Source organism: Peromyscus maniculatus, chromosome 13 (assembly GCF_049852395.1).
Source record: "Peromyscus maniculatus bairdii isolate BWxNUB_F1_BW_parent chromosome 13, HU_Pman_BW_mat_3.1, whole genome shotgun sequence".
In the NCBI taxonomy this organism is placed as follows: Eukaryota; Metazoa; Chordata; class Mammalia; order Rodentia; family Cricetidae; genus Peromyscus; species Peromyscus maniculatus.
In genome coordinates, this window is record NC_134864.1 from 43,486,746 (window position 1) to 43,630,924 (window position 144,179).

Sequence of the window (144,179 nt, forward strand, 5' to 3'; positions counted from 1 at the left end):
CTTACGTAGCCATGTAACGTCATGGATTCTGGTCACGTGAGATGCCTTGGCCGGAACTTGCTAGGCGGAGGTGTCCGGGTATCCTGGTTACGAGATGCTTTGACCCGGAAATGGCTATCCTGACTGGAATTGGCTAGGTGGAAGTGTCCACCTGGTAAATGCGACCGTGGGGGGGCGTGTTGTGAACCCTTCAGAAATTATTACCCATTTATGTCATGAATGCTGCAGTGGCTTTCTAAGTTTTAACATTTGAAGTTACCTCGGACTTGACTTTCCTGAGGTTCAGCAAAGAGTAAGCAACAGCTTGACCGAGTTTGTGATCAGGGGCTAACTTCGTGAGAGTGCCTCTACGTTCTGGAAAAACTATGTGGTTAGTTTTCTCGTGTTAAAGTCTCATTAAAATGCTTTATGAGCCTTAACAGGAGAGGCTGGGAAGTGACTCCGTCCGTGGTAGAGTACCTGCCCAGCATGCACTTGGGGTAGAGGTGGGGTCGAGACTCAGATTTGATTTTCATCCACTTCTCCGACTCAAATGGTCGCTTTTGGTTAAGTCACTGAAACTTGTTGGGTCTTTGCAGTGTAGAGGACTACTGAAGTTGAAGAAAAAAAGATCTCTGAAAATAAAAACATCTGAGTCAAAACGAATATCTCTGAGCCATACCCTAAATGCTTCTTTTTAGACAGGATTTTGTTTGGCTGGGCTGCTATAACAAAATCGTAGTTTGGGTGATGAAAACGTCAAGAATTTATGACAGCCGGGCAGACAGACATCCGGGGTCACTGTCAGCATGGCCAGGTTCGGGTGAGGGGCTCCCCCACTCTCTGTGCTCTTACATGGTAGAAAGTGAGCAAATTCTTCCTCAAGTGAAGATTATTGTGGTTCCATCAGTCACACAGATGGGAGAAGAAAGACCACCGACCCAAATCATTATGGCCAAACTAATTAAAGCAAGCATTTTTATTTGTGTACACAGGCTGCCTCCCCTTAAGGCAGGGTTTGAGAGCTCAGAATGAGGACATGAGGGAGATTAAGGTTTTTAATGCTCAGGGGTATAGAGTTTCCAAATGGGGGATTTGGAGGGCAAAATAGGTGGGGTTATAGGAACAGAACACAAGCATAACAAGTTAGTCACAATGACCTCCAGAAACACAGAAATGACTGCAAGGTGGTCATAAAATAGTCATAACAAGGTAGTCATAACAACCTTTTGGAACAAACGTAAGTGTTGCAAGATGGTCATAACTTTTTGAAACAAAGACATGGTTGACATGGAACAGACAGTACAGAACCATTTGCAGTTAAGGTTACAGATGGGACACAGCCCAAATCTTGAGAAAATGAGGTTGAATCATAAACAGGAATGAACCTGGTTTGTCTTTACTATCAGATAGCCTTCAAGCCTAAGATGCAGGCTGGTTCATCAGTTCCACTCTCAAAATCTCACTGAAACCTAAGTAGCTCCATTGGGCATTGCCTCTAAATGCCATATGATTTGAGGCTAAGGCTTCAACTCACGAACTTGGGCAGACATAGTGACTCAGTCCCATGTTGTAGTACTCTCTGAGGCTTGAAGCAGATAATTAAGTGAAGCACTTACAATAGACCTGGCTCATATAGTCCACAATTGAAATCTTTAGCTTGACTCAGAGCCCACACTACATATATACACTGACACTATATTAAGGAACAGGCCAGATGTAGTAGATCTCTGGCCTTTTGGGACTTGGAGAGAGAGGAGGAAACATGCTCATATAAATGTACATGCTACAAACTGTGATGTTGAAGGACCTGGGAGAATCTAAATGGAGGATCAGGAAAATCTTTCAAGGACTGATGATTGAGCTGATCTGGTTAACTTAAGGAGCCCTGGTTAACTTAAGAGGAAAATTCCAGGTTCCAAAGTGAATCTTTGTGTACAAGCCCAGAGGCAGCAAGATAGGGACCTCTGAAGAGTTGAAGAAAAGCTCCATGGGATAACATGGCATGTTTCCCAGGTTGGCATAGGCCACCTTATCAGAAAGCAAGGAAATACCGTTAGAGTTTTATTTTTATTTTTGGTTTTTCGACACAGCCTTTCTCAGTGTAGCCCTGGCTATGTTGGAACCCTGTAGACCAGGTTGGCCTTGAACTCAGAGGTCTTTCTCTGCCTCTGCCTCTAGAGTGCTGAGATTAAAGGCATGCTGTCACCACCAGCCTGCTGACTGAGTTTAATCAGGGTAGTGCCAAGATGAATTTTGTGTTTGGCAATGTTTTAGATTGCTTTAGTGAGGCCTAAGGAATGGAGGAGACCTAGGCAGATGTGTGGATTCCAGAAAGAAGGCAGTAGCAACAGTTTTGGGGAAACAGGCAGTTGGGGATGTTAAGCAGAGAGAAGTAGGTAGATTAAAGTAGGGGGAAAATGCAAGAATGTGTAAATAGGTTGGAAGCCCTGGAGAGGCAAGGTACTGCTTGCCTCGTGCTACTTGTAAAATACTCAGCTCCCCAGGAGGGTTGGGGATATGGCTGGTAGAATGCTTCTAGCATGAAGGAGACTCGAGGCTCAATACAGCGCCACGAAACTGGGCATAGTGGTACATTATCTGTAATCCCATATCGCTCACGAGGTGGAGGAGGATCAGAAACTGAGAAGTTCAAGGTCATCCTTAGTTACAGTTTAAGCAAGCTGGGCAAACATCAGACCCTGCTTTAAAAACAAAACCAAACCAAAACCAAAACCAGAAAAAAAACAAAAACATATCCCGGAGGAAGGTAGACACTCTTTATCAAACAAAAACGTTTTATGCAACTTTTCATATTGTAAAAGTAAATCAGACTTCTCAGACATGCCCTTGATCAGATATGTACAGCTAGTTAAAACTCGATTGAAACCTTCTTTTTACCGGGTTCTTGTATCTTACAGCAAGAAGGAAAAGAAAACTTGCTTATGTAAAGGGTCGTACTTTCATTGACATAGGTAAAGCTTTTCCAAGTTCAACAGTAGAGTAAATGCCATTCTTTGCTGATAGCTTCAGCAACGAGATTCTGGGGACGTGGGTGCGCTTGACTCCAGCTACCCGGGGTAGGTACACAAGCTCAGCTCCGGAAAGAAACCCATGCTGAGCCCCGCTCCTCAAGGCCCCGCCCCTTTGCTTGGCGCTCAGGAAGTTCAAGCGCGTTATGTCCCGCCTCCCGGGGCTTGAGGTCTTGACCTCTACCTAAGCCTCCTAAACCCGGCCACCAGGGACATTTGCAACATTTCCGCTGTCCGGGACGCAACCCCTGAGGGCGTGGCCTCCAGCCTCTCCCCCTCCGTCTCCGGAACTTGGAGCGCACTTCTGAAACCCCGCCCCCAGCCCCTGAGGGCGTGGCCTCCAGCCTCGCCGCTCCGTCTCCGGAACTTGGAGCGCACTTCTGAAACCCCGCCCCCAGCCCCTGAGGGCGTGGCCTCCAGACTCGCCGCTCCGTTTCCGGAACTTGGAGCGCACTCCTGAAACTCCGCCCCCAGCCCCTGAGGGCGTGGCCTCCAGCCTCGCCCCTCCGTTTCTGGAACATGGAGCGCACTTCTGAAACCCCGCCCCCAGCCCCGCCCCTCCGTCTCTGGAACTTGGAGCGCACTTCTGAAACCCCGCCCCCGAGGGCGTGGCCTCAAGCCGCGCCCCCTCCATCCCCGGGAATTTCAGCGCCTTTCGGCGGCTGCCCAGCCCCAGGCGTCCCACAGGCTCCGAACCTCCGCGCGCCCCGGTCTCCGGCGGTGACCAGCGGGGGTGCGGCACCCGAGCTAAACCTGACCTCCCGCCCTCCGAGGGGATGCCGCGCAGGCCGCCGACGGTCCGCTCGGGGAACAAGCCTTCTCCCGCTCCCGCCATGGAGCCGGCTGACGCCGGGCCCTGGGCCCACAGCCGCGCGGCGCTCGCCCGCCTGGAGAGCCTGCTGCGCTGCTCCCGCTGGTAAGGACCGGCCTCGCGACCGGAGGTGTCGCCTGCCCCTCCGGGACCCGTTCCTGTCTCTTCCGAGCGGCCTCCCAGCCACTCGGCCGCAAACTTGGGTTCAAACGGCGCTTTTCGAATTTTCGCGGGAGAACAGCCTTGGGGGCGTGGCCTGGAGGAACTCCGCTCGCTGGCCCCTCCCCGAAGGCGACGCTCCGAGCTGGGTGGGGCTAAGGCTTGGAGGGGAGGGAGGGGTCTTTGGGTCGGAGTGCCCAGGGCAGGTGGTCCCCTGGTTCCGAGCCACCACTGCCCCTTTGAGGCTGACCTTTTGGACCCTTTCCTAGTAGCATCCTCGGTGTGGGGCAGAGTAGGCGGGCGGCATGGATGGTGACCTGGTTAGGGGTAGTTTGACCACGGCAGTGGGATGGCCATTGCAATTTTCCCTTAGTTTGATGGGTGGAGAGATGATGGCACTGTACCACTGATCTCCACCACGCCCTGTCAAGGATTTTATTCTGTCCAAAATACTCATCTTGTGTGGCACTTCCTTACCTGTAGCAGTTTGTCGAATATGACCCAGGAAGTGACCCTCTTTTTCCCATTTTTCTCTTTTGGCAGTAGTGAATGATGAACCTTTAGCCTCTAGCACTCAAATTACTGTAGTGTTAAACAGCAACTTTTTTTTAAAGTAAGAATTAACTGACAGCGAGTTTTTCACTCATATTATTATTATTATTATTATTTACAAAATCTTAGAATCTGAAAGAATATCAATACAGTCCTTAGAAAATTGGCATGAAGACATTTCTTAGCATGAAGACATGCTAAGCTGTGCTTATGTTTTCCTGAAGTATTTGGGTCATCCTTCTGGGTGTAGACATCTGAAACTGTACTAGTTGTAATAGCTGAAGCCAGTGATGGCGCACACTTTATTTTTATTTATTTATTTATCTATTTTTGGTCTTGGTGGCGCACGCACACTTTCAATAGTGGAACCAAAGGTAGACGCTTGGTTGGCAACAACATTTCACTTAGGGTGTGTCAGAGCACTTGAGTTCAGGTTCCAGCCACATCTTTGATCTTCTCTGTACCTCAGTCGTAATGATTTGCTCATTCGTGTGTTATTTTGTGAATAATAAACATTTGTGGCACACAAGTTGTATCATGGTGACAGTGTTCTGAATATCAGCAAAGCAGACAAACACCGTTTCTGTCACTCTGCCTCAGGGATCCCAAACCTTCTATTTGGGAGAGAAGACTAAATGTAATTATACCTGTAAATTGTTCCCTGTGATGAATATCATAAACGGTTACAAAAACGTGATGAAAAAGTGATTCAGTCCATTGGCTGAACCATTTGGAAAAGACTAATTAGGTAAAGTATATTAATAATCTGTAGATTGTCCTAAAATTGAAAAAGTTTTCCTTTTTACCACCTGCCAACTATTTCTTGACCATCTAAATTAAGTGAACTTAACATGAGAGCCAACAGCCTGAAGATAGACAGCCGTAGTTAGGCCCAGACTTTAATATAGCACATCTAGTTGTCCAGAGAATATTGGATTTCTTTTTTTTTTTTTTTTTTAGTATTTGAGCCTTTGGTAGATGAACTAAATTTAACTATTAGATGAAATAATTTCATAGAGGGCCTTAAGTTAATGTTTTCCTCTGAAGTGTCAGCAAATACTACTTAGATTTTGCAGCCACAAATAGTCCATTTTCTTTCTTTCTTTAAAAAGGTTAAAACAGTGCTTGTGCCTTTAATCTAAGCTCTCTGGAGGCAGGTACAATCAGATGGCTCTCTTGAGTTTCTAGCCAGCCTTGTCTACATAAAGTTCCAGGCCAGCCAGGGCTACATAGTGAGACCCGGTCTCAAAAACCAAATCAAAACAAAAATATAAAAGCGTTCTTTGTTTGTTTGAGGGCTATAAAAAATCAGGCTGCTGGCTTGATTTGGACTAGAGATAACAACTTTCCAAACTTAGTTTTGTATTTTTTTTTTTTCTGTTGATACTTGGTATGTAGCCTAGGCTAGCCTGGAAGGTGTTATGTACCCATGCTATCCTTAAATTCAGTGATCTCCAGCTGTAGCCTCCTTAACATTAGGACCAGCTGTAGCCTCCTTAGCATTAGGATTACAGATGTATGCCACCAGGCCCAGCTTCAGACTCAGTTTTAACAAAGGAAACTTAAGTTGAAAGAGCCTTTGAGCGCCAGGCGGTGGTGGCACATGCCTTTAATCCCAGCACTCAGGAGGCAGAGCCAGGCGGGTCTCTGTGAGTTCAAGGCCCAGCCTGGGCTACAGAGTGAGTTCCAAGAAAGGTGCAAAGCTACACAGAGAAATCCTGTCTTGAAAAACCAAAAAAAAAAAAAAAAAAAAAAGAGCATACAGTTTTACATTGCACAGAAAATGATTTCTGTCACATTGGGAGTGCTTTTCTTTTCCCCTTTCGCTGTCTGTCAAGCTCTCTCTGCCTCTCCCTTCCCTCCTACTTGCTAGAAAAGAGCTACCCAGGATGGTCTGCTGCTTGCTTCGGCTCATCATCATCCGGAGTGTCATGTTATTTGAAATTGTGTGTGTCCTTTTACAGAGCTTCAGAGTCCTCCCCGGTAGGCTGGCGATTACCCCGATTACCCTCACATTCAGCTTGCAGCTGTCATCTCTCTTGCTGCTCCCAGCTGTCACCTGTCTTGTGTAGCACAGTGGATCTGTTTTGTAGCAGGCAAGACTTGCTCTTACAGTGGATTGGCTACATTACAGGGCATCCTTTCCTGACCTTTAACATGACTCTGGCTTCAAGGGAAAGCTGGTGAAAGTGTCCAAGAGGCCAGATGTGACATTTATTTCGGACCAAGGCTCACAATGAAACAGAAGCTATTTAAAGACTGGGAGAAAGCAGACCGGAAGACCTTATTATTTGAGGGGCTGGCAGAAAGCAGAGTACTAGTGTGTTCCTGAAGGAAGCAGGAAATGCATGTAGGATCTGCCCTGTCAAAACTCCAGGTCTTCCCTGGTGCTCTTTTGTGAATTAAAATTAATTAGGTACTTCCTGGCATATTTTTTGGGGTAGAGGGAGGGTTGGGCTTTTTATGCCAATTGTATTTTGAGCTTTTTATATCATTTTAGAGAAGATTAAATGTAATCCTAACTTTGAAGATAGTTGATTTTCTTTGATCAAGTTATCCCTTATTTAAAAGACAATTCATTTTACATGTAAGTGTATATACATATCTATGTACGTGCATGAACATGTGTCTTTTGAGGTATTCTTGCCCCGTGGTTCAAACTGTCTTGGTACTCACTGTGTAGCCCAGGGTGGCCTTAGACACATAGTGAGCTTCCTGTCTTAGCCACCTAAATGCAATGATTATAGATGTGAACTTGGCTTTTTTTTTTTAAATGTCTTTTGGCGGGGATTTAGAGATATAGGATCTTGCTCTGCAGTCCATGTGGGCTTTAAATTTGGGATCCTCCTACCTCAGCCTTGAGAGTGCTGGGACCACAGCATTATACATGGGTTCTAGGGGCTGGGTAGGTTTTTCAGTGATTGAAGTGTTTGCTGTACAAGCATGAGAATCTGAATTCAGATCCCCAGCTTCCACATAAAGGTGAGGCTGGGTGTGCACACATGTAACCTCAATGTGGGGGGTGGAGGGAGACAGTATGGCTGAAATGGTTATCTCTAGGTTAAGTAAGATTGTCTCAAAAAAATTAGGTGAAATGATTGAGGATGATATTCTAGCATTAGCCTACACATGCATATATCACACATGTCTACACCATGCCTACAAGTAAGTATACATACAAATAAAGGAAATAGATAGACACCTGCCAGGCCAGCCCAGCCCAGCTTCAGATCCTGGGTCAGTGTTATTACTCTTTGTTTATTCATTGTTTACTTAATATTAATAAGATTACCTGTTTTATACTAAATGGTAGATGAATGTTCCTAAAATAAAGCACAGATTGCCTGACTCTAGCATTTAGCTCTTGCCTTTCTTTAGGAGTTTTGATTCTTCAGAGTGATTCTTACAGGCCAGTGATCCTTAAGTAGGATGATTGCTCCCTCTGGTTTGCTGTGGCTCTGGTTGGCTATTCATTAGAACAAGAAATCACTGAGGCATAGTAGTGGCAATGCATTTTCTACCCGTAAGGCATATGTGCTCAATTTGAAGGAGAGTAAGGGACACACAGTTCAGGGTAATTGATGTTGAAGGCCCAAAAGATGTAGAGGAATGAACTTGGCTTTGGTCTGTATAGCAGAGGCAAGCCACATGGGCTTTGCACTTGTGCCGTTGAGATGTGGGTAGATGTTTATTAATAGAACCATTGGTCACAGTGGTGGTGGTGGAGATACGATTGTGTGCTAAAAATGGGAGTGGGTGAGATGGTCTAGGAGTTAAGACCAGTTGGATCTTGAGGGATAAGTAGCCCAACAACAGTGTTCATTTAGTTTACATAATTAATGTTCTACTTTGCTTCCCCGTGGTTGTGATTAACACCATGACCAAAAGCAATTTGGGGAAAAAAGGATTTATTTCAGCTTATATTTCTAGATAAGGGTCAATCACCAAGGGAGACCATGGCAGGAACTCAAGACAGGAAACTGGAAGTGGGAACTGAAGCAGAAACTAGGGAATACTGCCTGCTCTCTAACCAGAGTTCAGCTGGCTTACTTATCCAGCCCAGGCCCAAGCTGCCCACAGTGGCCTGGGCTTTCCACATCAATTGTCAATCAACACAATAGCCAATCTGATAAGGCAGTTTTTCAATTGAGGTTCCCTTGACCCAAGTAACTCAAGGTTGTATCTAATTGACAATTAAAAAAAATGAACCAGCACAGCTGACTTCCTAAAGAAAGCTATTCTTGTGGCCTCCTAGAATTCTGGTGTCCGTAGCTATCAAATGATGAACAGAAATGAACTGGCTTTTAAAGCTGTCTCCAGTGTACAGATTTCATAATTGTCAGCATTGTGTAAAGCCTTTAATAAAAATTTAACATCTATGTAAAAAGGGTACAGATAGTGTCCAGCTTGCACCATATCCTCCAGTCTAGAAATCATTTATTCATGGAATTTATTTATGTGTTACTTTACTTATTAGCTTGATAATCTGCCTCCTTCAGTTATGGTATAGTTCTCATAAAGGTAGGTTCACATTTTTAGCCACAGTGCCAGATATAATATATAATTTAATGAATGAAAAAAAATTAGGTTAAGTAGGTCCCAATTTCAAAGTGGTGATACCAAGATGACCTACTTAATTCATCAAGAGCACAAGATAATTCTGCATTGGTTTCTAGTGTTAATTACCAATACTGAGCAGTGGTTAAGGCCTCAAGGCAGCTGTCCATGTAGGTCAGTCTGACTTCTGAGATTCAGAGTTGAAATGACCATATATGCGGTCCCTGTATGGCTGAGGAAGGTCCCAGCTTCTGTTGTATAGGGCTTGTGACTTCTAGAGAAATTTATCAGATACATGGGACACCTTTCTGTAATTTTGAGACAGGGCCTCATTATGCTGCTTAGGTTGGTCTCAAACTCACAGATTCTCACTCCTCAGCCTCCCTAGTGGTGGGATGGCCGGGGCATGTCACCGAGTGCAGCTGTATGTCCCCTTTTCTGTCCCTTATACCACAAGCCAAATATTACTGGTAAGCAGGTTTGGGCTCAGAGGAGACATCAGAGCGTGACAATGGACACATGCAAGAGTTACTTACATGTGATTGAAGTCTATTTCTAGAAATGAGGAGGGAAGAAAGGAACGCCGAAGTGTGAGCCTTGAAATCCAGCATTCGAATGGCAGATGAAAGGGATGAAGCTTTAAAGGACAGCGAGAGGAGCAGCTGCTTAGATGTTGTCTTAATTTGGAGGACAGGGAATGGAAGACAGACACGACACTGCTCGGTCAGGTCTACCTGACAGTCACTCGGGCTTGTATAGAGATTCCCCTAGGATAGGATCTACTATAATTAGTCATTACTGAAATTCTGTTGTGCATTTACTTTTGGGATAATTGTCTCATTCATTCAACACTTGTGGACACTAAACAATTAAATACAAATTTAAAGTTTTCCCATGTGATTTACCTGAATCTGACATAAAATCATCACAAAGAGACTCCAGCCAGGGAAGCAGATCAGTGCCTTGCTCAGCCATCATCAGAGAAGCTTCCTCCTGCAGCAGATGGGAACAACCAGACAATATTCAGAGAGGAGACACCTGGGAACACTCAGCCCCAAATGGGATGTCTCCATCAAATCCCTCCTCTCAGGGCACAGAAAACCCTGAGGAAGAATGTAAGAGCCAGAGGGGGTGGAGGACACCAAGAAAACAAGGCCTTCTGAATCAACATGAGTAGAGCTCATATGAATTCACAGAGACTGAAGCGGTATTCATCAGGCCTGTACGGGTCAGCACCTGGTGCTTGTATTATGGCTTCCAGTTCTGTTTTTATAGGATTCTTGGGTGGGAATGAGTGGTCTCTCCATCTGTATCTTCCCCTTGCACCATTTCTTGGGTTCTTTACCTTCTGGTTGTTTTGGCCTATTCTGATCTGTCAGTTTTTGTTTTATTTTATCATCCTGTAGAAGTCTGTTTGTCTCTAATGAGAGACAGAGAAGGGGTGGATCTGGGTGAGGGGATAGGGTGGGGAGGAACTGGGAGGAAGAGTAGAGGGAAGGGAAATTGTAATCAGGATATATTATGTGAGAAAGAAATCTCTCATGAATAAAAGGAAAGAAATAGTCGTAAAGAATAGTATGCTTAGTTGGGCATGATGGCCCCTGCACTTTGGAGGCAGAAGCAAGAGCATTATGAGTTGAGATTAGCTTGAACTGTATAGGAAGAATGTCTCAAACAAACAGACATAAAGCCCAAACCAAACGAATAAGGTATAGTTCATTTACCTTTTGCCTTACTCACCAAAGATGTCTCTTCTCTTAAAGGGACATGTAACAAATGGCTTAATTGGCTTGGAAAATTTGTACAATTTCATGTTAAATACACTGATCTACAACTTAAAAATACCTTGAGGATATGCTAACATGTAAGAGCACTGGAGTCCTTGTTCCATCTAAAATTAACTAGCAATTGGTACCTCATGGGAGTTTGGGGAGCCGTTTAGTTAAATCCTTCAGCTTCATTAGTATAATCTCAATTGAATTCAATTTTCCTTTGTAAAGAAAATTTTATCAGTAGGATTTTTGTAGACTTGCTTGTTCTCCCTGTTTAGTTTGACTTTAAGTTATAATGCATGGGTTACCTTGATCTTCTCATATCCTCTGTAGAGAAGTGTGGGTGTAGTTGAGAGTTGTAAAGCTAAGTTTTTAAGAGGTGTGGAGTTTTTTTTAAAGATCTCCTTATCAAGTAAGTGTCTTTTCTGCAGTTTTTCCTTTGCGGTGTATTTCTATATCATGGAAAAGGGGGTAAAGGTAGAGTGATGGATTTTTGCACAAAGTCTTCCATTTGCTTCATCGTCTAAGGGTTATTGAGATCAATGCTAGGTGGGTAAAAGGGACTAGGGACTTAAAAAAGAAAAGGTCTCATGTGAAAGGCTGTAGTCTATTTGGAGAAAAGGAAATGAGAATTGGCAGGTAAAGTAAAAGCCTCTGTTTTCAGTATTAAATTCCAGAGCCCCAATTAGATGCCGATGCTGCTCTTTGGAACTTTAGAACATTTTATTTCTCCCTTCGGTCTTATGTTACTTTGTTTATACAATCCCCCACTAGATTGCAAGCCCCTTAGGAAAGAATGGCAGAGTCAGTTTAGTGTTCTTCACCTGCTTGGTAATTGCCTCCAGTCCTAGGATGGACCTGAAATCCACGAAGTTCTCTGCTTATTTGTGTAGTGTCGTTTTTGTGTGTTCCTGTATAGTGTTTGGGTAGTGTGTTGAGTGTATTAGATGCTCATATTTGTTGCATAGAAGGAAGTATATTTTAGACTTGGAGAACAGTTCAGTCAGAGTCGTGGGGCTGGAGCTGGATAGAGGATATGTGGGAACTGTCACAGACACTGGCCCAACCACAGCAGAGCTTCTGCTGGAGAAGAACAAGAAGGGTCCTACTGCATGGCTTTGCTGTTACCAGATTCTGAAGGGCACTGTCGTGGTAAAATGTTTAATTTAAGATAATACTCCTGAAGGAGTGAGTGGCAGATAAGGTTGATCCTTGATTGTCTGGTAACTGAACATTCTCAGTTGCTTGTGTATCCTTTAAGAGATTCTGTGTGTGCCTCCAAATGAGACAATACTGTACATGAAGTTAGTAGTACATGAAGTAATGGCTTAGCCATTGCCTCACTGCTAAAGACTTAAGTTGCTTGTAGTCTTTTGTAGTAACACTCAGTGCTGGATTATTTTTACCAGATTTTAAAGGCCTATGCATGAACATAAGGTAAAAGCCTGTAGTGAATACATTGTTTATCTCATCGCTCCTGAGGTCCATAGTTTGGGTTCAATTCATTTTTTACCTCTAGGTTTTCAAATAACATTTATATCCCCATTTCTAGGTTGTTTTCTAGTTTAGATGCTATTTCCTTCCTTCTTACTCTCAAAGCTGAATTTTCTTATTCTGTATTAACCTTGTACTGGAGAAGGTGACTGACTGGGTGTAGCACTCACCATTATTAATTAAGTCTTCACTATTCTGTCACACCTCTTACAACCTTTGAAAAGTCCTATGTGCCAGTTTCTTTTTAAACAATATATATGACATTTTAATTGGATTTCCTTTTCATATTTTGAAATTTCAAATAGGTTTGTCCTGGGGCCTTTAAGGCAGCAAAGATGTCTTACTTTTTAAACATCTATCTTTAGTTTTGAGGGTTTCATACATGTATATAATGAAATATGATCATAGTTATCCCGTTTTCCCCTCTAGTTCCTCCTATACTCTCCCAGCCCACCCTGCTCCAACAGCTCTTGAAATTTCCTTCAACCTGTTAAGTCTTCTTCGTGCTGCCCTGTGTGTGTGTGTGTGTGTGTGTGTGTGTGTGTGTGTGTGTGTGTGCGCGCGCGCGCGCGCGCTGTCCACTGGAGCATGGGAAACCTCCCAGGGCCACACCCTCAAAATGATGCTTTCTCCTCTCCTTGGCAAGTCTGTGGATCTCCTTAGTAAGGCTTGCACCTGGAGATCACTACCTCATCTGTGCTTTGGCTGTCTTGATCTTGTGTGGGTTTAGTGTATTGTTTCTTAAGTCTCTGAAGCTTTTAAAGACTTAACCAGATAATGTTTGCTGTTTTGAAGTTTCCTTTACAAGTATCTATTATACTCAACAGAAATTCCTGCAGCTTGAATAATTGAGTTAAAGTTGTGTGCATTTAAGATTTCGGTTAGTATCTCTTAGTTGTAAAATAAAATTTTTCATTCTTGGTATCTTCTTAACCAAAAGTTTGGCTTTGACATAGATGAACCTCTGCAGTGTCTACCTTGTACCTCCTCTTGAAGTTGGCCTGCCTTCTCTCAATTTGGCCATCACATTTCCCTCAACTGCTCTTCTCCCCAGAACCCACACAGAACTCACTCACAATTGCCATGTCTTTTCATTTGTTGAAAAAGCCAGCCTGCCGCACTAATTAGAATAGTTCTACTGATCAGTTACTCATAGATATCATGCCACTGCTATTCACATGGTAACATCATTGCTAGGGTGAAAGGGAAGAACTGTAGAAAAGGTTCAGAGTTATCTTAGCAAGGAAATGGGAGGCTTAGAAACAGAACGCAGACTTAGTGGTACCAGAGGAAGCCAGGAGGCTGTGGACTGACTGCATTGCGGAGATCTGCTGCCGTGGAGGGTAGGAGGCAGAGCAGCTCAGGCAGGGAGAGGTGCTGTGAGAAGATGAAGACGCAGTGGAAGGAGAGGCTTCAGGAAGGAGATGAGGTCAGTGTAACTTCACGGGGAAGTCAGGGAGGAGAAAGAAGCGACACCCTCCCCCAGGAGAGCTTCGTTGAGGTACCAGCCAGAGCTAAGATGGTAAGGACGGATTTACTGGTGGAGCACTTAGTTCAGCTGGGGGAGATGGTAGAATGGGTGGTGGGGGCCAAGTGCAGGGTTTTTTCAGGTTGAAGGGGAGGTTACCTGGATTAAGTTTTCTTTTGCTGTGAAAAGGCACTTTGGCTACAGCTACTCTTATAAAGGATTTAATTGGGGTGGCTTACCATTTCAGAGGTTTAGTCCATTATCATCATGGGGCTGGGGCAGGACATGGCAGTATGCAGGCAGACGTGGTGCTGGAGAAGGAGCTGAGAGTTCTACATCTTGATCTGTAGGCAACAGGAAGTAAACTATGTCACTGGGCTTACCTTGAGCTTAGGAGACCTCAAAACTCACCCCCACTTCCTCCAACAAGGCCATACCCACTCCAACAAAACTGCACCTCCTAATACGCCCCTCCCTATGGAGGCCATTTTCTTTCAAACCACCACATTACCTGTGTATGCTTACATGTGAGTGAAAGAAAGGTGATTCAAATCATGATGGCCACAAACTTTAATCAGCTATGGGAGCTTGAGAGCAGCCCATCTCAGGAATGAAGAGTACCCAAGGAAGGGCTTCTGCCCTGAGACCAGAGGGAGAGATGAGGCTATGAAACAGGTAGCAGGGGTCTAGATGGTCACAGATTCATACCGTGGGAGGGACTTAGGAGCACAGGTAGCTTTGAATAACCATGTAGTCATTGCTTAGCTTTTTACTTACTGATCATCTCATCATTCTGGAGATATAAAGAATACTACTTTTTAGAGACGTATTTTTTCCTCTTTTTCTCCTGTTCATTTTGGATAGAGTCCCATTTTTTTAGGCCAAGATGGCTGGGAACTCGTTGTGTAGCATAAGCTGTCCTAGACCTAGGATTCTCCTACTTCTGCTTTCTGGGTGTGGGGAATTAGGTGTGCACACCACTTTTGTCAACCACCCTCCCCCACCCTTTGTGTTTGGAGACAGGGTTTCTCTGTGTAGCCCTGGCTGTCATAGAACTCACTCTGTAGATCAGGCTGGCCTCGAACTCACAGAGATCCGCCTGCCTCTGTCTCCCGAGTACTGGGATTAAAGGCGTGCGCTGCCACCACCCTGGGCTTCCTTCAGTTTTTATTGGGGTATCCAGAGCCTGAGCAAATAAGGCAGAGAACCCTGGGGCCTATCTAGCATTCTGAACTTACATTCCCAAGTATCTTATGCCAGTGGCAAAAGTGGCTCTGAATCATTAAACCTTGTAGTCTGGACTGAATATGGAATCCAGTGAACTACAAAGATGGTCAGTTTTCATCTAGATAGAGAGCGGTTGGGTTTGGCTAGAATGATGCAATATGAAATACACAGAAAAGGTATAGGAAGTCTATATTGTAGGGGACCAAGTAGAATTAGCCCTTAATTATGAATGAAGTGGTTAGGCTTGGTAGTTAATATAATACAAATTATAGAAGCCACATGAATACTGGTTATAATCATCTAATTGCCAGGATTGGGTCACCAAACTCATTTTGTCAATCTATCCTGTGTAGTGTGGTCGAAAAATGAGATTTTGTGAGTTTTTGAAAGGAATGGGTTTTATAATGTCAGCGAGCAGCATTTTTAGTAGCTTGAGAATGACGGGGCTGTACTGTCTTTTCATGGCCTCTTCCTGAAAGCTCCATTTCACCTTAATGTTCATATCTATTAAAATGTGCAATGTGAGACGTTTGATCTTTGCAGAAATGTGGAGAACTGTGTTTCACTGATATGTGGTTTGTGTTCAGAGGTAATTGGATAATAATGGTGTAAACACCTAAAGGTCTTGGGGTTGGTATAATAAGCCAAGTGCAGGAAGTGGTTGTCCTTTAAAGGCTTTACTTGTGTGCTGTGCTCTTGACGCATTACCCCGCTGAGTGTCAAGGCTTAGCATATACACATTGGAATTGAAATGTACCGTATACAGAAGGCTAGTGTTAGTGGAAGGAAATTTTCATAGAACGTGTATGAGTTGGTTGTAACGAAATCGTGGGTAAGATGCTCCAATTCATGAGAATAATGCAGTTAAAATTAGGGTTTTGGTTATGAAGTATGTAGTGAATAGTTCTGGATTACAGGGGTCGCAGAGTGGGCCTATAAATACAACAAGAGCCTGTCCTTTCCCAGGACTTTGAGAGGCAGCAGGCATTCTGATGGACAGTACTGGGGAGGTTTTGCTTTGGCCTCTCTTCTCTCAATGTATTGACTCTCTTCAGTCTGAAGACTGCCAGCTTGAATTGTGTCTGGAATTGTTTAAACAGTCAACTAGCTGTGGACTGAAAGAATGATCATATTTGGTCAAAACTTCTATAAAAAGTAGATGGCTCCTTAATAGTAAACAATTAGGTTTTGTTTGTTTGTTGTTTTTAAATGGGAAGCCAAGTATTATTATGGTCAAGGTGTCCCAATGCCCTACTTTTTTGGGACAGTTCTAGTTTGTATCCCTTGTCCCAACATTTTATCCAGTTAAGCAACCCTCTTCACTCTGAGAAATGCTCTCATTTGGATGGCAGGCCACATTTTGAGATTTATGGGTTTCACTTCAAATCAGTCAGGGTAGATGTACCTTAGCTGTTGAAAGAGGAAGTTTAGGGGTGCTTGAATACTGATCCCTTTCTCTCACCTCTCAACAGATACATTATAAAAAGAACTCAGACTTGTCATGACATTGATAATTGCTATTTGAATACAGCAAGTATGTCCGTGGGATATATAACCAGCAGAATTAAAGCCTTTGCAATAAATGTATCCTTAATATTTTCTGCTTTGATAAAGAGAGAAATAAGATAGTGTGGGGTCTTGGGTTTGTAACATATTGGGCATGAAATGTTTATGTAGCAATAACTTATCTTCTTTTCTTCCATCAGCACTAATATTCTGAAGGAGCCCGTGTGCTTAGGAGGATGTGAGCACATCTTCTGTAGGTGAGTGGTTAGAGCCTGATGTCCACTCTGATGTAATCATGGTGTCTGTCCTGACGTCCACTCTGATGTAATCATGATGTCTGTCTTGCTGTGAACTGTTGTAATCATGGTGTCTGTCTTGATGTCCACTCTGATGTAATCATGATGTCTGTCCTGATGTCCACTCTGATATAATCATGGTGTCTGTCTTGATGTCCACTCTGATGTAATCATGGTGTCTGTCCTGATGTCCACTCTGATGTATATCATGATGTCTGTCCTGATGTCCACTCTGATGTAATCATGATGTCTGCCCTGATGTCCACTCTGATATAATCATGGTGTCTGTCTTGATGTCCACTCTGATGTGTGTCATGATGTCTGTCTTGATGTCCACTCTGATGTATATCATGGTGTCTGTCCTGATGTCCACTCTGATGTAATCATGATGTCTGTCTTGATGTCCACTCTGATGTATATCATGGTGTCTGTCCTGATGTCCACTCTGATGTATATCATGATGTCTGTCCTGACGTCCACTCTGATATAATCATGATGTCTGTCTTGATGTCCACTCTGATGTAATCATGATGTCTGTCCTGATGTCCACTCTGATGTAATCATGATGTCTGTCCTGACGTCCACTCTGATATAATCATGGTGTCTGTCTTGATGTCCACTCTGATGTAATCATGATGTCTGTCCTGACGTCCACTCTGATGTAATCATGATGTCTGTCCTGATGTCCACTCTGATGTAATCATGATGTCTGTCCTGATGTCCACTCTGATGTAATCGTGATGTCTGTCTTGATGTCCACTCTGATGTAATCATGGTGTCTGTTTTGATGTCCACTCTGATGTAATCATGATGTCTGTCTTGATGTCCACTCTGATGTAATCATGATGTCTGTCTTGATGTCCACTCTGATGTAATCATGATGTCTGTGTATTACCTTGAGTTGAGATTTAGAACTGTTTTCATTTACAAATACGAGTTAATGCTCAGAGGGGAATGTCTAGCGTTCCAACGGAAGTAGCTCTGTTAAGGTTTTAAAAAACCTCAATGCCTTTGATATAATTCTGACATGTCTTCTTGAATATTCCAGTTTTGAATTACTAAGATAATAATCTTTCAAAATTTATTGAAATCCAATTTTTCAATTTCCAAGGCGGGGTGACTTCAAACAGTAGATGTTTGTTGTTGTAGTTCAGGAGGCAGAAGATCAGGTTCTGATAGATGTTGGTAGGGTTTGTTCTCTCTGAAGGCTGCAAGGGAGACTGTTCTTCCCTGTATTCTTGTGGGCTGGTAGTAAGGTTTTCATTGCTGTGACAGAATATCGGATTGAAACAGTTGATGGGCCTATATTAGTCAACTTTTTGTCACTGTGATGGAATACCGGGCATACATTACCTGAGGAGAGATTTGTTTGATTCCGGGGTCTCAGGTTTCTGAGGAGAGATTTGTTTGATTCCAGGGTCTCAGGTTTCCGGTACAGTGCTTGGCTTTGGTGTCTTTGGTGCTTGAACACCAGTTTTGCTTCTTGGGGTTAGTGTAGTAAGTCAAGTGCAGGGCGTGGTCATCCTTCAAAGGCCTTGGGAGAGAACCTTGTGAGAGAAGGGCGCTGTGGGGAGAGGTGCGGGTGGAGGTGGATGCTCTGTCATGGCGGGCAAGAAACAGAGGGAGGATTTGGGGATTTGGCTCTAGGTATAACCTTCAAAGGCATACCTCTCGTGAAGTTTCTAGCTAGGTCCCACTTCTTAAAGTTCCCTCTACTTCCCAAAATAGCGCTACATGGTTGAGCACCAAGTATTCAGCTGTGAGTCTGTCAGGGACTTGTAATGTTACGTTTGAATCATAGTCTCTGAAGGACACATTTGACATCACACATATATAACAGGGGAGGCGAATTTATTTTGGTTCATGGATGTAGAGGTTTTTGGTCCATAGTCCTTTATATTGAGACTGTATTTCTTCATATCTCTAAACCTTTACCCTTTAGGAGCTATAGATTTGTTTGCTGGGAAAAATTAGGTGGATAATAATGTCTCATCATAGTAAATTGATCAGAGACTTGACATATATGTGCATGTCATATTCTCAGAGCACACTGCTTTACCATTCTATGTTAGACAACCACTGTTTTCCTTCTTCTATTCATACTCTCTGGTGTTTGGAGTACAGATTCTGCTGAATTATCTTTTAATTTTTTTAAGTGTTTGTATAAGCGACTGTGTTGGATCAGGATGTCCAGTGTGTTGTACCCCAGCCTGGATCCTAGACCTCAAGATAAACAGACAGTTGGACAGCATGATCCAGCTTTATAGTAAGCTTCAGAATTTGCTACATGCCAATAAACTTTCAGGTGAGTAACATACCTTCACTGTTTTGTTAAAGAGTGGACAAATTAATGATAATGATTACATGAAAGATGGATAAAGAATTCTGAATGATGTAGTTCAGATTTTAAGATTAGTAGGTTTTTTTTTTAAAGTTATTTTGAGAAATGAGATAATTAAGTCTCAACTTTATAGATGAGGTGCCAAGGTCCAGAGAAGTTAAATGCTCTTGCCTGCAGTCACATGTATAGTTAATACGAGTAGCCAGAGAAATCGTGCTCATTTCTTGATGTCAGTCCAGAGAGTCTCACTTCATACTGACTGCTTTCTACAGTTGGGATAATTTCTGTAGACTAGATGCTAGTGATTTTATTTATAATAGTCCTTAATTCACTTAAGTACCCTGTTACAAGATAGAGTACAATATTCTTGAAAGGATCACTTTTCTAGTCTGAATTAATTAGGTATACATTTTGAAAGAGCAAAAATCTAACACTCTTTTTCTTATCTATTTAAATGGGGGTTAATGTTTTTCAAATTGTTCTTAGACTCTGTGTATTAACTATATATCTTCCCATTGTGCTTTCTGCTGAGAACTAATTGGCTGTGAAAAGAAACTAAAGTGTTTTGAATTTTCATAATTGGATGTCGGAGTTGTCTTTTTATTGACCAAATCATATCATTTTAGCATGTATTTATAGGAGAACCTGTCTTTCAGGATGCCATGAAAGATTGATAATGGTAATGTAAAATTGTTGGCTTTTTAAATCTTTTGTTCTTTTGGATTCTGATGTGATAGTGTAACTGTCAACTATTAGTAAAAATTGATTGAACAAAATTAAACAAGTCAAATGCTTTTAAAGATTATTGACAATGGGTCTATATTTTTAAGAATGTAAGTCATAGTCAGCCGGTGTTTACATTTAGTTATTTGGTCATTGTATTAGACTCCATTTTTTAGTGATAAAATAGGTTATGGTAGTACTATGACTTATGGTTTCCAGGTCTGTACATATATTTTGTAAAGTACTTGCTTTATAAAGTATTGTGGTTATAAGTCTCTTAATGCATTCATTTTAGGACTGACAACTTAGTATTGGGTATCCAGGTGGGGGACACTTCTTCATCTTTCAGCCTTCACTAGTTTCCTGTTGTTCTGTGTTTAGGGTTGAGGCCTCATGAGGTTTTTCCCTTTTGTGCTAGCATGCCTGTTGGTGTCATTGGTTCTGGTCTTATTTGGGCAGCATGTATATGTGTATATAATTAATTATATGAATAACAACTGTGTGTGTGTGTGTGTAAAACAACAAAGAAAAAGAGTATGAATTTGAGAGAAAGCAAGGTGGGAAGATAATTAGGAAGAGTTGGAGGGAGGAAAGGGAACAGATGTAATTATAATTTCAGAAAATAAATGATACAAGAAAAAACAAGATTATAAAAAAGATGTATTGAGGGAGCTAGAGAGATGGTTCAGCAGTTAAGAGCACATATTGCTCTTGCAGAGGCCTTGAGTTCAGTTCTAGTACAGGTCAGGCAGTTGGCACTTTCTCCCCCTCCATCTCCAGGGCATCTGACTCCTGGCCTCTGGGCACCTGCACTCATGAGCACATATACATGTTGATGAAATTAAATCTTAAAAAAAGAAAAAGACTGCATTGAGAAAAGCTTCGTCATTAGTTCCTCTGAATGTTTTTCTTCCTTAAGATCAGCGTATGATGGCGTGTATTTGGTAGTTGAAAAGATTGTGTGTATGATGTAATTGGCCCCTCTCTACCCCCTATCCCCGATATGTACTTTAAATTGACGTAGTGATTCCCAGTAAGGGTCCATGTGTCTTTGGCAGTGTCAGAGTTGGGAATGGAGAAGAAGCAATGAGTTCCTTGAATTACTTGGACAGTATGAACAATATGTCTTTGAAAGTTGCTTTTATTAGATTCTTAGAGTTATGTCTGATTGCTAAGATTATTGGCCAAGCACTGAAATGTGGGGTTCTACTTTTGAGATTGTCCTATTTTAACTCGACTCTTCTCTAATTACTGTGTAGTAGGGTGCTAGGTTATGGCAGATGCTGTAACACAAAGTGACACACCAGGTGGCTTAAGTAAAAGAACCTGTCTCGGTTCTGGAGGCTTGAAGTTTTAGTTTCAGAAGTGTCCTTTCTGAGACCCATGGCTTGTACTCATGTTCACCTCATGTCCTCACTGCGTTAGGGTCTCCAAGCCAGTGCAGCTTCATCTGGATGAGTCTGTCTAAGACAGACTTGAATTCAGATTACATTTTAGGTACCAGGTATTAGTCATGGTTTCTGCATATGGATTGAGAGAGGAGAAGGAACTTCACAGTTTAATGCATAATTAAATAACTTGACATTTTTAATGGTGATAACATAGGAAGAGGCTAGACTGGCCTTTGTAGGGTAATTGCCATTTTCAGTGGCTCACTAGGGTGTTAGATACCTTGAGGTACAAAAAGGACTAAGAGTCCTAGAAATTTACTGCAATGAAGGGTGTTTGAACCATATTATAGTTTTTGTATTTTGTGGATGGTGGAAAGATTGAGTTTCAAGCAAGGTTCAGGGTGGGATCCAAGCCCTTTTAGAGTATGTTCTTACTGTTTTTCTACTTTGAACATTTGTTTATTCAGTAGGCATTGGCTAAATTGGGTGAAGTAAGTTGGGTGGAAATTGGCAGGGCGGGACTGGAGAGCAGATCCCAGCGCCCCCACTGCACGCTGACCATGCCGTCAGCATCTGTGACTCCAGCTCTGAGAGCTCTAACCGCCTCCTCTGGCCTTCCTGCACACACAGGCACGAGCACTTGTATACAGGTGCGCACCTATGCACGCGTGCGCGCTCACACACGTAAAGTAATCTAAAAGAAGAAAACAAAACCGACCGTGTGCCTTTGCTATCTTGATAGGAAATCACAGAAATGTAGAGAAACTTACTGAGTATGCCTCTGTTTTCAGAGGACAGTTTTTTTCCCCTATTTTAAGCTGTATCATTATCTACTTCTCCCTAAGTCTTCTCAAAACAAGGCAGCTCTGCAGGGTGTCTCAGCTTTAAGTTCCCCTCCAGTAGCTAGCTCCCTTTGTTTCTTTATAGTTCCTGTAGTACATGGAATGAGGGCCTGTGCCGGTTTATCTAGGAAGTATTTCTAAAACTAAATTTAAATGGTAGAGGTGAAATGTTTTACAGGTAGAAGGAACCAGGAATTGGGAACAAGTGAGGATTGATAGTTTTGTAAAAAAAAAAAAAAAAAATGATCTCACCTTAAGACAAGGACCTCAGACCAAGTGATTCCTGAAGCCTTAGCTGACTCCAAAATTCCGTAACTGTTAAGTGATCACATGTCAAAATGCTAAACTAAGTAAAATGGTTAAACAGCTCTCATGTTTGCTTCATCTTTAAACAAAATCCTGTAGTTTATAATTTATCTTTCAAATGAACCTTGTTACCTTCATTTACTACAAACTATGCAATTACTATAATTAAGGTGGGTAATTAGGAGGAACTTGTCAGATCATGGACATGGTATGTGATACACTAGAGATGAAGCAGCCTGATTTATAGGAAGTGTGCAAAGAGGAGCTTCTAAACATTTCAACATATTTTTCTCGGTTCAGTGTACTTTAAAGAGAAGAGGTTGTCATAGTTTCCTGATGGCCATTTATGGATAATTTTAGTTTATTCTTTATAACAATCTGTTTTCTACTAATAGAGTTAGATTTAAAGTTTCTCTTCTCCCCCTGAACCCATCATATTAAATCAGCCCTTGCAGGTGCTGGTCAAGTTTTGTGGAACGTGTCGGTGTTGGTGACATTAAAATAAAGCACGCTGATTGTGCTTTCATAGGAGCACAATTTACATTTCTCTTCTCTAGTTTGGGGAAGGATGCTGGTCCTTCTGAAGTGATTACACAGTGTTTCATATATGCTGTGACTTTGTAATAGACAAAGAGGAGGGTTTGGATGGCCATGTTGCTGCTGTTCTTTTAAATAGACCTAAATACATCTTAACTTACAGGATAATTATTCTTCAGTGAAGGTGTTAATGTTACACAGATGGTTAACAGAGTGCCTCCCTTTCATTTTTTTTTTTAATAAGGAACTAGCTAGTCAGAGATTTCTCAACTTCTGTTGTGTAACTTATAATAGAGAATAATTTGGGAAGCACACAATGTACATCATTATAATCCTTTGATGTAGATTAATGATAGTGAAATCACATTTTCTAATTGCTTCTCTTTTCTATGCTTATTAAATTTTAAGAAAGAGAAAACTTGGCTAAGCAGCTCCTTAGTAACATGTGTGTGTCTGTTTCTTGATATTTCGTAGTATATTCTGAAATATTTAAATTCAGAGAATAAGATTCTTTTAAATGTCATCATTAAGAAATTTGCTATGCAGAGGAAGGACCAATGTTTTTCTTCATGAAATGAATATGATAATTTATCGAGCTTAGAAGCATTCACCCATAAAACAGTTGTAGCTGTTAATAATATGATTTATGTTCTAGCAACTGAGTTGTTTTGCTTTTCAGTTTTATCTTAGATAGGCTGCATAAAATCCAGAATTTACAGTTATTGTTTGTGGTTATCCTTGCTTAGTTAGACCACGTGGGGTGATTAAAATCCGTGGGCATAGGTGGGAGTAGCCCTTAGGGAAAGGATTGTGTGCATGTACATTGCCTCGTTGTGCGCTCCCTTCGCTCTTTTCCAAGTTAGCAAACGTGCTCTCGAGGCTGAAATGTAGTGTTTGTAGACTGAATGTGTTATCACTGTGCACATACCTTAATTTCCCTGTAGCTGCCCAGGTCTACTTCTTATTAGTGTTGTAAACATTGAGAAATCAAGATCGGACTCTTTTTTTAGTTGAAAATGTCATCATCTGCATTTAAAATAATAAATTAAAACCAAATGCAACTTTTCACAGACTACTTGAGGATTAACCTTTAAGGCTTTGTAATCCTGAGGCCTTCTTAAGAAGTAATCTCTGGTAACATTTCATTTTGACCTTTCTTTAGACTCGAGATTGTACCAGAAGTGGCTGGGTTTCAAAATCTACTTATCACTGAAGAGAAAAGACCGTGTTGAATTTAGATGTATAGTCGCTCTGTGAATGGAAACTCATTCTCACTGTTTTGATTCCCAAGATTCTATCTCAGTAACACGGTGTAGACCGTGTATCGCTCAGCAAATCATTTCAATGACTGTGGGGAATCTGCCCTCATTCAGTTACATAGTTTTGCTTGTAGCTGGCCTTATGTGTTTAGTGTCGTCATGGCACTCATTGTGCTCCCATGTCACCAGGAAGAAGTAAGTGTTGGCCTCTTTAGAGTATAGCCTGAGTGCTGTTACTGCTAGGCCAGGGTCGTGTGTGACCTTCTTGCAGTGTTAAAATCTACTTATTTATTAAAACGCGGTGTTTTCCAGTTCTTCTTCCTTACCTAGGGTGATTTTTACGTGGTGGGTACATTTATGAGATGGGAGGTGAAAAAATAAACAAAGGAAGTACTTCTAGGCACTTAGAATTGGTAGTATAGCTGTAGAACAATTAAAGGTGACTGTCCTTAGGAAAACTAAAAGCCAAATTCATCGGTAGCTCAAGATGGAGAAATTAATCCTCATAGCCTGTTTCTTTTCCTCCTTTTTTTTTCTTTTTTGTTCTATCAGATCCAAAAGACACCACACCCAAGGCAAGTTTATGTGGTGACGCAGAAATGAAGAAGAATTCCATAAAAATGTGGTTTAGTCCTCGCAGTAAGAGGGTTAGATATGTTGTGAATAAAGTGTCAGTGAAGACCCAGCCTCCAAAGGCAAAGGGTGACAAAGCCCAGAAAGCCTCAATGTATGAATTTGTTTCCACAAGTCCCCCTGAAGTTGTTTCTAAGAGGGCTAAAACAGCTTCTCGAACATCTGCGAAAAAGCAGCCGAAGAAAGCTTCAGCTGAGATCAACCAGGAGGGGAGTTCCAGGCCAGAGACAGAGGATAGTAGATTGGATTCCAAAGAGGAACTGAAGGAGGAAAGGATTGTCTGCCGTAGCCCAACACCAGTCACGGAAAGTCCACGGGTGAATGGTGAAATCGACTTATTAGCAAGTGGCTCTGTTGCAGAATCTGAATATTCGGGAAGCTTGACTGAAGTGTCTTTACCATTGGCTGAGCATATAGTGTCTCCAGACACTGTGAGCAAGAATGAAGAGACTCCTGAGAAGAAGGTCTGTGTAAAAGATCTTCGCTCAGTAGGGCGTAATGGAAATCACAAAGGCTGCAGCAGGCCTCCCAATCCTACTTCTGAGAATTGTGGGAGCGATGTTTTGAGCCCCAGCAGAGATGGCATTAAGCCAGCCGCGCTTGCAGAAAACCCACCGCTGGTTGACTGTTCTTCAGGGCAAGTTGATGTCACACTCAGGAGAAACAGTAACATGTCGGATGACTCCCTCAGCCTTTCACCAGGCACACCCCCACCTCTGCTGAATAATTCAACTCACAGACAAATGATGTCAAGCCCCGCCACAGTGAAGCTGTCACCCGGTGTCACGGCCTTGAAAAGAAATCACAGAGGAGAGACTTTGCTTCATATTGCTTCTATTAAGGTAGGCTGCCTATTCTACACTAAATCTTGGAATGAGACCATATTAGTTTGCCGTTACTATAACAAATACTTGGGATAAGAGAACAGATTTAATTTATCTCACAGTATTGGAAGTTTCTGTCCATGCCCAATAGGTTCTGCTGCTTGAAATGTGTTATGGTAGATGTGTGTCGTGGAGCAAAGCTGTTCAGCTCATCATTGAGAAGCAAGAGAGGGAATGAGGGAGGAGTGGAGAACCTCTCCTCTCTTCATGTCCACTGACTTGAAGACCTTAATGTAGAGAATGGAGACAAGAGGTTGGGGTAAGGGAACCCTGCCATTAGCCATACTAATGGTATAGGGATCCTATACTCTTGGTACAACTCATTTTTGGAGTTAACATTTGGTTATGTTTCAGGTGATTTCTGCTCAGACTGACTTAGAAAATTAGTCTTTTGGTCATCTTGTCACATTTATCAAACATCTCCGCACTTAAGATGTTCGAATATTGTTAATGCTTTCTAGACATAGCTAGTTTATAATTATTATGCTCCATCCAACTTTACAAATGATATAGTATGTGTCAGATATCATCTAGAGCAGAAATAACCACAGACAACAAGTAAACCAACCAAACTTGGCATGCACATTCAGGTGGCCCACTCATAAACTAGATTATACTCTGTTGTAGGCATGGAAACAAGCCACAGTAGATAGAATAAGTAGATAGGGAAAAATAGTGGTATAATGGTGTGTTGGTGACTTTTCTTCATGGATGTGTTCATGATTGCTTTGTGTAAGTTTTCTCAATTGGCTATTTACTTGAATAATCTTGCCCAAATTAAATTTGCCTGTTTTGTTTTCTTGAGCCTGATTATCAGATATTATTATTATTATTATTATTATTATTACTAGTTGACTAATTCTGATTTTCTACTCTTAAACATGCATTGATTTGTGCCATTCTTTTAAAACCATTAACAACCATGTCTTTTACAATCTGATGATGAGCTGCCTGTGTATCCCCACCTGTCTGATTGGTGTGTGTTTTTACAGGAAACACAGGGACTCTCTCCAGCACTCTCGCAGAGTAGCTGTGCATCCAACTTCTGTGTTTGACTTTATAGTCACTGTCTAGGACGAAAAAAGTATCAGTGGGTTTATCAACAGAGTTTTCTTTTTAGAAAGAGTTTTCATTTAGTTCTCACCTTAATTTTCTCATTTGTAGCAAGAATGAATTGTCCAGCTGTAGGAAGCCAAATCCTATAATTCTGCTGTCTGATTTCAGCGGCATGTCCACCTTCTTTCAGGAAAAGACTTGAATGGGCCTTAATGTTAAAGCTGCCATGGAGCCAGGAGCGGGAAACGAGTTCGTTTTGCACAGTGATTTCAGATTTGGTGACCTTTAAAGCAAGCAGAGCGGAGAAGGGGATGTGGCGGGTTTATGCAAGTCAGAAAGTAAGGCTTCCTGTGTTGCTGCTGCGGGGATGCTTTTCCCTGCAGTACGTAGGTAGATTTGCAGCTTCCACAGTTCATGGTACTTGGGAGGGTTAATCTTGATTGTCAGCCTTTTTGGAGCTGGGTCCAATAATTCATCCCTGTAACCCTAACATTCAGGAGGCTGAGGCCAGCCTGGATTGTGTAGCTAGTTAAAGGCCAACCAGAGCACAGGGAGGAAATGTGGACCAAAGCAACACTGAAGCCCAGCAGGGCACACTCCACATTCTGATATCTCCATGTCTGATGGCAAGATGCTCTTCAGAACTCCAGCTCCTTTCAACTTTGTCAACTGCAGCATACTTCTTTCTTTTGGGGCTGCCTCCACACCCAGTCTGTAACTCTCCTTGACAGCTATCCCTACATTTCCAAAATTTTGGGGGCTCCAATACAATCCAGGCTTCACCATTACAGCTCCATGCAATGGCCTCTGTGACTACATGGAGGGCCTACCACATGCCTAGCCTCCAAGGCTTTCTTTAATGGAGGACGAAGATTCTACAAGCCCTTTCCTTTAGTCTTGACCCTAAAACCATGTGGCCAAAGCTGTCAAGTTCTGCTGCCTGCTCAGGCTGGAATGTAACTCTCATGATGATGTACATTTACATAAGCTTTGACTTGCTGATGTTTTCTAGGCTAAGGACATCCCTCAGGTTTATTCCTTTTACAGGTTGCAGGATTAAGCTGGTGGTGTCTTGCCCTGAGGTCATCAGTCCCTTTATTCCATTTAGCATTAAATTTTTTTTTTTTTTTTGGTTTTTTGAGACAGGGTTTCTCTGTGTAGCTTTGCGCCTTTCCCAGAACTCGGAAACCAGGAACTTTGGAGACCAGGCTGGCCTCAAATTCACAGAGATCCTCCTGCCTCTCCTCCCGAGTGCTGGGATTAAAGGCGTGCACCACCACCACCACCACCACCACCACCACCACCACCACCACCACCCGGCGCATTAAGCTTTAAAAAAACAAAACAAAACTCATTGCGCCCCAGACTTGTCTCCAGCGTTACATTGCTTGGTGCTCTTTTCTTCTGAAACTGCACCTTTTATATTTCTCTTTGCTTCATGTGCTCCTTTTCACTGTAGGTCTGTATAATGACCACTAATAACCATACAATAGAGTCGATACTAGGCTGTCTTGAAATCTCCTCTGCCAATGCCATTAATCCAAAACTCTTTACTTCTGCTCCTGACAAATTTTTAGGACAAGGGCAGAAAGCAGCCACATTTTTTGCCGAAATATCACAAGAATGTGGCCAGCCAGTAATATTCTTCCCCTCTGGAACCTTTTAAGCTGGGCCCCACCTTTCACATCACTCTGCACCATCGTCCACGCCTCTACTAAGATGGCCTGTTAAGCACTGCTTAGAGCATCAACTGCTTTTCTAGTCCAAAGTCTCACGTCTTCCATAGTCCTCCAAACAACAGTGTGGTCAGGCCTGTCACAGCAGTATCCCAGTCCCTGGTACCAACTTCTGTTTTAAAAACACCAGTGGTATTAGTAAACACAATTCTGTGCTTTCTCTGAGGCACACAGTAAAGACTCTGGCCTAAAGAATGGTCAGTCCATTGAATAAGTCAATCTTTAAACTGACTATGGAGAGACTCTAGAATCCTGGAACAAGTTGGTCACTGAGAGTGTATCCTCATAGGCGTGGCTTGTACTAGCTTTTCCCCTATTACTTCTGCTCCTCTCTGCCTCCTAATTGCCATGATGTGAGTTGCTCTCCGCTGCCTCTGTGCCAGGGTGGACCAAAGCCCCAGGAGCAAAATAAACCTTTCTTCTTGTAAGTTGTTTATGTGTTACAAAAGCAAGCAACTCAGAAGTGATTACTTGTACTTAATGCCTCAGTAGTGGCTTTTCTGAGCCATGTAAGAGGCTGACATTTCATGATTCCATGCAGACATAACACGTTAGGATGGCAACTTGAAGGAAAGGTGCTAAGAATCTGAATTCTAATTCTGGGGAGAGACGGTCCCTGAGAGGATCTGCTTCAGACTGCGGCTTTGCAGCTCATTCTTCTCGGCAGTCCTGTTTGTTCCCTCCTCCTAGGGTCCTAAGAAAGTATGGAACACAAGCCAACTGGGGTCTGGGATATGCTGACGGTTTTGTTCCAGAACACTGTGCTGAGTCAGCATCCAGGCTTTCAGTCGGCCACCCACCGCCCCCTTTGCCACACTAGTAACTTTGTATCGCCGAGGCGTCCAGATTAATTGTTAGTAATTACTTTATTCCCTGATTTCTAAGAAGAAGCCAGAGAACTGTTTACCATAGTGGAGAACTCCATCCCTAAAGGTCATTTTGTTCTCTCTTTTTAAAATGACATCTAATTGCTGAATGGGGCAAAGTTTTAACTATCTGGTCAGCTGGTTTCAGTGAAAAAGCTTAGCTATGAAGGGTAAGTAATTTTTATTGTACATAATTGTAATGGCCTATAGTTTTTATGAAGATTTTTTTAGTGGTTATTTTTGAAGAACCAATCTTCTAATAGGGAGAAAGAATTTCGTTTGCATGCTTTTGGAAAGTTACTTTGTGTTGCTGGAATATGCACATAGTCACAGTATGTGAGACCATATAAAGAATTTTTCCTTTTACTGCAAAGTTGCAGATACATAAATTGACTTGGGCACACGCTCTTTTATTTTTGTGCCTTTAAAGTATTACTTGAAAATACCAAGAGCATTTAAAATTTGTTATAAGTTTTCATAAATACTTTCCTCAGATGATTTTTTCTTTCAGGGCTTTAAGGAAATCACAATTATTCTTTTAAGTTGTAAGAGGTGAGAGAGTACCCCTACTAAACAAAATAAATCTGCTAGAGAAGAAAGTAATTTAAAGCAAGAAGCAGAAGTTAATTTAGTTCCTGGAAACTTTGTATCCGTGCAAACTATCCAGTTATTGCGGACCCTTCCTAATTATCATAATCTTATTTATGGGCGTGACATTAAGTTTACATGAAGCAGAAAGATGAAAATGAGACAAACTTTTAAGTTAGGAGGAGAAAGCAGCTAAGGTCTGAAGAGCAGCAGCTTGCTAATCAGCTGTATGTTTTAGGGGTAGACTATGAATGGAAGGCCAACTTTGATGATACTCACAAGTGACAGGAAAGCAAAGCAGGTGGCTAGGAATAGAGTCGGCGTGTGTCTCCAATGCTGCCACTCATTTCCTGTTGGACGTTCCCAGGTGCCTTCTGCTCCTCACTTGTTTCTAGTGTTTCCTGGACTTCTTAGGTTATTCTGTTCTGTTCTGTTTGTTTGCTTGTTAATAAAGATTTAGAGGAGAAGAAGTTTTTAGAATTTGTGTGTGTGTGTGTGTGTGTGTGTGTGTGTGTGTGTGTGTGTGTGTGTGTACATTTTTGTGGATGCTTTCTGTTAAAGGTAGAGTAGATGTGTGGTTCTGGCAGTTCATCTCTACCAGGGAAAAGCTACTAAACTGTATTAATTGTAGAGGAAGTATGGAATTTATACCTTAGGGATTTGAGGCAAATGTTTTAAAGTTCTACCTGGGCAGTCTTTTGTTTTTTCATGTATTTGTTATACATAGTAGTGAGTTTCATAATGACATTTCATACAGTATCGAGCATCCTTCAGCTGTCTTTCCATGTTCTCGTTTCTTTCCTGTTGCTGTGAGCACCATAGTCAAAAGCAGTTTAGGGAGGAAATGGTTTGTGTCTACTTAACCTCAGGGTCACCGACCATGGTTGAGGACAGGGCAGGACCGCAGACAGAAGTCCCGGAGGAATGCTGCTTACTGGCTCGCTTGCGCCCTGGCTCACGCTAACTTTATACAGCTCAGGCTTGTCTGTCTGCCTTGTGAGCTGGGCTATCAGCCCTGGGGAGCTGGGCTCTCCTACATAATCATCAGTCAAGACAATTTCCCACAGGCCAATCAGGGCAGTTCTTGGGCTGAGGTCCCCTCTTTGAGGTAACTCAAGGTTGTGTCAAGTTGACAATAAAAACTGAGGCTATTCTTCCCCTTTTCTCCTTCCCACCTCCCAATAGTCCTCTCTATTCCCCTGGGCAGTTTAACTTCCACTTTCATGTCATATTATACATACACGATTTTATGTATGTATAGAAAATCCCTATAAATCTAGGGTCCACATGAGAGAAAATGTGATATTTGAGACTATTTCCTCTAGTATGATTATCACCAGTTGCATTCATTTTCCTGTATGTGACATAGTTTCATCATTATGGCTGAATAGAATTTCTTTGTACATATGTACATCTTTTTTACCCATTTCTGTGTTGACAGATACATAGGTTGATTCTGTAACTTAGCTAATTTGAGTAGCACACAACAAACATTAGTATGTCAAAGTGTCTCTGAAATGTGTTGACTTCCACTTCTTGGGTAAATACCTAGGAGGGGTCAAACTAGGTTACACGGCTGTCTTAGTTACTGCTTTATTGCTGGAAGGAGACTCCATGACCAAGGCAAGATTGAGTTTGGTTCTTGCTTACACTTTCAGAGGCTTAGTCTATGACTGCCATGGTGGGGTGGGGTGGGAGGACATGGCAGCAGATACACAGGCATGGCATTGAAGTAGTAGCTGAGATTACATCTTATTCAGAAGTTGGAGACACCCCCCCCCCCACACACACACACACAGACAGACAGACTGATTGACTGACTGACTGGGTTTGGCATGGCCTTTAAACTTAGAAGCTCACTCCTGGTGTCACACCTGATCTAAAAGGTCATACCTTCTAATCCCTTCCAAAACAGTTGTAGCAGCTAGGGACCACACATTCCAGTATATGATCCTATATAGTCACCTTCTCATTCAAAAACCACAATGACTAATCTTTTTAATGTTTTCCTTTGTCTTGCTTTTGCCTTTATTTGCGTGAGTGAGTGGATGGGCAAGTGTGTGGAGGTAAGAGGACAACTTTGAGGGGTTTATTCTCTTCCACCGTGTTGGTTCCTGGTGGTAAGCCCATGTTAAGGCGTGGTTGGCGGCAGACACCTTTAGCCGCAGTTGTCTCAGGCTTACTTTGTATTTGAGGATGATAACTGATTTCCGTTATTGGATTTAAGTTCCCAACAGCATTGTAGGAGGGGTCCCTTCTCTGCAGCCTTACCAACAGTTTTTCTTGTTTCCAAACTAGGATGGGGTGGAATCTCTCAGTGTTTTAATTTGAATTAAACACTGATGTTTAGTGATTTTGAACATTTTCTGTATTTACTGATCACTTGTGCTTCAGTTTTTGAGAGTTCTATGTTCATATTTTTAGCTCATTTATTGATTGGATTCTTTGATTTCCTCTTTTAAAGATTTGTATATTTTAATTTTATATGTATAAGTGTTTTGCCTGTATGGATATCTGTGTGTACAGGCCAGGAGAGGGTGTTGAATTCCTTGGAACTGGAGTTACAGATGGCTGTGAACCCCCATGTGGGTCCTGGGAATTGAACCTGCGTCCTTTGGAAGATGAGCCAGTGCTCTTAACTGCCAGGCCATCTTTCTCTCTAGCTCCAGGTTATTTGATTCTTGGTAATTTTTTTGCGTTTCTTATATGTTGTAGATATTAATCCTCTGTCAGATGTCAGCAGAGATTTTATTCCCTTTGGTATGCTGTGTCTTCATTTGATTCTTTGCAGAAGGTTTTAGTTTCACACAATCCTATTTGTCAGTTCCTGGAGTTAGTTCCCAAGTGATGATGAGTCTTTTTTAGAAACTGTCTCTTCCTGTTTCATGAGGTGTTTTCCCTGTTTTTTCCTTTAAGAGGTTCTATATCTTTGATCTATTTTGAATTGAATTTTGTACAGGGTGAGAGAGAGGGTATTTAGTTTAATTCTCTTACATGTGGACATCTATTTTTCCAAGCATCACTCATTGAAAGACTGTCATTTCTGTATATTTTGTTTGCTGTCTGTCACAGTTCAGGTGTCTGCAGCTATGTGGTGGGCTCTTGGGCTGTTGATCTATGTGTCTGTTTTTGTGTCAACACTATGCTGTGTGTGTGTGTGTGTGTGTGTGTGTGTGTGTGTGTGTGTGATTGATTTGATTTTGGGTGCAATAACATGCTTTAGTTTCTGTGTACTAGTACTTTTGCTCAGGATTGTTTGACTCTCCTTCGTCTTTGCTGGTTCCAGATGAATTTTAGGATTCTTCTATTACTTTTAACGTAAGATTTGTTTGTGTGTGTATGTGTATATGTGTGTGGGTGGGTGGTGGTGGTGAGTATGAGTACAGGTTCTGTGTGTGTATGTGAGTACAGGTTCTGAAGAGGCCAGAAGAAGGCATTGAATTACCCCTAGCTGGAGCTGTAGGCAGTTGTGAACTTCTGATATGGGTGCTAGGAACCAAACTTACATTCTCTGCAAGAGCAGTAGGCACTCTTAACAAATGACCTGCTCTAGCCCCTCTTTTATTTTATTTTATTTTTCTTTTCTTTTTTATTTCAATGAAGTTTGTCATTAAAATTTTGGTGGGGATTGCATTGAGTCTATGGATCGCTTTTGGTAGTATAACCATTTCCAAAATATTCAATATTTCAGTCAGTTGAAATGTATTTAATACTTTCTTTTAGGCTATTAAAATTTAGTCATTTGGCTAATTTAGACCATTTGAATATATGTTGCACATGGATTAAAAAAAAAAGACACTTAAAGCTATCATCTGAAGATGTTCTCTATTTGAGAAGTAGCCCCAAATATGGAAATAGAAAAGGAAATTGTAGGGGCTGAAGATGTAGATCAGTTGTCCAGTGCTTGCCTAGTATGCAGGGCTTGGATTCTGAGCATTCCAGAAAAACAAGTGTGGTGGCTCTAGTGCCTGTTTACCCAGAACTCCCTATGGATGTAGGGGCAGGATCAGAAGTTCAAGATTATCCTTGGCTGAATAGGATGTTCAAGGCTAGTCTGGCTTACATAGGCCCATGCCTCAAAAAAAGTATTTAAAACATAAAATTTAGGGCCCGATGTGTTGGCGCACACCTTTAATCCCAGCACTTGGGAGGCAGAGGCAGGCGGATCTCTGTGAGTTCGAGGCCAGCCTGGACTACATAGTGAGTTCAGGACAGCCAGGACTACATAGACTCTATGTCATAGACCCAATCTCGAAAGAGAGAGAGAGAGAGAGAGAGAGAGAGAGAGAGAGAGAGAGAGAGAGAGAGAGAGAGAGAGAGAGAATAATAGAAAACCATGAAGCCAAGGCAAATGTTATAGCGTGGACTGGGGTGGGGGATGGGGTGTGGGGAGAGGGTCTTAAATGACTTTTGCACTCTTAACCCAGTAGAGGTACAGATAAGCTTTAGAAAGAAAGTGGTCTGAATTACACTTGGATAGGAGTGAGAGACTGTGGTATATGGTTACACAGGAAGAGTATAGTAATGGTGCTTTATATTTACATTTCAGAAAGCTAGAAGATTCTGAATGGTTTCATGTTTGAGTTAAAAAGTAAACAAAGTTTTGCCTGGGTTTGCAATCTTCGTAAAAGAAGGAATTAAATACAACATGTGTATAGTTTTACTTGCATGTAAATTTTATTTATTTATTTATTTATTTATTTTTTACATTACTCTAAAAGAGCTGGTTTTGTTTTGCTTGCCATGACTGGTAATAATTTTAAGAGGGTTTTAGAAACTTCATCCCACTGTATAAATGCTATTTCTTTTCCTAAAGCTTTATGTTGCTTTTAAGAGGGTGTAACATCTTTTATAGCTAAGAGTTTTATTTATTTATTTATTTTTGAACGTTAGGGCTTTGCCTGCATGCATGTCTGTGTGAGGGTGTTGGGTCTCCTGGAACTGGAGTTACAGACAGTTGTGAGCTGCCATGTGGGTGCTGGGAATTGAACCCCAGTCCTTTGGAAGAGCAGTCGGTGCTCTTAATCTCAGAGCCCTCTCTCCAGCCCCAGCTGGAGAGTTTTTAAAAAGGCTTTGAGGGTTGACCAATACTTTGATTAAATAGGTAATCAAGTATGGCAGATGGCTGTCAGATCCTTCCACCTATATTGAATAGGGATTGCATGTGATAATGAGACCGCATTGTTATGTAGTTTGGAGATTGTGTTTCTGGGGAGAGAAATAGAAAGGAGGGTTGGGGGTGTTAGAAGGTGGTAAAGGGCCTCCTGCTTAGAGAGATGATGCATAATTGTCAGCCTCGTCTCCTTTGCCAAGGCTCTCTTCTGTTAACGGCTAGCAACAGAGGGCATCTTATTGACCAGACTATGGTATGTGCTTCAATCCACTTACCTATACTAATTAGGATTTAGTTAGATAGAGATATGTAAGACACAGGAAGATCAGAATTGGAAGGAGACTTAATTTTCATGTCATTTAATAATTGAATGTACCTTAATAACTTGAAGGGCGAATGAATACTGTCTGCTAGGCCTTTACTTCATCTTAATTCTCTTATTCTCAACCTCTTGTTCATCTCCTTTGAAATCAGGCTCTGATGCTACAATACAGTGACTGCCGTTCTTATTTTTCCTCTCTTTTGCCCTCCCCCTGTCAGTGAGGCGCTGGTGAAAAGTTACTCTATGAATCTCTAGATTGCTGGTCTAGGAAGAAGAGAAAGAAGGCAAACTCTTCAGCTAGTGTGAAAGAAATGGAAGGAATAGTATGGATTTGATGGAAGCTGCATTTCCTACTGTTCAGTTAATTGATAATGGGTAGTGGTTTTAGTTTCAAAGCAGAGGATAAAATTAAATGCTAATTTTGTGTGTTGTATGACTATTTCTCAATCCCTTTTCCTGGCATTTTAAACAAAGCAACTGCTTCTGCCATGAAGATACCTTTGGTGCAAATAAAGTGAATGTAAACTAAATTAGTGAATCAGGGTAAATAGATAACTGCCAATAAAGCAGGACTTTTTGGCAGTTTTAACATTGGTTTCATTGACTAGCTTGTTGGCTGTATACAAGCTTTGTTTATTTTAATGCTCAGAAATTATTTTCATGAATGTTCAAAACGCCGCTTTTACAAATGGAATGATGACTTGAATTTTAGGATAGTATCTGGCTAGAGGTCTTCATTTTGTATCTTGAACTGAATTTTCAATATGGATTGCTAGTAATATTCAAGTACAGACAAAATGACTTTGCATCTCAGGACTTGAGAGACACAATATTTCTTGGCTCATGAGCAGCAGTCAGGGTGTAAGGGGAAAGATTCAATTGACTTGAAGAAGACAGAATCTTTAAAACAAAGCCTCAGTAGCCTCATTTCATTCATGATATATTTTAATATCCTTTAATTTTTTCCACCAGGGCGATATACGTTCCGTTGAATACCTCTTACAAAATGGAAACGACCCAAATGTTAAAGACCATGCTGGATGGACACCGTTGGTAGTTTTCTTTTGTGTATCTTTGCAGTGTTATAGATCTCTTTGTTTTTCATTCTTTTTATGCTTATGGTTCTAGTTTATGGTTTTGTGGTTGTTCATATATCATGCTCTGCCACCTACACTCTTTAGTCTGAAGAATTTATGTTTTGACCAAGTATGGAAAGAAAGTTATTTTTCATCTGGCTGTTTCAGTTGTGACAGGAAAGTAATTGGCTACCTTTGGAGTACTTTTAGATAGAGGAGTCCAGTTTCCCTGCATTGGTGGGAGGGAGTCAGCTCATGTGTGGTGGTAGCTGCTGCCGTGGACATCAGGCTGCATTGTGTAGCACTGCATGCCACTGGAACCCGATAGATTTTGGTTTCATGGAACAGAGCAGTTAGAAGGATGGAATGTGATGACCAGGGAGTACTCAGATCTTGCCTCAGACCTTATCCATTTGCAAATTGAGGCTTTATCATAAATATTTTGAAAGTCTGTTCATTATTACTATCATCAATTGCAATGTGAGGAATAGTCTGGAAAGAGAGAATGGAAAACACACTTGAGACCAATTTCAACATGAGCTAATGAAGACAGTAAGTGTTGGGTTAGAATGTCACTCCAAAGCGTCCACAGGGAGAGGGGTTCCTTTATCTTGTAAACTATTAGAATTTCAGTGCAGAAATGAGACTCCTTAGGCCAGGTGCAAAAAATGACTTGAAGGTACAATATATAAATATGTAATATTTATGTGTGTTAAAATAAATATGTAGTATATATAAAATGACTTCTTGACAAATTTTAAGCCAAGAGGGCTTAGTCTGGATCAGTTCACTGTGTTCCACGGGCTAGCCAGCACCGGTTAGGAGGGATGGCAGTCTCAGCCTTTAACTCTCTTGCTCCTCCCTTTGTTATTAGCTCCATCATTTTGGTCTATTCAGAAAGCATATTTAAGAGCGCCCCTTGTTACCTCTGTTGTAATTGACACCAGATAACCAGTAGTGTCCATCAGCAAAGAGAACATGTCTTGTAAATCGTCCGAGGATGTCACTTTGCTGGGTGGTTACGTTGGTGTGCAGTTTGGTATATGGATCGAAGCACTGAATTCTCCTCAGCCTTGGAGAATTCCAGATCTGTATGTGATCTGGTTGTTCCACACTAAGAGTTTTTTCTAATGTTGTAAAATTATGGTAGAAAAATTTAGCAGCTGTAGTTACTTTAAAGCACATTTTTTAAAAAAGAAAAATATGTGATCCAAGGCTTGTCCTTTCCTATGAAGTACGCAGATTTTCATTACTATGTATTTGACCATGAAAATTACCATTAGTGGCTGTGACTGTTAACAGCCTAAGGTTTGATAGTAGTTATGTAAGACTAACTTTACTGACTTGATGTTCTCATTCATTTTTCTAAAGTGTATTTATTAATACACTTTTTCCTTCCATCCTCTTCCCATTTCTCCCCTTTAAATCTTACCTTTGATTAGCATGAAGCCTGCAGTCATGGGCACCTGAAGATAGTGGAATTGCTCCTCCAGCATAATGCTTTGGTCAACACCACAGGCTATCAGAATGACTCGCCACTCCACGATGCGGCCAAGAATGGGCACGTGGACATAGTCAAGATGTTACTGTCCTATGGCGCCTCCAGGAATGCTGTGTAAGTAGTTCCCTACACTTTTCTAAATGGATTTATGTTCTTGAAGGAAGGTATGTACTGAAGCAGGAACTACTCCTCTTGGCATATTGGTCTCTTGTCTTCCACAGCTAAAGTTAGATGTGAGGATCCGCATACATGTCAGACTCAACACTCACACTCTTTTCCTCAGCACTCACACATTTGAAGGGGATTGTTCTCTTCAGATACAATAGCAAATCCATTTAGAAACCTGGGTTTCATAGACAAATTCACTTAGTGGTTCATATTCTGTAGATTGGATCATACTTAATAAAAATTAGATAATTTTTTTATACTTAATAAAAATTGGATATTTAATTTTGTGGTATTTAATATTTTAGACTCATTTTAAATATTCTGTTAGCCCTTTCTGTATATTAGTTCCACAAAAGTTAAAGTGGATAAGAATTCAGGTATTGGGCAAGTGCAGTTGAATTATCGCCCAGATTTTTCACATTATTCAAATGAGGCTCTGAGCAAATTGTTCTGCAGTGTCAGGGCACAGAGGAGCATTAGCAAATGCTGGCGGCTTCATCTTAAAACTGCTATTGTCAAGAGCATTGCAAGCAAATGCCCTATGCAGATTTTTATGTCTTTACTCTGTAACTTGGCTCCTGTCTCCCTATATGTTATTTTACTCTTCAGTTAATTAGGTAGTTGAAATGAAAATGCAAGAGTTGCTTCTCTGAGCTCTTATTGCTTTTGTAGGCTTCAAAAGAGCCCAGCAAAAGCCTCACCCTCGGTAGAAAGATATGTAAGAACCACAGCATGCACATCCTCTGACTTGTAGTTTTTTAGTAGGCAGCCACTTAACACAATTGAAAAACAAATTACTAATGAAGAAAATAACATACCCTGGTGCTTCAAACTCCAGTAAACATGTCAGCCCTTCTTTATTTCCCATCACGAGTTGTAAGGCATTTGGGTCAAAATTCTAGGGGAAATGTGTATGTGTGTGTAGATGCATGATTTTGTGTTTATTTTTCTGTCTGTGTGTATTTGTATATAGGAATCTCATAGAGGTAATATATAACTAACTATGTGAAGACCTTACAGACAGGGGCCTCCTGTGGGTGTAGTAAGCCATTTGATGAAGCAAATGGTTGCGTGGGTCAGGTGAAACCGAGTAGTTGCCATCCTCGGGTTCTTAAATCAGCGGTGACTGCTTTAATGAATGGAGCACTGGTCACGGTGTTAGGGAATCCAGCTTTTATTTGTGACTCTATTATTGACTTTATAGCCGCAGGCAGGTTAATTTCTGTGCTTCGGTGTCCTCACCTATAAAACATGGGTGCTGCCTGCTGCTTTTCTATTTCTTCAGAGCAGAGTGACGATTAATGAGCCAAAACACAGAGCCTGTCTTGTGGTTTGTACACCATGATTCTTCACTGTGCTGGGAGGACTCGTTAATATCCAAGGAGTGAGCGTGAGGCAGGGAGGGAGTCTGCCTTCCCAGGTGCTTTCTCAGAGATCAGGCGCCATTTTTGTCAGAACTGGTCTGACCTAGCAACCCTTTTCGCATTAAAGGAAATGTTTATGTCAATGTCTGGTATTCAAGAGCCAGTAGCCATCTGTATCTATTAAACATTTGGAAACTACTTCTGAAACAGAATCCTTAAAGGTGCTTAATTTTGACCGAGTTAAATAGCCACAGGTGTCCAGTGACTCCTGTGTTGGTCAAGTGGTTGGTACAGGTAGGACAGTTGGGGAGGAGGATGGATTTGGCAACAGAAGCTGAGACTGATGTTGGATAAAGGATAATAGGGTAGGTTTTTCTTTGAGTTCATGCTGTCATCTTAGAACCGTGTGGAGTGTGTTATGAGGCAGGCATGTTCTCTCTCCTTTCCAAATGCGGAACCAGTGCTTGGCCTGCTGTTAAGAACTTTCCCTTGGATGGACATTGCATTCTCAAGTAGAAAAATACATGGGCCAACGACCTATTAATTGTCTTCCTGCCCTAGTGAATTTAAAAGAATAAATCCTCTAAAGCAAAGATAACTGTTTTATAGCATTAAAAAACATGTTGATCTTTTGAAAGATGGTGCTTTTGCCTGCTCACAGCAAGCAAAGTGATGTGAAAAATTAAGTCTTAGTAATTTCAATTTTATAGTTGTTCATAAAGGATTCCATTCATCAACTCTCTTGACACTCTGTCATGCCCTGTAGGTTTAGTTTAGTAAAAACGCCTAGTTTATGTTTTTGCATGTTGGGTGATCTGCACGTGCAAACATAAATTTTTGTTTCTTCATCTGTCCTTACTTTTTCCTGTTGCTACAGCTGATTCAGGGCACAGCTGTAGGTAGGTGTCTGCCATGTCACTCCTGTATGGGAAAGGACATTAAAATTTTTGTTGTCTGAACACTGCCCTTTGGTTATAGCTGAAGCATTAAACTCCTCAGCTTAACCCTTCAATAAATGAAGCTCATCTCTGTAATCAGTCTTGATAAGGAAGAATCCTGGCTAAGAAAAGGGTTTTCAGTTCCTGTCTCATACTCTTTTATGTTTAGATGTACCATATAGGAAATTGAACATTTCTTCTTATTTTCATTAAAAAAGCATGCTTTGATATATTTTCTCTTATTAATCGTTAATAATAATAATTAACTATTATTATAAAACCTGTGTGAAATGTTTCATCAAATGGGGGAAACTATGGTATGATTAGCACTCCAGTCATACCCTACCATGTTTTCTTATTTAGTCTTTATCTGTCTCCCAACAGTGGAAATCCTGCAGTATTGGTAGGCACTGAACTGGTACTATCTGCTAGGCACTTTGAATGTATTAATTCATCTTGTCTTCCTATTAGTCTTAGAAAATGAGTTCTATCAGCGCCAGTTTACAGGTGGAAAACAGACACTAGAGGTTGAAGTAATTTGTGTAAGGCCACACAATGATCCTCGAACTAAACTTAACTTTGGACACGGTTTCTCTGTAACCCGGCTCCTGGCTGTCATACACTACCTCTGTAACCCGGCTCCTGGCTGTGTGCACTACCTCTGTAACCCGGCTCCTGGCTGTCATACACTACCTCTGTAACCCGGCTCCTGGCTGTCATACACTACCTCTGTAACCCGGCTCCTGGCTGTGTGCACTACCTCTGTAACCCGGCTCCTGGCTGTCATACACTACCTCTGTAACCCGGCTCCTGGCTGTGTGCTCTTCCTCTGTAACCCGGCTCCTGGCTGTGTGCACTACCTCTAACCCAGCTCCTGGCTGTGTGCACTACCTCAGTAACCCGGCTCCTGGCTGTCATGTACTACCTCTGTAACCCGGCACCCAGCTATCATGCACTACCTCTGTTTTTAGTGGCTGCTGCTCTCCTCTGGTCTTTCAGCTTTCACCCTCAATATCTGACTCTGGGTTCTTATTTGATAAGACTAATTAAGATCACGCTACAGGTATTTGCTTTCAGTGGTTTGTGGAGAAGGAAAAGTTCTTCTAGATACTTGATGTGAGTGTTAAGGCTTACACATAATGCCAGAAAATAGAGAACGTAATGTTTATATTTAGAAAAGAATCATTCTGCAATCTCCTTGTCCTTTTCAATAAAATAATAAATTGTGTCTATTTTGAGTTAATATTTTGTAATCTTAAAAAAACTTGCTTATACATTGATGGAGAATCACTAATTTACTATTGTTCTAATGAACAGTCACAGTGTTAGTGCCTAACATATGCAATAGTGTGTTACTTTTCCTTCAGATATCTATTTTGCACAAAGGGAATAAATAATGTGAATTTTAAATTAATTTTTCACACCATACCTGTAACCCATTCAAATATCATGGAAAGAAAGCACATGTATGTGTCCACATAATAAGAGTAGAATATGCCTCATCTTTGCTTGCTGTGGTTAAGTTTCTACTTGTAAACCTGTATCTGTTTCCATCTTTCTGTAGTTGACAACAAAACACAAAAAAACCAAAACACAGTGCTGTAGGCCACGTCTTCTATGAAGCAGGACTGGGTTTAACCTTTCCAGAACCTGTGGTATCTGTAACATGTCATTCTCTAATTTCTGTATAATAAATGGCTTATAAAAATCCTGCTAGAAAGTCAGTGAAGACATTCTTCAGAATGCAAGAGTGTTTGATTGCTCCAGACCATTTATTTATGTGGAAGTTCGCCATGGTCATACTTTGGTGGTGATATGTTGTGAAGGACTTTCTTTTTTCTTTTTCTTTATTTTATTTTACAATATAATTCAGTTCTACATATTAGCCATGGATTCCCTTGTTCTCCTCCCTCCCGTCCCCCTCCCCTTCCCCCCAACCCACTCCCCATTCCCACCTCCTCCAGGGCAAAGCCTCCCCCGAGGACTGAGATCAACCTGGTAGACTCAGTCCAGGCAGGTCCAGTCCCCTCCTCCCAGGCCGAGCCTAGTGACCCTGCATAAGCCCTAGGTTTCAAACAGCCAACTCATGCAATGAGCACAGGACCCGGTCCCACTGCCTGGATGCCTCCCAAACAGATCAAGCCAATCAACTGTCTCACCCATTCAGAGGGCCTGATCCAGTTGGGGGCCCCTCATCCATTGGTTCATAGTTCATGTGTTTCCATTCGTTTGGCTATTTGTCCCTGTGCTTTATTCAACCTCGGTTTCAACAATTCTCGTTCATATAAACCCTCCTCTTTCTCACTAATTAGACTCCTAGGGCTCCACCAGGGGCCTAACCGTGGATCTCTGAATCCAGGTCCCTCAGTTGTTGGATGGGGTTTCTAGCATGACAATTAGGGTGTTTGGCCATCCCATCACCAGAGTAGGTCAGTTCGGGCTGTCTCTCGAACATTGCCAGCAGTCTATTGTGGGGGTATCTTTGTGGATTTCTGTGGGCCTCTCTAGCACTTTGCTTCTTCCTATTCTCAAGTGGTCTTCATTTACCATGGTCTCCTATTCCTTGTTCTCCCTCTCTGTTCTTGATCCAGCTGGGATCTCCTGCTCCCCCAAGCTCTCTTTCCCTCCACCCTTGCCCTTCATTACCCCCACTCATGTCCAGGCTGTTCATGTAGATCTCATCCATTTCTCTATCTTTGGGCGATCCCTGTGTCTTTTTTTGGGGTCCTATTTTCCAGGTAGCCTCCTTGGTCATGTGAGTAGCAGTCCAGTCATCCTTCTTCCACACCTAGTATCCTTCCATGAGTGAGTAAATACCATATTTGTCTTTCTGAGTCTGGATTACCTCACTCAGGATGATTTTTTCTAGATCCAGCCATTTGCCTGCAAACCTCATGATGTCGTTTTTCTCTGCTGAGTAGTATTCCATTGTGTATATGTACCACATTTTATTTATCCATTCTTCAGTTGAAGGGCATCTAGGTTGTTTCCAGGTTTTGGCTATTACAAACAATGGTGATATGAACATAGCTGAGCAAGTGCTCTTGTGGTATGATTGAGTATTCCTTGGGTATGTGCCCAAGAGTGGTATAGCTGGATCTTGGGGGAGATTGATTCCCAATTTTCTAAGAAAGCGCCATATTGATTTCCAAAGTGGTTGTACAAGCATGCATTCCCACCAGCAGTGAAGGAGAGTTCCCCTAGCTCCACATCCTCTCCAGCATAAGGTGTCTTCAGTGTTTTTTATCTTAGCCATTCAGACAGGCATAAGGTAGTATCTCAGTTGTTTTGATTTGCATTTCACTGATGATTAGGGATGTTGAGCAATTCCTTAAATGTCTTTCAGCCATTTGAGTTTCCTCTGTTGAGAATTCTGTTTAGTTCTATAGCCCATTTCTTAATTGGACTGTTGGTCATTTTGATGTCTAATTTCTTGAGTTCCTTATATATTCTGGATATCAGTCCTCTGTCAGATGTGGGATTGGTGAAGACATTTTCCCATTCTATAGGCTGTCGCTTTGCCTTGTTGACCGTATCCTTTGCTCTACAAAAGCTTCTCAGTTTCAAGAGGTCCCATTGATTGATTATTTCTCTCAGTGTCTGTGCTACTGGTGTTATATTTAAGAAGTGATCTCCTATGCCAATGCATTCAAGACTACTTCTTACTTTCTCTTCTAGCAGGTTCAGAGTAGCTGGATTTATGTTGAGGTCCTTGATCCACTTGGACTTAAGTTTTGTGCATGGTGACAGATATGGATCTATTTGCAGCCTTCTACATGTTGATACTCAGTTATGCCAGCACCATTTGTTGAAGATGCTTTCTTGTTTCCACTGTACACTTTTGGCTTCTTTGTCAAAAATTATATGTTCATAGGTGTGCGGATTAATGTCAGGGTCTTCAATTCGATTCCATTGGTCCACATGTCGGTTTTTATGCCAATACCAAGCTGTTTTTATTACTGTAGCTCTATAGTAGAGCTTGAAGTCAGGGATTGTGATGCCTCCAGAGGTTGTTTTATTGTACAGGATTCTTTTGGCTATCCTGGGTTTTTGGTTTTTCCATATGAAGTTGAGTATTATTCTTTTGTGTTGGTATTTTGATGAGGATTGCATTGAATCTGTAGATTGCTTTTACTAAAATTGCCATTTTTACTATGTTAGTCCTGCCTATTCATGAGCATGGGAGATCTTTCCATTTTCTGACATCTTCAATTTCTTTTTTCAGGGACTTAAAGTTCTTGTCATATAGGTCCTTCACTTGCTTGGTTAGTGTTACCCCAAGGTATTTTATGCCATTTGTGGCTATTGTAAAGGGTGATGTATCCCTGATTTCTTTCTCAGCTTCTTTGTCCATTGTATATAGGAAGGCTACTGATTTTTTTGAGTTGATCTTGTATCCTGCTATGTTGCTGAAGGTGTTTATAAGCTGTATCAGTTCCTTGGTGGAATCTTTGGGGTCACTCAAGTATACTATCATGTCATCTACAAATAGGGAAAGCTTGACTTCTTCCTTCCCAATTTGTATCCCCTTAATCTCCTTATGTTGTTTTATTGCCCTGGCTAGAACTTCAAGTACTATATTGAATAAGTATGGGGAGAGTGGACAGCCTTGCCTCGTTCCTGATTTTAGTGGAATTGCTTTGAGTTTCTCTCCATTTAATTTGATGTTGGCTGTTGGCTTACTGTAAATTGCCTTTATTATGTTTAGGTATGTTCCCTGTATTCCTGATCGCTCCAAGACCTTTATCATGAAGGGGTGTTGGATTTTGTCAAATGCCTTTTCTCCATCTAGTGAGATGATCATGTGGTTTTTTTTCTTTGAGTTTGTTTATATGGTGTATTACATTGACGGACTTTCGTATGTTGAACCACCCTTGCATCCCTGGGATGAAACCTACTTGATCATGGTGGATAATTGTTTTGATATGTTCTTGAAATCTGTTTGCCAGTATTTTATTGAGTATTTTTGCATCAATGTTCATGAGGGAGATAGGTCTGTAGTTCTCTTTCTTTGTTGTATCCTTGTTTGGTTTAGGAATCAGGGTAATTGTAGCCTCATAGAAGGAGTTTGGTAATGTTCCTTCTGTTTCTATTGTGTGGAACAATTTAGAGAGTATTGGTATTAACTCTTCTTTGAAGATCTGGTAGAATTCTGCACTGAAACCATCTGGTCCTGGGCTTTTTTTGGTTGGGAGATTTTTAATGACTGTTTCTGTTTCCTTAGGGGTTATTGGACTATTTAAATAGTTTATCTGGTCTTGATTTAACTTAGGTATGTGGTACCTATCCAGAAAATTATCCATTTCTTTTAGATTTTCCATTTTTGTGGAGTAGAGGTTTTTGACGTATGACCTGATGATTCTCTGGATTTCCTCAATGTCTGTTGTTGTGTCCCCCTTTTCATTTTTGATTTTGTTGATTTGGATTCCCTCTCTCTGTCTTTTGGTTAGTTTGGATAAGGGCTTGTCTATCTTGTTGATTTTCTCAAAGAACCAACTCTTTGTTTCATTAATTTTTGTATTGTTCTCTTTGTTTCTATTTTATTGATTTCACCTCTCACTTTGATAATTTTCTGGCTTCTATTCTTCCTGGGAGACTTTGCTTCTTGTTCTAGAGTTTTCAGGTGTGCTGTTAAGTCACTAGTGTGAGATTTCTCCAACTTCTTTATGTGGGCATTTAGTGCTATGAATTTCCCTCTTAGCACTGCTTTCATAGTGTCCCATAAGTTTGGGTATGTGGTGTCTTCATTTTCGTTGATCTCTAGGAAGTCTTTAATTTCTTTCTTTATTTCTTCCTTAACCCATTGGTGATTCAGGTGAGCATTATTCAGTTTCCATGAGATTGTAGGTTTTCTATAGTTTTTGTTGTTGAAATCTAACTTTAAACCATGGTGGTCTGATAGAACACAGGAGGTTATTCCAATTGTTTTGTATCTGTTGAGATTTGCTTTGTGGCCAAGTATGTGGTCGATCTTAGAGAAAGTTCCATGGGGTACTGAGAAGAAGGTATATTCTTTTTTGTTAGGATGGAATGTTCTGTAGATATCTATTACGTCCAATTGGGTCATGACATTAGTTAAGTCCTTTATTTCTCTGTTAAGTTTCGATTTGGGAGATCTGTCCAGTGGTGAAAGTGGGGGTATTGAGGTCTCCCACTATTAATGTGTGGGGCTTTATATGTGGTTTATGCTTTAGTAATTTTTTTTTTACATATGTGGGTGCCCTTGTATTTGGGGCATAAATGTTCAGAATTGAAACTTCATCTTGGTGGATCTTTCCTGTGATGAGTATGTAATGCCCTTCTTGATCTCTTTTGATTGATTTTAGTTTGAAGTCTATTTTGCTACATATCAGGATGGCTACACCCGCTTGTTTCTTTAGACCGTTTGATTGGAAAGTCTTTTCCCAGCCTTTTATTCTTAGGTAGTATCTATCTTTGAATTTGAGATGTGTTTCTTGTATGCAGCAGAAAGATGGGTCCTGCTTTTGTATCCCTGTAAGCCTATGTCTTTTTATAGGTGAATTAAGTCCATTGATATTAAGGGATATTAAGGGATATTAATGACCAGTGATTGTTCATTCCTGTTATTTTTTGGTGGTAGTGTGTGTGTACTTTTCTGGGGTTTACTGCTGTGGCTTTATCTATTGCCTGTGTTTTCGAGGGTGTGTCTGACTTCCTTCGGTTGGAATTTTCCTTCTAGTGCTTTCTGTAGGGCTGGGTTTGTAGATAAGTATTGTTTAAATCTGTCTTTGTCTTGGAATGTCTTGTTCACTCCATCTATGATGATTGAAAGTTTTGCTCGGTATATTAGTCTGGGCTGGCATCCATGGTCTCTTAGTGTCTACATTACATCTGTCCAGGTCCTTCTGGCTTTCAAAGTCTCCATTGAGAAATCGGGTGTTATTCTGATGGGTTTACCTTTATAGGTCACTTGGCCTTTTTCCTTTGCTGCTCTTAATATTCTTTCTTTATTCTGTACATTTAGTTGTTTAATTATTATGTGGCGAGGGGACTTTTTTGGGGGGTGTCTAGTCTGTTTGGTGTTCTATAGGCTTCTTGTATCTTCATAGGCATTTCCTTCTTTTAGTTGGGAAAGTTTTCTTCTATGATTTTGTTGAATATATTTTCTGCGCCTTTGAGTTGGTATTCTTCTCCTTCTTCTATCCCTATTATTCGTAGGTTTGGTCTTTTCATGGTGTCCCAAATTTCCTGGACATTTTGGTTCATGACTTTGTTGGCTTTACTGTTTTCTTTGACTGATGAATCTATTTCTTCTACCGTATCTTCAATGCCAGAGATCCTCTCTTCCATCTCTTGCATTCTGTTGGTTATACTTGGCATCTGAAGTTCCCGATCGTTTACTCAGATTTTCTATTTCCAGCATTCCCTCTGTTTGTGTCTTCATTTTTTTCTATTTCCCTTTTCAGGTCTTGGACTGTTTCCTTCATTTGTTTCACTGATTTTCATGATCTTCTTTCAGTGCTTTATTGTTTTCTTCTAGGACTTTATTGTTTTCTTCTACTTTATTTGTCCTTTCCTCTAGTTTTTTATAACATTCTTCCCATTTTTTTTTTGTCTTTTCCTCTATACAAGCCTCTACCTTCTTTATGATGTTATTCATAAGGCTGTTTTCTTCTGCTTCTTCCAATTTTTGATGTTCAGGTCTAGATGTTGGAGGCGGGCTAGGTTCTGGTGATGCTGTATTGCTCTTCCTTTTGTTGTATGTACTTCTGCCTTGACGTCTGCCCATCTCCTTGTGGTTCGTTCTTGGTCTTATCAGTGCACTTGTTTCAGACAGAGCTGACAGATTCAGGAAGTCTCTCTCTCTTGTCCAGATGGGAACTCTCTTGTCCAAATGGGAACTCCGGAGCAGGATGGGAGCTCTTGTCCAGACAGGAAGTCTGGGGCAGGATGGGAGCTCTTGTCCAGACAGGAAGTCGGGGGCAGGATGGGAGCTCTTATCCAGACAGGAAGTCGGGGGCAGGATGGGAACTGGGGGCCGGTCTCTCAGTCTCAGAAAGTGGCTGGGGTCTCGGGCAGATGGTCATGGGGGCAGGGTGTGGAGATTGCAGGGTCTGCTGGGGGTCTTGGAGGAGGGGGGCCTTCCTGGTCGGGCTAAAAGGGAACCTGCCTGGGGGCCAGAACCTGGGGCCAAGTTGAGCAGGTCTTCCCCGGAGTGGCTGGTGCCCAGGGATCGTGAAGGACTTTCATTTAGCACTTTTTCATGCTGTCATAGGGGATTTTTACTTCCGCTCATGTAAGTAGCTATGCTGATGTCATCAGTGTGTATTAAGTTCACTTGACTAAGGTTTTTCTTTGAAGTCTGAAATCTGCTTGTACTTGTCAGAAGTACAAGCATATTTGCTATGTGTACGTTTTTTAATAAAAACATGTACTATGACTGCTTATTTTTGCAGTTGGTTTAAGAATTGGAGTCTTGGTTATTCAGATCAGGCTTCTATTTTGTGGTTGTCATTTATAGCGTATGCCTATGAGAAGGCAGTAAGTAGAGATGGTATGTGAGCATAATACAGTATGCAATTGGGAAGTCTCCAGGAGAGTGGCTGAGGTCCATTTGAAATGCTCTGACATCACTTGCTCTAACTGTAAACAGTGGCTTGTGTTGAAAGGGAAAGGTATATGGTGTGGACCTGGGCATAACGGGGAACCTGAGAATGCAGCCTTATCACTGTTTATTCGGCACTGCCGAGAGAAGACAGAGCAGCTGAGCCTGGTGGTCATGAATAGCTGTCATGAAAGATTTGCTGTGGCTCATTTCTTATCTTAATCCACTAGCTCTCTTTCCCAAGATGCCATCATAAGAGCTTTCACTAAGGTCATTGACTCGGACAGGCTTAGATCCTTATGTGTGTGACTTCTGTGACTCTTCAAACAAAGTTGACACTTTTCTTCTTCCCTTGACGTTTCGTTCTTTTTCCTTTAAGATGGTTTTCTCCCCACTCAATTAAATTTATAAAATTGGTATAGTACCTTGTTAATATTTTTGTTTCCCATTTAACACACTTTTATTTTCAGTGCTTGGGATCAAATCTAGAGTATTGTGCATGCTTGACAAGCATTGAACCACTGAGCTGTATACCCAGCCCTCATGAACTTTAATGGAATATATATATACAATATCTGTAAAGACATTTTAAACATGTCATTAAAAAAATATGAGATTACAAAAGATAATTTCATTTTGAAAGCTTAATACCACAATATAGTATATTAAAATGTATTTTAAAATATTCTCAAATTGTAAAGAAGAGGAATGGTTGGCCACCAAGTATTATAGCTTTAACAAATCATTTACAATGGACTTGTTAAGCATGGGCTATATTGACTATTACTGAGTATACAAGGCAAATGTGACCTAAATAGATCATTGGAACTTGTTGCTCTGTTTTATAGTCGATGAAATGATAGTATTGTACTTTGATTTCTGAATTCTCTTCTAGTAAATCATGCTGTGATTTGTAAAGATATATGCATTCAGATATATACAGTCTACATCAGGCTGTTCTCTGAACCACACTAGTTTACATTGCAGTGGCCATGATTTATTTAGACTAGATTAAATTCACACATACATGCAAACCCCCCATACCCACGTACACACTGATACACATATATAAAAGTACACTATCCATTACTTTATTGTTTGTTCTGTGATGCAGTTTTCCTTACAGTGAATCCTGATGGTTTTCCTATGGCTGCATCTAAATTTGTATTTGTTAATATATATAGACAATAGCATCTATAATAGCTCTAGTAAATGATTGGTATTTGCACATGAAAGCATCTCACCCCTGGTGATTAATGACTAGGAAATATTAGGAAATAAAAACATGAATACAAAGAATACAGAAGTGAAAAATTCACATTAAAGTTATATTCTGTTAAAGATACTTCCTATAATTATTGGTATCAAAATGAATATTTCCATTTAGAAATTTAATTTTTCAATTTAAAACATTTGTAGAGAATATATTTGATCATATTATTTCCCCTTCCTCAATCCCTCCCAGAGTTTACCTGTCTCCCTACCCACTCAGTTTTTGCTTCATTGATTCTTTGTATTTGTTGTTGTTGTTTCTATTTCATTGATTCCAGTCCTGGGTTTAATTATTCTTTGCCCTCTCCTCTTAGGTGTTAATTTCTTGTTGTTCTGGAGCTTTCAGGTGTGTTGCTGAGTTTCTACTGTAAGATCTCTTGGAGTTTTTGATATAGCACTTAGTGCTATGAACTTGCCTCTTGGCACAGCCTTTGTGTCCTGTTGGTTTGGCTGTGCTGTGTTTTCATTTTCATCATTATTAAAAGTTTTAAATTTCCTTCTTGGTTTTTGTCTTGACCCTTTATTTTCATTCAGTAGTGGGTTGTTCAGCTTCCAAGAGTCTGTGTGCTTTTTGTGGTTTCTAGTATTGATACTCGGGTTTAACCTGTGGTGGTCAGACAGGGTGCATGGGGATATTTCAACTTTCTTTTGTCTATTAAGGTTGGCTTTGTGTCATAATCTGTGGTCAGTTTTGGAGAAAGTTCCATGGGCTGCTGAGAAAGAAGTATATTCTATTCTTTAGTGTTTGGGTAGAATGTTCTGTAAATGTCTGCTATGTCCATTTGATTTATGATGTCACTTACCTACAGCATTAGTTTTGTCTGTCTATTGTCCTGAGTGACAATATATGACCTGTCTATTGACAAAAGTGGGTATTCAAGTCTCCCAGTGTCACTGTGTTAGGGTCACACCTCTAAAAGAGACCATAAGGATGGATACTTTGACTTCTTCCTTTTCTATTTGTGTTTTCTTGCTGTCTTTCCATTTTCTAGAAAACTGGGTCCACCGTATGTCCATTATATAGTGGATGGAGATGGGCTGGGAGGAGTCTCCCAGTCCCAGCTAAATGTGGTGGCTATGGAGTTCCTGGTAGAAAGTGATTCTGAGCCTTTGGGTCTCTGACATCCTACAGATTGGTGGCAAGTCTCAATGCAGTGGAGATGGGAATAGAAGGAAAGACTGAAAGGGGCCCCAGGAAAGGACTAGGGGAACCTGGGTCTTTGTTAAGAGGCCCAGCCTCTAGGGGGATGGAGGTGTGTGCCGGGAGGAGGGGCTACTGTGGATAGGATGCAGGGAGACTAAGGGTAAATAAACCTGGAGAGACCTTAATAGAGGACAGGAAGGGGGATAAAGATTGCTCACCTGAGTCCCAGCCTGGTGTGGAGACTGGGAGTCTTGGTGGGTCGGCAGCATCACAGGGGAATGGAGATGGGGTAGAAGGAAAGGGTAAAGGGGCTGCTGGGAAGAACTAGGGGGACCCTGGGTTCTCAGCTGAATCCCTAGGGAATGGAGGTGGGGCTAGGTTCCTTTGCTTCTTTATTGAATTCAGTAGCCTTTGATAGTAGATCTTCATGACTAAGTGAGCTCTAAGTCACTTTAGTTACAATTGTGTATTATTAAGGATGTTGAAAAATAGTTCTAGAAGTACATCTCTTTGTTAAGAATGAAGTTATACATTTTATTTACTTAAACCCATCTGTACTTGTTTTACCAGTAACATATTTGGTGTACGGCCTGTGGATTATACAGACAATGAAAATATAAGATCATTATTGCTGCTACCAGAGAAGAATGAATCATTCTCAACTAGCCAGTGCTCAGTCGTAAGTATGGATTTAGCTTTGGGACATTTATATCTTTTATTGAACTTGGTTATGAAAGGAACATAATAGAAAAACTTCCAGTTAGCAGATAGCTTTTATTCACCAATTATTGAGCACTTCCAGAGTACTGACTACTATGGATTCAAAGGCATAATCAGAATACATCTACCAAGAAATATTTATTGAAGCCTGTATATTTTAGGCAGCATTCATACAACAATGAATTTGACTAAAGCAACTCTTACTTCAAGGAATTTGCTTGCCAGTAAGAGGTAGAGAAAAGAATGGTCTGTGAATATGCAAATCGATAAATGCAATCATTTCAGAAGTGGGTACACAATTGCTTTCAGGGTGGCTTTGTATTGTGTAGCTGGGTGGAGGCGCTAGGCTCCTGAAGGACACTGCATTAGTGAGGGCCTTTTGAGAACCAGTTTGAACTGAAATTTGAATTATGATGGGGAGCAGCCAGGTGGCCACAGAAAGAAAGACATTGTATAGCAGAGACCCTCAAGTAGATGAAATGGGCATGCTTGGAGATTACGGAGGTAGTAATGGCTGGAGAGAGAGAGAGAGTCCGAGACTAGAAACCATTGAAAGGTTTCAGAGCACAGAGGAGACAGGAGTTGGATTTTTTTCTGAGCGTTTGTTCTTTTGATTTACAAAAGGGAATCTGTGGAGTGTGTGCAGGAGTGGAAGAACTAGCACTTAGGATTGTGACAAGCAGGTGCCAACATGATGTGAACTAAGTGAAGGGCATTGGAGGTCTGTAAGGAAGAAATAGTGAAGTTGAGTGTGTTTTTCCCAACAGTACTTTTCTTGGCTTTTCTGTGAGGAGAGGAGAAGGAGTAAACTTCGTGTCACTGGAGCCTTTTGCTGGCATTGGGAAGGGGCCCTTTGTCCCCTCTGCCAGTTTTACACCTATTGATGGAGCTGTTAAGTACTGGTTGGATATATGAACCTGTGAATTAAGTGAAAGGTACAAGCTAGAGACACAGTGGGCAAAAGGCCCATTCTTTGGGAGCCCATAGCCAAGTGGAAGATAAAAATATAAAGAAGTTTGTTACAAATTGTGATATATAATAAAAGCAATGAAATGTGCAAAAGTTATAACATGTGCAGCAGAATCAAGGAAGCTCACTTCAGGAGCTGTCAGGAAGAACTTCCAGAGGTGACAGGGTGTCTGAGGGAAAGAGCTGATGGATGCTGCTGTGGAAAATGACAGAAAACTTCTAATCAGAAACATTTGACTTTTAAAGATCATCCCACTGGCAGGTGTGACTGCATTGAGAACTCATGTTTTTTCCTTTACCTGCCATCCTTGATTTAGTGGCTCTGGTGTAGCTGGAGTTTTCTCTCTGGGTCCTGCCAAGCCCCTGCAGTCTGACAGCCCACTTACAAAATAAACACACAGACGCTTATATTATTTACAAACTTTATGGTCACGGCAGGCTTCTTGCTAACTGTTCTTATATCTTAAATTAATCCATTTCTATAAATCTACCCCTTGCCACGTGGCTCGTGGCTTATCGTCATCTTCACATGCTGCTCATGGTGGCGGCAGCTGGCAGTGTCTCCCTGACTCAGCCTTCCACTTCCCAGAATTCACCTCTCCTTGTCCCGCCTATACTTCCTGCCTGGCCACTGGCCAGTCAGTGTTTAATATAGACAGAACGGTATCCACAGCACTCTGGTGTTACATGTGTGTCCTGGTGTCTGTAGGTTGGTTGCTGCAATTCCAGATGTGACAGTGGCCAGCTAGAAGAAGACATGAAAGCAGTTTCTTAAAGTCTTCACTGAGATCTTTCTTATGTTTTATTCTTTAGGACGGGCTACATACTTACTGTTTTTGGTGTATTGAGGGATAGAGATGGGGCAGATCTCGTAGGGGGGCTACCAGAGCAAAATCTGGATTTTTTTTTTTTTTTTTTTTTAGCATAGAAGATGGGAAGAATGGGTTTTGTGTGGAAAGCCAACATAGCCCACTGCTGCGGCTTCTCAGAGGGAAGGAGGCATAAAAAACTCTTGGAATTGTAAAGAACTAGAGGGGTAGCGTGCAAGGAGCGTGAGGAAGGTTCAAGTAGTTTTCGAGTGAAAGGCTAGATTGGGATCAGCCTCTGCAAGGCCTACCTTCCTCAGTAGGGACGTGTTTAGTAGATTTAATAGGGCACATCGGCAATGTGTTTATACCTGGAACACGATGGTCTGCAGGACAGCTTGGAGTCAGAAGAAACTCAGCTTGAGTGGAGGCTGCTGTGGTGAAGTCTAGGGTTAACGGGGTCTGAAATTATGGGTGATGGTAGTGAGATGAGGACGGAGAGGAGAGACAGACTCAGGGAACTCACTGGATTTTCATATTTGTTCAAATGATGAGAGGTTGGCAATGCTACGACCAAACTTTCTTATTGTCTTAATGATCGATATGTGCCTGAGGAAGCTCATGAGTGATAAGTAAGTGTAAGTGGAGGTAGTAGGTCATGTGCACTTGTGAAGGGATAACTTACATCCGGGATGTGATACCTCTAACCGTTACCAGACTCCACTCACTCAAGCCAGGCTGCTTTGCTGGCGCGTGTCGGGCTGAGATGAAGCCGTGGCTGTTCTGCAGAGTCCTTTCTGGACAAGTGCGGTAGTGACTGATGCCATTGCTTAGTTACAGATCGAGCCAGAGCTAGTTATAATTTGGTGAGGTCATAGGTGCTATCATGGGTAGTTACCTTTATACCCTGAGAACCCTTTATCTTTTGTTTTAGACTGCAGTCTGATAAATGTGTTCCAAATGATAGTTTAGGAAATGAGAAGGACCTAGAAGTCAGCACTTTAATTTCTTCCTTTTAAGAATGGGAAAACTGAGACCTAGAAAGGTCATGATTTGCCCAGGATTATTAACCAGACATTAAAACATCTTTTAATGGACCAGTTAGAACTCACATTTCTTAAGTCTTAGGTCAGCTCTCATTCAGTTCCACCATACTTTATAAATTGGTACTTATTTTACTCATTTATACTTGGACTCCCTGCCAGAACATAGTACATTTAAGTTGTCATCATAGATTATGTTAAATGTGTCAGAAATACAGATACCTTTATGGTATTCTGAGAATCTGATTATGGTAATCACTTTCAGAAAAGGATTTTTATTTTGAAATCTAAGAAACATACACTTTCTGTATGCCATGTGGCATTGACTTTATTGCTGGGTCTTTTTGCTGTTTTGAGACAGGCCTTCATTATGTAGCCCAGGATAGCCTGGAACTTGCAACCTAGCTGCTTCTGCCTTGAAGGGTAAGAGGTGACACCATGGCCAATCTTACTTATTTTCTTAGTGATTTGTGGCTAAGGAAGCTAATGGATGATAAGCAAGTCTGTGTAAGTGGAGATGGTTTCTATGTGCAGTCATTAAGAGGTAAGGTCTAGGATGTGATGCCCTTAGCTACCACCAGACTCCACTCACTCAATCCTGCTGTCTAGCTAGGTCTGCAGTCTGTCATGTATGTTCCCATTCAGGTCCTAAGCTTTAGCTATTTTCTCTGCCAAGAACGGATTTGAGAAGCCAGGGCCCCTCTGTCCTACATCTTACACCCTTCAGACCTGGCTGAAACTGGAACCTTATATTTGCTGAGTAAGCAGTCTACCCTTGAACTACATCCCCAGCTCTGGACCATTGATTAAAATAGCAGTCTCCCACTGATGCACCACACTCCCTCATTCCCTTTTACCATACAATTGAGAAGTGGTATCATGCTCTTCCTCTAGTTGATTTTTCTCTTCCCCATTAGAATTAAACTGTGTGAGGACTGGTTCACTGCAACAGGTCTTTGCGTGGAGAATAGTGTGGCAAGTACTGAGTGCTCAGTTACATGTGTGTTGACTGTGAGCAAGCTTTCAAGCCTGAGAGTGGTGGGTGCATTGCATGCTGGTCCCCACATGATGTACACTTGCTTGGTAGTGGAGTCTAGAATATTCATATTTATATTGCAAGCTGTACTGAGCAGTGTGGTTTAGTCCAGCTGTGTCTCATTCCAAATTGTGTTACGAGTAAAACTTGGTGGCCCTGCTTCGAGGCTGAGAAGCATCTTCTGGTGTCAACCAAAGCTTCCTGCCATGTTCATTTAGGGACTTCTCTGCCCATGGTCTCTTAAGCCAGAATGCTTATCTTTTCTAGTCTTTCCTGATTCTTTAAAAGTTTTTTTTTTTTATTGTATTTGCTTATGTTTATGTGTGAGTGTGTGTGTTCATTGATGGGCACATACCATATGCACATGTAGAGGCCAGAGTCAACAGGAATCACTCCTTCTACCATGTGGGTCCTGGGGATCAAATTCAGGTTGTCAGGCCTGGCTGCAAGCCCCTCCTTCCCCAAAGCCATCTTCTTGACACTCTTTTTAGATGCTTTAACCCCACTAGTTTGATAAATTTATTAACAGTAACAATTTTATCTAAGAAAAAGACCATGTTGAATTTACGTTTTGAGTTTCTTTAATGCCAAGAAACATAATCTCTAAGTCTCTATAAAGTAAAGTTACCACGTTTGGGTTTTTTAAGCATCATGACTTCGAGATCCCCTTACTTGAATTACACCCACAGCCCCTTTGATGTCCAGTCCCAAGCTGACATGTGACTCTGGCAGCTGTTTGTTTTATTATAGCATTCCTTAACTAGAAGAAGGTAGTACCGATTTCTCTATTCTATGCAAATTTAAAAAAGACGATGATGGGAGAATGCTTGACCCACTTTGATACTTCCCTTGGTTGGTACTAATAGTAGTATCTGCTATATTTAGAAGTGATATATTTTCACTCCTGCTTTATACAGAGAGCTAATTTAGCTAAAGTGGAGTCATGTAAATCAAGAAGCAATGTGTTCTCTGCAGAGCTATTTTGATGGCACTTATTGAATGGAGAAGAATTTCTGACAATTGATTTTTAATATCATTGTAATTGAACAATTTTAAAAAATGTACTGAACTAGTTTCATGTTATAGAGTATCTACACTGCTTGGACTTGACTTGCCTATGCTTTCTTACAGAAACTAGTAAGGCATGTATATGAGAATGTGATAATATCTGTGTGTCTAGTCCAACCTTTGTTATCAGAAGCATAAGGGAGTAACTTTAACTTGCTGAACTTAATTGCCAAGCATAGTCATTTAAAAACTTACTGTGGTATTTTTGTGTACTTACTTGCTGTGTGGTGGATCTCACTGACTTTAGTGTGAATGAAGTGAGTTCAGCTGTTTGTAGATTTACCCCGTAGCTGAGCTGCCATGTGTCTGGGGCGCGGGAAGGAATTCGCACTGTTACGACATGGAGGTCAATGTGGAGACCCTGGCTGCCTCTTACCTGGTTGCCGAACTGCAGTGGTTCCTGTGCCTTTGCTGTTCCTGCATGTTCTGCAGAGCGCTCGAAAGCCCGGCTTTCCACTCACTGCATGCGAAGGCCCCACGCCTTGTGCTGTATGTGGTGACTTGGCCTTAGTCCAGTAGTGCTGGGTTTGCCTGTTCCTCTCAGGATCAGTCCTTCTCTTTCACAGGCACCTTGTGTCTACTTCTAGTCCCATCTGTTCCGTCTTTTGCACGCTCCACCTGTCATTGTTCCTGAATTGTCTCTTATGTCCCATACTGTTCACCGGTGCTTTCTGTCTCCTGTAAGTGCCGAGGGTAGATGTTAGGCTGAAAACATTAGTTTCTGTAACTCAGCCAGTGTTTTTTATGAGGAACTCCCTCTGATTTGTGGATCTGCTCTCCAGTTCAATTGCCCATGTTCATCTTTTTGTTTCAGTGTCAAAATTTGTTTTCTTTAGAATCAGTGCTGAATTTTCAAAATCATCTTAGCTTAAACTGAGTAGACCAAGTGTGGATATAACTCTTTGGAAGAGAGATATGAAATTGGTCATTTTTAATGGCTATTTTAGGTTATTTGGGACAGAATGAAATGATGAAACCCTACAGGAATCCAGTTCAGCATCAGGGGAAGAAGCTTGCCCATGTGGAGAGAGCTGTTCGAACTGACAGTGACTTGGGAGGAAAATAATTAGAACAATAGTTATTCAAATGGATTGAGTATTAGAGTTATGGGTACTGATTCAGTAGGAATTACTATAGATTATTAGCTGGAGTAAAGCAATTTATAAAATAAATCTCTAGTCTGGTGTGTCTTTTCTCTGTGTTCCTTGTGTGTTTTTACCCTGGTGTGTGTCTTCTCTCTGTGTTCCTTGTGTGTTTTTACCCTGGTGTGTGTCTTCTCTCTGTGTTCCTTGTGTGTTTTTACCCTGGTGTGTGTCTTCTCTCTGTGTTCCTTGTGTGTTTTTACCCTGGTGTGTGCCTTCTCTCTGTGTTCCTTGTGTGTTTTCACCCTGGTGTGTGCCTTCTCTCTGTGTCCCTTTCGTGACTTTACCCTGGTTCCTCTTCATTTTTCACTAGCAGGTGACCGCTGGACAGCGAAGGAATGGGCCGTTGGTGCTGATAGGCAGTGGGCTTTCTTCGCAGCAGCAGAAAATGCTCAGCAAACTTGAGGCACTTCTTAAAGCTAAAAAATGTGCTGAGTTTGACAATACAGGTGAGGCGTTTGATTTCTTTCTTTTTTTTTTTTTTTTTTTTTTTTTGGTAGAAAATAATTTGAAGTTAGTCTCTTTGAAGAACGACCTTTGATTATATATGTTTTAAGCATTGGGTTATGGTTATGTATTTTGTATCTTGTAATCTTAAATGTTTCTATACTTTATAGTTTTAATATACTCAAGAAATGTAAAGTGTTTATTTTGCTTGTTTTTGTGGTATCGGGGATAAAACCCAGGCTGTTTCCATGCTAGTAGTCAAGTGCACTACCACACAACTACATTTTCAAAAGTTAAGCCTTATACATATTGTAGGATAAAACACTATGAAGAACAGATTTAAGTTTATTAATGAAGTATAATATAGTGTGATACCACAAATAATTTGAAAATAGCTGAAAAACGTATATTTGTTAATATGCTTTTTATGATCTATTTTTCGTGTTGATGGCCAAGTTAAAAAGTACTGAATAAAATAAACGTTGTACTCAATATGAAAGTTGGCTTTGATGAATACGTAAGTGGAAGTTAATAAAATAGACTTAACTGGTTATAGAACAACAGGGAATTCTTTTGGTTTCTCCTTACTGCTATTTTGTATCTTAGTAACCCATGTCATTGTGCCTGATGGTGAGGCTCAAAGTACTCTGAAGTGCATGCTGGGGATTCTCAATGGATGCTGGCTCCTGAGGTTTGACTGTAAGTACTGGATTTGGGAGGTTACTAGACTAGTTAGTATACGCCTGTGCCTTCACTTAGTCGCTGTTTTCAAAAGGATTCTCGTATAATTGGTGCCATGCAGATATTTTTAATAAATGTGAATATAAATATGCTCTGATTTTAAGGTAGTTTTATTTTGCAATTCCAAGTATATTATTAAAGAATTAATGTAGCTTATTGTTAACTTTGAAGTCTAAACAGTCCATATTAATGTTAAATGGTGTATTTGACAAAAATATACTCACGTTTTAAATTCATTGCATGGTGTATCTATGAAGTGAAATTAATTTATTGCTTTCCATTTAAAATTTCTACAGTATTACCCGTATAACATTCTTTTAATCTCGTGGCTGACTCAGTCCTTTCAGGCAGCTGTTGGTTTTATTACCAATCCAAAATTTACCGTTTTATTCTACTTGATGTGATTACAGCAGCCCTCACCTCAGCCTCCACTGGAACTGTATCTCCGTTTCTCATTGTTGGCGGTCAGATGCCATCACCCTCACAGCTCCCTTCCCTACTGTTGCTGTAGCTTTTCTTCAAACATCCCCCCTTTCCTCCCTCCAAGCCCTCTCTCTCCCTCTTCCATCCTCTCTCTCCCTCTTCCTAGTTATTTTCTATTCCTTGGTTCCTCAAGTATCTGCTTTTTGGTATGGTAGGCTAAAATATGATGGCAGCTTTTTGGTATGATTGCTAAAATATGATGGCAGATGCACCAGCTGTTATTAAGCACTTCTTTAGAAAGCTAAGTGGCTGCAAAGGACTGACAGGGAGGTCTTATGATATATAGTTGAGAACCTTGATGTTGCTTATGCTCAGGAATGATTGAGGGCCAAAATTTCTCAGACCTGCCACACACATCTGTGCACATGGAGTTGCTCTGTGTTGTGATTTATTAATCTTCTAGAGCTGGATGCTGATACTGGACACTGCAGTCTCCTGTAATGATAATTATACCAAAGCAGAAGAATGAGTATGTTGATTTTAAGAAACATTGTATATTAAAATTCATTAAAAATATTGGCTTTGTGCTTTGAAGGCCTTGTGGTATAGTGATTATCAAAATCTTAAGTTTGCAGTTGATTTGATTTGAAGAGCAGTTTGATGTCAGCCATCAGCATTCATGTCCTCTTAAAATCGGCTTCCACTTGCTCCCTATGGTACTAGTCAGTTCTCTGGGATGTGATTCACCATGATGAGACACCACTCCATCTTTTCTCCTCATTCTCTGTTAATAGTTGTTACCAGTCAAAACCAGCTTGAGAAGCATGATAATTGATTGACAATATGTCTAGTTTGAACTTTATTTTACCTTTTTTAGTCTCTAGTAAGTCTCTGAGTCTCAGTATTTAAAAACTTAAAATGCCTCCAAGGTCATGGCTTCTTTTGTACCACACCTAGGCCAGAACCATTGCCAGTGGTTAGAATTAGTCAATTTTCATAATAACAAGATCTTACTAATAAAGAAAGAGTGTGGGATTTTGAATAATCTGTTTCTGAACTTTGAGTCTATTTCTTAAGAGTTTGCTGAACTGACATTTGGATACATGTACAGTCTATGATCCATTTCCATAAAATTTACCTTCTGTAGGAAATGTGAGTTTTGTTACTTTAATGGCTTGGCCATGTCATTTTTATAGAATCTCGGATAGACTCAAGCTGACTGAAGAGTGTGATATTTGGTGATTCTCATAGTAGTGAATGTATTTCCTAATGCTGATGGTTCCTTTAGAGTAAAGGATGGATAGGATCTCTGATTAAAGTTCATTTGTTCATATTTTCTGATATAGAGCCCACGGAGAAATAAGTTCCAAGTTTGAGGCAAGTATTTGGGTAGTCACTAGATCACTGGGATTATCAAAGTCATATGCTCTCAAGGTCTTTCTTTCATAACAGAGATTCCCCAGTCTGGTTTTAGTGCCACCTCTATTTTTATTGGAAAATATTTCAGAGCACTTCAGAACTGTCTGAAAATCATATATATTAGAGAAAAATGAAGGGGATTACTCATTTCAAAATTAATTATCAAGATGCATGACTTACTAAAACTTTCTTGTGTAAGATTCTAAGCATTAGTTTGTTGGTAGATAAACTTGTTAATTGGAATGACTACTTATAAACTTTAATATTGGCTTTTTATGGTGTTTTCCATAAACCAAAGAAGAATTTTTCATCACGTGTGTCCATGTCCTTGTGTGTGGAGGTGAGAAGTTGATGGCAGGTGTATGAGGCTCCCACCTTTCTTTTTGAGACCGTGTCCTGGACCGTGTCCTGGAGTTTCAGTGAACCAGGCACTCGGAGATTGTGGGACAGGCTCAGCACCGTCTGGAAATCTGCCTGTCTCTCCAACTGTTTCCCACTTCACTGTGCTAGGTTTTACTCCAGACCAGTTATTCTCGAACTTCCTAATGCCTTTAATATGGCTCCTCATGCTGTGCTGACCCCAACCATAACATTATTTTCACTGCTACTTCATAACTGTGATTTTACTACTATTATGAGATATAAACATCTGATATGTAGGATTGTCTTAGGTGGCCTTTGTGAGAGAATCCTTCAACCCCCACAGGGCTCATAGCCACAGGTTGGGAACCACTGCTCCAGACTTTTGTCTGTGAACTGAGTAAGGAAGAGCAGGGAGGATACTCTTTAGTGTTGTTTTCTGATTGGTTGGTTGATTTGAGTGATGGACTCTTAAAGAGACAGCCACCAAGTAACCTCATGATCAGCTTAACAGAGTCATTCTTTCCTATTAGAGTTCCTTTTAAAAGTGCTATAGAGTTTTAAAGATTAATGTAACTTCTGTTTTGCTCAATAAACTTTGCCAACTAATAAAATTTAAATAGATACCAAAACATTTCTGTAAAGTAAGACTGATTAGGAACGGATGTGTCCAGAAGTCTCATTGAGTGGGACAAGGTGGCACAGGCCTGTACTCCAGCATTTGGAAAGCTGAGGCAAGAGGAATAGGAATTCAGAGCTATCCTTGGCTACAGAGAGTTCCTGGCTAGCTGTTCTGAATAGACTCTCTATCAAGCAAGTTAACAAACAGCAAAAAAGAAGTCTCCCATCAAAGATTCATTATTTAATAATAAAAAATATTTTTAAAAAAAGAGAGAAAAAGATTATTTCATCAAAAAGGACTATTTTGCTAGGCAGTGATGGTCCCTGCCTTTAATCACAGCACTTGGAAGGCAGAAGCAGGCAGGTCTCTGAGTTCTAGGCCAGCCTGGTCTACAGAGTGAATTCCAGGACAGCCAGAGCTATTACACAGAGAAACGCTATCTCGAAAAACCAAGTTGTGGGGGGACCCATTTTTCTGATAATTTACTTAAAGTAGGCAATACAAGTGGAATGAAAACGCGTCTGTGTTACAGTAGCAAGAAGAGGAGAATGACCTGGGTAGGACTAAAACAATGTGTCTTTATCTTATCAGGACAACTGTCGGTATATGAGTACACCCAGAAAATACATGGGTGCGGGGGATGGGGGGCCTGCAGAAGACGATCGTTTTCCTGTTTTGAAATGGACTTCCTTTTTCCTGCCTGTGCCTTGAGTATGAATGCTGGGATTACAGTCAAGGGTGCCTATATTCTAATTCATTTTTAACAGTTTTCAAAAGAATATCTACCTACTGTATTATATCTACATCCTCTAGCAATAAACTCAAACCTTCACATTCTAATACCAACTAGAAAATGTTTTTCATTTTTGTCTTTTCCAAAGATTAGTTAGACTGCTCAGGGCTTTGATCTTAAAAAGAGAATTTAAAACCTGTATTTGTAATGTTTCCTACCTACCATAATAGAGCTTTTAAGTTTGTTTTGCAGATCTAGAAAGTTAAATATTTGACTGAAAAACACTGAGCATAAGTTTTCTAATTATCAGGAGAATCTTTGGATATTAGACAAATTTGTTCTTTAAACAAAGGGACAGTTTTGATATTATTCACAGTACAGGTATCAGTACTAATAACCAAGTTTTGTTTAAAACATTTTTATGGTATACTAATACATTTTGTGATGGGATTAGTTTGCTTTTTTGTATGCATTACATAAAATAAATTCAGCATTTTGTCTCAAGAAGTATATATGTATAAATACACTTATAACTAGAATATTAACATGAAGTATATGAAAAAAGTAAATGATTACTGTAGACGGAAGTTTCTGTCCTGCCTGGTCCCACAGTTATTCAGACACACACAGGCTTATATTAATTACAAACTGTTTGGCCTATTGCTCAGGCTTATAACTAACTCCTATGCTTAAATTTACCCATAATTCTGGTCTATGTTTAGCCATGTGGCTTGGTTCCTTTTCTCAGTCCCGCATTCTCATCTCCCTTCCTCTGTGTCTGGCTGGCGACTCAGTCTCTGCCTTACCTCTTTACAGCCTTCCCCTTCCTGCCCAGCTACTGGCCAATCAGCGTTTTATTAAACCAATAGGAGTGACAAATCTTTGCAGTGTACAAGAGCATTATCCCACTGCAGATTACTAAGTAGTACTTAGGATAAAATCTACTGTCCTATGACAGTATTTTCAGTGACATTCCAAACTGGATGTTTATGATAACTTGTGCTGGTTAGTTTTTTTATCCCTTGACACAGCTAGGGTCATCTGGGAAGGGGGAATCTAAGGTGAGAAAATACCTTCATCAGATTCGCCTTTGGGGAAGTCAGTGGGGCATTTCTTCATTAATGATTATAGTGGAAGGGCCCCGCTCCCTGTCATTGGTGTTACCCTTGGGAAGGTGGGCCTGGGCCAGATAAGGGAAAGTAAGCCAGGAAGCAATATTCCTCCATTGTTCTGCTCCAGTTCCTCTCTCCAGATACTAGTGGTGTGCCATGTGTCCCACCTCCACCCCATCCCGTCCCTAAATGCAGGCCCGGACTTCCTCAGTGATGAGGATGTGATCAGGACATGTAAGCCAAATAAACCTTTTCCTTCCCATGTTGCTTTTGGATCATGGCAACAGAGAAACCTACCTGGGCCAGAATGAATGGAACATCGAGGTTTTCTTTTACACTTTGAGCCTTCCTTTTTCATTCATTCATCTCATCCAGTGAGCTCATTTCTCTGTTGCTTACCTGCCACCTGACTCTTGAGAGATGGTGGTGACAGTGTGCTTTGTTAGCTTCCATTTTGTCTTTGTGTAGAACGTGTGAGTTTTTTTAAGTGTAGTTCAATCATAGTCTATTTACTCGACTAAAAATTCTAATATAAACACATTTGCAAAGGAAGATTCCTTTGGTGTTACAGCCTGAGTGTCAATTTTTAACTGAATCAGACAGGAATTCCATGGATGTTTATTTATTGCCATTCTGAGTGACATAAATTCCTAGTTTAGTTCTAATGCCATATCTATTCAGACTCATGGTTTTGACGTGGAGTGATGTTTATATATTCTAACTTTCTTAAAGGAAATCTGTTGACTGAGAATGATATTTAATTCCATGCTTTCAGTTGGGAAGAGCCAGGAGCCCCAGAACAATAAGAGCTTGTTAAAATCCATGACTTTGTACTTCTCTAGCTTTTGAAGAAAGTGAAGACACTTCTTTGCTTTCCATGTAAGACAGGCCTTCTCTTCCTATGAACACTCTACAAATCTGTATCTTTTAGTTCTATTCATGTTGATGTATTCTTTCATAATTTTGTGTAGCTGTGGGTTTGTGGTAGTTTGAATGTAGTTGGCACTCATAATCTCATAGGACATGGCACTATTAGAAGGTATGGCTTTGTTGGAGTGGCTATGGCCTTGTTGGAGGAAGTGTGTTACTGTGGGGGTGGACTTTGAGGTTTCCTATGCTCAGGATCCCACCCAGTGTCTCAGTTGTCTTCCTGTGGCCTGCATATCAAGCTGTAGCCCAGCACCATGTCTGCCTGCCTGCTGGCATGCTTCCTGTCATCATGATAATGGACTGAACCTTTGAAACTGTTAGTGAACCCCCCCCCCACACCCAATTCAATGTTTTCTTTTATAAGAGTTGATGTGGTCATGGTGTCTTTTCACAGCAATAGAAACCCTAACTAAGACAGGGTTCAAGGGCACTCCTTTTTACTCTATTTCCTTTGTTGATCCTTTTCTCCCAAGCTTCAGAAAAATTACTCAGCTCAATATAAATTGATGATCATTGGTGTATCTAAAATGAAGATATATCTACAAATTATGTTTTTATGAGCTGGAGACAGGAACAGATGCTAAAGGGATGCTTTTCTGTATAGTAGAAATCTCTTTTTTAAAAATACTGAGTAGCCCTGACAATCATAAGCTGCCTGAATATGCAGAGACCCCTGGCCTTGCCAAGGTGGCCAGAGCTGCTCTAAAGACTTTCTGTGAATGATTTTGAGTTATTTAGTACTTTGGGAACTGTGCTTCTCCTGCATACATAGAAAACTATGCAGTTTCCAGGCCAAAAGAAAACTAGCATGAGATAGTAGGCATGGTCAAGAATCGAGCTGGCCTCAGAGTCTGTCTGTACAAGTGACTTATTGCCTCATCCCTGCAAAGTGGTAGCTCCAGGGAAAATCTTAGTAGAAAATGTTCAAGGTAATGAAGATGAAATAAAGTGTACATTATATGAGAATGGGGACTCTTGACACATTCAGACTATGTACAGTTATGGCAGATGGAGAAATCTGTGTTTACATATATAACTATCAAGTCAGTCTAGTTTGAAAATTATTAGTGGAGAAAACAAGCAAAACTATGATCTTGAATTTGCTTTTTTCTTCAAAAGGAAAAATATAAGTATCTTTCTGCCAAACTTTCAATAGCAAATGATAGCATAATGTTGGGCTTTATTAAAATTTAAGATGGATAAGAAATAATTGAAATAAATATGAAGAAGTAGCATTAAGTTGTTGGTAAATGACTTGTTTTTAAACTAATGATGTAAATATAAAGATTAGGAATTATGGCATATATTATACTTTATATAAGCTAATGAATAGGAATGTTTGTAAGTTATATTTTAGAGATTACAAAAAACCTCCAAATGGGAAGTAAGTTAAGAATTCTTGTTGCCATTTGCCTAATTTCTGTGCAATAAGTAAAAGTTTCAAATATCCATTATATTAATAAATAATATTTGGCTGGTTGATTCTTTCATCTCATTGCTGATATTACACTGTTGTTTAATTACTGCAAGTTTAGAGTATCTCATGTATGTTCGTTTACTTGCTTAGTGGATCGTTTATTTGATTAATCTCAAAGGAGGTTCACAAGGATTGAAGTTTGGGTTGTGGCAAATATCTATTGGATAGTGTGTCTTCATTCTGGAACTTGGGGTGCCAGTTTGACAGTGGCAATTTTGGCATCAGATTAGATAAACTCCTTGACCCATTGAAGGCAATTGAAAACAATAAATGTTTTATTGTTCTCTAACCCTTCTTCTGGCTGAATCCTCAGCACTTTTTACCATGCATTGTGCTTTTTGGCTAGTCTCTCAAAAATGACTGTTTTCCTGTTTAATTCTTAATAAATGGGTCATGTGGTCTACGGTAAGAGAAATGGGACATATCTCCTCTAAATAGAGATAGCTGATGTTTCTTGAGGTGATTTTTTTTTTTTATACCCAAGAAAAAGACTGAAGGAAAAGCTAATGAGGAGTTGGAAGCTATCTGAGTTTTGATCTCAGTTGTGTCCCCAGGAAAACCATTGAAATCTCTGAGGATTTCTGTAGTCTGTTTGATCTGACTAGGCATTGGAGTTGCAACCTGAGGAGTAGATGCCACTCAGCTGCAGAACTTCCCCGGCTTTTCTGTGCTGTGGTAGCAGCTTTAGAGAAGGACTTTGTTACCATCACACAGTTCTAGACCTGGAACTGCTCGGTTTTCCTGAACTGATTCTGGGTGGTGTGAGAGCTTCAGGAGAATGTTTCTTTAACTCAGTCCCTGTGATTAGAGCACTGAACTTTCCTGGGAGTCCTGGGCTAGCAGAGGCTAGCCCAGCACACCTGTGGGTTAGCAGCAGCAGTGGCTGCCCCCTGTGGTCACAGTCCCTGTGCTGATGCAGCCACCCTCTCCGGCTCTGTTCCTCCCTTGCTCACACTAAGGCTGGTCACCTAGATGAAGAACAGATTGCTGAATTCAAGGCACCTTTCTCTTTATCTGATAAAGATGGCAACGACACCATCAAAACCAAAGGACTTGGGATTGTCATGAGGTCACTATGTCAAAACCCAGGAGAAGCTGACTTTCAGTATCTGATCCGTGAAGTAGATCCTATTGGGATCGGCACCATCCACTTCCTAAAGCCTTAGACCAGGATGGCTAGAAAAGTGAAACATACAGATAGCAAAGAAATCTGTCCAGTGTTCCAAGTCTTGGACAAGGATGGTGATGGCTACATCAGTCCAGCAGAACTGTATCACAAACTCACGACAGACTTAGAAGAAAAATAGAGATGAAGTGATCAGAAAAGCAAGATGAGGATGGGCAGAGTCCCCAGAAGATTTTGGGTTTATGATGACCGCAAATGAAGACTTACTTTCCACTACATTCTCCCATGTGCAACAATCACACTGATTCTTTTACTTACCTCTTGCAAGGAAAAGGGTCATTTACTGTTTTTACATAGCAAAAATGGATGTCAGAGAACCTTATGCCCATTCACAAAATCTGCATGTATTACCTTGTGGTTCTGTCCCTTAAAGATCATGGTTCACATCAGTTTTACAGTAAAAATACATGGTTTGCTTCAGGATGGTGTACAGAAAATGGCTGAAGGATGAACTTGAAACACAGCCCTAGATATAGGGTGGTCCTTTTGTATTTCCATGTGTTTCAACGCCACAGTGACAGTGACACACCCTGGTAACTTGCCACAGCATGTTATTTAGTTCTGTGTGCGTTGTACTAGAGTGGGGTGAATGTCAGGCTGTCACACATTGTTAGTAAGACATCCGTACCAAAGGAACATTTCTGGACTCTGTTCTTACACCTTGTGACTCCATGGCGTGAAGCCTGCAGAGGAGGCTGTAACTGTGGACTTGAGCACAGCCATCAACATTGGTCTTCAGGAAACAGGATCTGGATTCATTCCAACTTGTAAATGTTCCTCTTGTTTTTTTCAAAAAAAAAAAAAAAAACAAAACAAAACAAAACTTAAGGTTACTTATCAACTGCTGTAGAGCTGAAGATTGTGTGAGCTAGGGCATAAGCACTGGTCCCTTTCGATAGGAAACCATGCTACCCTCCCGGATATTTTCTGTCTCACATCTCCCCGGCCTTACTTAGCAAACTCTACCTATCCAGGCTGTGTTCTGTTAACTGGCAACGGCACATTGTTAGAATCAACAGATACCATTGGGAGAATTAAAATAATCAGCCAAATAAACCTTCCAAACAGATAAAGCAGCCCCCATAGGCACCAACCGCCTTATTCTGTAATTGTCTGCTGGCTACTCCTGATACAGTAGGCATTGTTGCACTGGTATTCAGCTAAAGATTGGACTGCTCTGCAGATAGAATTAGGAGTGGATGGGTACATATGCTCAGTGATACAAATGAAAATAATAGCTTAGATATCAAAGAATGAGTTTGTTGATGATTTTGCTAGAATGCTGTTACCTTTTAGGTTCACATTTTGTATACAAACAGTATGTGGTCAGCATACTGGGCATTGTTGCTAAGATAGGATTTTGACCTAGTCACAAATTTTGAGTCTCATTTTCAATATACAGTAAACATCATTCCACATACACTCCCCTTTCTTTTGAAACAAGGTCTCACTCTTTAGCTGAGGCTCTCCTGGAACTTACTGTGCAATCCAGGCTGGCCTCAAACTCATAGCAGTCCTGCCTCAGTCTCTCCAGTGTTGAAATTCCAGATGTGAGCCATCATACCCAGCCAAAGTTAATATATTAGTAGTAGCTACATCAGATAGCATTTTAGCCATCAATTATTTAAAATACTTTATTGCGTGCCAATATAATAAATATTATAAACAATAATTTATAAGTTGGAATAATAAGATTTAGGACTTCAGCTCAGCAAACTCAAATGATACAATCTTAAAAACTGGGGGAAAGATATTTGAACACCAAAACACAGGCAAAACCAACAAATTAATCATCATACAAATAGGGAATTATGGGAAGTTTATGAAGTGTTCAATTTTTAAGATGTATTTTTATTTATATGTGTGTATGAGCATGTGTGTGCAGGTGCCCACAGAGGCCAGAAGAGGCATGGGACCCTCCAGATGTGCAGTGCAGGCAGTTGTGAGCTGCCTGATATGGGTGTGGAATCTCACTTTTATCCTCTGAAAGAACAGCAAGGGCTCTGAACCTCTGAAGCATCTCTCTAGTCCCGACTTGTGGTTGGATTTTAATGCACATTTACAATCCTAAAGGAAGGGAAGAGTCTATCGACAGCTCTCCACTTTGGGAGAAATGGGGTATTCAGTTGCTAACATTTTCTTTTTTAATATTATGCAACTTCTTGGAACACTCAAAGCAGCTTAAAATCATTTGATATATTCACAGTCACGCCTTTCACAGTCCAAGGTTTAGCTTGCATACCAAAAAATATATTTTTATGAAAAATGCACAGGCTTTAAAAAGCTAAGCAGTCTTGGGTTCAGATTCCCATTCTACCACATGTACTAGCTAAATGGCTTTGAGCCAGCCAACTACATTGTGCTTTAGTTCTCTGAAACGGAAATAATGCACAGTAAATCCTATTGTTGTGGATTCTACATTTTTGAATTTGCTTTACATGCTAAAATTTTGTAATCCCCAAGTCAGTATTTAAAAAGCCTTTGTAGCCATGTGGAGTATCTTGGGATTTGAGATGCAGATGAACATGCTCCCAGCTGAGACCAAGCTTGTGGTTCTCTGCCTTCTCGGTTCAGCTGCATACTGTAAACAAGGAGCTCTTTGAGTAAGCAGAGTATATTTCTCACGTTTTTGTGTTGGTGAGTCCCCAAGTATTAAAATAGTCCCCAAGTATTACAAGTATTACAGGTAATACAAAGCTGTTCACCATTCCAGATGCAAAAAGATGATCTAGAGAAAACAGTTGGAGGGGGATCTTTATCCAGGTCCAAATTTTAATGTCGTTCCAATGTTAATGAAAGGTATAGTGGAAGAACTATGGTGATTTTAAACACATATAGAACAAGAAGAAATATTCATTAGTTTACAAAAATGTTGGAACCAAGGTCATGAGCCCAGCACTGCATTTCTAGAGTAGTCTGAGCATCTCCACACTAAGTGTTTGCAGCTTCTTTCTACAGAATGCCCACTGCAGGTAAGGAACACCAACCACACCAGTCTTGCTGAGTACAGGGACCAGCACACAGAGTAAAACAGAGGTGGGAGCTGCAGTCCCTAACAGTTGTCAGGGTCTTTCATGGGCAAGGTGCCAGCATCACTGGTCCTTTAGAATTAGAGGAATAGGACAGCAGAGTGGCCCAGCAGGTGTCAAGCCTGATGATCTGAGTTTGATCCCTGGGCCCCACGTGGTAGGAGGGAAACAGCGCCTGCAGGTTGACCTCTGACCTCCACCTGAGTGTGCACTCTCACACATATAACAAAGTAAATAAAAATAATTAAGTGAGGGCTGGAGAGAGGGCTCAGAAGTTGAGAGCACTGGTTGCTTTCCCAGAGGTCCTGAGTTTAATTCCCAGCATTCACATGGTGGCTCACAGCCATCTGTAATGAGATCTGGTGCCCTCTTCTGGAGAGCAGGTATACATGCAGGCAGAACACTATATACATAATAAATAAATCTTAAAAAATAATTAAAATGATTTTAAAAACATAAAGTTAAGCTATTTTAAAGAGAAAATACAGTAAATTGTACTTGGTAGTGTTTTGTCTTTTTTTTCCTGTAATTTCATCAGAAACCATTAGTGTGTAGTTTTAGCTAGTTAAGAAATACATTTCTTTTAATGTTCTTTGGTTAGGCCCTGTGCTCATTACTAGTTTATTATTTAAATAGTGGGGAATTCATATTTTTGGAGTATTAGACAGTACTTATGCATTTGGATTATAACAATGCATCTGTTCCTGGGATGACTATGAGATTACACAGCATCCATAGATTTCATCAAGTAATGTTGCTGTGGTGGCTTTGTAGTAATGAAAATAAATGAAAAGAGGGTGTTTTCAAAAAGATTTACAGGTACTAAGAATAAAACAACACACAAGCAAGTCCCTTCTAGTCATAGTCTACTCATCTGTATCCAAGGAAGTATTTGAAAGGTTGTTTTTTCCATATTTCCTTAATGATATCCTAATTTTCCTCTCAACATTTAATATTTCATACCAGAGATGAAAGAATTAAAACCCTAGCTATGCACAATTTCCTACCTCACTACAAATTTTACATTTCACTTCACTACCACAGCCAAACCACTAATACTTCTAGAATAGTTCAGCAGCAATTTAAAAAAAAAAAAGGTAAATTGGTCTAGAATTGTGTTTTAGAAATAAGTATGCATTCAAACATTTTTACTAAAAAAAAAAATCCAATTATTTTTGCTTTTAGTATATCTGAACTAAATGTGAAATGTAATGGAATTTTTTTCTTTTAAATTGCCTCTCTGTCAATCTGATATAACCTATTCTTCTGAAGGTTTGTAATTAGATTGGGAGAGAGGGAAAAGGTGAATCTCAAAAGCGCGGATCTGCTTGTGTCCGACTGTATCCTTGACCCGAGTTCCATAACTGGCTTTGTAACAGAAATGCAAATCATGCTGAGCTCTGGGAGTTGCTGAACAGGAGTAGAGCCTGCCCCTTGGTATCATGTGTGCCTTGGCTGGAGCTGCCTGGCATCCTACTGACATCCTTCATATCTCTGAAACATAGGTACCTGTGAAAGTTTATAATGGATTAGGACAGTGGAGCTGTGAAATTACATTCATTCTAATTAAGAACTCACTTAAAATAAAAGCCTTCCAATTTAATGAGAGTTCAAGATAAGTTTTTGCAACAAGAAAGTATATAGAACTTCTTTATGGAGACATGACTAGTTCAGTTTGTAAACAGTAGGTGCTTAATAATAAAGCTGCAGAAGACCCTAAGGAGGAAGGTTGTGTGAGCAAGTCAGCAGCTTCTACTTTCCTTATTTATAAGTGATCGTGGCAAATCAAAGCTCAAACTACATTCATTTGTTGATTGATTGATTGATTTTGTGAGAGATGTCATGAGCTTCAGTTTTTGTCTTTTACTCCATGTTTGCAGATTGACTCATAGACGTTTTTATATTCTAGTTTTGAGTAAGAGAAAAGAACGCTTAAGAATAGTTCCCACAAAGTCTAGGTCAGGCTGAAGTGAGCTGTGTCCCACTCTTGGGAAGAAGAGATCGTCCTACATGTCACCTCCATGGTCTTTGTTTTCTCGTCCTCACTCGGTTCTGTTTATTTCAAGCAGGACATGGGACACTTCTGGTGCTAGCAGCAGACTGACACTTGGTTCCAGGCCAGGCCTGCCCAGAAATGAGCCTTTTATGGCTCTCGACAGAGTCAAGGCCGAGGTGTCACCCTTCATTGGAGTCCAGTCACTGGCAGTTTTTTCCTCTTAGGATCTTAATGTATTTCTAGCACATGTGTCTAATTTTTAGTGTATGTTTATAGAGATACAGATTCCTTCTGGATAGGTTTTAGATAGCAGTGCTTGAGGAGATCACATTTTCATATCCCAAACTACTTAAAAATAGCTAGGAATTTGAACTGTAACTCTGATTGTATTATTATTTTTTTAATTATTCCTACTTTCCTGTTTTCTCAGTGATGAAGTTGAGGTCATTGAATAAAATAATCTCAAAGACAAATAGAAAATTGTCTGGAGATTTTGTTTTTATAATGAAGATAGCTTATTATAAGATCCATCTTGAGATCATGTTTTTCAGGCTTTTGATAGACCCTTTATTTTTTATTTTATTTATTTATTTATTTATTTATTTATTTATTTATTTATTTATTTATTTATTTATTTATTTATTTATTGGTTTTTTGAGGCAGGGTTTCTCTGTGTAGCTTTGCACCTTTCCTGGAACTCGCTCTGTAGACCAGGCTGGCCTCGAACACACAGAGATCCGCCTGGCTCTGCTTCTTGAGTGCTGGGGTTAAAGGCGTGCGCCACCACCGCCTGTCTAGACCCTTTATTTTTAAGTTTATTATTTGTAACGTCTTTAATCAGAATAGAATTGTATTGGTTCTTCCCTCCCTTTCCTTCCTCCAGCCCCTCCCACTCACCCTTTCCCCAACCCCTCCACTGCCCCCACTCTCAAGTTGATAGTCTCATTTGCTTTATATCTGTTAAACACACTCATGTATGTGTGTGCACGAAGAGATATCAACAGAACCTGTCGAGTCTGTTTTTGTTGTTTGTGTGTGTGTGTGGTGTCAAGGCTGACCACTCTGCACGGCTCAACCCATGAAGAGGCTCATCCCTAGGAGAGGCTGATCCTAGGAGAAGCTGATGATAGTTGCCTATATTCACGTTTTCCCTCTTCCATGTTAACATGTCCATTGTAGTACTATTGCTCCTGCCCTATTTCACAGCATACTTCTTGGTATTCTGGCTCTTCTTCCATGATATTCCCTGAGCCATAGATGCAGGAACTCCTCCCTTTAGTCTTTTGATCTCTACATTGTATCCAGTTGCGGTTTTAAAGAGAGGCTTCTTTGAATGAGGAAGAGTAGTTGCACTTATCAGTGGGTATAAGGATAAGATTTGAAACCTAGTAAGGAATTATACTGGTCTAGCAAAGGGGCAGTAGAAGATTCTTTTCTGAGGTCCATGACCTCACCAGCCCCAGAAAGCTGTCTAGTTTCTAACACCAGGCACAGTTTCCCTCCTGGTGAATGGGGCCTTAGTCCAATTAGACAGCTGTTTATTGACACCTTCATGCATATCTTGCCATGCTGGTAGTTGTCGTGGTTCATAGGTGTTGTAGCTGGGTAGGACTGTTCATTGCTTATGTCTCTTGGCAGTTTGCATAGCGTTTTCTAGAATCATGAAAGCTATCCTGGAGGGAAAATGCTTTCAGGTCAGATTCAGCTTGAGTCATCTGAGCCTTGTGGCCCATGGATGCAATGTTCTTCAGCATTGGGGCCCAGCCCTGAGAGGAAACCAAGGGCTTCACTGATAATCTGTATTGCTTTGGAAGTCATTTGGACTATCCTGACCTGTGGTGATATGTTATGTACGCTAATAAACTTTGCCTGGAGATCAGAGCGACAAAGGAAGAAGCCACCTCTTAGCTGTAGGACTCCTGATTAGGATTCATGTTACACTGACCAACTCTTCAAAAGGAGATTTCTTGTGTCTGGTACTCGGGTTTTTGTTAGTTTGTGGTTTGGGGGAAACATTGTCAGCCCAAGTGGTTTAACTTCCTCATACATATGTTCACACGTATGTATGTATATACATACATGTATGTGTTGTATATAATTTTAGGTAGTTATAAAATAATATGATTCCTTGATGCTGGATGAAACAGCATTGGCATTATTTGTCCCTCAGCCCTCATCTTCCATCTGTGTTGACCTCCCTTCACCCTCCCTAGTTGGATCCCCTTCCTGTTATCCATTCTCCCTGCATATTACCTGGTACCCTGCTAATCTCTACCAAGGGCCTCCCCTGCCTGAGGTCTCTTTACTTTTCTGGTGTCTCTGGTTACTACATGTTGTCTGCTCAGATCTGAGGAGTTGAGGCTAGGAACTACTGACAAGAGAGTGGCATTTGTGTTTGTGGGTCTGGGTTACCCCATTTCTTGCATTTTGTGCATAGAAACTTGTGAGACAGGTGGTATTGTTAGTTCTGCTTTTATTTCTTTCCACAGGCAACAAAGTTAAGTCTTATAAGTTTATGTAATTATACCAAAGCACTAAGTCATTTGACTTTAAATCACAAATTTACTTGTACGAATTAAACCCAGCAGTTACAAACGCGCGCGCGCACGTGCACGCACACACACACTCCATCCTAAAGTGCTGCTGCTCAGGTTGTATTGTCCTATGTGACTGGTCTTGGGTGTGTTATTTTAGCATGCAGTCAGGCCATTGATGGTGACTGTCCCTGCTAAGGTTCTTCCTTCTTACTAGACAGCAAGAGCGCATGCTTTTTAAGCTGAAACTGTGAGCACACTTGCCTAATCCATAGGAAGAATTCTTTCTCCGGAGAATAGCAAGCCAACTTCTCTACAGGAGTGATGTCAGGTCCCAGGCATGTCATGGGCTCTGCTCAGGATTTGTTTTAACAGGTGCTGCTGAGCCCCTGTTGTGTGGCTAGCTGAGGAAGGTGCTGTGGACAAATACAGTTTCCCAACATTGGGTCTCTAACAGGACCATATTTGCAACTGGCAAAATGAACAGATTGTTAAATGTTCAGTCCAGACTGGACTGAACTTACTCATTGCTTAAAAGCTTCCATAGGAAGGAAGGATGGATTTCTTTTTTTTAAGTACAGAAAGCTAATTTTATTGTATTTTCTTTTCTTTTTCTATGTGGGTTGCATGTGCGCGCGCGCACATGTGTTGATGTCAGAGGCAGACACTGGGTCTCTTCTGTCATCCTCCACCATTTTTTTTGAGACAGAGTCCCTTTGGGAACCTGGAGCTTCCCATTTTAGCAAAACTAACTGGCCCTTGACCGCTGGGGGAATCTGCTTGCTCTCCACAACCCCAGCACCGAGATTATAGGTACATACTGCCACACAACTGGAGATCCAGACTCAGTTCCTCATACTCTCGTGGCACACTCTTCACTGTCTCTCCAGCCCTAACCTTATTGTGTTTTCTTTTGTTATGATTGGGATTTCAAGATTTCAGAATATTTAGGATATTTAGGGCACCCATGAAGAAGAGACTAACTTAGATGGATGTCACAGATGTTCACCTGCTATTTGTTTGATTAGTCCTCGTTTCTTGTCAGGGGTGAAAGCCTGTCTGCACAGCAAAGTACGTGAACAGGAAGAAAAGTATGAAGTTCCTGGAGGTCCACAGAGGAGCAGGCTCAACAGAGAGCAGCTGGTATTTTTCTTTTACATACTTCTTGCTTGTTCTTATGGCTTCACATCATTATCACCATCAGGGAAACTTTGCCCTTTCAGCCAGTACAGGTGACTGATTAAAATTTTAATTGTGCTTATTTCAAGCACTTGATTCTGAAAGATGATCACGGTGTGCAGTAAAATCCAGAAGGTAATAATTTCATACTGTTAATGGATTTTTGGCATCTTGAACATTCCCATAAAGCTTTCAGAATCTGAGGTAAATCTCAGATACAGGAAGTAGCTTGAAAGAAGAGTTACAGCTGCTGCTCGGATTTAGTTACCATATGTTTTTATTGCCACATATTGCAGTTTTAATGGACAATATTCCATTATTCTGTCGATATATAAGTATGGTAGAAATGACAAAGACATTTTCTAATTGGATCTGTAGCCATGACTTCATAATCTGTTGCGTACTGGCAGTGCATCTCTGGAACCCTGAGGCCACACTCCTACCATGGCTGCCCAGGAGCCCTTCGGTAGCATGTAGGGACCTGAATGTAGAAGAACAGAAGTGAACTGTGTGTGGGAAAAACGCTGCCTTCATAGTTGCAATCCAGCCTGGCATTACTAATGCTTACTTCGGCTATCTTAGAATTTGAGAGATTTAAATCCTACCCATGTGGACAAGCATCCTGATGGAGGAAATTTGATGAAAAGTTGTGGTTTTGTTTTTTTTAATTTTGGACAGGGTCTCACTATATAGTACAGGCTGACCTTGAACTTGCTTTACTCTTTCTTGGTTAGCTTTAGTGATAGGATTATAGGTGTATAGTGCTATGCTTGGCTACAGGTTGTTGCTGTGTTTTGTTTTTGTTTTGTTTTTCACTACAAAGCACATCTGACATTTTAGGAGAGTAAAAGGAATCAGGCAGTGGCTGAATATTTGATGAAAAAAATCATAAGTAAGAAACTCTTATTTTCATGGCTGGAGAGTTAAGTGCATTGGCTGTTCTTCCAGAGGACCTGGACTCAATTCCCAGCACCCACATGGCAGTTCACAACTGTCTGTAACTCCAGCTCCAGGGGATCTGAAACCCTCATACAGACACACATGCAAGCAAAACACCAATGCACATAAAATAAGAATAAATAAATCATTAAATTTAAAAAAAATAAAAACCTCTTATTTCTAAGTACACTTCCTGATCTATTTAGTATGATTGAAGTACAATTTATGCCAGCCCCTCATTAGGGCACTTCTTACTGACTCCTGACTTATTTTATGTCTTTCATTCATGTATAGTGTTCTAAAATATTTTGATCTACCTCTCACAATTGTTTTCTTGCCCTTTCAGTTGCCAAAGCTGTTTGATGGCTGCTACTTCTTTTTGGCGGGAAACTTCAAACATCATCCAAAGGATGACCTCCTTAAGCTCATTGCCGCAGCAGGAGGCAAGATGCTCAGTAGAAAGCCCAAGCCAGACAGTGATGTGACTCAGACCATCAACACAGTTGCGTACCATGCCAAACCTGATTCTGACCAGCGCTTCTGTACCCAATACATCGTCTATGAAGATCTGTTTAATTGTCGCCCAGAAAGGGTTCGGCAGGGCAAAGTCTGGATGGCTCCTTCCACCTGGCTTATCAGCTGTGTAATGGCCTTTGAATTGCTGCCTCTTGACAGCTGAGTGTCATGCATGAACATTTTAAGCTGAACATGCATAGTTTATGAGAATGCAGCCATTGTGATGTGTTTGATGATTCGAGTTTTTATGGATAGGTAGAACCATTGTATTTTTCCCCTTTAATTGCTAAATAAAACAATTGATGCTAGATTAGGAATTCATTCAGATGCCAAAATTGCTTTCAGGATTTTGTATTCTCTTGAGGTTGGGGCTGTATAGTCTTCATGAACCATGCATGAGGCACGGGGTTCCATACTGGGAACTGCAAGGAAGTTTTCATTTTACAAGTGGCCTCTGATATTTGATTGATCATGTTGTCTTTCAGTTTTATCAGCATCTATCAAAGATTAATAATTAATGAGATGACATCAGAACTACTTGTTAAATCTGTAAGTGGTCTATCATTAATATAGCATCTTTTAGTTAACGCTAACATCGGATGATTTATCCTGCCTTTGATATAATGATAATAGAGCATCTATCTAAGTTTGCCACTATAGTTTAAAAGTTCTATTTGCATCGCTTCTCGGCCTTTTGCCTAAGATCAAGTGTAGTAAAAGTTCTATTTGCAGTTATCTTTTTCTTACATTATATTTTAGTTTCTCATATTTTCTTGGCCTTTATGTTTATTCATTTTTAAAATCTGTATACACATTAGGAAATCATGATTTGAACCATTGGATGTTAGTGGCGAAATCATCAGTATGCTTGTGTGCATGCTTTTATTGTGCACATTTGCTGTCTGTCTACTGTGCATTTGTGCACACCTCTTTTCTGTAACTTATTTTAGTGTCAGTGTTTCGTAGAAGGTCTTGCCAGTTTAGAAAACTCAACGTCAATTCATTAGATTAGAAGAAGCATTTCGTTTATGGTAAATCTTTCTGAACTAAAGTCTCTGTAAGGATTAATCCCCTCCCCCTTCCTTCCTTCCTTCCTTCCTTCCTTCCTTCCTTCCTTCCTTCCTTCCTTCCTTCCTTCCTTCCTTCCTTTTCCTCCTTTTCTCCTTCCTTCCTTTTATTTGTGATGCTGGGTATGGAAGTCAGGATCTTATGCATGCTGGGTAGTTACCTACCACAAAACTATCCTCAGACCAGGTTTGATCTTTCCTCCTCTTCCTCTTCCTCCTCCTCTTCTTTTGGTGGGTTAGGGTTGGAGTGGGGGCCTTGTACATGCCAGGAAACTGAGCTACACTCCCAACCCTGTATTTATTTTGAGACAGTCTTATTAAGTTATCCAAGTTGGCCTTGAATTCACTCAGTTTTAGTTTCTTTATAAAGTTTTTAGGTTGGTGAGTGTGCAAAAGTTGGAGATGGAGTGATTCCTAACATTTTCACCATATCCTATACTCAGGCCATAAAAGTAAATATGGAGGTATGAGTGAGAAGAGCTTCCTCTCGATATGGAAGCAGCCAAGGCAGAGAAGAAGGGAGGGCACTGTGTGAGCATGTGCACACTGGCAGCGTATCCTCTCTATCCTGCATGTCCTCATTGAGAATAGACAGGATCTATATTCAGCTTCACTGAGTAGGATTAAGATATTGCAGACACAGTGTTTCCATAGGGTGGCTCTTCAGTGCGCCAGCGGGGCTGCTTTGGAGAGGTAAGGACTGAGTTCATGTAGGAGACACTTTGGCCTGTTTGCTGGACTTAAAGTCGCACAGCAGAGCCACCCATTCCCATCAGGGCCTAGGGATGACTCGTTGTGCTGCCCTGCCGTTTGCTTTGGAGCTGCTCATCCTGTCTCGCCTACCATCCTTCTAGCTCCTTAGTGCCTTTCCTTTCCACTCGGCCTCCTGCTTCCCAGAACTGGCATCAAAGGCTTCTAAACGCTCCGTTTGCTCGTCTCCATTTATGGATACTTTCGGTCTCTGATTGCAATAGATCCACTTCTGAAATAGCTGCGTAACTGTCTGTTGGACCATTACTCTCCAGGTAGAGTCCCCCATTGGTCACTCTAGCAACGGCATCCAGAGTTGGTTTATGTTAAGCTTGACGTTGTACTTTCTTCTCTACAAATGCTTATAATTTTTATTTTTCCCTAATGGAGTTAAACTTAACTCTCATTTAGCATAAATCATTAAAATTATTTGTGCTTGTGTCTGTGTCTTCTTTAAAAATGACTTATTTCCATACTGAAGAGTGAGACTCAACATGACTCCTGAAGAAGTCTTCCAGCTGTGGTTTTGTATGGTTTCATAAAGCACAAAGTGCATGCATTAGTTACTTTTCTCTGCTTTTCTCCTTCCTAACTATGAGAGAAGGTTATTCTGGCTTTCGATCCTGGGTATAGTCCATCCTGGTGGGGAAATTGGGCATCAAGAGTTGTAACCAGCTGCTATATCAATTGGTAGGAAGCAGAAACATGAATTCTGGTGCTCAGCATGCGCTCTCTCCCCCTCCCCCCCCCCCCCCCCCCCCGGTCCATTTGAAGCCCTTGACCCATGAAATGATGCCATGCCACCCATATTCAAGAAAGGCCTTTCCACTGTACTTAACCTAATTTAGACAGTCCCTCACAGACGTGCCCAGAGGCTTTTCTATTAGATGATTCTGATCCTGTCAGACTGACAGTGTTAACCATCACAGGTGGCTTTTGGTGCTGGGAGATTTCTGTTTGAGTGGTGATGTAGGAGAATTGAAGTCACTGGCTTATTCTGCCTTGGCCAGGCTTAAACGATTCATGACTGGGATGCAGCCCACAAGGAGACTCCTATACAGATTTTGAAGTCAGACTGTCTGGTTTTGTTGTTTGTTTTCTAGTTTAGCTGCCTAAGCCGCCAGTTGCAGAGTTGGAGGTAGACTTTCCTTTTTGTGAATCTCAAGTGTTCTGAGCATAGAGCAACTCAAGCTCCCCCTTCAGGACCACCACGAGTTAGTTGATGGCTCAGAGACGTCTCTAAGGGCAGCTTAGGAAGAAGTAGCTCTGATAACATGGCTTATCTCTGACTGGAGTAGATTGGCTGTTCTTTCTTTCCTTCATTTGACTGCTGGCTGCTCCGTGCTTTACTGGAATAAATCTTACCAACGAGAACCTGCACGTCTGGTGAATTTCTTGTCTGGACTCTTTATCCCATTCACACTGACCAGCTGCTCCCATCTGTAGCCTTTTCTACACATTCCACGAAAGCCCTCTTGAGCTTTCATCCCTAAATGTAAGCATCGTTGATATACAGAGTGCTTAGGCTCCCACATTGCAGGAATGGACCATAGGAAGGCCTGCGTTATCCATTTTGGGCATGGTACCACAAAACTCTCTTAGCCTGAGCTCTCGGGTACCCTTGGATAACTTCACTACATACATGCATTAAAGAAAAGAAACCGAAGAGGAGCTTGTTTCTAACTTGATTCTAACTCACTGCTTTGTGAGACACATTGTGGGGAACCATTCATTTACCTTCTGGCTAAAGTAATGTGACCTAGATGATCCACTCAGAGTAGAATCTGAAGGACTTCTGAGTTTAACTTAGCTTTGGGTTTCTCAGAAACTGCTAATAAGTGTTAGTTACTGTAGAAATTTTGAAAAGAAAAATAAAACGGAAGGGGTTGGGAGTGGAGAGATGGCTCATGGGTTAAGTCCCCGGGCCGCTCTTGCACAGGGCCTGGGGACAATGTCCAGTACACTCATGGAAGGTCGCAGCTGTCTGTAACTACGATTCCACAGGATCCGATGCCTTCCGGCCTCCACAGGCACTCTGCAAACCACACCCATGTGGTACACAGACGTATATATTCAGGCAAACATTTTAAAAAATAAAATCTTTTTAAAAATGTCAGGAAATGCCGGGCGGTGGTGGCCCACGCCTTTAATCCCAGCACTCGGGAGGCAGAGCCAGGCGGATCTTTGTGAGTTCGAGGCCAGCCTGGGCTACCAAGTGAGTTCCAGGAAAGGCGCAAAGCTACACAGAGAAACCCTGTCTCGAAAAATCCAAAACAAAAAAAAACAAAAAACAAAAAAAAAATGTCAGGAAACAATTGTCCCAAACCTAGGATTCCTAACTAAGTTTTATGTGACTTTTTATGGTGCTAAAAATCAATGAACACTGTCGAAAGGGCCATGTACATTAGTCCACTCACCCCAAGCCTGGGCATGCTACTTCTCTTTTGTTTAGGATTTAGAGCTGCAGAGTTAACCCATTCCTTGCAATAACAATTGCCACACCTGCTTTGTTCTCTTCTTTAAGCATGCATATGGTCTGCCCTCAGTATCACTGAGAATTTGTTCCAAGAACCCCCCCCCTTCATTGAACTCTACTGGTGGTTAAGTGCATCATAGAACAAGATTGAATGATGTAATGTTTGTGTGTGCTCCTGTATGCTTTACATTGTCCTTAGACTAGCTACCATGCCAATACAGTGCAAGTATCAAGAAAATATTACTAGGATGATGGCAGAAGGGAAGAAAAAACATATAGAACAGATGGAATGGTTTTTTTCTAAGTATTCTGATCTGTTAAGTTGTGGATGCAGAACTCAAAAGTGGAAAACAGATAATAGCCCTCATAATTATGGGATTAACCTTGTATTCATATTTATTTCGTATACTGTTGCATATATGATTTCATATGATTACAACTCCCTGCCAATAGACTGTATCAGTATTTAATCTGGTCTCTGTTACTGTCTGTCTGAACTGTTCCTTTACAAATTAGTTAAAAATATTTTACAGTAATTTTTATGGAGAAAATATTTTCAGTGTGTCAGAGTAAGTCAGTGTCTCTTCTCTACAGATCACACTGTACATCTTTCACATTTAAATTAGGTCAGAATGAGAAAATGAGCCCATTTGATTGCTATAATGTTACTAGTTGATGAGATTTGGGGTGTAAGGCACAAGCCATTACAGCTTTTATGGGTTACAGGCGTGGGAGTGGGTTTGGCCTTTTGGTAGTGATCTGAGAGGACCTTGCTTGTGTAGAACTTGAGTTGAGGAGCAGACATGGAACATCAGAGGCTCACCCTAAGTCATGCCGCTCACTAGGGGTAGGATCTGCACAGCTGTCTATTAAAGCGGCATTTGCTATGGGAGTCTGTTGGCTGCCATGTACTCCCGTGGGCTTACTGGACTGGGCTGGGACAATGAGAAGTGAAATGATATTCCACATTTGGTATAACCACCTCTTCTACCTCAGCAGACATTAATCACCATGCTTTGGTTTTGAGACCAAACTGATTTTATCATCTCTCAACCCTTCTTTTATTCATCTGCAACTCATTGGTCAAATTGGTTTATGAGCTGGAACTTAACCCTCTAAAGCGGTGGTTCTCAAACTTCCTAATGCTGCCAACTTTTAAAAACAAGTTCCTCATGTTGTGGGGACCCCCAATCATAAAACTATTTTAATAGCTACTTCATAACTAATTTTACTACTATTATGAATTGTAATGTAAATATCTGATATGCAATCCCTGTGAAAGGGTGTTTAACTCCCCAAAGGGGTCATGACCCACAGGTTGAGAACTGATCACCTAAGCTAACCCATGTCAAACAAACAGTATAACTGAAAAAATTCAGTTGAGTATGGTCAGCATACAACGTATATAAAATCTTTTAAAAATAATTAAAAATTCTCTGGTATATGTTAACATTGATATGTTTATTGCTTTCTTTACATTAGAATAAATAAAAATATAAAAGAAAGACTGACAGCTACTTGTGGTGCATGCCTTTAATGCTATATCACTGAGGATACAGAGGTAGGTGGGTCTCAGTTCTAGAGGCTAGCTGGGTTCACATAGTGAATTCCAGGTCAGAGTTGCATAGTGAAACCCTGTCTCAAAAACAGAAAACAAACCAGCAACAACATTAAAATGGCCAGCAAGAAGGCTCTCTGAAGCATTTGTCAGGCATGCCAGAGGACACGAGCTTGGTTCCCAGAAGCCACACGGAAAGAACCCACTTCCCGCTGGATGGGCATCATGCTAAGTATGTGTACACATGCACAGCAGATAAATAAAAACATAACAATAATAACTCCAGTCAATTCCAAGTGGCTCACTCAGTTCAAAGCTAGTTATAACTGGGAGCTAGTGTCTATAGTTGGAGAGGCAGGGTAATGTCTACATATGTGCACATATATACCCTCAAAGATTTTTGGAAGTGAACAGGAAGAAACGTGGTTTACAAAAACTCTCCAGGTGTGTTTTGTGCCTTTAGTTTCCACAGTTGCAAGTTGCAGCTTTAGCATCATTTACTTTTGGAATTACCTCTAACATGGTTACACACTTTAGAAATTGTAGGATTCATTCAAGCACCTTATGCAATGCAAAATTGTGTGTGTGTGTGTGTGTGTGTGTGTGTGTGTGTGTGTGTGTGTGTGTGCACATGCACACGCTTCTCTCTGAATATAACCAAATGTGTGTATGTGATTCCCTAGGAATGTCTCACATTTCTGAGACAAAGCTCTGTGGGACCTGCAGTAGTATAATGCTGTGCTTTTGGGTCTCTGCTGTTCTTATTCTCATGGTAGCATCTCCCTTCTCTTCCTCTTCAAGTCCTGAGCCTGGTGGTAAATTCAGATCACTTTCCTAGCCATGGAAGTACCGATTAGCATGTGATGTTTAATTTCTGTTAAAAGAATAAATTCTGGAAAGAAAAGTCTACAGAACTGTTTCTGTTGCCCATCTGTGACAGAAAGCATGAAGGGCAGGTAATTGACTTTCAGTAAGTACTCTTATTTAGCTTGATGCAGAGATTCATGTGTGGTTATACATATGCATCTTATCCTTTTCCTTAAAATGTAGACCTGGGGTTTACATTTTAAAAGGAAATTGAATAAGAATCTGACACTGATTGACTGAACAATTCATCCATTGACTCATTGAATATTTATTGAGCATCCACTGGATACCGGGCTTTAAGTAAGTCATGACCACAGCGATTACTGGGTTTCTTGTATTCTAGTAAAGAGCCAAAGGAACCAACTTGACTGCACAGGAATCACTCCTGGCAAGACAGACCCTTGTCCTATGTAAGAAGAACAGCTTGGAAACCTACATCCATTGTGGTGTTAGGACATTGTTATACAATCTACCTTGCCCCACATGCCTTAATTGGTAAAAGAATTGACCAGTGTTTGCTCTAGACATTTTAGTTCTTTTTGGAAAAGTACATAAGGTGCACCTTAGAAACAAATAATACTCACTGTGGAGCCTTTGGGAGACTGAGTCCATAGAAGTTGTCTAAGAATTCAGAGAAAAACGTTTTTGTTTGGTTGTTTGTTTTGTTTTACTCCCCTAGAAATGATACTTTAATCTTTTGTAGAAGAGGAATTCATGTCAGAAATGAGAAATGCTACTTGGTGAAACTATGAATTGAAAATGAGTTTTCTTTTTTTGGGCTACCTATGTTTAATTTGTTAAGCTAATTAATTTCATCTGAAGATAAATTAAACAGTAAAATCTATTCAGGTGCATCAAATCTAACTTTTAAAAATGCTTCTTTTAAACATTCATCCTGGCTTTCTAGGAATCCAAATATAGTTAATAAATGAGAGAGTTAGCTTTTTTTCTAATGTCAGAAAGGTGTTTTTTTTTTTTCTGTTTATAGCATGTTGGCATTTGAAGAATTTGTCTTGTAACAGTGATTTTGTACACATTGAAAAATGGTCTAAAAGTGCTAATGACTTTAGACCTGGTGGTGGTGGTGGTGATTGGTGGTGGTGTGGAGGTGGTGGACACTAACAGATTTAATCTAAAAACATGCTGCCTGTGCCTCTCGCAGCCTCTTTCCAGAAACAGTCACTCTATACTGTTTTGGGATTTACCTCCCATATGGTATATCTGTCCTGTGTGGTTTGATTTTTTTGTTTTTTTGTTTTTTGTTTTTTGAGTTGTGTGTTTTAGTTGACCATTGATTTTTCTGTTCTAGTACACAATGGTCTAAAAACTCAGATTCCTTCCCTCCATGTTCCTAATAAGTCATTTCAATCCCTTTCCAGAGTTTTCACCAAAATCACTTGTGGAAATATTTATATTTCAGGCTATTTGCAGTGAATGCATTTCATTTGGGAGACATACTTTTATGTTTGTCTTGAACTTTTTATTACTTAAAGGAAAAAGCTGTATGTTAAAAAACTTGGGTCTAAATCTTCCATAACTTTTTACTTCCTTATAAGAAGTCTCAAAGTCTCATATATCTCATAGAATATTACTTTTAACTGTGTAAAAGTGTGTTACCTTTGTTCATCCTGCATTGGCTTAATGATGCAAGGATGTGTGTTTAATTATGTAAAGATGTGCTGCATCTGTTTCGCTCTGCCTGCCTAAGCACCTGATTGGTTAAGAACTGAACGGCCAATAGCTAGGCAGAGAAAGGACGGGTGTGGCTGGCAGGCAGAGAGAGTAAATTGGAGAAATCTGGGCTCAAGAGAGAAGAGGAAAAAAGAATAATAACAAGAGAGGGAGGAGAAATGGCTCAGAGGTTAAGAGCACTGACTGCTCTTCCAGAAGTCCTGAGTTCAGTTCCCAGGAGAGAGGGGGTGGGGGCAGAATTCCCGCTGATTTAGGTTTTCCTGTCCCCTCCATCTTGCTCTTGGATATTTTGTTCCTAACTTCATCACCGGTATATTTATTGGGATCTTCCTTTTTACGTGTGTTTTTGCTTCTGTAGTCATCTTACACAGTGAACAGAAGACAGGCTGCAGTGTCTTTGGCTTGTCACTTGTTTTTGTTTCTGTGAGAGGACCCTTGATGCTGCTACAACCACCCCTTGCTGTTTTTAGCCCTTTTTGACTGTGAATAGTGTCTCGAATTCTTGAGTTTACCTACTCTCCAGTTACTTTCTGGCTTTGCCATCCCAAAGGAAAGAAATGTTCCATTGGCTTCTTGGGATTCCCCACGTTTATACACCCCTCAGAAGGTCACGTGCCTTCAGGAATGGAACACACCTATTTCATTTGCCATTTTGTAGTCCCCTCATTTTCTCTGCACTACTGTTCAAATAGGTCTTCAACATTCACTCAGTGTTGCTTCCAAAGCTACCCAAATTTGTATTTCCAAGTTCTGATGAGAGTTGGTGGCCCTTTGGCTTGTAGTAAAATAGATGAGACTTGATAAGACATGTCCCATTAAGCAGGGACTGTCCTGTGCTGATAGCAGAGAGTGCTGTCTTGCTGCATACATGCTGGATCAGGCAGTGTTTCAACATTTTATGTGCTATTCTTCCAATTGCCTTCACTTCACTTCTTTGGCTCATTCAGAAGATGAGAAAATGGGGCTCTAAGAGTCTGAATAACTTGACCAAGGACATGAGAGCTCCCTTAGTTTTTCTGAGAGTTGAGCCTAGTCCCTTTGACTTGAGAGCTCTAAATATCGACCACTTCCTTTGCCATCCACAATTAGCACTGACCCATCATAGAAGCTTTGGAGGACTGGAGGTAGGAAACGCCCTGAAGACTGGAGCATGCAGAAAGAAAACCTGGAGGAATGAACTTTAAAAGGCGGTGTGGGAGAGGCAGCAAACACACACACAATAGTGTTTAGTGAAGGGTTAGCTTTAAGTTAAAACTTCACATTTGAAGGATTATTATGGCAAGTGACTTAGTATCTGGTATTCAGTTTTCTCCTTTGTATAGGGATGGTAATGATACCTCAAGGGACTCTGAAGATCTTACAAAGTACTTGACATAGAGAGGGCAATAAATAATACGGTACATATCTCAGGAGTCAGGCAGCTACATGTGTTCTGAAGGGTAGCAGCCTAAACAGTAGAGGATTTGTTTTTCCTCTTATGGAACTTGAAGTCTAGAGAAAAGTGGTCCAACATAGTATTCTGTTTCCCCTTTCCCATCAGGCATCATGGGTACAGATGTGCACTGAAACTTAGGTCTGCAGTTTAGACCCAAGGAGGGCAAAGGGGCTCCAACAGCCACACCCAACAATTGCTTTGTCTTAATGCCCAGAAAGTCACATGAGCTCCCCACCTGCCTAGTGTTGACTGACAACAAAATTAGCGAGGAAGAAAGGCTGGCGTATGTGTATGTACATGGTGATTAAATGTGTATATTACATACCCAAGGAAGCAGCCAAGCATCCACACTGTGGCAGAAGAGAATGGCCAACTGCCAGTAGCCAACCTGAGCAGCAGCCATTAATTAGCTCAGGTGGAGCAGGTTGGAGAGAGAATGGGAAGATGTGCCTGCTACATACAACGAAACATAACTGAGGTAGATAGAAGAGAGCTTGACCTTTTCAAAGCAATGACATGAGGATATTTTTTAAGAGATCACATTCCCGCCTTATGTTGGTTGGAGTGATAGGGCAAGGTCCTGGCTTGGGGTTGGATTACACAGGGATTCATTATCCGTTACTTTAGTCTTTAACCTGGGTGAACCACATGAGCTATGGAATTGTTTCTTAACCTAGTCCCACAATGAAGGGAAAAGCAATCACAAGCCATAGACTATTCACTGAATAAAAATTGGTTGGTGCTGTACTCTTGGCTATAAAGACAAGATCTAGTTTGTGATGACTGACTGCATGCCATTGGCTTAGGATGTGGAAACCATTACAAGGAACTCATTTGCCAACCTGCAGCAGACTCAAACCTTTCTGGAGCAACTGTTAGAGGTCTCTAATATTGGGTTGATTTAATGGTTTACTTGACATTTGCAAAGCAATTTATTTGTAGTGAAAAATAGACCAAATGCCGAGTCTCCATTGTTCTAACCAAGACTATGATGAAAGGTTAATTAAACCTGGACTACACACACACACACACACACACACACACACACACACACACACACACACGATTGGATACTTTTAGATACTATGTTGGTGTTGTTTTGTTTGGCTAAGTTAGCTTCATGTGAAGACAAATACAGGTAAATTATTTAAAATCCATTTCCTAAGGCTAGGATAAATAAGGGAATGACAGTTGTACATAGTAAGATGAATTTTTTTAAAGTTGCACTAAAAAAATCCTATCGTATAATATTTAATACTGAAGATGTTCATATCAGGCAAATGATTTGTAAAACCAGCTAGGGCTGGGGGGATGGGCTCAGCAGACAGAGTTCTTGCCATTTGAACTCAAGCAGCTGAATCTGACGCCCAGAACCCATGCTGTTGTCTTGTGTTTGAACGTGAGTGTGGTTGCATGTGCTTGGAATCCCCTCTCAATGGAGGTGAAGATGAGTGACCCTGCATCTCCCTGGCCAGCCAGCTTAGCCCAACAGTGAGTTTTTGGCCAAAGAGTGTGACCCTGTCTCAAACAAAGAAACAAAAAACCAAGGTGGACATCACCTGAGGAACAATACCCAAGGTTGGTCATCATGATACTGTCTAAATTCACCACTTACAGTAAATACTTTATAGTGCTGGGGGATAGGTGGTCAAAAAGGATATTTATGACTTCCTTTCTTTAGAACAATGATATAACACAATTCCAATGTGCCAGATCTTAGTTGGGGTGTGATGGTGCACAACATTAATCCTAGTCCTTAGAAGGCACAGGTGGGAGACTGAAGAGCTGGGGGCCATCCTGGGTCTATAGCAAGTTCTTATCTCAAAAGGAAAGGAAGACAAGAAGGAGAGGAAGGAAGGAAGGAAGGAAGGAAGGAAGGAAGGAAGGAAGGAAGGAAGGGAGGGAGGGAGGGAGGGAGGGAGGGAGGGAGGGAGGGAGAGAAGGAAGGGAGGGAGGGAGGGAGGAAGGGAGGGAGGGAGGGAGGGAGGGAAGGAGAGAAGGAAGGGGAAATAGACATGCCTGATCCTAATAAAGGACAATGATCTTCAGGGTTTTTCTCTGTGTGTGATGATAACTGGAACACCAGGGCTAAGCATACACTCCACCACAGAACTACACTTCAGCAGTCCAGGATCAGTACCAGTGTGTGTGTGTGCGTGCGTGCGTGCGTGCGTGTGTATGTGTGTGTGTGTGTGTGTGTGTGTGTGTGTGTGTGTGTGTGTGTACATGCTCACTGTCGTGTTTCAAGTCAGGTTTTTTTTTTTTTAACCATTTTATAAGATTAGCATTTTCCTTCCTGTTAAAAATTAAAAAGAAAAAAAAAAAAGCAGAAAAGAGTCCAAGATTTGTTTCATCCAATTAAAAGCATTCAAAAATTTAGAGAGCAATTTAAAGGCTGGGCTGCCTTTGGATTTTACCAGGAGCCTAGAACTGGAGCCTTGAAGGCTGCAGGTTCTTGCTGCCATTGCTGCCAATGTCCTTGCAGGAAGACAGGGCCCCTGGTGCCCTGGCAATCCGAGTGGAGCCCCTTTCCCTGTGGCAGTGACGGAGGGCTGGCTTTGGCTGCTGGGTTCGAGCCATTTTGAAGATAAGAGCCAATGCAGTCATCTTGAGCCCCTGATATTTATGTAGATGTGCTCTCCACGGTAGGGCGGACTGTGCTCCACCTAATTTCAAATCACTGCCAGGCATGATTGGGCCTGCACAATGTTTCTCAATTTCTTGGAGCTTTGCTACATCTTTCTGCCACATAAAAGTCAAGGATATATTAAATTAAATCTCTGTCTCCTGATAATGAGATCTGTGACTGCCGCTCATATCAGAGCACATTCCCACATCCGAGACTTTGAGATGTCAAGTATTTCTGTCTCTATCAGAATAAATTCAAGCATTTCTGAAAGAAGTTTCAAATTTTACATTTTGCTCGACATTTATATTTCTTTTATGTATTTAGAGCTCGGCACTGAAAGCACTGTTTTGTTTTTCGCTTGCCTGTGTCACTGCCAATGATGGTGACTCTGAAATCAGAGTTTAGTCAGCAATATTATTGATTCATGAGGCAGAATATTATGCATTTTCCTCTTTTGTAGCAGTATTAGTTCAGCAGAGGAGGTGGCTGTAAAATATTTATTTTTCTGAGTAAACTAAGCAGACATGAATCGGGACACATGGGAAAGAAATATATGTTCTTCCAAAACAGGCTTTGCAAAGGTGTTTTACGACAATAACCACACTTTATGTTCCTGTCCTTTACAATATTCTGGAATTTCTAATGTAACATGAAATAAATTTACACTTCCCGTTTAAAGACAGCAGTTGTGGGCTGTGCTATCAATCTCTCCAGTTAAGGTGTGCTGTGTGGCTGGAAACTGAGTGACTCAGCAGCAAAGTCCGACTCCGTGTCTGGGGTTCTAGGCTGAAGCTCACTGGTCTCACACAAAGCTTTCAGAGACTTGTTCTCTCTGTGTGTCTCTCTGTCTCTGTCACTCTCTCTCTGTGTGTGCACATACTACACACACACACACACACACACACACACACACACACACACATTTTTCTGGTTTTGAGATAGGATCTCTCTAAGCAGTCTTGCCCGGCTACGAACTCACAGAGCTTCTGCCTCTACTTACTTTAGAATTAAATGTGTGGAGATGAAAGGCCTGTGCCATCATGGCCGACCCTATTTTGTGACAAAGTCTCTTGCCGAACCTGGAACTGGCCAATTTGTCTAGACTGACTGGCTAGCATGACCAGAGAATCCTCCTGCCCCCACTGTGCTGGTGCTGCGATTACAGGCGGGCTCTGCCATGTCTGGCTTTTCATGTGTTGGCAGTCAGACTCAGGTCCTCATTTTCGCACAGCGAGCACATTAGTGACTGAGCTAGCTTCCCATCCCAACGTGTCTTGCTTTCCTGATCTTTTTTCCTATGGGTAGACATTATTGTAGAAACATTTCTGAATTTTCTATCACTATTAGGGAATCGTACTATCCACCAATACCCCACGAAACCACCAGAGCTGTCCACCAAAGTTGACGCTGATGAGGGGAATAAGGAAATAAGCATTGTAACTGAACTGTTTTACTCCTTTGGAATTTTTTTTCCTGTGTCTTTGCTGTCTCCTGTCTTAAGTTTTGATAACCAAAAATTTCAGAATGTTCCTGGTTATCCCCCCACACACACGGATAGTGGTCTTTAAATGGTCATATGTGGGTATTTTGGCCAAGTAAGATGACTGACATACATGATGGGTAGATTCCTCCATTGATGCAGGAGGCACTTGACATACTGTCCATTTTAAATCCAGGGCTTATTCCAACAACAACAACAACAACAACAACAACAAAAATAAACAAACAAAAGCCCAAATGACCATAGTGAATAGATGTACTTGCTGAAGGCAGACCAGGTTCTTAGCTATTAAGAGAAATGGGAAAAAAAAAACAAACAAACTTGGCACTGCTGCTCTGATGTCTGATATCTTGGTAGCCCTCTAGAAGCTCACTAGGCTAAAATGCAAGTTTGCAATAATCACAGTGTTATTGTCAGAATATTCACAAGCTATCTATGTTGCAAGTATTCCATAGGCATAGGTTAAATCCACAATATCTTTAACAAATACCTTAAACTCTATTAAAAACCATGGAATGTTTTTGTTATATATGGAGTATTACAGGTTGATTATCTTCAGATTGTATTTTCTCATGCTTTCACATGATCTCAGGGTAGTAAGTAGTTTCTTGAGAGATTGTTTACATTCTGAAATAGGGAGAAACTTAGATGTAGATCCTTTTTATCCTAAACCTTGTAATATGTTTTGCTTCATAGAATATAGAGAATATTTTCTTGGGCCATTCTTCATAATCACATACTCAGTTGGTATAAGAGAATCAGGAATCACAATCAAGATTAATCTTTGCATTAGATTTTCAGTATGCATAGACTCCTGATCATCTTTACAAATTAGAAGGAGGGACTTTCAATGGCATAGACTATTAAGTTTACAAAGTAAACACATAAGAAAGATCCCCAAAGCTGTCTACAGTCTGAGGTTTTGTTGTTTTCAATATGGTAAAACGAATATTTGAACTCCAAATTTGGCTCTGAACTTATAAACCTGCAAAATCTACACAATGGTACAGGAAATGTGTTTTGAAAAGTAGTCAGAACTCAAAGGTCAATTCAATATGAGTAACAAAATGAGAGATTACCAAAAGTGGTTTGCTTTTTCTTGCTTTTTTTTTTTTGAAGGAAAACATTTTATCTGTAAATGTCATTCCCTTAAAATGTTCAAAATAATTTCCAAAAGCATAAATATTTTATTGAAATTTTCACACTGCTTATCCAAAAGTCTTCATTCTTTATACCTCACTTACTTTTGACATTATAAATGTGTATGTCTTGAAGAGCATCATGTTTTTCAATAAATATTTACATAATGACTGGGTCTGGTATTAGTCAAGGCAGTGTGAATTCAAAGATGATTCAAGAGGAGAAATTGGTATTTCCTGATGATTTAATAAGCCCAAACATGATGATTTTAAAATGACAACAAATATCATAAGTCCAAGTTAGAAGAAACCAAATTGCATTTTATTATACTCTAACATTGCAGTGCGCACATCAGATGTTACCGTATGAGAACGTTGTCTCTGAAATGTACCGCATTTTGTGAATTTGTATCTTGACACACTCAGCTGGATGGTTCTACCTGCATCAGCTGGGATGCTAAACATCTGTGGTTTTGATTGTGCTGTGTCTTCCAGGAGAGTTCAGTCTCGGGGCCAGCAGCTGGCTGTGCACCCTCCTTGTGTCTTAATTCCTCTCCACATGGCCTCTCACTCTGGGTTAGACTTCGAAGAATATGGCAGCTAGGTTCCAAAAAGACGTATTTCAAGTAGCGAAGGAAGAAACTATCAATTTCAGGCTTAGGCTCAGAGGTTGCCTAGTATTGCCTGTGGTGGAAAGTCAGATCAGTTGTTAAGAGAGGAGATAGAGTTTTGTCTGAACAGAAGGAAGGACACAAAAATTTACAGCAATTGTCACCCAGGTACAGGGAGGAGATGCTCCATGTCTGGTGAGAAATTGTCACAGCCTCCTGTAAATTGTGTCAGACTGTGCTGGTACTTATGACTTGCCTTTCCTACCAGCATCCCTCATTGCATAATGCTTAAGCCAGATCTTTTGATCTCACACACAGTTCTGAAATAAAATATATAGGCAAAAAGGCTGCCAAACAATTGCCACCATCACATAAAAATAGAAGAAAAAAACTTGAAACTTGAAATGTCTGCAGACAGTATATGAATGTTGTTTTGTGCTCATTGCTTTCCTGGATTTGGGGGACCAACAGAAACTTTCAGATTGTGGCATATACAATTCGTAGAGATTCCTAGATGTTGCCTCTTATTATTTGTCTTCTCTTCTTTCTTAGTGGAAACTTAGAAGCTTGTAACTGAGCCAGCCTACTCTACTCCTCAGTGTCTGTGGTAATTAGTGGTGTGACTAAGTGCCGGTGATTAACCACGAGGAGTATGGAGGATCCTTTTTTTTCCCTCTTACCTCATGTTCTTCTTCAAAGTGGAGAACTGTCAGGCAAGGGTCTATCTGGATATGGAGTGGGAGAATGGATGGAGATTGTTCTCTATGACATTGAGTACCCTATGCCAGATCCCAGCTGCCAGCCTTGAGATTTCTTTGATGGGAGATAGGTGAGCTTCTTTCTCAATAAACCACTTTTCACTGTGAACATTTATTATTGTAAAGAAATAGTCTAATCTATACTCATCCACCTCATTATCCTTGTTTTCCCTTTGAACTGAAACCTTAAACTGAGGAAGGAACCAAGAATGTGTGTAGGGGAAAAAAGAAGGAAAAAAGGGAATCCTTTCAAAAAAGTGAATGTTTGTTCTAGGAGTTCAAGGAAAACTAGCAACAATCAGTGTTAATGATTGGGCTTGAGCAACGTGAGAAGAAGTTGACAGAATGCAAGACAGGAAAGTCTGTGGAATAATCAATGGACACCTGAGGCCTGTGATGTAGTGAGCCTGGGTGAATTCATTCCTGAGGAATCAGTCATAGCAAAGGAGACATCTCATAGGAGGGAAGGGTGCTGGGCAGAAGTCACAAGTTTGAGTGTAAGTCACCATTGCCGCCTGCCTGCCAGCCATGTTACTGTTCACATCTTAATGTGCTTGCTTATGAATTAATGACGTGTCTACTAGAGCCTTCACAACAGAGTAGCACCCAGAGCTAGTATACACATCAAACATGTATTTTCTCATAGTTCCTGAGGGCAAAAGTCTGAGATCAAAGGGTTGTAAAGATTGCTTTCTTCCAGAACCTTCTCTGTGACTTGCAGATGGCATCTTTAATGCTATAACATGGTCTTCCCTTTGCATACCTATGTCCTAATCTCCTATAAGAACAAATGCCACATCATCTCCCATAAGTGAACCTAGATTAAAAAAATACATTAATGTCAAAGAAAGACTAGTTGAGGAGTATCTGAAAAGGCACATATGATCAAGGTATGTTACAAGTATGTGTGAAAGCATCTCAATGAAACCTATTATTTTGTGTAATATATTTGTAAATTGTGTCTTAAAGAAAACCTGTCACATTGGAATAGGGTTAGCTTCCTTTAAGTGTGGGCATTATTAGGATGACGGTTGAATGTGTTGAGTATTGCCTTTCTGAGTCTGATGCTTGACAATAATAGACAACTGTTTCAACACATGTGTGAAAAAATGCCTGGTGTTACCAAAGCTCACCAACTCTCATTGACTAAACAGCTGAAATCACCAAAATGTGTGAACAACATATATTTTTTATATACATTAGAGATGAAATCTGAAACAAAGAGAAAGATTGACTGCAGATGAAATGGAACCCATTTTGTATTCTCAAAGATATATTATGCATAAGATATGAACAGAAATTTATAATATTGGGGGAAAGTGCCTACAAGTTAATATTTTTCAAATAAATTTTAAAGTAAAGAAGTTGGAAATAGGGCAAGGAAATCTCCATAAGGTAGACAAATACATGAAAATGAAAACTAAACCCACTAGTCCAAATATTTATGATCAGGATATCAAGAACAGAGACACAGAAAGTGTCTATAACTTGGGTGATACATGTATATATGTATGTATGTATGTATGTATGTATGTATGTATGTATGTATGTACACAGAACCCTAAGTTTAGATATTTAGGAGGACACCGAGGTTTGACACTGGTCACTATAATTTATCATTCTGATGCAATTACTAAAGAAAGCTGCTGATACTTTGAAGGTTGCAAGGAAATAAATGTGAACTAGGACAACCACAAGCTCTTTGTGTTCATTTTAAAAGGTTTCTTTTCCAGTCCTCCACTGTATAACCCAAGACAAGCTGTATTTATGGGCTAACACAGACAGCTTCCATTGTACCTGCAGGGTGAAGACAGGAGATCCAGTGTCCCTCAGAGCACATACTTAGTTTTTCTCGCAAAGATCTCTGTTCTAAAGGACATGCTGAAGATGCAGCATTCTGAGAAAAAGAGTTTTCAAGAAAATCAAAATGTTGTGAGGAGCTGACCAGTGGGAAGAGGTGAGGGGGTGAGTCTACCTGAACTGATACAAGCACAAACCCATTACATGTACCTGGAACCTTTGGCTGGATCATTGCTTCCTTGCTAAGGAGTCAGGGCCTGTCAAGTTTACAGAACTCTGCCTCAAAATCAGAACTTTGCTTTCTCACTCCATGACTTGCCTGGAAGGAAAATAAAATCAATTTTTAAAAATGTTTTCAAGTGGTAAAAACATGAGAAGACTGTGGGAAGCTAATAGCTAAATGTGTACATATTTTTTAAATATATATGCATTAGAATACTAGATTCCAGATAATACTCATTGAAAAGTGTGTGAATATATATGAACATATATACCTACACACACAAGTAGCTATATATGGATCAATAATAGCTGACAAATAATAATAACAACACAAATAACAGTCAATGCCACTGAGTACTTGGGGCTTGAGCTTTCTAAACATTTCACAAGTCTACTGTTGAATCTCACAGTAACCACACAAGGTCAAATTTAAAAGATAAAGTGACTTCCCTATGTCTTTAGTGGTAGAACAAGGATTGGACCCTATGGCTTCCAAATCCATCCTCTGGACCAGGAAACTCAGACACTATAAGCTGCTGATAGGAATGGAGAGCACGAGCATAATGCCAACAAGGTAGTGGGGATCCCCATAGTTGTAGCAAAAAGATAAGAGTAGAAAATTAGCAAGGTTAGACAATAGAGACAATAATCAGAATTGCAAATACATTAGTTGTCTTAGTTAATATTCTAATGCTGTGAAGAGACACCATGACTAAGACAACTCTTATAAAAAAGAAAGCATTTCATTGGCTTTCTTGCAGTTTTAGAGGATTAGTCCATGACCATCATGGCAGGAAGCGGGTGGACATGATGCTGGAGAAGTTGCTGAGTGCTCATATCTGATCTGATGCAGGAGGCAGATGGATGGGGTAATGACTAGGACTAGTGTGGGCTTTTGAAACCTCAAAGCCCACCCCCAGCGACACATCTTCTCCAACAAAGCCACATCTCCTAATCCTTCCCAAACAGTTCCACCAACTGGGGACCAACAATTTAAATATATGAGCCTATGGAGGCCATTCTCATTCAAAACAACACTCTGGGATATAGCATGAAACAAAAATGGAGATAGAATTTTATCAGGATGCTGCAGAACCTATCAGGGGAACTTCAAGATCTGAAAGCATGAAAATAGTAACACAGATTAATAGAGAGTGAAAACAATTACATGTAAAGATGATGAAGCACATTTCAAAATCCATCCTTTCGAGAAGTACATTCAGATAAAAATTAATGGAAAACTAAACCAGGAAGAGCTTTAAGAAAGTAGAGAAAGACTGTACAACCAGCATGGCTGGGCTATCTCTGAGGCTTAATAAAAACTTACAAAATGTAGTCATGCAGGCTCTGTGCCTGTGCCTCTGGGGAAGTAAAGGTCAGTGGAAGGATTACGGGCTCTGGTCCTACCTGGAACCAGATCCAATTACAGGTACTTATTTGTCCTTGTTACCTGATGCAAAATTACTTCATTTTCCTGAGCCTCATGAGGTAAATGGAAGCAAATTAGCACATGATATTGTAATAACTAATTAAAATAGCATTTGGGAGAAAAACAGTACATCCACTAAATAGCAGTTCTCTGTTGAACCTTTTCTCATTCGGAAAGTGAAGATTTTACATTGTTGAATAGTGTGCATTTGCTTTGTTTTTCTTTCATTGTCCACTCAGGATCGAAAAGAGGAAAAGGTCTGCTTTTGTTCCATTTGCTAAGCAATCGGGAAAAATAAAGAATATTGAGGTGGTCAAAAAAACATGATAGAAATCTTGGCAAAATATCAAAGTGAACATGGGTGTGTTCTGTTACAGTAAGATCTACCTCTTATTATAAATTAGTAAGCTTTTTTTTTTTTTTGGTTTTTTGAGACAGGGTTTCTCTGTGTAGCTTTGCACCTTTCCTGGAACTCACTTGGTAGCCCAGGCTGGCCTCAAACTCACAGAGATCCACCTGCCTCTGCCTCCCGAGTGCTGGGATTAAAGGCGTGCGCCACCACTGCCTGGCAAGCTTTTTCTTTTAGCATTTCTTTTTCCTTTTTATCCCAAACTTAACATGAGTACTAGATGTATTCCTGAGTAACCACCAGTTCAAAGAAGTAAACACAAATAAGTGATAATGACTTTATTAAAAATGAATTTTTGGGTGTTTTTTTTTCTGAGACAGGTGTAGCCCTGGCTGTCCTGGAACTCGTTCTGCAGACCAGGCTGGCCTTGAACTCAGAGATCCACCTGCCTCTGCCTCCCGAGTACTGGGATTAAAGGTTTGTGCCACCACGGCCTGGCTAAAAGTGAAAATTTTAATGTACTAAACCATACAGAATACAATGTATGAAGTGCTTAGGGGTTAGAGCTATAATTTTCCTATGTATAAGAAAATGCAAGGGTTCAATACACTAACCATGTAACTTTATAATAATAATAAATAAGTAGTAAAAAGAGAAAACAGCCAAATACAAAAACAAAAAACCAGTGGATATATATATATATATATATATATATATATATATATATATATATATAAAACAGAGAAGTACAACCATGGGTAAGAAACACAATGAAGAGAAAAATTGACTCTTTGAAAGGATTTACAAAACAGACAACTTTTACTTTGACTGACTAAGAAAAGAAGAGACTAATACTATTAAAACTAGGAATAAACATAAAGGCATTGCTAAGGAGGCTACAGAAAGACAAGGTGATAAATGAACAGTATGACCAATTACTGACAGAACTTTCCTAATGAACACGAAATGTAAAAATTCCTAGAATGACATAAACCCAAGAAACCAATTCAAGAAGGAAGTTCACAGTCTGAGTAGAGTCTGGGGTCATGGCTCATACCTTTAATCCCAGCACTTAAGAGGCAGAGTCTGGTGGATCTCTGTAAGTTCAAGGGAAGCCTGGTTAACATAAGGAAACTTAATTTAGTAATTCAGATCAAGGTGTGGTTTTGGGCACCTACTAGCCATATAAAGACTATGAAAGAAATAGATTTGTTCAGGAATACATTGTTTGATTATAATCCATTGATGCTGTCAAGGGAGAGAGAAATAGTAAATGAATGGGCTTTCCAACAGAATGCCAAGGCAACTGGATATCCACACGCAAAAGAGTGAAGTAGAAGCAGGCACTGTGGTCCCAGTACTTAGGATGTAGAGTCAGGGGAATTTTGAGTTAGAGGCCAACCTACATTCTGTGGTGACTTCCCCGGCTCGTCAAGCTGTTAACATAGTAAGGCTTTGTCTCAAACAAACAAAAGTGAAGTAGAGTACCTGTCTTGAAGCAAGTATAAACGTTAACTTAGCAGAGATCAAAGACTTAACTCTAAGACCCAAACCTATAAAATTCTCATAGAGGTATAATGCTGTGGGATAATGCTTTTTTTGTACACTGGTTTACTAAAACACTGATTGGCCAGTAGCCAGGCAGGAAGTATAGGCTGAATAAAGAGACAAGGAGAATGATGGCAAAAAAAGGGCTGAGTCAGAAGACACCAGTCTGCCCTCCAGGGAGCAGCATGTACTGGCTGGCACACAGGTAAAGTCATGGAACACCTGGCGGCATATAGATTAACAGAAGTGGTCTGAGTTTAAGTATAAGAGCTAGTCAGTGGTAGGCCTGAGCTAATGGCTGAGCAGTTTTAATTAATATAAGCCTGTGTGTGTTCACTTGGGTCTGAGTGGCTGCAGACTGTGGGGCCATGGGAGCCGGACAGGACCAGGAAAACTTTCAGCAACAGTATAAAATGGTCAATTCCATGACTTTTGGGTAAGCAATGATTTTGTAGATATGATACTGAATCCATAATGGGTGGAAGAAAAAACAGATGAATTAGACATCATCAAAATTCAGAAGGTTTTACTTCAAAGGATGCTACTAAAAAAGTGCAAAAACAGCTAAAAGAAGGAAAAAAATATATCTGAAATACCATATCTGTTAGAGAACTTGTCTCCATGACAGATAAAGAACTTGTACACCTCGACAATAAAGAGACAAATAACCCAAATAAGAATGTGTAAAGGCAATGAATAGATAGTTCTCTGCAGAAGATAAAGGAGTAGCCTGTAAGTATATGAATGGTTTTGACATTATTAGTTATTAGGGAAACACAAAAGCATAACAAAATGCCACTTCAGTCCTATAAAGATGCCCAGAATGTAAAAGTGGTAGTCATAGTTATGAAGGCTGCAGAGAAATGAGAACGCTCATCCACTGCTGCTGACAATGAGATGCTACAACCACTGTGGGAAACAGCCTGGCCATTCCTAAGATGACGAAGTATAATATTACCATACACTTGTCCAACTCTTGTGCATAAATCCAAGAGAAATGAAAGCACATGCCTATGCAAAACTTTTACATAAATATTTATAGTGACATTATTAATAATTGCCAAAAGAAATCCATGCTGTGGAAACCATTCAGCCATAGAAAGGAATGGAGTCCTTGGAAATACTGTGCAATAGAAGAAACTTGAAAGCATGGTGTTAAGTGAAAGAAGCCATTTGTCCAGACCAGTCATAACAAGATGGAAAAGAGCTGCGCAATTCTCTTCATCTCGCAGAAGGGAAATTCCACAGCAGTTAAACAGCTTCCTGCTTCCTCTTTTTCCCAGTATCCCGCAAAAAGCATCCTACTTTCTGGCTCTAAGACACTCACATGAATGGAATCACACGGAGTTTGTCTTTCTGTGACTGGTCTATTTCACTCCCCACCTACCCCTACCTGGACACACCAGACACTCTTCTCTGAGTGTCTTTAGTTCACACTCCACTGAAGAAGGGGAGCTCCCAAACCATTCATTAATCTAAGCACCTTCTGCGAGGCAGGGAATTCTCTGAGAATGTTACGTTTCTAATGAAGATTATATGAGAGTCCCTTGATTGCATCCTGCCTCTGTTGACTCACCCAGAGCTTCATCATCAAGTGAAGTGGCTGAGCCCTGAGACACTCCCCACAGCTCCAGCCTCCCTTCTCAGGCAGCACTGTGTATCACCAGGCACACACACACACACACACACACACACACACACACACACAAAACCTTAGAAATAGGTTTTACGGTTATAATGAGATCAGCAACGTGTGTAGTGGATCTGCATGAAAAATGAATTTCTGTATGCATTTTCCTCTGTAATAACATTTCATATTTTCATTAATCTGATCCACAGAGAGAATCAACGGAATGACTCTGGGAGAAAAGAAATAATAAAAATTATTAATATACACTGACCTCGGTCTCCAAATTGATGTTTTATAATGACTCAGAATTACTACGTTGAACAGTTCTTTACAGGTGTATAAACACATAAAATTGAATTTTTTTTCTTTTGCAGACACATACTAGCTTGCACTTACCAAGCCAGTAGTTGTTTAAAAAATGGTACCAAGCCATACATATGTGTGCAATGAAATAGGCTGGAAACCCAAAACAGGCTTTAGTACTAACAAGACTACTCAAGTTTTAAGAAGAGCTACACTTTTGTGGAAAGTTAAGGTGGACCCAGCAACATCTCTCACCAGTTTTCTGGATTGGGAGGAAAAAAGTTGAATTATAATTAGTTTGCAAGGTAGAAGTTCTACATAATTCAAAGCCTTCTCCCTGGAATGCAGCTCTTATTAATGTGCTGGTAATTCCTCGGGGATTACAAATCATTTAAATTCCTGTAAGTTGCAATTTTAATTATTTTTTATTACTTAATTTTACCAAATGGGCAAATTTATAATAAGAAAGAAATTAAGTACAAAGAGCATGTAAATAGGAAAATACATCTTACTTCTACATTACACTCATGGGACTATTTAAAAATATGTTAGGTCCTAGTTATTTTCTTTTTCTTTTCTTTTTTGGGGAGGTGGGGGGAGGTCAGCAAAATCTGTATGAATATGGTAATGATCCATCCTGTATTCCATGTATTAAAACCAAAACAAGTATGTATCAAGAAGCATTAGTGTAGATGGAATAATGCATGCCTAGGAATACAAATACAACATTTTTATATATTACAAGGAAACCTTATACGTATTTAAGATTATCTCTGGTGAGACACCTGAATCATTGGTGTTTAGATAAATGATATCTCATGTTGGTTAAATTCCCTAAGAAGGTAATTCACTGATCTCTACCAGGGAAATGTAGTTATTAATACAGACTCTATTTTGAACTTGTCTGTGGTGGTTTGAATAAGAATGGCCCCCATAGGCTCATAGATTTGAATGCTTGGTCATTAGGGAACAGTGCTACTTGCCAGGGATTAGGAGGTGTGGCCTTGTTGGAGGAAGTGCGGCCTTGTTGGAGGAAGTGTGTCTCTGAAGGTGGGCTTTGGAGTGTCAAGCCAGGCCTGGTGTCTCACTCTTCCTTCTGCCTGCTGAACTGGATGTAGCAGTCTCAGCTGGAGAGGTCACCAGCACCATGTCTGCCTGTGTGCCGCCACGGTTCCCACCATGATGATAATGGACTAAACCTCTGAATGTAAGCCAGTCACAATTAAATGCTTTCTTTTATAACGTTACCATGGTCATGGCATCTCTTTACAGCAATAGAACTAAGATATTTTGGAATGGGCAGATTATGTAGTATTGTTATCTCTGAATTTTAATTTGTTTAGCACATAATTTACTCCTCAAATACAGGAAACATCTCAAAGCCTTCTTGAACTTTCAGATAGTGTCAGCACATTCAGAAACTAAATGCTATATAGGCGAAACACATACAACACAACATATGTCCATTTGTCAATAAATAGTAGGGGGAACTTGTCTGCACTTCCTCTCTGAGAATCAAGTATAAAAAGATGTGGCCAGAGTGCTCACATTCTCTGTCTAATAGGCGTCTTTTGTTGCCTTCAGTTGACTGTGATTTTTACAGCTTGACTAGCCTATTTCCACTTGACTTATCAGGCATGTTCCAATGGAGTAAAATTCTGTTGACAAAAACTCCTTCTTATTAAATTATTTTAAAATTTATTTATTTATTTATTTATTTATTTTGTGTGTGTGTGTGTGTGTGTGTAGCATATACCATGTGTGGCACTACCTGAGAAGGCCAGAAGAGGGCAGTGGATTCCCTAGAACTAAAGTTACCAGCAGTTGTGTATTAACCTGATGTAGGTTCTGGGAGTTGAATTCAGGTCCTTTGGAAGAGCTTCTTAACTTCTGAGCCTTCTCTCCAGCCTGTAAATTATTATATTTAACCTGTGCCATAATCTGTTTTTTTTTTTTTAAACATTGATATAACCTCACGGTTCTTCTTCTCTTTGCTCTTTTGCCTGCCGAACACACCTGCTTTATCACATTGCTGTACCATCTGACCTGCCATTGTGTGTGCCAGTTTTCATCGCTACCACCACAGTTATTTCAATATTTGAGTTGATAGAATTTAACTTGTTATTAAAGTAGCTGGGATATTCAGATTAAGGCCCAGCTATTGCTGGTAGATAGCAGAGTTTCACTGTTTGATGGTCAACCCTGATTGTGGACTTGATTGTAAGCGGTACCAAGAAGGTTAGTCAGACACACTTCCGGCTGCGCCCCCCGCCTCTCCAGGGTTACCAGAGACAGTCAGATCAGGGGGGCTCTACCCCAATGAATGGCTTTAATCCATTGAAGATGCAGAATTTGAATCGACTACTGGGCGGGGAGGAGAACTGTGGAGGGCAGAGTATGGCTGGAGACCGCAGTTCACAGCGGTCCTGTCTTTGGAGCTGCCCTGGCCCCTTCTTGTGGCTCTGCACCACTTCCTGGGCACCAGCACACGAGCATCTCTGTTCTGGCGTCCTGGACCAATGGAATGAGAGCTCAGAGGCTGTGAGGAAAAGAAATCACTCCTCCTTTGGGTTGTTTTTCTCAGGTACTCAGACACAGTGACAGGAAGCTAGTCGACGGCCTGGCACTGTTTGAGGTCCTCTAAGCAGTTAGCGAGGTCTTCTTTTTTTAAAAAAAATTCCCTGTCGGTGAAACACCTTCCAGATATCGGAGCTGCCTGGCTGGATATATTCTTAGCAGCGCCCTCAGCCTCTGAAACAGATGTAGCTTCTCCCTTTCCGGTGTGGCTGTGGTTGGTACCTGCCTACGGATGCTGACGTGATTGTTGCCTCAGATCTCTGCAGCTTTGTTCATCGCTTCCTCGACTCTTCCCTGGACTCATTCGCTCTCTTCTTTTTCTCTTTCTGAGAAAGGAAAGCCCGCATATGTCTTTCCTTATTGTGGGAATAGCAATCAAGCACATGCCGCTTTCCGTAGCGTTCCTGGGTCTGACTTTCGGTTTACGTTGTCTTTTGGCTTGATTATGGTTCAACGTGTTGATTTTTCTCTCAGTTGCCTTGGCATGGGCACAGGGAGGCTGCAGCAAGCTCCAGGCGTCACGCAGCTAATTCCAGTGTCTGAAAAGGGTTCCCTCTCGGTAAGAGCCTAGAAAACTCTCTTGAGTCACCACAGCAGGATTTATCACATTTCAGTGGCTAGAGCTGAACGGATAGGCAAATTAGGCAATCAATCACTGAGGAGGGAAACAAAACCACCATGACGGGCTTACAGCACACAAGATCTATCCTGATGGAGGAGAAGCCCAGCCTCTCCTGGAACACGTGGACACAGATTCTTCACAGAATCCAGTTTCCACTGATGAGAATATTCCAGGGCAGAATTGGCTACAATGTAGGTTAGCCAAATCGCCTGTAAAATTTAAGGCTATGTAAGAATGAAGTCCTGGTGAGCTTAGACAAACCATTTTGTTCTGCTGCAGTTATTAGTATAACACTTCTTGACAGAGTAATCTAACCATTTGGAGTCACTGATCTTACTCGTACGTATTATTTCCCCAGCTGGATGATATGCAGATGAATATTTTGGCAGAGAGAAATCAATAAAAGGGTTGTTTTAGGACTAGATAGATAACCATACTTCTGATCTCAGTTGCACTTATGGGCAGAAACTGGCCCTAAGCATCAGATAAAGTATGCTGACTGGTGTTGCCATCTTCTAAGCCAGAGGCTACAAATGACCACAGGCATCTTGTGAGTCACAGATGTATTCTTTCAACAGTATAATGATTTTGTTCAATTGAATAGCTGCTATTGGTATTTAAAAGTTAGGATATATAGAACATGCTCATTTCTACCTTCCTTTGAAAAACCTGATTTGTGACACCATTGTGCCCATACCCTACAGGGCAGTTATTTGGCCAGGGCTACCCAGTCCCGGCCTACTAGGATAGAGTCTGTGCTCTTATGGTCTCCACTGTGTGGGCAAGGACCAGTCTCTTCCTACACTAGAGCATTGCATTCTTTGAAGTCACCTCTCTGGCTCTGGCCCTGTCATATTTAAAGATGAGACTGATCTCAAATCAGTCTGTATATTGTGGTGGTATTGTGTTCCCCAAAATATTGTGTACTCTAATAAATTTATCTGGGGTCAGAGAACAGACAGCCACTAGATACAAAGGCTAGAAAATGGTGGCACTCACACCTTTAATCCTAGCATTCCAGAGATAGAAATCCCTCTGGATCTCTGTGAGTTCAAGGCCACATTGGAAATAGCCAAGCGTGGTGACACACGCCTTTAATCCCAGAAAGCCAGCTTTTTAATCCCAGGGAGTGGTGGTAGAAAGTAGAAAGGTATATAAGGCATGAGGACCAGAAACTAGAGGCATTTGGCTGTTTAAGCTTTTGGCTGGTTAAGCATTTTGGCTGGTTAAGCATTCAGGCTTTTGAGCAGTAATTCAGCTGAGACCCATTCCGGATGAGGACTCAGAGGCCTCCAGTCTGAGGAGACAAGATCAGATGAGGATCCGGCGAGGTGAGGTAGCTGTGGCTTGTTCTGTCTCTCTGATCTACCAGCATGAACCCCAATAACTCGCCTCAGGTTTGATTTTATGAATAAGAACTTTTAAGATTCCTGCTACAGTATATCACTGCTGTATTCAGTTTTGACAACAATCATCACTTCACACTTTTGATTTTTCCTAGTTGTCTTTAAATATTTCAAGCATCTTTAATAACATTTCATCCTATCGTGGATGTGGAGATCCCCAGTGTCCACTGCATACATGTCTTACCATGTCCCATTGGCAACACACTTGCTTCCATGGCTTGGATCAGAAAACTTCCTTTATGTGTAATATTTCTGTGGAAGTCTGAATAATACCTGACTCCCAAAGATGTGCTTGCCCCTAATCCTTGGAAACTTGTGGTTATGTTACATGGCAAAGGAGATTTTGTCGTTATTATTTAGTTAAGGGTTTTTGGATAGGGACGTTCTTCTGTATTGCCCCGCTGGTCTCTCTATGACAGGAGAGCAGACTTGGAAATGATGATGTGAGTGAGGGTGATGATATGACAGGGTGGAGAGTGTCAAGGAGGCCTAGCAGACCAGCAGGAGACAAAGGTTCAGAAGAAATCAATGCTTCTGGAGACAGACTCTAGACTTTGGGCCTTTAGTACGTGGATGCACTGCATTTTGTTTAATTTTAAAGCCACAACTGTTATAATTGCAACAAGAAAGTCACTACAGCTTTTTATATTTGCTTATAAATGTTGCCCTTTCCTTGAAAAATTTCTGGGTCACCATACAATGCAGAGTCTCACTGATTCTAGGTGTATGCATAGCTTGTAAGGTTGTTGAGAACAGGCCATTTGCAAGTTAATGTTGTGTTTGTCCTCGGCCTTATTAAGTGATTGAGCACAGTCAATAGTTATAAAATATATGTTGAGTGAAAGGAAGACAGGACATAAGGAGACGCAGGGGATACTGAAAACTAAAATGGCCATGGAGAGCAAGTGTGCCTACGTCTCCTAAGATGCCTGAGTCGTGAGTGTGGTACGCTCGGCATCTTAGTGTTTTAGTGTGTCTTGAGTACTTACATTGGCTTGATGAGACTGCAGGAAAGAACAGGGTAGAGAGGAGAGGAGGGGAGTACTTGACCAGAGCAGTCAAAGTGGACATCCTCTCATCCTTACAGGTAGGTGTAGGATGGATCATGGCATGCCTTCACTGATTTTTGAAGTAATAGATGTGGAGATTCGAGTAATCACGGTTTCAATTTTACTTCTTCTGAATGTTCCTCCAACATGCTGTGGAGTATAGAAAACTAAAGGCATGTTTTTGTTCTTTTGAGACCTTTGTTTCCAGAATGCTACTTCAGTCTAGAAATTGCAGATTCCCTTAGCAAATGAGGTCAAGATAATTTTTCCTTGTTCTGTGACACACATTAGAGTAGGTTACAGCTGTCTACACGGACAATGTGCTATTTCAGTGCAGCGTAGACATTGGCATCGAGGCAGAAAGTCTCCAGGGAAGGTTACCCATTTGCATAATGTCACCGAAGGTTTGTGTTCCTGTTTAACTGACAGCGATGGGCAATGACAGGATGCCAGACAGCTGTGTTGATGACAGAGCCTCTGAAAATAGAGAGTGCATGTGTCTTCCAGATGACATCAGCCTTCAATTATGGGAAGATGAGAGGACATCCAAAGGAAAGAGAGTGAGGAAAGGTGGGAAAAAAGCCACCTGGGAGTCAGGACGACAGAGGGTGGCATTTGATCACCGAACAAAGGAGAAAAGGAAGTGTTTTAATCATGTCAGATTCTGTGTAACAGAATGTAGAGCTTGGCACAAATGGCTTAAACATTTTGTATAAAGAGTTGATGGAAGCAGAGAGCAAATAGATTCCGATTAGGCTAGTATTATTTCTGTCATTTTCCTATCCCGCTGTATTGATTGCAAGCTGAACTCTTGTTTTTATGGGCAACCAGAATGAAATGTGCCTTTATGCTCTGCTCCAGGATTGGACCACAAGACCAACCTCTCCATTTATGTGTTGTGTCAATCCCAGTGAAGAACTCAACACTTGGTCCAGTTCCTTAAAACAATCCATTTGTTGTGTGAGCACCTTAGAAAGTGGCAGAAGCATCCTTAGTACTTGATGGATGATGTGGTTACACATGGGCCCGTGTGTGTGAGTGTGTGTGAGTGTGTGTGTGTGTGTGTGTGTGTGTGATTATTATATTACACAGATAACTACCCCAAAGCTTTTTCCCAGTAATTACGACTATGTTTTCATTCTCAAACCCATCCAAACAAATGATCTTCTGAAGAACTTGATTCACACACACACACACACACACACACACACACACACACACACACACACAGAGAGAGAGAGAGAGAGAGAGAGAGAGAGAGAGAGAGAGAGAGAGAGAGAGAGAGAGAGAGTCCCTTTCATTGTTTCTGCATCCCTTCAGTGGCTCATTGTCTTGGTAGGAGTCCCCAGATGAAACTCTGAGATGAGGGTGCTTACGTGCGTAAGTGATTTATTTAAGGCACTCCTGAGAAACTGCAAAAGGAATGAAGAAAGCAGAACACAGAGTGGAAGAATCGAGCAGAGGTACAACATCTGGTGGAGTCCTGAAGGGCACCAGATCCTGAGCAGAGGTACAACATCTGGTGGAGTCCTGAAGGGCACCAGATCCCATGAATGAATGAGTCCTCACAGTGGTATGCATGCTTTGCAGGATTCAGCACTTAGCAAGCGCCTGCACCAGGATTCTAGGCATACATACTTGAGACTTTCTCTGTGTATAGATATCGGACTCTAGTCACCTAGGGCAATCCCTCAAAGATGTGCTGCTGCAGCCCTGAGGTTAAAAAATACATATTGATTCTGAGGGGCAGGGACACAAAGACACAGGGTGTGGAATCTGGGGGGTATCTTAGATAAACAGTGACAGTGTTGGCTTCATATCTCTAAGTGTTCATACTGAATGTTGAGTGCTTTTTCCAGGGGAGCTCTAGTAGAATATTTTTTACGTCAATTGATTAATGCATTTATTCATTGTGTTTTGTTTATTTGTTTATTTATTAGTATGTTGGTGCATGTGCCACTGAGCACAAATTCAGGTCAGAAGACAATTTGTGGGAGTCCGTTTTCTCCTTCTACTCTATGGGTTTCTGGGGTAGCAAATATAGCTGAGCCATCTCACTGGCCCACCAGGAGTCTTTGATGTCATCATCTCTCCCTACCATGCCATTTCTATTTCATGTTATCAAGAGATGCTCTGTTTCTTTTGATGGCTATTCATCAGGGCACACTGTTCTTTAAAAATGGTATGGCAAGTGGGGTGGTTTACATGGTTCATGATGTCCTGTCTACTTGAGTTCCTCATAGTCTTGACTCCTTTGGAGTACTTGCCTCCACTGATTCTAATCTGTACCCCTGTGACTTTGTTAGTGTATCTCTGTCTCTGTCTCTGTCTCTGTCTCTCTCCCTCCTCCCTCCTCTCTCTCTCTCTCTCTCTCTCTCTCTCTCTCTCTCTCTCTCTCTCTCTCTCTCTCTCGTGTGTGTGTGTGTGTGTGTGTGTGTGTGTGTGTGTGTGTGTTTGCCCTAATTAACCTCTCTTGGAGTGACATCTTGTCAAAGTGCTTTCTTTTTATGTTCCCTGTGTTTTAGCTGTTGTTCATTACTGAGACTCATCTCTACTCTTTTAGTGATAAGAGTAAACTTCACAGACGTTATCTATCCAGTGCTTATGTGTCAGACGACTAAGAAGCAGTTTTTCACATTGGTCCTAAGAAATGGGAAATATCTAAATATCTTCTTATGGATCAGGAAATGGAGGAAAAGTAGGAAATGAACAACAACAACAAAAAACAAACAAAAAACAAAAAACAATCACCGTTTCCCAATGATCCTTCCACTCCTCCATGGAGCGACAGTGGTCTTTGCAAATCAAAACTCAATACCCTTTCCTGTTACGTCATCACTCAGCACTGTCTTGCAGACCCCTGCAGTTTAAATTTTCTAAAATCTGGGGAAATTAAAGCAAATGCATGTTTGAGTTCTCCAAGGTCAGTTATAGTTGTTGCCTTCTTTGGCGAGGCCTGCTGTTGAATGAAAATCCATTCTGCAGTCCCTGTGGGCAGTCTGCTAACAAACGGCAAACGAGATAGCTGTTCTTTACTGAAACCTTTTTTTTTTTTTTTGAATTGATGTTTTCTGTCCTCATTAGAGGCTCTTAGCATATCAAAAAGGTGTTTTAAAAATCACTTTGAGAATCGAAAGAGCAAACCCAAGCATATTTTGATGTATCCAGAATGAGGCTGGCTACTTCAGTTAATAAATAGACTGAAGCATTATGAACATAAGTCCCCCCTCCAGTGGTCCCCACAGCTGAGTTTACCCTGGAAGCCTCACACTTCTGTATGTTAAGACTAAATGATGTCATGAGAGAAGAGCCAGTGTTGTCACACTGGAGTCAAGCTAGGCGCCTTTTATTTTATTCTAAAACTCTACATTAAATAAGCTCTAGATTAGACATCCTTTCTAGTTATAACCTCAACTGAGTTTTGTATCATCTGTCTCAGTGTAGGAGTTTCACTCTCTAGTCTTTGCTGCTGTGAATGCAATATTGAACCATTGAACTCAGTAGCGCGGTTAAGAAGACTGCTTACTGTAACTTGCCGTCCTGTGGGTCAGGGTTTGTGGAAGACCTCGAGAAGATGACTGCTCTCTATCTTGTGCTATCAAGTTGGGGTTTGGATAAGGACGGCATGTGTGGGTGAGATGCAGAATGAACACAAGGATTAACAAGTGGGAAGCAGGCTGGGAAGTCTCCGGGAAAGTCTCAGACAAGGATTAAAAGTTGGAAAGGATGAAAACCGAAACAAAATAAGAAAAGATTTGAAGGGCAGAAGTAGCAAGGCCAATGTCCCTTTAGTATGAAACACAGAAAGAAAAACAAACAAACATTAAAGGGCAGGGAACAACATTTAAATAAGCAACGATGAGTGTAAGTTCATCATACAAAAATCAGTGACATTCTACAAATTAGTAGCACAGTAGAAACTAAAATAAAACAAATTACTTTTCCTAACAGCAATAGAAAATGTAAAATATATAGGAATAAGCTTAACATAATGTACAAGAACATAAATAGATATTTTTATAAAGCTATTATAGTGGGTAAAACTAAGCTATAAATAGTCAAGAGATACAGTATTTTTAAGACAAGATCCCACCCCTAACCAAGACTCTATCCATAATTGATACCTGTTGGAAAAGAGAAAATTGGTTTTCTCCAGTTGACTGTCAGTGGGTGTATTAGCCACAGTCAAGGGCAAGTCCCATGCCCAGTGGTAGTTGGCCAGCATAAAATGGACTCCATGTTGATGATATCTATGTATTTATTTTATTTATGTATTTATGTGTGTGTGTGTGTGTGTGTATACTTTTTATTTTGTTTGGTAGTTTTTGTCTCTGTCTTTTAATTTGTTGTGCTTTTTGTTTGAGAGAGGAAGAGAGAAGGAACATGAAGTTGGGTAGGTAGGGAGGTGGGGGAGGACCTAGGAGGAGTTGAGGAAAGGAAAGGAATTTGATCAAAATAGATTGTATGAAAATAGAATTTTAAATGTGAGATCACCTAACCCAAGAAAGAGCTAATTTATCTCTCAAATAAATCTTGAGTTTAATCCCCTTCTAGTTAGAATTCTTGAAGGACTCTTTCATGGTATTTGTATGGCCTTCTAAATTTCATATGGGTAAATAATTGGCAAGTCTATTATAAATAAATAAAAACTTTAAAAAAGAAAAATCCAGAAGAGCATGACATATTAACCCTTATGATTTATTACAAAGTAGCAAAACCATTGTAACCCTGGTGAGGAAAAGAGCCAGCTGAAGGACCAATATGAAGGCCCAGAAATGAAGTCACATGCCTGACTATTTGGCAAATGACCGTCATGGCATTGCAAATCAGCAGATGGCATTACAAATCATGGGGTAGATGGTTAACACAAGTTGGAGAAGTTGTCCCTCCATGAAGAGAAAAAATATATAATTGAATAATGGCTTAATGTTATATCAACCTCAAATGAATCAAAGACTTAAATGCTGAAGATAGATGTGAAAGCTGTGTGAAATAAAACAGATGAAAGTCTCTTGATGGCCTTGGATGGTGGAAAGACTAAAGAAGTTAGATCTCCAAGTATAAACACCCAAGAAAACCTTCATGCATTTGACTTTCACCATGGCTTTCGTTGCTGTTGTTCTGTTTTATTTTTCTTCCTAACACTTTCCCATAACCATGTTAAGATGTGGTGAGAGACTGGAGGAAGAACATTTGCAATACATCTAAGATGTGACAAGACATTAAGTATCCGGACTACAGAGGAAATATCGTATGAGCATGAATAGAAAACTGCACAAGGATGACAAATGTGGGTAATTTAGAGAAGGGGAGAGCAAGTGGCGAAGAGTGTATTCAGAGGCATGCAGAAGGACTGCAAAGTAAATGTCCAGATACCGCTAACTTTGCCAGGTGTCACACGGCAGGTAGTCATGGTTCAGAGAGGGAGGCTGTAAGGGAAGGAATCCTGAGGTACAGCCAGCTGGGGGAAGGTTTTGGGTATTTAGTGACAATAATAAGGCTATTTGCTCAGACCCCACTGGCCCATTCCACTGTATGAAAAACTTAGACATAGACCCTTAGCCTGTGCAATGCCAGTTCCCCTGTCATTGAATGTAGATGTACTCATTGACCCTACTAGCTCATTCCGTGTGAGAAACTCAATCCTAGACTCCCAAGGAGATGCGCTGGAGGAGAGATTTCGTGTGTGATAGATAGCCACTTCTAGGAGATTCAGCACTTAAGCTGTGTTATTTTGTTGCCTCAGTATTAGCCAACTATCTTGAAAAACAGTAGTGTAACTAGAACTACACACCAATGTGAGAAAGAAAACACAAAATAACTTAAAAATGAGACTCAAATCCAGTGTAATATAGTGCATAAAGTTTTATATCCTCCGATGTATTTTAAGATTGCATATCTGTCTATGTACATAAATATGGTCATGAGAGGTATATTTCACAAATGTCAACAGAGGTGACTAGAGGTAAGGGAGGGGGAATGTGAGAAGAGAAAAAGATGAAAAAGGATTGTTTCACTAATCCTAAATGGTCCTCTAATAAAAACTCAGAGCCAGATATGCTGAAAGATCAGAGAGACAAAGGAACAATATATCATCACAAAGGATCATTGTAGATGCAATCAACTGTCTTATTAAATAAGAAACACAGAACCAATGTAAAAGAGAAAGCCAAGAGGTCAGAGCTCAGAGCTAAAACCTTACTCTTCCTCCTGCGGTGCTCCTACCCCTCCGAAAGAGAGCTACTTCCTGTGTGTTTGTCTTTAATATAGTCTTTCTGTTCTGCCTTCTCATTGGTTGTAAACCCAAACACATGACTGCCTCATCACTGCCTGTAAGTACAGCCCTCCAGGTCTTAAAGGCATATGTCTCCAATGCTGGCTGTATCCGTGAACACACAGAGATCTACCTAGCTCTGTCTACCAAACACTGGGATTAAAGGCATGCGCCACCACCGCCACGCTCTTGCTATGGCTCTAATAGCTCTGACCCCCGGGCAACTTTATTTATTAACATACAATGAAAATCACATTTCAGTACAAATAAAATACCACCATAGATCATGGCATCAAAGCAAGTGTGTAAGCTGTAGGCAGCGGTCTCATTAACTTATTTCTGTGCACCTGAGATAGAGGAGAGGAATAGAGCCTTCTGGAGGTGGCTGTCACGTGATGCATAGACAACTTCCCCCTGGAATTGTTTGGATGACAGCAGTTGAGGTGGTGACAGCAGTTAGACTTGGTAGAAACAGCCGACGAAATATTGGAGAGCAGGAAATAATCCAACCCCTGCCCCCCCTTTAAAGCCTTCCTCCAAATTACACAATCTTTTGACTACGTTAAGAGAAAACCAATCTTTAATTCCATTTTCCCCTTATAGCCACAGGCAGAAGGCTTGGTGCTTTAAACATGGTTTTGGTATAAGTGTAAAAGTAATTGTGGGCAGGAAACCAGGGAAGTTTTTGCCACTTCCTTGTTTCAAATCTTTCCACACTGCTGCTGTTTACACCTGTCAGACCAGAAACCAACAAGACACTGGAGTGCGAAGTCACACCTAGTCTATATTTTCTCCTAATGACTCTGCTGTCACCTTGAATTTGGGTGTTGGCTGACCTAAGTGCCCAAAATCTATTCTGATGAAAGGCCACTGGCAACTGCTTGGGGGAATGTGTGCCGATAGATTTCTAAGTGAGAACTGGGCATAGAGAATCAGTTGTGTTTGAGATTTAAAATGCAATAAAATGAAAAAATAAACCAAAACTCCAAATTATAAATGGCATGTCAAGCTTCTGGTGATTTTTTTTTTTCATGCCGACTCCGTGGCATCAAATACTACTTTAAGGAAATCATTCTAAAATAGAATGTAGTGAGAATTCTGAGTATATTAAACTTACGGGATGATAATAATGGGAAGTTAACATTGTTCCTGAAATATATCCCTTTTAGATTTGTTATATATAAGAACAGAGGTTTGAGGATTGAATGAAGGCACCAGCCACATTTAATGTACCTCCTTCCTGCAGGACTCTTTTAGTATATACCCTTACTTTCACCTCTGCCTTGAGCAGGTATTGAGAAATTGTGGAGATTGTCAGTTTTCTTATTGTGTCAAGTAATGGAGAACTGAATTCCATACGGGGAGAAAAAACACAAATCTCTCATTTTTTTTTATGGTTAATCTTAATTGACAACTTGATGGAATTTAGAATTTCACCATGGAAACAAATTTTTAGGCATGTCTATAATAGATTATCCAGATTTAACTGAGGCAGGAGGAGCACCCCAATTGTAGGTGGTACCATTTAATGGGCTGAGGTCCCAGACCAAGTACAGGAGGGAGAATGAACTGAACACCAGCTCTCTGCTTCCTGCTTGCAGATGGAATGTGATCAAGTGCCCTAAGCCCTCGCTACCATAACTTCTCCACCCTAAAGGACTGCATTCCCTTGCACTGTGAGCCAAAATAATCCTTTCGTTCCTCAAATTGCCACTGTTGGGCCTTTTGACACAGCCACGAGAAAACTAATACACTGTGCTTAACTGTTTAAAGAATGTTTGGAGTATGAAAGAATTCTAAAAATGCATCTTCAGTCCTGCCCAAAGATTATATATCAGAAACGATCATCTGGTTACTTAAAAAACTGAACAAAGCGGGCCGGGCGTTGGTGGCGCACGCCTTTAATCCCAGCACTCGGGAGGCAGAGGCAGGCGGATCTCTGTGAGTTGGAGGCCAGCCTGGGCTACCAAGTGAGCTCCAGGAAAGGCGCAAAGCTACACAGAGAAACCCTGTCTCAAAAAAAAAAAAAAAAAAAAAAAAAAAAAAAAAAACTGAACAAAGCATCAGGACACTTTATTTTCAATTTTGAAAGATTCACTATATACGCGACACATACGCATATATAAACAGCTCATAATATTTTATTTTATGTATATACATAGATAAGAAACATACACACATATAAAAACAGTTTGTAATTGTCAGACTTTGTTCACGAATTTGTAGGTATGAACATGTATGTATATACATGTATATAATCCTATGCATGTATATGCACATGTTTGTATAATTCATAGATGTAAAATTTAACTATTGCAACCTTAATAATCAGTGTGGTTTGTTAAACCTAAAATTTTGAATCCTATTCTGTAATGTCTTGTAGTTAGAGGATGGGCAGGGGTGGCTACTTCAGTTAGCTTGCTTGGACCACACTTCTTCATATATATTATGTTGCTGCCCATCAGTTTGGTGGGCCAGCGTTCTTAAAAGCGTCCTGGTTTGGTTGATAGATTACATAGCTCCTCTGCTTTGGTCTCCTCCCCTTCAGTCTCCTACCATGTAGTATATTGGAAACAAATCTTAAACCCCATCTTACCAAGTGTAGGATTTGTATTAGCAAGAAGGTGTGAAAACAAAGATAGAGCATGCTCGGAAAGCTTGACAAGGGGCCATGTCTTAGTCCTCACAGGCCTTCAGGCAATGTCTGGTCTAAAGGTCTTGTGAGACTTAAAGCATAAATAATTCTGAGTGCTCTCTTTAATAATAAAAAAAAGCAATACAAGACGATGAACACAAATGTAGCAACAAAAATGAATATCCATCTAGCAAGAGCAAAGAAAGTACAAGAAGTCACACATCATAGAGCTGACAGATGGCATCTGACAGAAAGCCCAGATGATATCATCACAGCCTGGTCAGTGCTTTGATTTTTTTTTTCCCCTCACTCTCCCTTTTTTGTCGGATTTTTTTTGTTCATTTCTTCATGTAATGACAACTTATTCGTTAATTGTTACCCTTTCACCTTGTCACTAGTATCTGACTTACTATCTTGCTTTCAAAAAGTTTTCTTGCTTATTCTATTTTCAGATTTATTTATTTTTATTTTGTGGGTATAAGTTACTTGCCTGTGGGTATGTATGTGCTCGGACTGTGTGCAGTGCCCCACAGAGGCCAGAAGAGAGCGTTGAAGCTTCTGGAACTGGAGTTACAGACCATTTTGGACCATCTTGTGGCTGCTGGAAACTGAACCTGGATCCTCTACAAGAGGAGCAAGTACTTTTAAACATGGAAGCATCTCTCCAGCCCATGGACATTCTGTTTACAACAGAGAGTCTCTAAATATCACATGCCTTCATTGGAAAGCTATGGCTCTAGAGAGCTATGCATATTTCTTTGTCTCTGTTGTATCTATCATTAGATTTACCCATGTCTTATAACCTTCATGTCATTATTATAAAGTAATAGTGTCTTATGATTATTTTATTTCTTCTTGTTGTAACCCCTAAATTATTGTCAGACAATTATGTTATCAATTGTTTTTAACATTTTAAATAAACTAAACTACTAGAAAATATAAGCTTTATATTATGCATATAATTGCTTTCCAGCTCTCTTCAAATGAAAGACTGAACTTCAGATGAACTTCACCCAACATTTATACTTGAACAGAACCAAGGGAACACTTCTGTATGTGTCTTGCTCTCTTTTAGAAGGTCTTTATTTTCTCTTAGTTTTGGAAATATGTTTTCTATTAGATATAAGATTGCTGATTGACATTTTATTCTTTAAACATATCATTATTATTTTATTGTCTTTGGCTTGAATTATTTCTGATGAGAAGTCACTATATTTTTCATTTTGCTTTCATGGATCACATTGCTTTTTTAGCATTGGCGTTGGTGTTATCACTGAGTACATGAGCATTTTGAGCCTCTTTGGGTTTGTAGTTCTTCTTAAATTTGAAAATTTAGGGTCAACATTCATGAATTTCAGTATTTTATTTCCATGTATGTTCTAGATGTTGACATTGCCTAATAAGTAAATTCCTGTCTGTTTTGTTCAGCATTGTTTCAACTTTTTATTCAGTTTAGATGGTTTCCTTTACCATATCTTCACATCATTATGGTGTACAATATGAGAGAATTTGACATTTTCTGTATTTTTCACTTCTAGAACTTCTGATTAGCTTTTTTTATAAGTTCCATGTCTTTCCTCACTTTACTCATATTTTCCTTTGTTTATGAATTTCCCCTTTTAATTGATTGTTTTCTTTGTGACTGGTCATACTTTCCTCCTTTTCTGGATGTCTTAGATTTTTTTTTTAAATGGAATTCTAGACATAATCAAGAATTGGGATTTTTGCATTTTCTAGAATTTAGAATTTTATTTTGTCAGGCAACGGAGTTGACATGCTTGTTTTAGGCTTGTTCTTCTAGTGTGAGTCATGAGGGTCCCTTACTGTAGGCTTTGGTTAGTTCCATGTTAAGGCAATGGCGCTTTTGGAGCATATGGGTTGTGTTCGTGGTTTGAGGAAGTCTCTCCATTAGCTGGCTGGAACTCATGTGTTTCTTGTCCTCTATGAGCACTGAGAGTCACTCAGCTCACAGTGCAGTAGTGTCTCTTTTGTTGAGGATGCCTTTGTAGGATTCTGGAACTGTCCAGTAGCACGCTCCTGTCCAGTACTCTTGCTGCCAAGTTCATTCGCCTCCATGAATTCTCATCTCTACACTCTCCATTCAGCAAGGTCACTGTGGTATGTTGGGGATTTCTCTTTGTCTGTGGTACAGTCTGGATGTTAGCTCTGTGAAGAAAGTCAGGGCAATTTCAGAGTTTACCGTACTTGCTTTTGTTATTGTGAATGTTCATTCACCACTCTGCAATTCCTGCTTTTTTTTTTTTTTTTTTTTTGTGTGTGTGTGTCTATAAACTCTTATTGATATTATACTTCATTTTCTAATTGTATTGGGTGGAAGTCAGGCACTATTTAATGGCTAGAAGCAAAAGTCGTATCTTATAATCTTATTGAGAGAAAAGCCTTAAAATAAAGTTTTTACTACAAGGTTAAAAACCTGGTGTAGCCGGGCGGTGGTGGCGCACGCCTTTAATCCCAGCACTCGGGAGGCAGAGCCAGGCGGATCTCTGTGAGTTCGAGGCCAGCCTGGGCTACCAAGTGAGCTCCAGGAAAGGCGCAAAGCTACACAGAGAAACCCTGTCTCAAAAAAAACCAAAAAAAAAAAAAAAAAAAAAAAAAAAAAAAAAAAAAAAAAAAAAAAAAAACCTGGTGTAAGTATTTGTGAAATACATGACTGAATGGCTGCATTTTTTAAAGCGAGGCTGACCTCTGCTATTGTATTGATGAGGAAGAAAGCCTTATGAGATGATTGTATCAGTTTGTTTGTTTTTCATAGGATTTCACTATTCCTATGACATATTCCCCAGGCTGTTTCTATCACTGTGGTTTCAAAGGGATCCTCCCCATCCAGCTACCCAGGTAAGTAGGAATACAGGGATGTGTATGACTACTATGCCTGACTAATCAACTTTTAATTTTTAAATTCTTTGTTCATTTCCTACTCCTATACAGTGCATTGCGATCCTACCCATCTTCCATATCTGCGGTTTTCCCTCCCATTCCTGCTGATCCCTTCTTCCTTCTGGCTAGACACTCCCCTGCAGCTTTATTCTGCACACAGCCATTGCTGCTGTGTCTTCCTGGGCTGACTGGCTTTTAAGTGCCACTCATTACTAATAGCTATTAGATCCATGTTCCTGACTAAGACACTTCAAGTATTAACTAATAGCTCTCAGATATCTCAGAATATAAGATAATTAAAACACTACATATATGCCAAATTAGCAACATTGAAATATTCTTTTTCAAATTGTATTTTATGTATGTGAGTGTTTGCCTCGTGTGTGTGTGAGCACCGTGTGTGTGTGTGTGAGCACCGTGTGTGTGTGTGTGTGTGTGTGTGTGTGTGTGTGTGTGTGTGTCGCCTACAGAGGCCAGAAGAGGGTGTTGGATGCCCTAGAACTGGAGTTATAGACAATTATCAACTACCATGAGGGTGCTAGGAGCCAAACCTGGGTCTTCTGCAAGAACACCAAGTTCTGTTAACCACTGAGCCACTGCAGTATTTTAAACAAGAATAGAGACAATACTATCGGGGACTATGGGGGTCCAGCCCCTCGATAGTCCCTTCCCAGGGTCCGGGAAGAATCTACAACCAGCTGATAATTAATCTTTGATGAAAAGAAATGAATCTATGTACACGAAACTCCTTAGTCCATATACTTTATTATTCTGTGACAGTTATAAGCTTATATTCTGCTCTCATATTTAGGTCATCTTTAGCCTGATTTCTCTCTACACTTGTCTACGATCCCCTCTAGGTTCTATCTTAATTCCTTCACCTAGTTCTGCCCCTTCTAGGTTCTCATCCACTTTGTTCCTTCCCATATCATCTCCTCTCCTGTCTCCTCTCTCCTCTTCTCGTTCTACTTCATCTTGTTCTTCCCCATCTGGCTCTTTCTCATCTTCCATCTCGTTCCTCTAGTCCTCTCTTTTAGCCCTTCAATCTAGTTCTTCCCCATCTCAGTTCGTTCCTCTCAAGTTCTTACCCATCTAGTTCTTCCATTCTCTTTTCTCTTCTTCCCCTTGTGCCCTGGAAGTCTCGGTATATAAAGGGAGGGTCTGAGCTAAATTGTGTAAAGCTATTACTTAACATCCACCTCTCCTAGGCGGTGTCTCCTTGTAGAATTTAGCGTAAGTCAGGACACTTGCATGTGGGCTGTTATCATTGTTAGTCCACCTGGAACTAACAATGGGCGCCCACCTGGGTGGTGTTTCCTGTAGTCCTTGAAAGTGGCCAAGGGAGATAATCTGATTCCAGAGAAAGCCTTTCCTGAGGCTGTTCTCCAAATACCTGGAATGTGTATGTCCAGAGAGTGATCAGTCTACACTGTTAGCCCTTCTTAGGGAAAAGTCAATTGGAAAAACTATGAAGGCACACATGACTTTCATAACAGAAGACAGCTGATATATAACAAGGCAAGTAACACCAAAAACTCCTTGGGATTTGGCTTCCTCTGGAGGAATTCCATGATTCCTCCAGGTAGTGACTTTACCATAACCAGCTGAGTTCTTATGATATTCCTGCGGCCCGCAGCACAATACAACACTACAAAAGTTGTTACTCTCTCTATCAGCTTCCTTACAGTGACTGCTGTTTTTAATTGCCTATGCACATATAAATTTTGTGCAAATAATTAATTCCCCTTATGTTTCACTAATGATTGTATTTGTATATACTAAAATGCATCTTTGTGTATTTTTAAGGAAAATTTTGTGAACCAACATTATTTTAACAGTGGCCCAATATTTCATTGAATGCACCATAAATTTATTTGAAGTATTTCTTCTTTATGAATGTTTCTTTTCTTCAGTTATTTGTCATTAAAAGGAGCACAAGTAAGAGCTTTGCATGCATTATGTGTCCATGTGCCACAAATTTGCCCAATTTGGTCAAAGCACCAATAGAAGCATACCCCAGAATAGATAATATATAAATGACCTTTCAACACAAAGGTCCATTAATACTGCACAATAATTGTATCTTCCCAGTTCAAATGATTATAGTAAGAAATTTGAGGCACAAAAAATTACCCTAAGAGATTAACATGTCTTGTAATCCACCATCTCTTCTCAGCTGCCTCCGTGTGATATTATGTATTGATAAGTAAAAGTCTTTTTTTTTTTTTTCTAAGAAAGGTAATTATATACTTACACTTCTTTGATCACTGGATTAGACAAAGAAAAACATGAAATGTTGGCCTTTTTGTATATGTAAAAGGAAAATGATACTTCCATAAATGAAAAGCCAAATTCATGGGTGCTTCCCCTTATTTCTTTAATTTAATCCACTGTGTAAACCATTAAACTGGCTGCTTGCATTCACCAGAGAATTGCTCTTGTCTTGCCTTTATTTTCTCATTAAGCTGTCTCAGGACATCACTGCTAACCGAGGAAACTCATGTTCATTAAAAAAAAGAATGCATGATAGCCTCATGTTGATAGAATTAAGGCTACAGCATGTTATTCCTGGCAAGATAAGGCACATGCACTCTTTCATATGCTAAGAAAAAAAATTCAGCTTTACCAAAGAATAATTGGGAGTAATGAAGTCCTTCAAATACCTTTCCTTCTTTCTAATTAACATCTTTGTGTATTGAAAAATTCCCAGTGGAAGCCTAAAGACATTAAAACAAAGCAGAAGCTTGTTTTTTTCAATGTAAACATTCTTGATAGACACGCGATAGTCTGGAGGTCTTTAACGCCTTGCAATAAAAGGTCATTGTATATGACACTGAAATTATATTTTTCCTAAGGCTTTGTTAATTGTTTTTTCTTCCTTATCAACATCCAGAGGGTTGCCCAAGCTCGCTTGCTCCGTAGTGTTTCCTTTTATAACAACATTCCACCCCCCCCAAAATGTTCAGAACTGATAGCCAGAGAGGCAAAAATTTCAGGACCAAATCTTTGGAGAGAGTCTGCCAGAGTTGCAGTCATGTCACAGCATAGCAAATCCTGGTGATAGGGAGAGATGGATGGCCCTATGTGGGAGATACGAGGCTCTATGCGCTGTTTTCTTTTCTTTTAGCCACACAAATATGTAACGCTTATTTGTTGATGAGAAAAATTTGTCTTACTCTGAGTTGGATTTGAGGCACAAAGTGAAATGCCCATTACCTCAAGCTAAATGAATTAGAGAATAATTCTTTTCACCAAGTATGTAATTTCTTCCCTGCATGTAGTCATTTAAAAATGATCTGTAAAGTTGAGGTATACATTTGAAAATCAGATAAAATAAGATATTTCACTTTTTTTTAAACACACCTGGCACTCATCCCCATTCCCAGTACAAATAGAAGAATTTTGGTTTTGGTCCAATGTACCTGAAAGTCAACTCTAGGGAGGAGTTGACAAGCTGTGTCTCAAGTTTTTCTCCTCTAAAATGAGGATTAATGAAAATCATATAATTAGCTGCTTCGATAGACTAGATGATAAACATTTTTGTTTTGCATTTAATAGAATTACTTTATTGTTGTGAACTCACAAATAACCCCATCACACAGCTAGATTATGATAACCACTTAAACATTTGCCTTGCCCCATATACTATAGATCTCAGTGAGCTACTATTCAGTTATAACGGCCACTCTGAAGCCAGTATAAAATAACATTCAGAAAGGCAGTCAAGAAAAAGTACTATTAGGTGATGAAGACTGAAACACAGGCAAAAGGACAGGAGCCATATAGGAGATATAAACCTAATTGTTTTTCTAGTTTTCAGCTGGAAACTTCTTTTTGTGTGTGTGGGGGAAAGACCCTGAGCTATTTTCTGAAATGCCAATGGAGTCACATAGCTGTGTGATGAATAATAGGAGCACCCTGGGGACTGCATTTGTTGGCACCAGACTTGCAATGTAACTTCCCTTGACTCTGTGGTAAACTTGGGTTGACCAGAAGTTCTGATGGGCAAATGGAACTGAAACTTGGTCATGTGCCTTTGCAATCTCTCCTTCCCTTCCTTCTCTGGCCATCCATCCTTAATCAATCACTGATAATAGTCTTGTGTTAGCATAGACTAGTTTTTGTGTTTTAGAAAGAGTTTCCTAATCTTAGCACTGTTGACTTTTGGGGACTAGATAATTTCTTGTTAGAGAGGGCTGTCCTGTTGATCACTGGAGATATATTACCATCCCCAATCTTCCACTACATGCAAGAGTTCTTGTCCCTGTTTTAAGAACCAAGAATGAAGGGATGTCCCCTGGGAGGAAAATCTCATCCCAGTTTTGAAAGCACAGTTCTAGAGTGTAGATGTAACCAACCGTCTTATTAAAATAAGAAACACAGAACCAATGTAAAAGAGAAAGCCGAGAGGTCAGAGCTCAGAGCTAAAATCTTACCTCCTGCAGTGCTCCTAGCTTCCCCGAAAGAGAGCTACTTCCTGTGTGTTTGTCTTTAAATAGTCTTTCTGTTCTGTCTTCTCATTGGTTGTAAACCCAAACACATGACTGCCTCGTCATTGCCTGTAAGTACCGCCCTCCAGGTCTTAAAGGCGTATGTCTCCAATGCTGGCTGTATCCCTGAACACACAGAAATCTACCTAGCTCTTCTACCAAGTGCTGGGATTAAAGGCGTGTGCCGCTGCTGCTGCTGCTGCTGCTGCTGCTGCTGCTGCTGCTGCTGCTGCTGCTGCCGCTGCTGCCGCTGCCACTGCCGCTGCCGCCGCTGCCGCCGCTGCCGCCGCCGCCACCGCTGCCGCCACCACGCTCTTGCTATGGCTCTAATAGCTCTGACCCCAGGGCAACTTTATTTATTAACATACAATTAAAATCACATTTCAGTACAAATAAAATACCACCATATTTACCCTTTTCTATTTTAATAAAAAGAAAAAAGGCAAAAGGTTATAACAAAAGAAAAACTATATACAAAAGTACAATAACTATATACAATATATACAAGTAACAAATACCTAAACGATTTCTAGTCCATTTGTATTTGACAAATCAGAGAAAATAATTCCCTTATCTATCCTATTTTAGTAAGTCCAAAATGTATCTAATTCACTTTCTATCCTAATTAACCTTCAACTATAACTAACTAATCTTGAACTCCCTCAGAGACCCAAGAAGGAAATAATATTAGCTAACAAAAATAAAAACAGGAAGTGCACGCAAGCAACTTCCAAAAATTTTGTGAGTGGACAGAAACAGCCAGCTGCCTGGACAGTCACCTGAGGTTTCTCCGCAGTGTCGGGGCATCATCTTCAGCCTATAGGCTTAGTATATCTGGCAGACTCATTTGTGAAGTAGGATGTACACAAGGTCAATAGTTCAACCTCAAATTGGGTGAGAGCAGTCCTTGTACCAGAAACACCTGAATTCCACTAGTGTCATGTCATGATTCAGGATTTTAAATTCTGGAAATTGTTGACGGTTTTTGAATTCAGCTGTCCATTCTTTTTGGCTGTGTATATATGGCTTCATCTCAGCATCCCCTTCTTCTCCACATCCTTCTAATAAATGCCAGTCTACTATTGAGAGGCGTGAGCTTTCAGCTGCTATTCCATTGCACAACAGAAGCCATTGGCCCACTGCCTGTTCAGCTGCCTTTGAAGAAAAGGGCACTGGACCTTTTCCAGATTGTGAAGGCCACTTCAGGGATGGTGCCATATTGTCCTGGCCTCAGAAGATGCCTTTTGATAAAGCCATAACCACACTTGTTTTGGCAACAATCAGTAGTCCTTTGTTTTGTGTCCTGTCTGTCCATTTTGTACTGTTGATTCAAGGATACTTTGTTGTCCAGTGGCTAACTTTTGCCACAATGAAAGTTAACTCCATATGCAGTTTCTTCAATGCCCATATTTTGTCTGAAGTAGATTGGTACTGTCAGGAGCCGACATGTCTCAAAAAAGAAAAATTTCTAAGTTATTAAAACATTTTAAATGCCATATTGTGTAGATCTCTGAAGGGTTTGAAGATGACCTGTCTGAAATATATCTGCTCAATTTTTAAAACATATCTAATATGACTGCAAGTTCTATTGTAATGTCTAACTACTAACTTCCATTTCTTTATATCCTAATAGTTGGTAATACTGTAAAGTATTTAAAACTAGTAATTGTCTTTTTCTTTTCTTTTCTTCCTTTTTTTTTTTTAAAACAAGAACCTTAAATCTAATCTCCTTTGCTTAGCCTTTTTCCTAACCCTTGACAACAACTTGTAACCAACCCCCCTAAACAATGAAAATTATCCCAGACCCAAAACCCATTAAAAGAACCAAAAAACCACCTGCCCCATACCACCTCTTTGGGAATGTGGGTGTCGTATTCTTAAAATTGCTTCCTGCTGGGTATGGATGAAGTTATCTTTATCCTGAAAGAAAAATTTTAGGTTAATTGTCAAATTCTAGGAAAGGTAACTATTTCCTTCATTATTATCCAGTCTGTGTATAAAGCCAAAGTTCAGGGTTTATCTCAAGTCCTTATTCAAGTAGTCTTTGAGACTGGATCATCTCAGCTAGTCATCTCAAAATTGCTCTGAGCACCTTGTAGTTCAAAGCTGATCTGTAGATGATGTTTGTCAGCTTAGTGATATTATTATTGTCCACGTGGAATTGTTGTTGTTGTGGGGCCCCATCTTCTTCCTGGAGACTCCAGTTGATGTTAGGCCTGGCCGTGATTTCCTGCAGAAAACTGATAAGAGACTCGAACACAAAGACATATATATGCAGCCGGGCGGTGGTGGCACACGCCTTTAATCCCAGCACTCGGGAGGCAGAGGCAGGCGGATCTCTGTGAGTTCGAGGCCAGCCTGGGCTACCAAGTGAGTTCCAGGAAAAGGCACAAAGCTACACAGAGAAACCCTGTCTCGAAAAACCAAAAAAAAAAAAAAAAAAAAAAAAAGACATATATATGCAGCTAATTGAAGCCTTTTTCTAGAATTAGTTAGTACTCTATATGACCATTCATATCTTAACAAAGTTTAAAATGTATTTATATATATTAATCTTGTAAATTTTGATATAAAATTTATACTTTAAGAAAAGTTTAAAGAATCAGAATAGAATCAAAGAGTTGAGATTAGTAATAGAATAGTCCCTTAATTAATTTGGCTTTTGTCTTGTCCCATAGCAGAAGATGGCTCTTTTATTCTGGCATGATACTGGGAGTTTGCATTTTCCTTTTAACAACATGCTTGAGTTTAAAGAAGGAGAGAGCCATTCTCCAACTCCAAAGTCAGCTTTAAATTTTAATTGAACTGGGACTATTAGAAGACCAATAGTGTTAAAACTTTAGAGAAAAGCAGAAACAAACATTTAGGAAGACATAAAATTTTTTAGATAATATATACCCATACGCCGTTTCACTCTGTTTCCTGGGATAGATGATTTGTCCCTTTTCTTCAGTTGTTTAATTTGTCTTGTGTTCTTCAGATCCCTTAACCTTCATTCTCCTAAAAGACAAAAACAAAAACCTTTCCCCAAGACTAATTTTGGGGATGTTCCTTTTTGGCAAGTTATTATCTGATTAAATGAAAAGGCATGTGTTACTGGTACAAATTAGTTTGAATTGGATGTTCATGCTGGTTGATGAACTATCACCTCCTCTAATTAAGAGGTTTCTCTTGTTCAAATCGAACCTTTATCAATTTTGATGGTACCCACAGCTTATCTTCTCCTGTAGAAACAAAAGCAAAACCTCGTCCCCAACGTAATACATACCCTGGTTTCCATTCTGAGGTCAGCACATCCTTAAAGTATATAGGCTGATTTAATTCTGTAGTTTTTTCTATTATCCAATGTCTCTCTGCAGCTGTTGTTCCTTTCTCATTGGCATTCAGAAAATTCAAAGTTAATAGAGCATTATGCAGTCTATTTCTGGGGGGTTTTGTTACTCCTTTCTGTTTATTTAGCATATCCTTTAGATTTCTGTTTGGTCTTTCTATAACTGCTTGACCTGTAGGATTATGTGGTATACCTGTAATATGCTTTATATTGTGATAAGCAAAAAAACTGTTTCATTTTAACAGAGACATATGATGGAACATTGTCAGTTTTGATTTGTGCAGGTATACCCATGATGGCCATAACTTCTAGCAAATGAGTGATTACAGAATCAGCTTTTTCAGAACTCAAAGCAGTTGCCCATTGAAATCCTGAATAAGTATCGATGGTGTGGTGTACATATTTCAATTTTCCAAATTCTGCAGTGAAACACGTCCATCTGCCAGATTTCATTCCTTTGAGTACCCTTTGGGTTACATCCTGCTGGTAATGGCATTTGATTGTAGAAGGAACAAGTAGGACATTTCTTTACTATTTCTTTGGCTTGTTGCCAGGTTATAGAAAAATCCTTTTTTAAACCTTTACTATTGACATGATATTTTTAATGAAATTCTGAGGCCTCCAGCACATTTCCTATCAATAATTTATCAATCTCATCATTGCCTTGTGCTAAAGGGCCTGGCAGACCAGTATGAGATCGGATGTGAGTTATATATAAAGGATGACTCCTTTTCCTGATTGTATCTTGTAATTGAATAAATAATGAAGTTAATTCTGAAGCATCAGGGATAAATTCTGTAGTCTCAATATGTAATACCACTCTTTCAGCATACTGAGAGTCAGTTACTATGTTGAGAGGTTCTGAAAAATCCATTAATACCAACAGAATAGCATACAATTCTGAATTTTGAACTGAATTATAAGGACTTTGAACCACTTTACTTAAATTGTCTGATTTGTAACCTGCCTTTCCTTGTTTGTTGTAAACCCAAACACATGACTGCCTCGTCACTGCCTGTAAGTACCGCCCTCCAGGTCTTAAAGGCATATGTCTCCAATGCTGGCTGTATCTCTGAACACACAGAAATCTACCTAGCTCTTCTACCAAGTGCTGTGATTAAAGGTGTGTGCTCCCACCATCACCACCACGCTCTTGCTATGGCTCTAATAGCTCTGACCCCAGGGCAACTTTATTTATTAACATACAATTAAAATCACATTTCAGTACAAATAAAATACCACCATACTAGAGTCTTAAGGAATGGAACTGTAGGGTATGTGTGTTTTACTTTGTGGTTCTAGTCCCTCAGCATGATTATTTGTAGGTTTACACCATAAAGATTCTTTTCCTTAAGCTACCTGATGAAGAGTCTCTGAGAGTGCTTGGTTTGCTATCAAAGTAGGCATGCATCTATATCAGCAGTTCTAAATCTGTGGGTCGACCCCTTTTGGGGGGTCACATATCATGTATCCTGGATATCAGATATTTACATTATGATTCATAGCAGTGGCAAAATTACTAGCAATGAAATAATTGCATGTTTTCAGGTCACCACAACATGAGGCACTATTAAAGTATCACAGCATTAGGAAGATTGAGAACCACTGGTCTAAATCATTGAACATGCAGGGGTAGAAAATTATGGTTTCTGAGTGTAATAGTTCTAGTTATTGGCTGCTATAAATTATTGGCATGAAAATATCTTGTTCACTTTGTAAGGTTACCAGTAAGATCAAATTTAAGCAATATAACATGAAAGTAATGGCATTTGTGCTAATATTGCAGTATGAGAGAGTATAATGCATGTATCATATAGTTAGCAGGTATTTGTAGAGTAGTTCAGGTGGCATGAAATTAAACTTAGCATGTTCTCTAAGCCAAGTGAAAAAGAAACCTAGCATTATGATTGATATGCAGAAGTAAGAGAGAAAGGAAGATGATGGGACCTGACAAAGTATGAGTAGAGCGATGTCCCGGGACAGGAAAGACCTGACCTTGATTTTGAAGGATAGGTAGTATCTTACAGGAAATTCCTTTGTAATAATAGCCATGGAAACAAGGAGTGTAAAATGCCATACTCTGTTCTGGGAACTATGAATAGATTCCTATTTTAACAGCATAAAATAATGGGAGATGAACAATAAATAAGAGACAACCATGAAGGATATATTTGGTCTTGCTAATTAATTTAGACTTTATTTGACAAATGGTAGAAAACTAGTAAAGGATTTTAAAACAAGAAATGTAAACCAGTTAGTAACTCTGCAAAGACTGCTTTGTTGCCAGAGTATAGAATTGATTTAAATGTCTGTTCTCATTACTGAAGCCTAGGGATTTTTATTTCATCAATATTTTATAGTATCATTGTCATAAATTAACATTGATTTTTTTTGCAATTAAGTTTCATTACTAAATGGCAAAAAATGACTTCTTAAGAAAGAAAGGAAGTCTTTTCAACATAATTTAGACAGCCAGGTAAGTAGAGAAAGTAGACCTCTTTTTTTTTTTCAGATGCTACTGTGACCCATTCCCCCCCCCCCCCTCTCTCTCTCTCTCTCTCTCTCTCTCCTTTTTTTAAAAGTCTTTATTTTTGAGATGGTAATTTAATTACAACATTTCTCCCTTTTCTTCCTTCTGTTTCCTCTTTCCTCCCTCCCAACTCTCCCTCAAACTACTCCCCATTCTCCTTCTAATCTGTGGCCTCTGCTGTTTTCTTTTGTTTTGTTTTACTAATTGTTATAACAATTAGTAAACATCAGGTCTTGCCCATCTTGGGGCATCATTCTACTAATAATCTCAGTCTCCGTCACTCTTCCTTTCTCTCTTTTTATGAATTGCACACACACACACACACACACACACACACACACACATACACACACACACACACACATTCCTAAGTATAACTTATTCAGTCCTCCAGTCTGTATAGTGTTACCTGTATGGATGTTTTCAGAGCTGATCATTTGGCACTGGACAATCAGTTGGTGTTCTTTTCCCCAGAAGGACCACCTCTGCTGGTCCCAGCTTTCCTCAGTTGCCTGCAGTTCCTTGTGTAGGGCTGAGGCCTCGTGGGCTTTTTGCAGTCCAGTTTGACATGCCTATTGGTGTCATCCTTCTTTGAGTCACTTTTAATGTACTTTTAGTTCAGGAATGACAGTTTGAAATTACTCCCTGCCTCCCTGAAAACACCCCAATCTCTCCACGGCTGATGGGCCACTGAGTGGGAGTAGGTGCCATGATGAGTGAATGGCTCCACACAGTGACTCCAGAGAGGGGTGAGAGGACAACAGCTCTTGAGAAATGAGTCGAATGGCCTCTTCTGAATGAAGAGAGAGACAGGCTTTACAAGCCACAAACTTCACATTGTGTTTTCAGGGATGTAATGATCCCAAGCAACAGAGATCCTTAGTGAGTCATTCTCATGGACACATACGGCTGCCATATGCTCTTGTCCTGTGCAGAGTCCATGTGCTGCTATGGGTCATCATGAGAACTCTTTCAAGTATATGTTCTTAGTGCTCCATTCTACCCACTTTTCGAGTACACAGCCTGCCCTCTCCTAACCTATTAAATTTTGTGAGATCTCATTTTCTTATCTAAATGCCATTGTGACTTCCTCACCTCAAGACAGATTTGTGAGAGTCCTGGTAACACTCAGTTGTCAACCAAATATCATATTGATGTTACAATAGAGGGTGCCATGGTTCTGCCTTCTTTGTTCCTTTCTGTATGCAGGGTACTTTTGATTAGTAGCAGTCTCATTTTTATGTTTTGGAATTTGAAGTTGTTTCAGAGCAGTACTGAGTTAGCTCAAAGTATGTATGCTGGGCCCCTCATTGTCCAGAGAATGGAAACTAGGTAACAGAAGACCAGAGGAGGGGCATCAAAGTGACAGAAAAGCTGGGAGAAATGCGGCACCCTGGGATGAGTTTTAAGATTGTTGAGATGTACCTAGAACGTTGACATTTCTGTTGGTTGACTCATAGTAAATACTGAGTGCCAGGTTGTATCATCTGTTTTATCCATTGACTGGATTACCAAAGACTGAAGAACAGGTAGGTGGAAAGGAAGCCATGAGGATAGAAATAACCCCTAAGAAAATCTAAAAGGAAACTCCTGTGTGTGGCAAACTCCTTCACCCAAGGAGAGGTGTGGGTATGACTGACATCTTTTCCATGGGTGAACTTGGGGAGCTTGGGATTACCCAGAGATGCACAATTTTTCCTCTATGAACATCTGTTAAAGGATTTCTTGAGTCTCTAACCATGAACATGGCTACTTTCCATTAATCTTGTCACCATCCTGCTGAAAAACACAGACATGTCACATTAAATCAATGCAAATCAGTAGTATCCAGAAACAATGATGCTCCTAAAATAGGAACAAGAAAACACGATGAGTTCCTTCAAATATGTGACAAGCCACAATATACTAGAAAGGTCAGATTGTTTTGTGTGGGTTCTTGTTGTGGAAGTAGAACTAGAAAAAAGATTTAGCAGGTAGGCAAGATTGGTGCATGCTAGTCATTCCAGTACTTGGGAGGCAAAGGCATGAGGACTGAGAGTTTGATAGCAGCCTGACCTACATAGTAAGACCCATTATCCAAAAAGGAAAGGAAGAAAAAGAAGAAGGAGGAAATTGGGGGTGAAGGGGAAGAAGGGGAAGATGAGGGGGGAGGAAAGGGGAGCTCAGGAGAAGGAGGGTATGAATCAAAATAGGGAAGACTTAAGTGTGATAAACAATTTCATCTTTCTACAAACAGCTTTTGGCTGGTCATTGTGTTCAAACAGAATCCTAGTGCCATCTGGTTAGCTAACAGGAATGCTTTCAAAGCTGAGTTGGGATGCATATATTCTACATGCACTTGAAATGTAATATTCTAGAGTGAAAACATGCTAAACTCAATGCCAGACTTGTGAACTTTGCACATCATGTGACTTATGCTTTTTATGACTGGAGCTAAACAAGGCATTACTCATGTTCTGTTATAGATTTCTACGAATTTCCATTCCTCCTTTATGACTTCTGTCGTGGGTATTTTGTGTGTGTGTGTGTGTGTGTGTGTATCACCTATTTTTTTCTGAGATATGGCTTTATCAGCTGGCCTTGTGTTCTGGTACTCCTTCCTCAGCCCTCCTAAGGATGGAATTGCAGTTGTACACCTGGCTCAGTTGGAAGATGCTCAATTTGCCTCTTAATGTGGTGATTCATCTCATCCTTTGTCTAACACATAGTGAATTCTTCACCTACCCTAGATACTGTGGTAAGTACTCAAAGCTGGACATGTACCACAGTTACCTTGACCTTGTGAGGATGATATAAGTCTTGGCGTGGCTGTATGGGCTACATCACATGTTTAATTCGCTATACACAACCTTAAAAAATTAGTTATTCATTTATACTGATATTTCCAAGGCAATATTTGATCCTGCAACAAAAATCCAAGTGTTAGATGAAATGACACTTGGGAGACATTTCTGCATGTCATAGTTAAGCACATTCTTGGCCATGGCTGGGCTATTGAACTTGTTGTCTCTGGTCACTGCTTAAGGGAAACCTAGTTATCTAAGCTAGTTATCTTTTTTTTTCTTTTTGCCTTGATCCTCTACCCTGGAAAAGAGAATTAAAGCTGAATTGATCTTGTGAGAGTTCATATGCATATATCTCTCTTATCACAGGCTTCTCATGCAATAGGTACTGAACATTGATAAACTATTATGTTGTGTGTTAGGAAAGGTTTCCCCTGCTGGGCAATGGTGGTGGCACATGCCTTTATTCCCAAACAATCTGGAAGCAGAAGCTAGTGGATCTCTGTGAGTTCAAGGCCAGCCTCGTCAACAGAGTGAGTTCCAGGACAGCCAGGCCTACATAGAGAAACCCTGTCTGGAAAAACCACACACACGCACACAAAAAAAGAGAAATGTTTTCCCCAAGATTACTAGTACTTTAGCACTCATTGCACTGAGCTTTAATGCTTACGTGTCTGCTCCTCTCACTGAACTCTGGGGCTTCTAAAGCCCTAACTGTCTTTTTACTCTATCAGAGTCATGGTGCTTTCTACTGTGGTTCGTGTCAAGGCAAATGCTTATGTTCAAATGACACAGCATGGCAATAAAGAAGACTAATCTGGCAGGAAGTGACCATCCTGTGGGCTCCTGTAACCGCAGATTCTAACCGCTTTCCTGAGGGTCCAGAACATGAATCCCAGGGCACACCAAGAACTATGGTGCACTGTTTAGGAAACTCTGACCTTACCCAGTGCTGGACTCAGTGGTGAAGAAGGAATAGCTCATAAGAGTTCATCTTACTTGTTGTTCTACTGCTGTGATAAAACACCATGACCAAGGCAACTTTTATGAAAGACAGCATTTAATATGGGGCTCACGGTGTCAGAGGGTTAGAGTTCACGGTAAAGGGGCAAAGACACCACAGTAGGAATAGCTGAGTACTGACTGACATCTTGATCTTCAAGTAGGAGGCAGAGAGAGAGAGAGAGAGAGAGAGAGAGAGAGAGAGAGAGAGAGAGAGAGAGAGAGAGAGAGAGATTGGGAATGATACAAGTCTTTTAAAACCTCGTGGCCTACCTCTTAACCTACATCTCCTCCAACAAGGTCACCCTTCCTAATCCTTCCCAAATAGCTTTACCGACTGGGGTCCAGGTATCCCAATATATTTACCTATGGAGGCCATTCTCATTCAAACCACTACAGTATACTGTTGATGATTTTTTTCCTTGAAAAGACTTCCATTCTTAACTCCTTTCTGGTACTCAAAAATATAATACTGTGCCCCCCTCCCATTTCATTCTGACTTTTTTTTTTAGTGTAAAGCATGAAATGAAATCTTAATCTTTTTTTCTTTCACAAGACTTCATCATCTCTTATGCAGGGTGTATGGTTCATCTGGTAACTTCTTTAAGTGCCTTGAAGCTTCCAAGGTGGGCAAGGCCTCAAGTTGCTGCTTACTTACTGTTTAATTGTATGTTTGTGCCAATGTTATAGTGGATCATTAGGATCAAAATACAAGAATAAGTTTAGGTTCAAACATCTAACTACTTTGTCTTAATGTTCCATGATAATTGTTGGGGGCAGGGGGATTTACTTCTCTTTAGTTGGTGAAGAGGGTTTTCCTGAGATAATGTATCCCTCTTGTCCCAGCCAGTAGTTCTTGTGGAATAAGTAGGGGGTGGAATAACCCAATGGTTGAAAGGCAATGACCTGCAACTTTCTATTTGGTGGAACTGATATAGTAAAAGTTCTTAGGCATAGAGGATCCTGTCTCCTGCTGGTGCCTTCTGTTCTAGAACAGTGCTAGGCACTGAGTTTTGGGATGGGTGTCTTTGACTTGAATTGACAGTTCCAAGGTCAATGGGAAAGGATGTACTGGGACTTTAATTACACTGGACTCTTACACTAACTCACTGCCTCCTATTGGCTTTATCAGAAATCAATATCACAACTTCCACTCTCTGATTCCTGTATCTGATCTCAATTTACTCTGAATTCAGCCCTTCCCCAACAGTGTTGCTATTTGTTAGATCCCCTAAAATATCAGCAACCAACAGTTACTTTTTAGTATTTAATATTATTATTTTAATTTATATATATTTATATTTAATCTGGACTTGGAAAATTGTAAAATAGAAGTAACATATGGATGGTAAATAAATTCAAACTATGTGAATAAAATAAAAAATAGCATTTTCTTTTCATTTTATCCCTGTTTCCCACTGTGAACTTATCTGCTGTGAACCCTTCTGTGACCCTTTAAGGAAAAAGGCATATCAGAGTCTATGAGCATTAATAAGCTTTAGAAAGTATACACAAATACTCCGGGTTAGGCAAGAATTTCATAGAAATGATGCCAAAAATACAAGTTATGAAATACAACTTACTTTAAATTGGAAAAAAATCTGCTTTAAAAGATACCATATAAAATATTTAAATGAGAATCCATAGAAGGAAATATTTTCAAATTGTATTTCTGATTAAGGATTTGTATCCAAAAAATATAAGTATACTTCTTATAACTCAATAAGAAAAGACAAATGACCCAGTTGAAAAATGAGCAACTGCTCAGAGTGATTCTCCAGAGAACTGCTATAAATGGGCAATAGGCACACGAGAAAATGCTCGACATTGTTCACCATTAGGGAAATGCATAGGAAAACCAGACTCGATGCCGCTCGACATCACGGAGAGGCTGTTACGAAGCAGACAGACAGCGACAAGTGTTGAGCACGTGGGGAAGTTGGAATCTTCATGTCCTGCTTTCAGTAATGTAGAGTGCAGCCCTTTTCAGAAGTAGCCTGACAACTTCTCTAGATGGCAAGCTAGTGTTGCCCTCTGACCCACCCATTCCACCCCGACACGCTCAGTCAAGAGGAATAAAAGCACATGTCTACACAGAATCTTGCATATCGACATTTACACATGCATTATTTACAGTAGCTAAAAGAGTAAAGACAACCCACATGTCCATCAGCTACATCCAGATAAAGGAAATAATCATGTAATTGGACACCATTGGGCCATAAGAGATGTGCTATGAATGTGAGCTCTCCAGATTACAGGATGCTTGGTTATTTCATAGGTTGACTGATTTTCCTGAGGCTGGACAAGAGTATTATTATTATTATTTTCGGAAAAGAGTATTTTTTTTCCTTTCCACATCCTGTGATGAGATGAGAAGGATGAGAAGAATTTATCATTGACATGTGAGAACCTTAACAGAAGGAGGAAAATAGGCTCACATCCCTCCTCGAAGCCTGGAGTCCTGGAGAGCAGGGAGAAGAGATGCAGCTTAGCCCCTGGCTGCTGGGCACCTCTCCTTGTCTGACCATGTACATTTTAGGATATTAAAGTCAGGCCACCAGGCCTGCCCTGATGTGATGCGCTTCATAATGAACTCACTGCACCTCTGTGGCTGATGATTTTGCTGTGTGATTAGGCCTGCCTTGCATTTTTTTGTGGAAGACAGTAGGTCTTTTAATATTTCATGCCTTGCTTTAATATTCTTGCCATCTTTCCTATCTTAGGTGTGTGGTTGTATTTTTATTCATTCTTGAGACCTTGAAAGTGGAAAGTCTTCTTTCTTTTATGAATATTTACAAGTCTATTCTGCTGTTGATTTCTGGTAAGCTATTTTTTTTATCAGTTTAACTATATATATATATATATATATATATATATATATATATATATATATATCCTATTTCCAGTTGAATATTTTTTCTTAAAGTATCAGGCATGGGTGTGGAGTTTTACTTAATTTGTGGGGACATCCATAATGATCATTGTATATGTATTTATTTATTTTTCTGCCTTAATCGGAACATGTGGTGAATTGCATTAATTTATTTCCTAGACTTGTTTTCAATCATTCCTTTGGCATTCATTTCACACATATTTATTTAGTACCCTCCATGCAGCAGCTGCCATTCTGAGCACCAGTGACAGAGTAATAAGCAAAGCAGTCATTATTTTTTTTAAATACTATTAAATGCAATCTGTTACTGTTTAGTCTTTTGCATTTAGATTTGAGAATCTATCTCAAAAAATAGTAAAAGCATACACACAAAGATATATGGTAATGAATCATTATTATATTATTTATGAATGTGCTCAGTAATGGGAAGATGTTGAAATATGTTTAGTTTCTCCACAGTAAGATATAACATATCGTCATTAGAAAAAAACATGCAGTTGAGTACATGCAAATAGGAAAATATATAAAAATGTTGAAGATGAGTGTACATATGGTACCATCTTATTACTATAGATATGAAAAAGAATTCTTGTGTAACCAAGGCTGGTATTGAACTTGCTATGTTGATAAAGACCATCTTGAACTCCCTGATCCTTCTGTCTCCATCTCCTGGCATTACCATGTCCATATCCCAGCTAGCCTTGAACTCATAGCAATTCCCTTGTCTTAGCCTCATAAGCACTTGGATTCCAGGCAAGTACAACCACACTGAGCTCTGTGCTTGTACTTTGATAGGCATAGCACATCGGGAAGGATATCAAACAATTACAAAAGGGGGAATTCCTCTGGGGTAAAGGAAGATAAGTAAGGAACATGGAGACAGATAATTGCTTTTCAACATGGGCTTTATGGCATAACTTTTAAAATCTTGTTTATTTGGTGAGAAGATATTAATGCTGTTATAAAAGGGGAAAATTGAGGGTTAGAAGGAGGATTACGAAACACTTTGAGTATGACTTAGTATTCCCTTGCAGGCTACAGAGCTGTCACAGGAGGTTTACAGCAGGGTGGAATTCATTATGGATTTGATGGCTTACTGTATTATTGGAGAAGCAGGCTATTTCAGCATGCCTTGTGCTACTGCAACAAACTCCTGAGGATAGGTGATTTATAGTTTACAAAAAGTGCATTGGCTCATGGTTCTGGAAGCTGGGGAGTCCAAGATTAAGAAGCCACTATCTGATGTAGACCTTCTTGCCGGATCAGTCCATAGAGGTTGGCTGAAGGGCAAAAGAGAATGTACAAGGGAGGCGATGGAGCTCAAGACTGACTACATTATAGGTCCACTTTCTAGCTAAGAAACCAACTCCTAAGATGACATCATCAAGCCATTTAAGAGTTCAAACCTTCCATGATCCGGTCATCTAAAAAAAAAAAAAACAAAAAAAAAAAAAACAAAAAAAAACCAAAAAACAAAAAAAACAAAAAACAAAAAAAAAAAAAACCAAAAAAAACCCCAAAGTCACAACTTTCAACTCTATTACTTTGGGGATGAAGTTTGCAGCACATGAACTTCGGGGGACAGTAATGTGGAGGGTTAATGCAATTTCTGTAAACGCTCAAAGCCTTTGAATCCTACCACCTTTTTTTTTTTTTGTGATCTGAGAAGCTGTTACTATTACTGCAGGAAGCTATGAGTCAGAAAGGTGGGCATCACAGGACCACACCACTTCTTCTGTGACTGGTCCTGATCTTTACCCTATGACCTCCCTCCCCATCCAACTTATTTCTAAATCTAACCTAGCTTGTGGGTGTCTAACTGGTAGAACCCAAGTCTGATCTGGAACTCTATCTTCAGAGGACTCTAAACATGCAGTCTTCAAATGTCTAAACAACATGGTATTAGAAGGAGTCTCCCACAGATCTTAGGTATGCAAAGTCACATGGCGTCTACCACAATAAGCAAGCAGCACAGTGCTTTTGTCTCTTTCCATAATGCCTTTCCTCCCTTTTGTCCTTTTGCAGTTGGGGTCTCATGGACTCCAGGCTGGCCTAGGATGACCATGAACTTTTGATCCTTCTAGGTCTGCCCCCCAACTACTACTTTTATCGGCATGAACCACCGCGTCCAGCTTAAGTGCAATGCTTTTTGAATGCAATACATGATTATTTCCCCACAGATATGGGGAGAATTACTGATTTACTGGAAAAGCATCTTTTTTTTTTCATGGCTAAGAAATGTTTATTTTAGAAAAATGGCTAATAAGTAAGCCTAGGTCAGTGGTTCTCAGCCTGTGGGTTGTGACCCCTTTGGGAGTTGAATGAACCTTCCACAGGGGTGCCTAAGAACACCAGAAAACACAGATATTTACATTAGGATTCGTAACATTAGCAAAATTGCAGTTATAAAGTAGCAATGAAAATTTTTTTATGACTGGGGTCACCACAACTTGAGGAACTGTAGTAAAGGGTCAGAGCATTAGGAAAGTTGAGAATCACTGGCCTAGGAAATAAAAAGCTAAGATCATCTGAAATTCTGCCATCTGATGTTAATGTTTTGATAATTAATATTGTTACTATTCTAATCTTTCAAACTAGTACAAATCCCTGACACCCCCACTTTTAAAAATAGAAGAAAGAAGCTGTGTGCTAAAAGTGGATACATTGCTTCAAAAATAAATTAAGAATCATAAAGCACATATTGACTTAATAACTTCATTAAAAACTCATTGAAACAAAAGACCTAAGTTTCAAAAAGTGAAATTTACTTTTAAATCACTTTCATCAAGTCAAAAATAAATAATTAGGCTATCTTTTCTTCATTTCTTAATAAACTCAATTTCTGACTTAATAAGGGTTTGTTATTAATTAACTTTTGAAAAACATCTTCTTTAATGTCTCCCCTTCCCCCATTATTTGAGAAATTTTGTATAGTGCCTACTTTTCAAGCAACAGAACATCAGTCTTTAGTCACTGTCCAGTGAAGCCAAACGTAACCACTCAGTCCCTTAAATCCCGTGCATGCCCGTGAAGCTAAGAAGTTGAGTAGATCCTCTTGCAGGTCCAGATCTTCGAAACTGAACATTCTAGAAGAGGCGTCTATCCTCAGTGAAAAGATTCAGGCTGCAAAATCCTGGCTTTGATTTCCAGACCTTCTTTTCCTGTACCAGGTGACCTTGGGCTCATTATGAACTGCTGGATGCCTCCATTTATGAATCTGAGCAGTGAGATTAAAGGGGCTCCTATTTACTTCCTGGAGTTTGATGAGAGCTGCCAGCTCCCTCGCAGCGATTGTCCTATATACATATTATAACTAATTAAAGTAAGGACAATAATAGGTCTAGGAGAGAGCTAAATAGAGTTCTTTAGTCTCCGAGTAGATTTCAATCTTGAGATGACTTTGAGAGATGTAAAAGTCACAGTAGCTAAATTATAACATAAAAAAATCCGCAAATCATAGGAAGGAATTTATTTCACATAATTAATGGATTATATCCCCACTTGAAATGAAACGTTTACACATCATACATATTAGTTTAGCTACAAATGTACTGGTAGTACAAATAAAGCCTGGTAACCTTTATTACAATATCTAAATGTATCTGCAAAGGCTAATCTAATAGTTTTCAACTTGTGGGTCACGACCCCTTTGGGCAAACAACCCTCTCACAGGCATTGCACATTAGATATACAGTATATCAGATATTTACATCAAGATTATAACTGTAGCAAAATTACAGTTATGAAGTAGCAATGAAATAATTTTATGGTTGGGGGTCACCACAACATGAGGAACTATATTAAAGGGTTTCAGCATTAGGAGGGATGACAACCATTGGTAATACAAACTCTCTGAAAGTTATTTTTAAATAATAATTATACTTGGCTGGGGTGGGTAGGTAGGATGAAACACAGGGAAGGAGAGAGAGGAGAGAGAGAGAGAGAGAGAGAGAGAGAGAGAGAGAGAGAGAGAGAGAGAGAGAGAAGAGGAGAGGAGAGGAGAGGAGAGGAGAGGAGAGGAGAGGAGAGGAGAGGAGAGGAGAGGAGAGGAGAGAAGAGAAGAGAAGAGAAGACAAGACAAGAGAAGAGAAGAGAAGACAAGAGAAGAGAAGAGGAGAGAGACAGACAGACATAGATGAGACACAGACAGACATTGATCAAGGAAGAGTTCCAAGACTATTGCCACAACTTCTTTATTTTTCCCTGGTCCGCACCATTTCTCATTTTTTTTTAGCATGGTTCTGATAATTTCACCCCTTTGCAGATGGAGAAACAAGAATAGACAGGAATGGCAGGAAGCCCGTTCATGGTGCTTGGGTGGATTTTCAAGACCTTCTTTGTTGGTTCACCAACCTAAGTCCCTTCTTTCCTGCTGTTTGGCGTTGCTGTTGTCTGGTCCTTGCCTGCCCTCGTCCTCTGCTTTTACACATCCCAATCCTGGAAGTCCGGCACTCCATTCCGATCACTAGGAAAGCATCCTCAATTCCCATCCCTTAGCTCCTCGATGCCTCCTCTCAGAGCCTACTTCCTGATTACAGTCTATCTCCCCTTCTTTTGAGCACCTACTTGCTCCTTGATCTGTGGTCTCCAGGAGCCCAGCTATGAGTGCATGCTCTCCGTTGTAAGCTTATAACAAATATGTACTGTTAAAGCATTGTATCCAACACTGTTTCTGGGCTAGATCCCACCAGGGTAGCTGTAGGGTGGATGCCTACTAAGCTTTGGAAGAGAGAGACAGAGAGAGAGAGACAGAGAGAGAGAGACAGAGACAGAGAGAAACTTGCCCCAGTCACAGAAGCACCATTTAGTGCCAGAGGGTTGCAATTTATTAAGTGGGCCTCTGCCGGCCCCAGCTATTTTCTCTAAAATGATTTTCCCATCATTAAAACTATACTTTTTTTTTTTTTTTTTAGGAACTTGGGAACCCTTTTTTGGTCCTATCCCCAAAAAATCCATCTGGCTGTCTCCCAGGCCAGCAAATGGCAAAGTAGTTAGTTAATCAATGGCATTAGAACTTATAGTCAACACCGGCCGAGAATCAGGGTTATGTGTTGGCCCACCCCAACATCCATCCCATCTGTGATCTGGGGCACAGGGGTGGGGGTCACAGTGGGGTCGGTCCTGTGGACCCAGGGCTTCAGGATCTTGCACAACACAGGGCAGCAACAGAATGTCCAGGGAGAGTCCCAGTGAGGACCCAGTGCCAATGGGCCTTGAACCAGACCAGTGATTCTTTGAGATGAATGCCTGCGTGTAAAAACGTATGGCAAAGGGATTTACTGTGTGACTCACTGTGTCATAGTGCAGTTTCCATGATGAGAATTTCCCTTTCTCCCCCTTCCCCCTTTTTTTTCTTCTAGATTGTATTTTGTTTTATCCTGGTGTGTGTGTATGTGTGTGTGTGTGTGTGTGTATGTGTGTGTGTGTGTGTGTGTGTGTATGTGTGTGTGTGTGTGTTGGGGAGATTGGTGTGAATGGGAGGCATGGTGTGAAAGACAAAGAGTAACTAAAAAGAAGGTTAAAAAAAAAGAAATTGCAGTCAATGAAACAAATGTCGAACTTCATATCACATTTCACTGTTTTTTCCCCTCTGACTCTTTGCCTCTCTGACTTATTTATTTGTTTTTATATCTTTTTCTTGCATAGGTTGGTCCTGGGCTGTACTTTAGTGTTTCAGTTGTGGAAACCGGCAACCTCTATCAATGAGGATATGACAGTATTTGGGGAAATGAATGCGATCTTGGAGAGAAAGGATAGGTAAAATTTCCTCCCCCAATTAGGGATACAAGCATTTCGCCAAGGATAGCGGAAGACCAGCATGTTCATTCCAGCATGTAAGTTACCCTTCCTACCTACCCCTTGTGCCTACCCTGAACCTATAAGAGAAAACCAAAGCCAACAGATTATCACAAAATGACAGATATTAAAATTCCCCACTGAGCAGACATAAGGCAGAAATTAACTTTAAACAGAACAACGAAATTTGTGATCTCAGACTTGGACCCACAAGGTACATATTGTATATGCCTTCCTTAGCTGGTTTTGTTAGATGACCTAGTTATTATTCTGACAACTGCTGGCTGCACTAATGTAAAATTTCTACAATCCTTGCCTAATGGTAACTTTGCCTGGATGTGTTGTTCTTGTCTTTTAGCTTCTTTACCTTTATCACTGTGACTCTTTAGATTAGATTTATTTATTTTTATCTTACATGCATTGATATTTTTGCCTATATGTGTGTCTATGCACCACCTGTGTGCCTGTTGACCATGGAGGCCTGAAGAAGTCATCAGCTCCTCTAGAACTGGAGTTACTAATGGTTGTGAGTCACCATGTGGGTGCTGGGAATGGAAGCTGGGTCCCCTGAAAGAACAATGTGCTCTTGACCACCAGAGCCATCTCTCCAGCCTACAGCAACTGGCCTGCTCATGGGGACGTGTAGCACGAATCTTAGCAGGTCTTATTAATAAAATCGAACATGAAGCTAGGTATTGGGGTGAATGCTGGAAGATCAGAGAAACAGAACAAGCCACAGCAACCTCACCTTGCCAGTTCCTCAGCTGATCCTGTTTCCTCAGACTGGAAGCCTCTAAGTCCTCATCCAGAATGAATCTCAGCTGAACTGCTGCTCAAAAGCCTAAAAGCTTAACCAGCCTAGTTCCTGATTCTCACACCTTATATACCTTTCTGCTTTCTACCATCACTTCCTGGGATTAAAGGCGTGAGTCACCATGCCTGGCTGCTTCCATTGTGGCTTTGAACTCACAGAAATCCAGACGGATCTCTGCCTCTGCAATACTAGGATTAAAGGTGTGGGCTACCACTGTCTTTAATATTATAGCTATTCCGTTCTCTGACACCCAGATAAGTTTATTGGGGTACACAATATATCAACCACAGGGATGTGTGAGAGATCAATTGCTATAGGTGCATGGGGCAATCTTTGAGACTTTCTAAATTTTTTACAGCTCCAGATTTCAAGGGAATTATCTTGTCATTGAGTTATCTAATACCTAGCATTTAAACACTTGGATGAATAAATACATATAGCTACAACTAACTTGTTTCTACAAAATTAGTACTAGATGCTCTTAGAGGGGTAGGGAATTTGCTTAGTATGTTTTTGTCCCTGGGATTGATGCCCAGCACCACAAGAAGGCATTCATCTCCCCCCCACTGATATGCAAATAACTGAAGGAATGAAATATAGGAAAAGAAAAATTTCTAAAATGAAATAGCACAACAGTGTCTTGCCATAGCTCATCAATGCCAAGAGAAGCAGCGAAGGCTAAGAATTATACCCTTGAGTTATGCAGTACAACACTGGCTGAGCCCAAGTATTTACCATACAAGCAGCATACACCAAGAGGTGGGGGGGCCAGTTCACAGCTCCAGACCAGCATTCTCACCCTCTGAAGGACATAGGGAGTTTGCATGAGGGGAGGGGGTTCAGAAGGCCTCCTTGGAGGACTCACCATTTTGTGTTAACAAAAATGTGTAGAGGAAATGCAAAAAGGCTGAAAAGTAATCAAACCACTGCGCACTGGCTGTCGCCGAGTGGCCATAACATGAAGAAGATTGTTATCATGACAGAAGGCAAAAGCTGAACAACCTGCAAGCTCATTTCATAACTGCTGGGTAGGTAGGTTAGGATGACTATGTGGGTGCAAGCAACACTATTAAGAGAGGGAGTGTAGGGGCACCTAAAAAGAGATACAAGCGTTCTGGAAAAGGTTTAGTGAACTCTATGTCTTTCATGAGCAACTCAAGGCTTAAGACTGACCTGATGGTTGAAAGATCTAATTTCTTTCAATGTAGGACAAGAGTTTGTTTGTTTGTTTGTTTTTTTGAGCAGATATATGTCCCACTGAAGGGGATAGCCTGGGGTTATATTCTAATAGACTTTATCCAGAATCATGCGTGGGGTAGCAGTCTAATTAAAATCAGGCTATGGACTTTGCAACAAGGAGTTGAGGGGGAGTGGGAGATCTTTAAGAGGAGAACTGTGATCAGAAG

The 144,179-nt window shown here is 40.4% G+C and overlaps 1 protein-coding gene across 5 annotated transcripts; it reads left to right on the forward strand.

Annotated features, from left to right (window-relative positions):
- Positions 1–3,613: 3,613 nt before the first annotated feature.
- Bard1 (BRCA1 associated RING domain 1) lies at positions 3,614–78,227 on the forward strand. Of its 5 annotated transcripts, none has more exons than XM_006972245.4 (11): positions 3,614–3,927; positions 16,758–16,814; positions 19,010–19,158; positions 24,805–25,727; positions 36,423–36,503; positions 37,969–38,141; positions 52,050–52,158; positions 58,580–58,712; positions 59,317–59,409; positions 76,318–76,415; positions 77,737–78,227. In XM_006972245.4, the coding sequence occupies exons 1-11, from the start codon at positions 3,788–3,790 to the stop codon at positions 78,067–78,069; spliced, it is 2,289 nt and encodes a 762-aa protein (XP_006972307.2). In that variant the 5' UTR covers positions 3,614–3,787; the 3' UTR covers positions 78,070–78,227. The 5 variants fall into 5 exon arrangements, with proteins under 5 accessions (XP_006972307.2, XP_042116105.1, XP_076406285.1 ...); XM_042260171.2 differs by having other exon boundaries at positions 3,616–3,927; positions 58,577–58,712; XM_076550172.1 differs by lacking the exon at positions 3,614–3,927 and adding an exon at positions 14,359–14,499 and having other exon boundaries at positions 58,577–58,712.
- Positions 78,228–144,179: the final 65,952 nt, after the last annotated feature.

Excerpts from the sequence above, each read along its gene's own strand:
- Bard1 (XM_042260171.2), top strand. The coding sequence starts at position 3,788 with ATGCCGCGCAGGCCGCCGACGGTCCGCTCGGGGAACAAGCCTTCTCCC. Across the intron at positions 36,504-37,968 it reads ATGCTGGATGGACACCGTTG|CATGAAGCCTGCAGTCATGG; the intron begins GTAGTTTTCTTT and ends ACCTTTGATTAG. Across the intron at positions 58,713-59,316 it reads TGCTGAGTTTGACAATACAG|TAACCCATGTCATTGTGCCT; the intron begins GTGAGGCGTTTG and ends TTTGTATCTTAG.